A 138634-nucleotide genomic window follows, 5' to 3' on the forward strand; every position below is an offset into this window, starting at 1 on the left:
AGGAGCAGGTTTTCTTTTCGAAGGGGTCCTAAATCCGTTCCTAAAGAGCCGCAAGATTACAAAGCCAAGATTGTGTATACAGATTACAGGGATAAAACATTCTGTGAGAAACTCTGGCATGTGGCGTGATAGAGGGTGGAGATCGTAGTTCTTTAAATAATTCACCTCTCTGACACCCTTGTTCACTTTCAAAACATATCAAACTTTCAACAGTCTTCTCACTCTTTGATTTTAATTCATTTATGTGGGCCTTGTTGGCAATCTGTTGGCAAATCTGGAACTTTTAGACCAGGGGTCGGCAACCCAAAATGTTGAAAGAGCCATATTGGACCAAAAACACAAAAAACAAATATGTCTGGAGCCACAAAAAATGAAAAGTCTTGTATAAGCCTCAGAATGAAGACAACACATGCTGCATGTATCTATATTAGTTAGAACTGGGGGAAGATTTTTTTTTCCATTATGCAATTCGAGAGAAAAGTCAAAATGTTGAGAAAAAAGTCAAAATTTCGAGAAAAAAGTCAAATGTCGAGAAAAAAGTCAAAATTTCGAGAAAAAAGTCGAAATGTTGAGAAAAAAGTCGAAATGTCGAGGTCAAAATTTCGTGAAAAAAGTCGAGATGTTGAGAAAAAAGTTGAAATGTCGAGAAAAATGTCAAAATTTTGAGAAAAAAGTCAAAATTTCGAGAAAAGGAAAAAAAGAAGAAAAAAGAAGAAAGAAAAGAGAAAAAAGAAAAAAGAAGAAAAAAAGGAAAAAAAAGCTCAAACATTCTTGAAAAAGTTCCAGGAGCCACTAGGGCGGCGCTAAAGAGCTGCATGCGGCTCTGGAGCCGCTGGTTGCCGACCCCTGTTTTAGACAAATATATGTGGAGTGTTTCCTATTTTTTCAGCCCTCTACAAGCAGGTGGAGCCTGTAAAAGTGAAGGTTTGTAATTAAAACACAACCAACCCTCACTTTCAAATGGCTACACTGACTGTGGCAACATCATTGTAGCCATGTGGACTAAACCCCGTCTAAAACGATTAAATGATGGTTTTTATGGCCTGGAAAACTATTCAACACCGCTGTTAAATCAGCATTTAGCAGAGCATCAAGTGACGGCAGTTGTACAGTGTTTATCAGCTCCGGCTCATGTGGACGGGTGTGTTCAATAATTTGCCAAGGTTTTTCAGTGTGGATGAAGTAGCATACAGGCATAGCCGTCCTTGTTGTTTACCAAAGCACACATTTATCAATTATTATGTTTCACATGCACAATCTGAGATTGACAACAACAATTTAGGATAAAAGGGTCAAGACGAATTGAATTTTGATGTTAATTTTATTTGATTTGATGTCTAAACCCACTTTAAAGTGGTTAAAATATGGTTTATGAAAGTTGAATGCAGTTTAGTTTAGTCTAACCAGTCATATATGATACAACTGAATACAGTATTTCATCTAGTCAGTCACAGTTCTTTGATTTTAGGATTAATTTGCCTCTCATACCAAACATTTCTTATAAGTTTCTGTAATGCAAAAACTTTGCAACACTCATGTCCACACATTATCACACGAGGGTTAACAAAGGTTACAGGTTGAAAGACGGAGGTCACAGGGGGTCAGTCTTACTTCAGAAATCGCGTCGCCTTCTTCTTATCTCTGCAGACGCTCTGTAAACAGAGCAGATAAACACGGCAAACTCCTTCGCCTGCTTGTTTGTTTGGTGGATTTTCAGCTTTTAGTAGATAAATCTATCAGAACGATGTCTAGTGCAAAGTTGCAGCTTATCTGTCACAATCCTCCGCCTGAAAAATGATATCCGTGCAGTCCTTCTAAACTGTCTACTCATTTAAATATGACCCCATTACTTTCGGGACATTAGCCTAATTACTACAAGTTTTCTACAACAAGACGGATCATTTGAGAAACAAATTGCAGCTGCATATGGTTGCCTTCTAGATAAAATAAAAAATGAATAAAAATGCTTTACAATACAAATGCTTGCCATTTTAAAATGCTGGACTCATGCCATGACTGAGATTAGATTAACTTCTGAAGGGAAATCAAATAAAAGCAAAGACATCTGCATGCTTCGAATGATAGTACTCCCAAACTTAATTACATGTATTACTCGCCTTTTGGGAGAATGTCAAAAATAAATTAGCCTACGCTAAAGATTTTTCACTCTCTATGGATGCTTTTAATAAGTTCATGGACATTTAATTTTGGATCCACTGTAGTGGAAGGGAGACAAAACAGTGAAAAACTGTCCACTCTCCGTCTGTATATTCTGTATATTTGTGTGAATCTTGTTTTCCAGACTAGTCTCCATGGTCTCGTCTGAAGCAGGTGTGGTATTTACAGGTATGTCACTGGAAAGAAACCCAGACAGTGTTTTCTGTGAGCACATCTCTGCTCCCACAGGTTGGTTTCCAGATGGGACCGCTGCCGGAGCGGGTGAGTCACCGCATCTGTTGAGACGCCCGCCACAACTCCGTCTTACCTGAGCGCCACCAGACATGTCTGTCTGTATGTGGGGGCTCTGATGTCAGAGGTGTCTATTATGTCCTTCACTTTTACGGCCTGTTCCGTGATTTCACCTGTAAATCTTCTCTCCAACTCACTTCTGATCTCCGAGTTACAGACAAAACAAGCCTGCGAGGAGAAGGCAGGCATTTTTCTTTTAAAGAAAATTAGCCTCACTGACTAAGATGATCTTCTAACCTCAAGCTGTAATTTTGAAGTAGAAAAAAAACTCAAAATCTGCCAAAACACTGTCTCTTTTGCATAAAATGACTAAGAGAAAAAAAGACATCAGTACTTGCACACTTGCAAGTAAGAAGACTAAGGAAACACAACTGGGAAAGCTTTTTTATACAGAATCTATTTTTGAATCATTCTTTTGTGAAATTCAGCTTGGGTAAAATTATTTTAAGCTTGGATTTAACTTGAAAGAGTATAAAAAACTCAGTTCAGTTCACATTAGGCTTTGTAGCATTACGTTTTGTGCTTAATTACTATGCAACATTGCTGTACAACGTGATAATTACAGCGGTTATCCCGCTGCAGGAGGCTAACTTCAATGCTCGCAGGACTAACCTGTTATCCTCTCCAATCATCTCCCGTCTAGATTCTGAAATAAGAGCATGTCAATCATTGCAGGCTTTCTGCAGCAATTAATGCAGGCTTGCACAACTTTGTGGGCTGTTTTTGCCTTTTTCACTGACATAATTGCAGCGTATGGACCAGAGCCAAGGGCAAGGTGGGAAGCTTGTTCACCATGCAGGGTTTGAGGAAGAGAGAAATGTTCAGCTGTGAGCTAAAAGTGAACCAAACTGCAGAAAGCTACTGAGACAGAGATGGTGGGAATGAGAAGCTGCTCATTACTTGAGAGCTCCCTGAGATGGATTTTAAATGAAACAACCAGACATTACTTATTTTTATCTCTGTCCTGGGCTTCTGCCACAGTCTCCCCCCCGTGCCTGCCAGCCATTACTGTTAAGTTTCAGATGCTTTCATGCTCTACAAACCCCATTTCCTCTGAGCACTGCAGACTGTGTGTCAGAAAAAAAAAATGAAATATGGACCTCAGTACAAGATTTCTGGAACTGCTTCTAAACAGTATAAGAAATAAAGATAGAAAAAAAATATCCAAAATTCTTAATATGTTGAAAAATATCTGTTCTAACTCATGGTGAGGCCGCCCACGTGTGTGGGAGTCTGGTTAGAGCCACTGACATTCACAGGATCCACAACAACCGTCTGGAATCAGATCGTCACTGGAAAAGTGGCAAATGGGGGGGTGGCCAGCTAAGGAAAAAGAAAATCATAACTGTATATCTGTTGATATAATTTCCACCTTTGATCAGGGCGTTTTGTCAAGGTAAACTGAAAAGGTCAACAAAGGTGATAAATGAACGAGGATGCTTTGTTGTATCAGAGGAAATGTGCGACGCTAAGGGAGGAAATGGGTGTTTGAAAAAATAACAGGAAATAAAATAGACGAAGGAAGCAGGAGATGGGGGGAGAAAACTAACAGAGAATACAATCAGATTGTTACTTCTATTATAAACATGAGCTGATGTGTGCAGAGGATAAATATATACCGGTACTAGACAGAGAGGCGAGAAGAAAGGGGATGAAGGTTTTGACCATTCAGAAGTGAAGGAAGCCCTCTACTGGGCAGATGATGTCTATACAAAGAAAAGAAAAGGGAAAAAGTTACAAATAATAATGAAGGAAAACTCACTAAAGAGTGAGAAGAGGAATCATAAAAACATGCCAGTAAAAAGTAAGCAGTGTGTCCTCACCTCCTAGACGCATCACAAGTATGTTGCTTCTACGTTAATACAAAACCAAATATTTAAGTTTAAATGTGAATTGTTTTTACGAGATAAAACAAACATTTAGAGAAGCACCGCCCAAAAGTCCACAACTAAAGTCGTCTGTGGTAGCAATGATGTTAACGCCTCCAGCGTCAGCGAGCGCTGAATGGCAGCGATGACAGATCTGCATCAGCAATGCTGCTGCTCTCCAAAAGGAAAAATGCTGCACGTACACTAACAATCACATAAGCAGGCCAGAAAGCTGCTGGAAAATGTTTTGTAGAAGGATAAAACCAAATTACAGCTCAGCGGTAAGTGGAAAGCCTTACGTCTGGAGAAAGGAAAACACGGCATCTCGGTAGAAAACCCTTTTCCTGACTGTGAAACACGGTAGTGGCAGTGTCATGGTTGGGGCCTGATGTATTGCATCTGAGCCAGAAAAGTTCCCCACCATTAATGAAACACTTAATTACAACTCATATCAGAAAATGAACTGCAAAAACATCAGGACAATGTTTCTGAAGTGTGTGTGTTTTGTCAATTTATGCCTCAAAACGTTTACTGCGGTAGATTTTATTGTATCAATCCAGAACAAAATAGGATAAAACGCACAAGTTAAAATCAAAGAAGGCAGGAAATGACACAACTATAAGCCACGTTTCATGTCACAAAATAAAATTGTCAGAGTCACACAGTGCACATGTCAAATTCAGTCACAATCAGAAAACTCAAGTGTTCATATCAGATGACGTTTCCTCACCAAACACATTTTTGTCTGGAAAAATCCTTGCAGATTATCATGTAATAGTCTGGCCACACCTCCAGGTAACTCAGGTTTAATCTTCTGACCTCTAAACAGGTTAAGTGAGATAATACTCAACTAATCCAGGTATCACTTTTTCTAATCTTTTAATCCAGTTTTTACCAAACTGCAGATTAACTTGACTTTGGTGACGGGTATGAAAGGCCTTTTCGTGTGGTTGAAGAGGCACTTGGGAAACCAGATGTTACCACACAAACACCAGTAAGAACAAAAAGCTGGTGTTTCTTCTTTACCAGGCTTAAACCTGCTGACGTTTGTCATTATAATGGTTGTTAATTGCACTGCTGGCTTTTAAGGCTTTTAAGGCTATTAAAGAAACAATAGTGTGCAAACGTGTATAGTACACCCACCATCCCCCCATAAATTAACATAATCATTGTTTAGTACAACTCCTTTCATGAAACACACTACTTTTTTTCTCCTTACATACATCAGTAACAATGCTGCAGTAATCCAGAGTTTCTTAATCTTTGAATCCTGTTGTATCAGTTGTATCTTTGGTTAAGCAAACAATCAGTCATGTTTTAAAATGCATGATAATAATCCTTTCTGACACGCGACAACAAAACACATAAAGTAAAGCAGTTTAATTGCTTGGTTGTGTTGATGAACTAACATCTCTGTTGAATAGTTTAATGCATCACTCATACTTTTTCAGTTGATTAACTTAATTTCAGGATGTTTTTTGTGAAATAAATGATCCCAATCATCGTGATTTATTATAATTCTCTCCATAGCTAGTTTGTCTTGGTCATGCTTTTGGTCTTCATCTCTGCTAGCTTGCTGGTCACAAAGTTCCACTTAAAGGATGCATCCTCGTTGCCTCCTCCCAGCGAGACGTATTTTGAGAAGCTGTTGTTGCTCCTTCCTCCTCCTTCACTCTCGTCTCCATCGACGACCTGCCCGTCCTGCAGCTCCTCCCCTCTGCTGTCTGACAGGCCTTCTTCAGCTTGCACTTCAGCTCCCTCATTGGAAGCAGCTGCAGCAGCTGCAGCTGCAGCTTCAGCCTGCTTCTTGGCTGCCCAGTTGGTTGCAAAGCTATCCCACAATCCCGTGCGCCTGGTGAATCGAGGAGGCTCCTCTGGTCTTACAGCGAGAGGGCTGAAAATGCAGAGAAAGTAGTGGCTGAACTGCTTTTGTACTCCCAATGCTAAGCTACGCTAATCACCTGCCTGCTGAAGTTGCTCAGCTACTGGAAACGGACAATAATTAGAGGGATAATCCATGTAAGTGAAGTTTTTAGAAGTAATTACGAGTAGTTAGTAAATTGCCTGCACATGGCAGTGGTTACAGTGTCTCCAGTTTGGAGAATCTGGAAGTTTTCTATGCTGCTGCGCTAGAAAAAGGGTCATAGAGGAGTACATGTTCCTTATCTAAAAGCAACTCGGTTCATGAACTTCATAACTGCACCACATTTGCATCAGACAGTTGCATGGACTGATTCTGTGCAACAGCCTTTATCCTGATTGCTGTGACAGCAGGTGATACACTAATTACTCATAAACACTTCACAAAAAGCCCCAAATAACCATAGTCACACAAATATGCTTGAGACCATTTAGTTGCCAGCATTAGCCACATATAGAAACTACCTCCATACACACAAACCATCGCACTACAAACCGGCTGCTCCTGGATGTGCCCAGATCAAGATCGTGTAATATATTGTTTAGTTTTTCTCTTATTCTTTGTTTCATTTATAGTTTTAAATATGCAATCATTGCCTTTTTTGCACTAAGTTGCACAAATGGAAAGCAATTTCATTCTGGTGTGTATTGTATGGGGAATATCTATCTGACTGTTTATCCATCGATCCATCTGCTACCAGATTATCTAACCAGATTATCTAAATAACTCCCAAATAACCTCCCAAAATGTAATGCTATTCTCCTGAAAAGTAAACAATGAAATACTGCATAGTTCCTTTAAAACAACAAAAACAAACATCTGACATAGAGGAAAAATAGATAGACATCATTGATTTCCACTCACTGGTCGGCAACTGGCGGGCTCTCAGTCTCCTCTAAAAGCTGGTGCTCATCATCTTTGTTGAAGAGAGACGATAGTCTGTTCCAGCTTTTAGCTCCAGCTCCCTGCATCTGGGCATCCAAACAACCACATGCTCACAAAGGGTCAAATATCAAAGCAGAGATATTTTTGGGTGCTTTTTTAAGATCCCTTGAGTAATGAGCCTGTCTTGTGCATGAAGAGGAAGCTGTAATTGTATGTGAAATGAAGCATCTCTTGAATGATGAAAGTGTGTTTCTGCCGTCATCTTCTGAGTGTACCCCCCCCCCCCAAAAAAAAAAAAGGTTATGATGTGTTATTGTACACATACTTTTCTGGCCAGTTGGGTGACAGCGTTGGGCCCCTCATCCTCCTGCATTGGACTCATGTCATTCTCTGACTCTGTTACCTGCAAGACCAGCAAAATCAGCGATGTTCATTTTACATGCCCTGCAACTTCTGATATCAGTCTACAAGCATAAGATTTGTGCACGGAAGCTGCCATCCAGTGCATCATTTTGGTATTGCAACCTGTAGAAACCCCCAGGAACCTTTTCATTAAGAGTTTGTTCAGTAATGCTTGTGAAGAAATGCTGATTGCATGAATAACTTTGAAATAAATAATTGATAGATGTGCAACATGCAAACCGTTTGTACCCTCTGTTTATAGTGTAGAAATGAAACCTTGGTTAGTGATTACATAATAATATGTGATAGAGAAACAGTGGGATTCGTTTAAATGGCATCAGTATTATTCGTCTTATAATACTAATAAATGAGTAATCCAGTGCAAATTCAATGGCACTTGACCCTGAATATAAATAATGAATATAGAGTCAACAATGAAATCGAAATGTTAACTCTTTTTAAAAGCGTTTTGTGTTGGTCTTGCAGAAGGTCTGCTCCTGCAGGAGAGCACAGGCCATAATGTCATGTGATTTGTGTTCGCCTTCAAGACCTGGCTGTCCGTCTCACTCCCTGTCAGTCAATCATTCAAAGGCCAGTTAATCCGTTTACTCAGCTCCTGTGCAGGATCGAATATCCGAAGTCTGCAGAGATGTGGGTCAATGCAACACAGACTCATTCGCCAGTTCCAGTTTCTGCATAGGAGTTCTCATTGAAACGCTTTTCTTCACTCAAAAAGAAGCACTGATACCGACAGAAAAGTACTAACTAACACAAAGTCCTACTCTAGTAAAGCTCCTACTCTTGATGTGATGGAGAGGAGTTTTTTCACTGGTGCAGTTGTCCAGTCCATCACAGAGCTTCGTCTAAAAACTCTAATCTAAAAAGATAACTGGTGTTTAAGTGTACATTTTGACTTGAAAGGGCTCACAATGTTGTCCTCGGAAATCAAATTTTAATCAGAAGCAAAGTACTGCAATAATCTAAATACTTCAAGTAATTTTAAACCACTAATGAAAAAAGATGTACATCTCATTATCATTTCAGTTATGAAATGTTGTATTTTTGCTGTGAAAACACATTTATTATTTAAAGCTTCTTTGTAATCCTGATTTTGTTTATGCAGTTAACCCATTTTTATGTTGTTTTTTAAAAAGTTTTCTACATCCTAGGGCTTTCTATGAATTAAGGGTTGTCTACTAAAACATTTTGTTTCTTTGCCTCTAAATAACACTTTAAGTTAAATACACTTGAAAGGTTAAAGCATTTGTTTCAGTTGCAAACAAATTAGATGTGATGTGTCTTCACGTTTTTTAAAAGCACAATATTGTGTTTGAAATATAAAAGCAAACATAAAATCGCACTCAGGCAAAATGTTTGAGAAAAACAAACTGCAATTTGTGATCTGCTTCGGTTTGTATGTCACTGTACAAGAGGGCCGACGACATAGGCCAAACTTATGTCTTGATGTTCCCACATCTCAGAAAACTAAACAACCGACAGGCTCGTCTAACGCAGAGATGAATAAAAAATGACGAGCAACATAAAACCTGCTTACTTTCTGACTTCAGTGCCAGCAAACACATTGGTGTTTTCATGCTTAATCCTCTCACATTTCCACAGATGCAAATGCATCAGAGAGGTAAAGACATATGGAAAAAGGTATGCTCTTCCTACCTCTTCACCAGTGTCCTCCTCATACTCAGGATTAAGAGTCTTCATCACTTTGCTTTTATAAACCTTCCACACCGGATTCATACTTGCACAAAACGATGCTTTGCAATGAGGGGAAAGACCTGCGACGACCTCTCTTGTCTCGGTGGGTCTGCCCTCCACCAAGAGTCCACTTCCGGCTCCTGACTGTCTCAGTTGGGTCTCAGCCGTCCTGTTTCCATGCAGACTGGATCCAGCAGAATTGAAATGGAGAGAACCTGCTCAGAACTCAGACTCGAGCTTTTTCATACTGCTTCTCCTGGCCAGGTTATGTCTGCCTCATCAACCCGACGAGATGAGCTGCCCTCGTCCCCACGGCGTCTGCACAGGTAAAGCTCGGGACCTGTGCTGCCCGTGCCTGTGCCAACGCAGGTGTATATACACACAAACTGGCAATCGTCACGGGCTTGAATGCCTGTCCTGGTCACCTGGAAACAGGTGTTGAGTTCCTCATTCATATTTTAGAAGGTCTTTTTTTCCAGAGCCAGAGGTCCATTGTCTGCCAGCGCTGGTAGGCCGGCTCCTGCAACCTTGATGCACAGCAGTTTAATGAGAAACTGCATGTTTGTGTTCAGAAATAAAAAATGTTAATGTTCTTTCATATCTGAAGAGGATCAGCTTCACCTCCCAAGTGGAATATTAGTTTTTTCCTTGTGCAAGTAAAACTAAAAAGTAGGGGAAATCTTGAGATCACATTTCTGATCAGTGCTTGAATCAATTTTACCCACACTCCTGGATGCAGTTTATTAACAGAAACTGACCTTTGAACCCTCTTCCTGCATTACCTTGCCACCTCCCTGCCCTCATTGGCTGCTGCTGCACACCAAGTAAACACCAATGAGATCCAGGGGCACTGCAAGCTTTTTTTCTTTAAGACTGTGTCGCTCGGCAACCCAAGAAGGCTGTCTGGTGTCATGTCGATAAAGAGAGATGTACAAAGATCTGGCGACTGCTTGGATTTCACCGACCTCTTCAAACCTCTTTCACAAACCTCATCAACTTAAAAAAAAAAAGATCAATATTGGATTCATATCCGGTTTCTCTTTTGATACAGGAATACACTCAAATTAGAAACAGCGGCAGTGACCTATTGATCCAAATTGTGATTATATGCCACAGATATCTGAGCCAACATGTCCTTCGCCTCTCCTGTTCCTGGCTTTGATTACACGCACAGATCAGTAGGGATGAACCTGGAGGAGCAGGCGGATCCATAGGATCAACATGAATTATAAATGAATATCTGTGGATGACACGCCTTCACACATACGCACGCACAAACATAGACACACACACACACACAATCATGTGCGCCGGTTATTTAGAAAGAAACCAATGTGGTTGTGGACGGAGCAGCTCAGGTTTCACACTAGAGTGGTTAGTGGTTAGAAGTAGTTATCGGTGTTAACAAACGACCCCGAGACACTGAGGATTGATTGATGAACTACATATTTATTTAAGGATTATCAAAGGCTGTAAAAGTGTGGAAACTGAAATGTGTTTTAAAAAAATGATAATAATAATCAAGCTGACTTCTGATGCTTCATTCTGCAGGGGAATTTCTCCTAGTCAATATCACTTCATTACAGTTTATGGCTACTTTGTCATTGTTAGTGGTAATATATTTCCAAGCTTGGGGGTTTCTACCCTGTTTTGGGGGGTTGCTGCAGTACCACTAAATTTAACCCCAGCACCCCTAAAATTTAAGAGATTTTTTTTTTTTTGCTGTATGTGCGTGTTTACAAGCTGACTAAATGTCAAAACCATTTACATATGGTTTAAACGTAATATCTTAACAACAAAAGTACAGCAGCACCCCCATGCGTCGAAAATGGTTTGATCCACCGCATCCCTCCCACCTGTTGCGCCTCCAGAGTGTCTGTGTTAAGGCTGATTTATGGTTCCGCGTTACACCAACGCAGAGCCTACGGCGTAAGGTACGCGGCGATGCGCTCGTACGCGGCGCATCACCGCGCACCCTACGCCGATAGGTACGCCGTACTCTACGGCGTAGGGTCTGCGTCGATTTAACGGGGAACCATAAATCAGCCTTTACCTGGCTTGAACCAGGGTATGACATACTTCTTTACTTCTCCCACTAAATACCAACACATTATTATCATCACCAGTCCTTATTTATTTAATCCTATATCACTGTTTAATTTGTTAGGTAGGAGTTTGCTGAGGTCTTTTGTCGCTAGGAAATGTTACAGGTGTTCAGTCAACCAATTCCTGTTTGTATGATTAGCTGAAGAGCTAAATGACTGAACTGATGGTTATTAACGTTTTATACTAGCCGTGTGTGTGTGTGTGTGTGTGTGTGTGTGTGTGTGTGTGTGTGTGTGTGTGTGTGTGTGGACAGACTTATGATGGACATATGGATGTTTTTTTTAGAATTATGTAATTTGGATCAATTTATATCGTTTATTATATAAAAAACATTGTTTGGTTGTTTTATATTTTGGTTGACAGTACAGAGAAAGAGGGCACAGAGAGGACTTTATTAGTATTATTTTTATTATTATTTCTTATATTTATGTAGTTTTTCATCTAGTTGAATACAATATGTTTGTGTATGATTGTCAGTGCAAAGAGAGAGAGATGAAAGAGGAGAAGCAGAGGAGACAGTGCAGGTTCTGGAAGAACCAGGTAAGATAAAAAACAGAAACTGTTAAGCTGAGAGAGAAAACATTTCAATTCACATTTAATTTAGCCATACACATCATGGACATAAACCTTAGCTTACGAGAGAAGAAAAATAAAAAGTATGACGCTACATTTAAGCCTAGAGTTGTAAAATATATCAATGCCTTTGCTACATATTGTTTAGATACCGGTTTGCAATATTTTTATGTACAGATATATTTACCTTATACCTTAAAGGTACCTTGCAGTACTTTTGTACTAAAAATATGTTGGACAGTAACAGTCATCACAATAATGTCCTGGTGCAGCTCTGTGTAAAAATAAAGGCAGCAAATAACTGTCTGGTTCTTTTAAACGCCTGGGGTCCAAGTTGATTTCGGTAATTAAATCCCCGAGCTATTAATTGTTGAAATACGATATTTATATTTGTTACAATCCATTCCTCTTTGGCTGTGGCTCAGCATTTAAATAACTTTTTTCTTAGATTTATTGGTTTACTCACAGTGTTTCCTCCACTCAAAATGTGTTATGCTTTTCTTTCACAAATGTGGGAATGATGGTCCAAAATGAAATGTTAAAATGTACAAAACAGTGAAATGTATCTTGCCTCGCCGGCCAGCACCCTGCATGCTCAGCAACCCTAAAGCTCTGATTCTACAATCGCTCCTGGTTCCACGTCATAGCAGGAAATGCACAGGTGTGTTGAAGGTGGACACATTCCTCCGGGGGGAAGGTCCTGCCGTTGTGCATGCCCATTCATTGTTTACTCTGCATGCCTCTAAAAGGATCTAAGACACTGACACCTGTGCTTTTTAACGCTTAAACACTTGTACTTCACTCTACGTCCAATTAAAAGGTATTTTACTGCAGTTCATCTGTCTGACACCCGTAGGTTCTCCTTGTTTTCAAATGTCATTTTTTTCACAATCAAGAGGTGAGGAAAAGGCTGCAGCTGGGTGGAGTTGAGAGTAAAGGGGAACGTTTACAAGACTGTCGGGTGAGCAGCACTTCTTTATGGCCCTGACCAAGAGCTAGGGATTACAGACACGAAGATGTTTAGGTTTGCTTTGGGAATGACGAGGATGGAGCACATCACAGGAATGTCCAGAGTTAGACGGCTCGATTTGAAAAGTTTAGACATGTAATTAAGAAGGATTGGTAGAAAGTAATGAAGCTACAGTATCAGCCTGGAGGAAAAGGGAAAGACCAAAGAAGAGATTTCTGGACGTGATAAAAGAAAGAATGCTAATAAAATAAAAGCACGACTTCAAGCCGCCACAGAAGACAGATGCTGACTGACTTATTTATGCATCAGTTCGAGTAATAATTTGTCCAGGAATACTAGACAAAAATGATACCGTCAGAGGCGTTGAGGTGCTTTTTGGTTTGTTCAAACAATGTCTCATAAAATTTAATTCAATTCAGTTCAATTCAAAAGACTTTATCAATCCCTGAAGGGAAATCAATTAAAAATAATACTTAATTAATACTTAGGTTAATTCTCATAATTCATTAAAAAAGTCTTTATGGTTGTTTTTTTTAGTTGATATTCATTAATTCTTCTACTTTGGTTTTGTTTACATCCCCCATCCTACTTTCATGCAAACAGCTGACATTATTGAACATTTTTTATCTATTAATACATGAATACAAGAGAAACAACTGAAACCTTAGTCAAGTAATCCTGCCTTACACCTAGCATTTCATTGTTTGTCCATGGACCTTATTTAATTAGCGGTGTTGTTATTTCCCTCCGGTGATTCCTTATCTATGCTTTTTCTTCTAAATTTACATCTTTGCTCTTCGTTAAACGAAAGAACTTCAGATCACCACCAGGTGGCGCAAGAGTTCTTGTCTTTGGCTGGCTGAGACTTTGGTTTGTCATATAATATAGAGGTGATTCCCCTTATTTGATTACCTTATATGATGTTTTTCACAACAATTCAATACAATTCAAAATTATTTATATAGCGTTTATTACAACACAAGTTGTCTCTAGGCGCTTTCCAAAGACCCAGAACATGACTCCCGAGCAATTATTACATAAACATAAACAATGGCAGGTAAAAACTGCCCTTAAGGAGGGAAGAAACCTTGAGCAGGACCTGGATCATAATGGGGGACATTCCTGCCGAAGACCAGCTGGGCAGAGCAGGAAAAGGGAGATCAGACAGAGAGAATGAAAAACAGACAAAAGAGAGACACAGACACAATGGCTAGCTGGTGCACTACTATGAACAGATTTAGACAGCAGACACTGAGGTGGTCAGAGTTGGCAGCTTTGCAACAGACATCTATACAGACAGGTGGAAGCAAGCAGGGTGGGACTGCGGGGCAGCATGCAGCTCATGAAGCTCTAGCCTGCAAACATTAACCTATTTTCTGTCAAATACTGTGCAAAAACCCAGAGTACTGTCCACCAGGATCTGAGAGTTTAATACAGCAGATGGAGATCACTCAGCTCAAGTGATACGGCCTGTCACACAATAAAACGCATGTTGACAGTATCAGGGAACACCCTGTTATCATCTTCAGGCTCCCCTGTGTGGCCTTAGACTGAGACCCCCCGATACTGCAGACCTGCATCCAGGCAGTACTGAGAGAAGCGTGGGTGAAGACTCACACAGCTAAGTCTTGAGTGCAGTGTTTTCTGCACCTTCACCACTAGGTGGCAGTAGTCCTTACACAGGATGCGTTCAGAAGATGAGGAACAAAATGTACAAAACAGATCATTACATCACCAAGTCCTTGTCATACATGCATGTGTTTTAGTGTCACATGGATTTGAATTTGACATAGACACCGATTAAAACAAATTCCCTTGAGTTGCAGTCTCCTTTGCTTTGTCAGAGATCACAGATGGTAAAAAAAGATCAAGATGTTGGTCTTGTGTGAGCTAAATTTGCAGCTGAGGCTGTTGAGCAGAACTCTGTCCCCGCGCAGGCTGAAGCACGGCTTACGGAGGATGAGGATGAAAATCCAGATGAGCAGCGACAAACACAAGCAGAAAAGCCATCATTAGAGAAAACACTGACTTTTCAAAAGCTTTTCAGTGGAATTTTAACGTATTAATGTGGTGTTTGATACTTAAATGGCTGAATTTTTGATGGTACTTGAATTAATGCTCTATTATTTTCTGCCTGGTAAACCATTACCTTCTAATATCAGTAACCCAACGCTCCACATCTGAGACCCTTGACCTTATTCCTCGACACTCATCCTTCTCAGCTCCCAGTCTACGGTCTCTTCTCCCAGTCCCTCCAGCGTGCCCATTACCACTCGTGTCTATATAACTGCTTCAAGTAAGACCCCGTTGTTCTTCCTTCTGCAGCAAGTCGTGCCGAACCCTGAAATTCCAACTCTAAGTGGGGGTTTGACATTTGGTCTTCATGGATGTGGTGGAAGTGTAAATGCTGACAGAATGTTCCTCACGAAAATAGATGCAAATGTAAAGGCAGCGTCATGAGGCGATAAAGACTTGTCAAGCTACGAACTGAATGAAAGGGGTGTTGGGTGAACCCCCTTACCGTTTGCTATGACCACGCCGCTGCGTGCGGTATCAGAAAAAATCTGCGTGGGCTCGTGGGGCCTCGACAGCGAAACTGATGACAGCCCAGAATATCACGTTAAAACAGGTGCTTTTCTCTTTTAGCCTCCATCTTTCGTGATTTGTTCATTACGGTACGGACATGCACGCAGGTCAGCTGTTAAGCCTGAGCAAACATAATACAGCACACTAAATAAAAACGCTGCCACGACAACCTTTACGAACAGATACACTCACGACACCATCTTATAGATTAAACCTTATATAGTCTGCAACAGATTGCATTTATCCATCAATGCGCTAAATCAATCATTAGATCATTTTTCTTCTTTCTGTTCAGAAATACGGGGAACGTCAGGTATTTACATGAAACCCAGTACATTTTTTATTTACTATAGTATTTATCTACTTACTTTTTAACACTGACTGATGGCACTTTTAATTTTGTTGTTATATAACAATGTGCGGTATCAGCGGTATTAATTGCTCGGGGGTTTATGTTTATGTTCATGTTCTGGATCTCTGGAAAGCGTCTAGAGATAACATCTGTTGTATTAGACGCTATATAAATAAGATTTAATTTAATTGAATTGAATGGCAATAAAGATCTAATTTAATCTAATCTAATCTAAACCCAAAGTAGGAAATATTTGTATTTTTGTTGTTGTAAAAGTGAACATTTTGCACTCAAGAGTCGTGTCATTGAAAGTGATGCAGGATTTGGTAAATTACGGTTATTTCAGCAGCTACTCCAGTATCATCTTTGAAATGAAAAAATGGAATGAAAAACTGCTTCAAAAGAAGAAAAATGTAAATAAATACCTGAAAATCACCACATCACCCAGTTATAAGTACTTTCCCACTCTGGCTCACTAGATTTCCTCTGTTTTGTTCTTTTTTCTTTTTTAGTGTTACTTTACTGACTGTTAACTACAGTTTCATATTCTAAAACATCAGGACAGATAGACATGCTAATAGTACTGTACTCACATATATGATCATATGAACGTTCAGCTTTCTCTGCTTCTAGAGAATAAACAAATAGACACTTTGATTATCCAGAGTTATGTTTCATTTAGCAAATGTCTTCTGAAGAATATTAAATTAGCAGAACCGTCATATGACGTGTGAGTGCATACAGGAGGGTTAGACACGTACATACATGTTGTGTAAGCTCTCATGTTTGCATATATTGTTCCGTGCGCCTCTCGTGTCTAACGGGGCCCTGAGGACAGGTGCGTCTCACTGCAGTCGCATCCTGTCATGGCAGCGCTTGTGTAACACAAAAACAGCCCCTGTTACCGTCCAAAACAGTGTTTTACTGTTGTGTTTCCATCATCACGTTGGCTTCGGGGTCTGGTTTTACATAAGAAACCTCTCAAGGTTATTAGCGCCAACTAACAACAACATGCATTGTTCAGCAGCTCTGGCGCAGACACACAGACTTGCAGTTTTTATCTGGACAAGTGACATAAACGCCCGTGTGTGGACATGACAGAGGACAGAGAAGGATCTTTCTCAATGCCATTTGTTTTCAGATGAACTTTCTCATGGTAGTTTGTGACGCTGTCACATAATGAAACTTTCTGTCCAGGGATAAAATGTTATTTGTGTGTGTGTTTGCATGTGGGTCTGGGATAAAGGATAAAAATAACACAGTCTCTGGAGAGTTTATGAAACTGTCAGAACAGTGTTTATAAGCTTTATCAGTTCACATCAGGAGGATGGACAGTGTTGATTGTAGCTTATTCTGGCTATACACTTGTTTTTGTTTTACACTTTACTTTTATACCTTCCATCAAGGTTCAGCTATCAACCCCTCCGCGGTTAGGATTAGGCTGAATCAATCGTTACGTTTGATTATCAGAAACGGCTTGGCTCTGATTGGAAAACATTATGACTTGCCTGCAAAATACTAATGTGATGAACTTTTTTTTTTATGCGACTATTTCATATTTTGTTTCACTACATTTTTTATCCGAAACACTCAGTTAGTAGGGAAGGAAAAAGCAGCATTTCTTTCGGTTATCCCTTTTTTAAATACTATTACTCTCTTACTATCCAAGACTTTCGATATACTGGTACACCTGATACACAATAATCAAGTTACTGAAAAGCTCGTGCTAACATCAAAATGCTGTATGGGATTTCATTTTTTTATTTTTTATGTTCTCTGTAGGACTACCTAAGCATTTTGCCTAAAACTAAACAGGTTTATGTTTTTTGCTATCGTTAAACAAGTATGTTATTTCCTATCGATAATGAGTTATTACATTTTTATGTAAATACTGTAAGTGTTGTGGGTGTATCTGAAATCATATAAAATAATTTAAGTAGATAGACAAAGAAATATAGAGCTAAAGACTGGTTCTATAAACAGTCATGTTGAACGTTAAAGGAGCATGAGGCTCCTTTTAAGAAATGAGACTGATTAGCGCCACCCTTCACCACGACGGCCGTTGGGGGTACTGCAGCCAACAGTGAAGCACGGGAGAACGGGGAGAACGTGCATGCAGTGTCATGTGACGTCACATCCGCAGGACATCGCGGGAAATTCCGGTCACAATTGCAGCACATTTTGCAGCACACAGCCTGTTCAAGGCAACGGAGAGATACACTAGAGGGCTCATTCTTTTTGGTTTGGAACGCTTCATCTGACATTATTACTAGAAAACTTAAAACGTATACACATTTTTTTCATAAATCCTCTCTCAATCCTGCCTCATGTTCCTTTAATCAAGAAAAGAAATGTTCCTCCTGAAGTCAGCTGAGTACATGGCACCACAGTGTATCTGTCCCAAAAGTAAAGTAAAACAGAAAACAGTACATAAAGCTTGTAGTGCATGTCTGCGTGCAGAGGTTCGAGTTGGCCAGCATTAGCTTTTAAACCTTTTTATGGGCTGCATTAACACTTTAGGCTTTGGGAATGCTGAAACTAAAATGTTGTCCAACCTGGAGTCATGTTTCCATCACTGCCAGTCACAGCTGTGTCAGAAAGAGAGGCGCCTTTACTGCAGTCATCTGAATACACACACACACACACACACACACACACACACACACACACACACACACACACACACACACACACACACACACACACACACGACCAAACAAAACCTCCCCTTATCCACAGAGACTAAACAGAAAAGGTGGATCTGTCACTAAACATCAGAGCATTCCAGTTTAACTTCGGTCTAAATCTGATCAGTAAAATCAGCCTTTTCTTAGCAGGGGACAAACAAAGCAGTCCACTCATCATTTAAAACTGTAAAACTGAGTAGAGCTTGATGTGCAGGCCGTCAAAGAACCAACTGTTTTTCCCAGATTCAGACCAAAGAATAACATAAATTTAATTTGATTCTGTAACACACATTCAGCACTCCAGTTCAAGATATTACCCACTTAAACACTTTGTTCCCATTTCTATCCCCAGATATTTTTGGTTGCAGCGGGACCTCACAATCCTGTCCTCGTGCCAGAATAGTCCCCTTGTTGCAAAATAGTGCTGGTATGTAGATGAGAACGTTTGGCAACATGACAGTCGGTTTATTCTGGTTAGAGGAGTCAGAGGTCATGAGTTTGTTGGCATCCCATTAAAACGCGCTTGATAGTACTGGCTATTAAATCCACTCATGAGTGTTTGCACATTGACAAGGTTACGCGATTATAATGTCACAGGATACTCTGACAACACAGGGGAGCAGCAGTGTTTTCGAGGAGTCGCCCCTTCACATCCCAACCCATTCTCTCAAATTGCATATGTAGGATTTTTTTTTCCCTCCTGCATGTAACCTGTTCAAACCGGCTGAGAAGCGGTTGCATTCAGGTTTTTCTGCTGGAGGCAGTTCCCCAACCACAGGCCTACTGTTTCACTACATAGGAATTTCAAGTTCATGATCAAGAGGAAGAAACACATCAGTCCCAAAGTAAAACCTTTAACACTTTGCAGCCATACAGATGGTATCTAAGCTCTCATTTATCCGGCAGATGTGCGGCTCAGATGGCAAGATGAAACGTCATGGAAGCACAGTGCTAACTGCAAAAATGACTGTTTTTATTTAAAGAAGGACCAAATAGCAGCTTTGTAAGTCAGATAAATCAGTATAAATGCGTGTGTGTGAGGAGATGTGACCATACTCCTTGCATGGAGAAACTCATATATACTCATGTGCTAAAGTTAGCGCCCCCTCTGTAATGTTATTATGTAAGAACATAATCAAAACCATCTGATCCTTGTGGATCTACTGCAAACAACTGGACACCAGCAACTATAATTTTTTTTAACTGTGCTATTATTTATTTAACAAAAAGGAAACAAAAAAGACACAAAAATATAATGTTGGCAATACTAAGTACCTCCATGATTCACTAGGCTGTACAGCCAGCTATAGCAGCGATAACTCAAAGTAACCTTTCATATCGAGTCTCTCATTCTATTGTGAATGTGATGTGTTTCTGTTGAAATGTTGTATGTTTCACCATGTTTGGCAACTTCATTCCCAACTTCTACGTTTTGGCAAACATGAAGCATGAATGCCAATCAACTGCACTTTGGTCTCAATTGACATGAAATTAATTTGTTCAGATGCACTTATTCTGCAAACTTAAGGCGGTACTTAGTATTGCCCATGTGATTGAGTTTTTCTTTTCTTTGTTGCTTCACTTTTGTTAGATAAATAACGGCACAGTGAAATATGTTGTCATGTTGTTTTCCTGACATTGCAATCGTCTTGTACTAAAACCCACTGCCATCTCACGATTTTGCTTTTGCTTTAGGAAAACACTAAAAGGAAAGAACTAACTTGTCCACATGACTGTATCATATGTGATCCTATTACACTACAAACATAGAAGGAACACATGAAAGAACGACTGTTCCTGTACTGCAACATAGGCACATGACCTCAGTGTTTAACATCCTTATTCCAGCGTTACAGCATCATCTGCGGCTGCCATGACGGAAAGTGTCTGAACTGCTACTTCCCCCCCCCACACAAATCCTTTGGCACTGACAGATCTATCAGCTGATAGCACTTGTGGCCCTTTTTTATTCAAACATAGTTCACAAGCCTGCAGTTGAAATCAATTTCCGGGTGCTGAGTGTCTCTGTTCTTCTGAACATCACGAAGAAACCATATGCTTCTGTAGTGGCTCTTGCATAAACTAGTCTCTCAGGTGTCTTGCTTCACTTGTTGTTATCATATGTTCCTCCAAAATTAACCTGCACCGATCTGAATTTGTTTTCAGGAAAGAGGAGATGGGGGCAGCTGCCAAAAATTAGTGGCAGGGATTCAGGCATCTGGAGGGATGACAGGAGAGGATTAGAGGCTCAGATCTATCGTTCAGCTCTGAATTCTCTATATAGTAGCGTTGGGCTCGCCCTGGAACAGCTACCGGTGTAACTGGAGCTTTATCAGGTGTTGCATGATGCAGGACGGACAGCAAAGGGAATGGGAAAAGGGAGCTGAAAGAGATAGCTGTAAACAGGACATCTGCGGTGGGGATAGCAACACACATTTGGGACAGCAAACATGATCTTTGTTTGATGGAGGCCAAATCAAAGAGAATGGTTTAAAATTTTCTGCTTACAGTGAATACACCCTCCACCATGCAAACTCATACATTAAAGCCCCTGTGATGACGGTGTAAGCAGCTGAGACAGAGAAAATACATGATTAATGGTGTAGTGTGACACGTGCAGGATATGAATCTTATTTTACTCTGACTCAGCACATGGATGCAGTGTCATGCACAAATCTGGAAAAAGTGCATGATTAACTCTGCAGCATCAGAGAAGTCAAATGAACCTTTAGTATCTGGCATTAAGTTTCTTCATCTTAGACGCAATTTGCACTGTACATTTTTAAATTACTCGGACTTCCATGAAATTCCGTGGTGATTAGTAAGAAACATTTTAAAAGATCTCACAGAACAACAAGTGGAAACCCTTACTGTTCTCAGGCGTTTACAAACGACCTGTAGTTACCATGTCACCATGGATAAATGTCTGTGAAAAGATAAGAAAAGACTTGGCAAACATTTCTTGCATTGTTTAGATGTCTCATGTGGGTGTCCAGTGCAAAAAAAAACAAGCATTTATAAGTAGAAGTAAATCTCAAGACAGCAATCGCTCAACTCTTTAGTATTTCAGAAGCCAAACTGAAGAGAAAAATATGTATCTATTCTTTTTGCATTATATGGGTTCCATTGTCTTGCTGAAGAAAGCATGGGTGTAGTCATATGTTGTTTACTTTACTGAAAAGTGTGAATGACCTTTGCCAACGGCACTGACACCCCTGCCATCACAGAGCCTGGTTTCTGATAACAGTAATTCATCAGCAGCATGACTTAGAACCGCACTCCTGCCTTTTATGTGTTGGACGTCCTCCACTTTGTTATTATACTCCCGAGAGCGGGGCTGTCCAGCTCCGGCCCCTGATGGCCACTCCCCTGCATGTTTCGGATGTTTCCCTGCCCCAACACACCTGATTTCAATGACTGTGTCACCGTCAGCTTGTCATCGAGCTCTGTACAAGTCTTAACGCGTTCGTTTTTTATTTTCAAATACTCAGCCTTTCACAAATACTGCTGTTGTATCCACGAACGGCTGGCGTTATTACGATCACCTGCTGACATCACCTGTTTGAAATGAGGTCATGATTGTATTTATTTTTTTAACCTCTACATCAGCCTTGAACTGCTTGATCCCTGGAAAATGTTGCTTCCCTAAAATATGTTGGGTTCATACTGTTAATACAAAGTAAATACAAAGTAAATTAAAGCTGCAAGCAGCAATGAACGGGCCCTCGCACCCTTGTGCACGTTCAGGCGAGCTGCAGTGGAAGCGCTTGTATGACTTGCATGTAGATTCTTCAGGCCTGGACATTTAGCGGATGACACCACCCACGACTCTCTGTACCAAATCATTCAAAAGTTATGGCAGAAAGTAGGAACTATCAGATATCGACCAATCGCATGAAGGGGCAGGGCTAATTTACAACAATTATGTTCAAGGACTCAAAACTGAGTCCGTTGACGCCACCCACGACTCTCTATGTCAAACCATTCAAAAGTTATAGTAGAAAATAGGGACTATCAAATATTGACCAATCAGAAAAAGGGGCGGGGCTAATTAAGGCCAATGAAGGTCAAGTACTCAATACCGAGTCCGATGACACCACCCACGACTCTTTATATCACACCATTCAAAAGTTATGGCAGAAAGTATCAAATATGGACCAACCAGATGAAGTCGGGGCGCGTTTTTTGGCATCTATCGTCGCCACCGTAACGCGTTTGACGGAGAAAAGTAATGCGCATCGTCACAGGATGGAGACGCACATTTTGATGTATAACACACCATGGTGCACGTTACAGTTCGGGCCGTATTAACTGCCGAGGAATGGCATAAATTGCGCCAAAATTACACGATTAATTCAAAATGGCCGACTTCCTGTTCGGTTTCGGCCATGGCGCCAAGAGACTTTTCTTTAAGTTGCGACATGATACAGGGGTGTAGCGATTTTCGTGCATGTACGTCAAACTGTATTGTGGGGCTTGAGGCACGAAGTTTCCTAGGGGGCGCTGTTGAGCCATTTTGCCACTCCCATTAATGCATGAAATATCAAATTTCTCACCAGGCCTGGCTTTCGTGCAAAATTTGGTGACTTTTGGGGCACGTTTAGGGGGGCAAAAAGGCCCTCCTTTCGTCAGAAAAACGAGAATAAAGAAAAAATTCCTACATATACAATAGGGCCTTCGCACTGTAAGTGCTCGGGCCCTAATTAAGCATTGCTGCTTTATTTAAGTAAATAAACAATGTAGCCTATATATTGTTTGTATTCTACTTCATTAATATTATAGCGAGTAATCAAAATGTGAAGCCATAGATTTGCTGTGTTGAATAGTTTGGAGTCAGGAACCAAACCGAAGAGCAGGAGAGGTGAAAGTGCATGCCCTCCTCCGTCACATTTCGTGTAGGTGTCTTGTTTAGAGCTGAGGAGCGTGTCAGGTGGGCCGCAGGCATGGCCCCGTGGTGGTGCATGTCAGAGTCTAACAGGAAAGGTAAGGTGATCTCACCTCTGAGAGTGTCAAAACTTTGCCTCAGAATAAAACCGACATGAACAGGTCACCCTACAGGAAATGAGCTTGGACAGCCTGCTAGAAGACTGACAGTTCTCTACAATGCTTGTTTACACTCAAAAACACCTTGTATGCACTTTAACAAAGGTCTCTCAAACTATTTGTGATGGAAATTGTGCTCGAAGTGGGGGAGTTAAAAAAAAAAAGATAAAAGTTAAAGACAGGGTGTGAGAGTCTATAATTCCCAAACCACTGCCTATTTCCAGCTCTGGCTCCCACAGCCGCTGGGATTCTCACAAGCATTCCTCACCAACACAGACAGGAAATCAGCAGCTCAGTGTCTCTGCTCTGCTCACACAGCAGCATTGTGCCCATCCGAACCGTGCGGGGATTAAAACAACATTCTCAGGCTGGGGATTTTTATTAACAAAGAGGGCAGACTGAGCTGGAATCAAATGCTTTTAAAAGGGATTTTATTAATGAAGAGAGGCTTTTCCACACTACAACTGAATAACAGAGACAGGGAAGGCATAGTGTTAACATAATCATTACCGTCTAAAATTGGTTCAACACTCATACCTGCATTTGGGATTTTAAAAAGTCTAACATGTCTAAAAAAGGTAACATGAACAGGAAGTACCTTGGATTTAGTGAAAAAGCCTCAAGTATGGATAAAAATAATTTAAAAAAAAGCTTTAAAAATTGCTTGAATTATAACTTTCTATCAAAACAAAAAGACTATTATAGGCTAAGGACGAGGAGTTGACGTTGATTTGGATGCACTGTGTTTTAAATTCTTTAACGGAAAGGTTGGATGTGTTAAGGCTAAAAAACAGGTCTCCGTTCCCCCAGCCCAAAGTCCAACACGCTATACGAGCCCAGCACTCAGGTGGGCCGTTTTCTCTCCTCCCTATTATCAGCCAATTCCAAGTGTGGGGGGGTTTTCACCAGGTCTTTCACATTTAGCCAGCCTTAAGCCTGAATTATGGTTCTGCGTCAACCCAACGCAGAGCACACGCCGTCGCCGTGACGCCGTTGTGAACCCTTCGGACTTCTCCGTCACTCCATTTCGTCGCAGTGCAGTACCCCCGACCGCTAGTTAGCGATCTTTTTCTGAATGGTTTATCCGACTTTTTCCGGTCACAGTAAATCAAAGAGATAAGGATATTGTGCAAAAAACCAAAACAAAAAAAATCACACATAAACGAAGAAAAGAGCCCTGAAAGTTCACTACTGCTTCAAACCGGAAACTGGAAACCGGTTTTGACGCAGAACCATAACTCAAGCTTCAGACACATAGTTCCCCCTTGGCTCTTGGAGAACCCCCTTTTTTTGTCGTCCAACCTCAAAACTTTGTACTTTCAACACTGCAGACCCCCATCAAACAAGCGACTTGAAGATCAATACCACTCAGATAACGAAAGGAGCAGAAGTGTTGAGGAAAAAACACAATACAAGACTTATGACTTAGATGTTCTCTAATAGAGCCAAACCGCTCACAAAACTAACCATCATATTTAGAAGTTGGGTAACACAGCTAACACTAGGCAATAATTGAGCTAAGGATTTAACTGGAGCTTCCAAGAAATCCGAGTACAGTAACCCCTCATTTTTATTGCTGGGGTTACGTTCCAAAAATAACCTTTTATATGTGAAATCCGTGAAGTAGCAGTGACGTGCGGTGAGATTCATGGATGGGGAGGCACTGACTTCATCAGTCAGATTTACAAGCATATGAACCCTCCAGAGCAACTTATTCACCATTTGAATGGCAGCAGTTATGTTTAAAACCTCCTATCGTCATTCACATACAAATGCTTTACACATACAAACTGTAGCGCGCAAAAAGCACATTTAAAGGAGCATGAGGCTCCTTTTAAAAAATGAGACTCTATAGCGCCACCCTTCGCCACGACGGCCGTCGGGGGTACTGCAGCCAACAGCGAAGCCGGCACGGGAGAACGGGGAGAACGCGCATGCAGCGTCATTTGACGTCACATCCGCAGGCCAGCGCGGGAAATTTGGGCCCGAATTGCAGCACATTTTGCAGCACACAGCCTGTTCAAGGCAACGGAGAGATACACTAGAGGGTTCATTCGTTTTGGTTTGGAACGCTTCATCTGACATTATTACTAGAAAACTTAAAACGTATACGAATTTTTTTCATAAATCCTGCCTCAATCCTGCCTCAAGCTCCTTTAAAGGGGACCTATTATGAAAAACAAGTTTTTTCTTGCTTTAACATATATAAAATGTCTCCCCTCAGCCTGCCAACTCAGAGAAGCAGCCAAATTCTGCAGTGTCTGTACAGCCGCCCGGATGAGCCATCCAGTGTGATGTGGCTTCTACGAGCCGTTCAGATTCTGCTCCCTTTCGTTACGTAACCAAAATGTAATTTGCATCGGTTGGCCTCCGATGCGTGAAACCAAGCCCACAACTAACTCTGGCCGGAACAACAACAACAACTCCGCCGGCCGGAGCTTCCACCATTTTTTCGTGGCGGTGTATCGCATCATTCAGGCAGCCAATCAGCACAGTGCCTCATCATCATAGCCTCCCCGCCCACTTAGAATCCCGCATAGATAATGGGGTTAGAGAATGGGAAGATAAAGACATTGCTCAGAGGCTGAATTTCTAATTTATTTAGCAAAAACAATCAAAAGCTTGTTTTTAAAACATTCAAGGCCTGTTTAAAATAGGTATTAGATGCCATAATAGGTCCCCTTTAAATTTGGCAAACTGTTTTACCTACAGTACATGTACATGCAAAGTACATATTAAACCGTAACGTTATTGACATACAGGAAATGAAGAAGCGGGGAGACCATTTAGCCAATCAGAATGCAGAACACAATGCACAATGCAAATCCGTGAAGCAGCGAGACCGTGAAAGGTGAAACACGTTATAGCGAGGGATTACTGTATACCCGAGAAGAGAATCGAATTATTGAGTGAAGTGCGTTCAACTCTGCGACGCTAAGGTGGCGCTACACGCCTTTTCCCGGATTGGAAGCAGACATAGGACAACAAAACGCAAAAATATGGATGCCAACGATTTAGCACGTCTGTATTTTCATACATATTAAGCCTGATCACTTTGCAGGTAATATGCAGCAAAGTCTTCCTCCTCTTTTACTACTGTACTGTGGTGACACTGTGAGTGGTGTTTTTCCTGCTGTTCCACTCGTCACTAACGGAAGAGGGAGTCCCGGGGCAGACAATAGCTGGACTAACTGTGGTTTGCATATACATGCTGTAATAGCTTGAATTACAACCACATTATCTGTCTCTTATAGCTCGATAGCTCAAGAGCTCCAGTTCGGTTCGACTACAGCACCGACTGAGGTGTATACATGGCTTTTAAAACTTCGATATCAGTCGGACTAAGGCAATAATTGGATCATCTGTTAGTGCATGTAAACGTAAAAAGATATCTGTCCCTGACCAACCTCGACATCGACTCCCACTATGTCAGTGCGAACACAACTCTATAGTTTCACACACGGCCTCTGTAGGTTTAGTTGTGTCACATAGCCTGTAAATAGTTTATGACTTTTTCTTTCACATGTGCAAGTATTGCACCTGGAGAGGCTCTTACCATGTATTATCATGTATCATTTAAGCAAACTAGTATTTGGTCAGATTAGACTCTAGATTAGAAGTACATCTTTGATACAGATAAATGGGATTTTAATCAAGTGGGGACTTACATTGTTTCTATAAGAACTGGAAAAATATCCCCAAAGACTTAAGAAAATACTTTAAAAAGCACATATATGAAGGTTATAAATAGGTGATAAATACTTCCAAACATTTAAATGTTCATTGAATGTATTTTACAATAATAACAGTTTTCTTACAGTGAATAGTTGATTTAAATTTTCAAAACACTGCAACCCAGTTTAAGAAAAAATCTGCTTTATTGGTCCACAGCTCAAAACAAATTCAAGACTCAAAAATGTCCTTATTTCCTGAGTGAGACAATTTGTATCTTTTGCCGTATTATCTATACTTATTTTCTTCTGAAACATCATCAGTGCCAGCTGAAGATGAGCAGCTGTGACGGTGGGAGGAAAAACCTCAGAATCGGTAGATACAATTAAAAATATGTTACTGTTATGATGCAACGGGGTGTACTTTTAAGATGCTTTCTTAAGAAAGTGGAATTGTTCTAAATTAGAATTTGTGTCATTTTTCAGGACAGAGTCCATTTAGCTCCGGCCGGAGCTTCGGGAGCTGCGTGCTGGCCTGCGGTCCCCACCCCTGGTCATCCCGTTGCTGGCCCCCCCTTCTCCTCCCTTTTCTCTCTTTTGTCCTGCAGGTGGCCGTGGGTGGCTTGTAGCTTGCATTACGGAGCACAAGTCTTTTCCTGACCCTGCACCCCAACCTGGGACTTGCTGATTGGGCCGGAGCTTCGGGAGCTGTGTGCTGGCCTGCGGTCCCCACCCCCGGTCATCCCGTTGCTGCTTCCACCTGCCTGCTGTGCTGTTGCCGTCCCTGACCCACCAGTCTGGCCCTCGGCAGGAGGGTCCCCCCTGATGAGCCTGGTCCTGCTCAAGGTTTCTTCCCTCCTAAAGGGGAGTTTTTCCTTGCCACTGTTTGGCTTAAGGTTTTTCTCCCACTAGGGGAGTTTTTACCTGCCATTGTTTATGTAATAACTGCTCGGGGGTCATGTTCTGGGTATGGGTCTCTGTAAAGCGTCTAGAGACAACTCTGTTGTATTAGACGCTATATAAATAAAATTGAATTGAATTGAATTGAATTAAAAAGTTTCCTCCAACATTTTCGATGTTTATGGGTCTACAAGCTGAGCCTTGACATCATCAGACATGCTTTACATGTTTCCCACGTTGCACTGGACAAGCATGAACTGCCAAGTATTTACATTCAAACCTGACACACGTTGTTTTGAGAAACGGACAATATTTCATGGTGTAGCATTTAAAGTCCTGAGACATGAGGAGGTTGACAGGCCTAACAAAGAGAACATGACAACCAAGTATCTTCACGAAAAGCAATATCCAGAATATATAACCCTTGAAAACTCAACACTAAAAGAAAAAAACAAAACAAAGAAGGGACATTATACGGAAAAGAACATGAAAACCAACAGAAACTAAAAAAAGTTCGACCCCACAAATAGAGAAACAAACAGCCGTCAAATCCAGAGATAAGCAGCTTTGTGGTAAATCCCAATACAAGGGTTCACAGGGAGATGGGGGGGGGGCATCAGTGATTAAGAGATGGGACATGATGTCCCACATCAGTGACATGGAACATTGAAGCGGTTGAGATATGGACACATGCCCTAAATGCTGAATAGCATCACAGTTTCTAAGAAACACTTGTGCAATTTAAAATTTAGTCATTAAAATTATTTTTCTCTATTTGAAGAGTGAAGGATTTGCTGTAGCAACAGAAAAAAATGGATGCTGCTGATGTGCTCTGGGGCGGGACTGTCGGAGAGACGCTGCGTTCTCTGCGGTCTGCACGTTTGTCGCTGGCCACACCAGTGACCCCCCCCCCCCCCCATGCAGAGTCCATCCCGGAGTGACCCCCATCCAGCACATGCTCCAGTCAGGCACGTGCCCGCTGCCATCCCTGCTGCCTGACCACTTCAGGGAGGATGTTTTGTCTCCTCAAAGACACTATCCTCCACTCCTGAGCACAGTGCAGTTTTACTTTGTAATTTAAAAAAATGATAATGATAATTGTAATCTATATGGCACCAGTTCCACCATGATAGGGTCAAATTTGAAGAATCTACTGAATACTAGGATGTCTCAAATTGAGTGTAGTCCTTAATAAAAGGATCATGCATGGGCATATGGACACACAAAAAAGTCCCAGAAAAGTAAAAGTGTGTATATTAAACGTACCCAATAATGGATACTCGCATGTTCATTTATAACATGATTTTGAAGTGGAAGTTTCTTTGAAAGAAAAATCGTTCTTCCTTTATATTTGCAGCATCTAAGGAAAATAATACTAATTTCACTTTTAGTGGGTGTGTATGTTCCACGTCGCGTCTAATCAGCCGTGCACTCATGCAAGCTGCCTTGGTGGAAAGCTATATATGCGTGAAACACTTGGGTAGTATGTTCAGATCAGGTTCTCAAGAGCGAGGAACATGCATAGTCAAATGTAACGTGATAAATACAGTCAGGCATTTTTTTATTTTTTTTATTTACCCAAGCAAGCAATTTAAGAACAAATTCTTATTTTCAAATGCAGCCTGAACAAAGAGCATAAGCACTTGCATTGATGGATGTTTGGTCTGTTGAATCTTTTATTCATAAAATGTCAAAAAGGAGAGTATTTTTCTTTTTAGGTGTATATTTTAAACAATGTATTGTCACACATTCCTATTGACAGTGGAGGGATAAAAAGGGCAGAGTCCGGCATCTCTTGCATCATCTACCGCTTTATCGTCCCGTTTATTCCCATTTGGAAGCAGAACTCTACAAAGAAATCTCAGATGACCTCATGGTATTGACCACTTCTGAACATAAACATAACCTCCTTTTGTTGAAAGCTGTCCAAACACACCTATGGATCAACGCATCCACATTCTTCGCCAATGACCACCTCCCCGTTCTTTTGTCTCGGCGGCCCAGAACCAGGCCGATTACTGTGACGCATCACCGGATAACCAATGGGCGCGCTTCGTTTAGGGTCGCGTCCTCATGCCAGCATCCCCGAGATGGCAAAGCGTGATTTTTACCCAGTGATACGCGAGGCAGAGCGGGCGGGGAGGAGCTTGTGGCGTGGGCCGAGTGGGTGGGCACGTGGCGCCCAACGAGCTCCAGGACTGTCACAGGGCATCACGTCAGCCTGGGAGCAAGCATGCGCACTTTCTACACTCCACGCCCCGCAGGAGACAGAATGAAACCGACCTGAAGAGCAGCTTCCAATGTCAGCCCAATACTTGCAGCCACTGAAATACAGAACTACCTGGCCATATGAGGGAAGTACGGTGATTATTCTATGTGGGGAACATCCCTGCAACGTACAAATGTCAAACTGGGAAGATCTGACATGAAATCAGGCAATTTTACATCTTAAACCTTCCTGGAAGCTCAGTGTTGTCCGTTCCCCAGGACAGATGACAATACTGCCGTCACCTGGGACCTAAGGACTTTAACACGCTCTCTTACACCTTCTCTCTTTACCAACACACCTATATTGCCATGTAAGAGCCAGCTATACTCAAATAGATTACTCAAGAAAAGCTGTGATTGCACAATCACATTTTTGCAATTCACTATAAATTTAGACTTGCGTTTTCAGATGGCACAGCAACCCAGCTAAGAAGAAGTGAAAATAGCTGCTTCACTTCGAGACAGAAGACGCGTGCGACGAGCTGACCACATCCCGTTGCGTGCTGATGCGACCACAGATTTTTCTGATGCAGGAAGTAGTGTATCTCTGCAGCTGTGCCAACGTTGGGACCATCTAAACCAACTCAAAGACTTGAACCAACTCAAGTATGATCAAACAAACATACATTGCACGTCTTTTAAAATATTCACAGCTTTATTAAACCTTTACAAAAAAAATACAGTGATACATTCATCTATAAACAAGATGCAGTAATTTGGATTTGATTTAAAAAGGTCTGCACTCAGGCATTCCAGCAAATGTGTGCATAAGATCCTACGAGACAGGTTTTCATCAACGTAGTCACAAAACTTCACAGATTAAGACGATGAAAGCACAAGAACAGGTGGTGAGCAGTTCAAAGTCCCTTTGCAGATCCACTCTTCTAAAACTTTGTGCAAATAGTTGAATCTCAGACAGCCGACAGAAACAGTTTGCATGTACATACATTAACATTTGTGTGAATATGATCTCCTGATGTTTTCAGAAGGTTCTGAGAGGTTCTCTTGCTAAAAAAAAAAAAGAAGAAAAATCTAAATTTTTAACTCATTTTCCCATCCCCCTTTAATCCTTTTACGGGTCTTTCATCACTTCTTCACAAGGTACAGCTCAGATTTCCATTACAAAAGGAACTATTCTTATAATTTTACCCCTTTTGGACATATTTGGTTCACAGTTGAAGTTTTTCCACATAGTTCAATTAGTATTGGCCTCTTGCAAGCATGTACCTTTGTAATGACTAATGTTTAGACCCAGTTGGCAGCCAGCTGGTTTTAGTCCCCCACCCAAACCAGTCAATAAAACCAGTCCTCTCCACAACCCAGGCTGAGCCATCCCCACAAATCCCTGACTGGAGCGGCCCTGAAACCACCGTTAATGCTTGTGTGTGTGAGGAAACCCAGGATTTCAGTATCCGAGTGTGATGATGACTGAGGTGAGAAAAGTGCTATCAGAGGCTCTGCCGTGTCTCCACTTCTGATTCCTCGCTCCCTTCCCCTCCTCCAGTTCTCGTTGGTTCGTCCATCATCTCCTGTCGAGTCTCTTCAGGGTGCAGGCTGGGCGTGGACCTTCTCCGTCATCTGTCTGGCACTGTAGTAGGACAAACTCAAGCCCATGATGGCCAGCATCATGGCTATCTGGTTCACCGCTCGGTCCTGTGGCTGCGTCTGCACCTCACCGGCAACCTGCCTCTGTAGGAGAGAGGAGGGGAAAAAAAGACAAGGTCAACAGATGGAGTCAGAGCCGAGTACTGGATGAAGCTGCTCAACCCTTTTTTTTTTTTTTCTTTTGAGTCTCTCCTGCCCCAGACCAAACATTTGGCAAGAGCAGCCATTAAAAATTTAAGATGTTCTTTTTCCTCAAAAGAACACAATGTCCCCCCACACGAAGAAGAAACTAGATCTTACTACTCTGTTTTATAGTTAGTTTATCCTTTTTATTATCATAATTTATTCTCATTGTTTTATCTTAATGTTTTATCTAAATATTTTAGTCGTTATTTATGGTCTATTTTATACATTTTACTGTCTTAGTCCTTTAGTTTTTAATGTCTTGCTTTTTAGACATACTTTTAGGATTTTATGTTATGTTATACTTTTTAAACTCTTTTAGTGTATTTTATCCTGTTTTCTTGTAGCTTTTATCTCCAGTGTTTCCTCATGGGGAGCCTCCATGCTGGGAGTGACTCTGGCCTGCAGGGGGGTCGTCCTGGGGATGGTTCTGGCCTGGATGGTGGTGGAGCTCTGCACCACGGCTTCACCGCTGTGGTGTGGACTCCTCTATCCGTCCGGGCCGGGATGGTCTCTGTGGGCCCCCCCCCCCCCCCTTCTAGCTGCGGGCTATGAGACCTCCTGGCGTGGACGGCTCCCTGTTACCGTTTCCTCACCTGGATCCTCTGTGCCTAGCCATGTCTGCACCATGTGTCTGCGTGTGTCTATCTGTGTGTGTGCGGGGAGGGGGAGGGGGGGGGGGGGCACTAATACATTTTATGTTACATTTTTTTTGTATGAAAGGTGCTTTAAAAATAAAGTTTGATTTGATTTGATTTGATATACCCAAACCGATCCGTTTTTCCTAAATTTACATGTTCCAACATGTTAAAGCTGCTCGACGCGAGCCGTTTACATCCTGAAGCATTGAGATATCAAAGTCGACGATTTAACATCTCAGGCATCTGAGACAGCTGTCAACACTGCGTTTATTTAAAGAAGCATATAGGATGATTCAGGAGATGCGTGACTGATATTCCGAGTGGATGTGCAGCTTACATATGTTAGCGAGGTGCTAAAATATCTTACAACTGCAGCCCTACTGCCAACAAGGAAACATTTCACAGTTACACAGCTCTTACCCATTTCCTTCTTGGTATAGGTTATCAAATAAAATCAACTGAGCCCATCCTAGTTAGCATGCTGAAGTCAGTCAAGTCAATTCTCTTGAAATATAAACTAAAAAAAAAAAATAATAAAGTAGCATTCTGCTACAATTACACAGCAGGAGAGAGAGAAAAAAAAAAGACCCCCTCAGCCCACATTTTCACTTTTCATTGTTCTCTTACGGCGTATAATGGGACGTTTCTTTGTTTCTCAATTAGTGAAAATAAGTAAACGAAACTTCTGTACAATGGATGCGACATATGAACAGTCGCTGCTAACGAGGGGATTATTACGATGTCAGGAGGAACAAAAGGAGGCTGAGAGGAAGAAGTTTTACCAGAATGATTAGCGTCACCCCTAATTAAGCCGTGAAAGCAGATTTCAGGTGACAGCAGCACAAAACCCCTCATCTCTAAGCTGTTCGACCAGCAGATAAGCAAAGAATACGGTCCAGCGATGAACAAGTCGACAAATAAAAAAAAAAAAAAACAAACTCAAATTGAGTATTGAGAAACTATTCGTCCCCAGTAAAATGTAAGCTCAACATTACTTCTTCAGAAGGCTCAGTGGAGGAAGATTACAGATGGCGTGCCGTATGAAGCATCTGGGATTCATTTTGTTATCGAGAAACACATTTAAGATTGAATATAAATTTTCGTGCATTTACATTTTGAAAGCTCCAAGATCATTCGTACAGTGTTAAGTTGAACATACCTGGAGAAGGCGGAAGTATCCAGGTGTCAGCCTGCCCAGCCTGATGATCATGTTTGCAAGTTTGATGCAGCTCGAAGCTGGGGAAAGTGCAGGGATGGCTCACGATCTGAAAAAGAAAAAAGTGGCAACTTAGCGTTTCCATCCCAATCGTGATACATAAGCACGGTGCTGAACCTTTACGCAACCTAAATTTCAGCATTGGGTTATTGGTGTCAAAAGAGGAACAATCCAATGCTGCTTTCTACCGACTTGCAAATGAGCAACAGGCATCTGATTTCTGCGCAGGGAAGGATCGTCCCTCGCCTTGGGCCATGGCACAAAACACTGTGCATGACTGTCAATGTTATCTGAAACCATTTCAGATTTGTCTCTCTTGGCAAACTTGGTTCATTTCACACTTTCAAAAACAGGGAAGACCCCTAAATCCTCTACTCCATTATTAAATTATCAACCTTGAACGAGATCTGGGTCAGGGCAACAGAGCCTCTATTCATGCTGCGTCATAAACTGACACAGCAGAGAGAAGGAATTTCATGCAGATGGCCAGTATGATTTGAAGTGATGATATGGTGATGCATCACACAGCTGGACCATGATGCTTCAAACAAGTCAGATGGTTCTCAATCCAAAAATCAGAGTCACACAACCTTAAGCATCAGTGCAAACAGAAGAAAACATGAACTCATCTTCAAAAGCATCCAACCACTTTAGATGCACAAAATAAATTAGTTAGAAAATAGTTTTCCCATGACAAAACAAATTAAGTATTAAAAGGGTCATTTTTAGTTAATTTGTGAAGGGTTCCAGGGGAGGTGAGGAGGATGACTGGGGAGACGAGGAAACATGTGTACAGCATTAACGCGCCAACCTGGTTGGAGTTGCACCCCCAATAAGGAACATTTAATAAATCCGAGCTTTAAAGTTGGCTCCTCGCATCAGCAGTCGCATCTGAAAATGGTTGGGAATTTCTCACCTTCCACAAAAAAAAGGAAAGGATCAGTCCAACTGGCCACCAGGACCCTGTACTTCCCCCGCCGCACTTAATATCCCAACAGATGAAAAACAGTGAAGAACTGGAGTGAGAGCGTCTCCGCTGCGCTCCACCTTTTTATACCGCCCTGCTCTTACCCAACCAGATCTTCGGGCTCGCCTACCACACACGCCCACCTCTCCGACACATCCACACCGCTGTCTAAAGCCATTACTCTCAGTGGGTTGCTTTCCCAAACACACCCCTTCCACTTCCTTCAAAACAATTACAGCGAGATGTGATGTGCCCATTTAGTCATTAAATACATTAATGGAGGGGGGGTCAGAACCTTTTTAGAGCTTATGTTGAAGGATGCTTTTTTTTTTTTTTTTACACAGATCCCTATAAACCATCATAGAAATGTATTTATTTAAATATGGTTTTCACTTAATAAAACTGGCCAGTTTTAGCTGCTATTTAAATCCAGTCGCTGTTATATAACAAACTGCCATCAATGAACACATATGTAGCTCTGTTGGCTGAAGCCAAGATTATGTTTACCATTATGCAACCTGAGTTCACAGCATGAGATCCCGAAGGTCTGACCCTGTTTTTAAAAGCCGTAGTCATGAAGTCAACCCACCATATGGGCCAATTTCTTACAGTGAAGAGCTTTGTTTATGAATATATACATTTAGAAATAAAAAAAAAATCTGGTGACCAAGCAAGTTAGCAGCTGCGTTGCTGCATCTCACTTACAAGTAGCATTCTGGAAATAAAGTAACAGCACCCATTAAAAATAAAACCGAAAACTCAATCATCCCTCCTGCACCCTCATTAAAACGAACTGAAATTTATTTCCTTTAGCATCACTTGAGTTGTACCGACTGCTCGTTGGGCGCCACTGCGTAGGAATAGATTATGTTCACTTTATACAGTTTTGCCAGACAAGGATTGAACAACCAAATCACAGGGACTAAACTTAACTGGAAATTTGTGCAAAAAAAAAAAATTCCACCAGAACTGCGGAATTTGCTTCTGAAATGACTCATGTTTGGGGCCCAATCTCACCTGTTCTCCAAACATGCATGAAATATTTGAGCCCGGGAATGTGGAGGATGAGTCAGTGTTAGGGAGTAGTCCACCTTATGGTCTGTTTCAAGTTCAGGTGAATCACATGTGAACTATTCCTGTATACTGGGGAGTAGCATGAAAGCAGGAGGGTGTTTCCTCAGTTGTGCACATGTGAATGATACTCACCTGTGAGGATATTTCAAAATCCTCAGTTTCATACCAGCTGAGTGGCATAACTGAACCATCATTTCCATGATGGTGCAGACAGCTTAATCCAAACATTATCCAAGAATAAATAATTAAATCGCACTCAAAAAACACCACAGTAGAGATAAAACATCTTGCCATTTGAGGCTCTACGATATGAAAGTGGTTGAATTAAAGTCATCTCTCCAAAAGAAATGCTTTGTAAACACTCTGCACCAACGAGCCCCATAGCTCACCACAAAAGCAATTTGGACCCATAAAAATGTAATGGTACATTCTGTACTTTACACTGAACCACCAATGAGAATCCATCAACATTCCCTTCCAGCCATCTCAGTCCCGCCTCCCGTGTCACTTTATGCTCCACAATGGAGGCCCGTCTCCGTGCAGCGAGCGTTGCTAACAGCCTTGTGAAACGTTGAGGCTTCTGCAAATGCAGCACAACCATTGAGCGGGTGAAAATCTCCGGCTGCGTGAAAGCCGCCAAGGATTACGTCATCATTAAAATCGATTGTTTAGCGGTTGCATGCCACAGTAGGGGCGGCCTCCATATTCAAGACCCAAAAACATCATGATGAAATCATTATGGGTGGGGCTACAATTACTACTTTTTTTTTAATAGTGAAAAAACAAAAAACAGAGCGTTATCTAAATCATTTTCACTTTAAATTGCTTCACAACAGGAAAACCAGCATACAATGAGGCCAGAAAACTGGGACAAAAAAAAAAAAAACGATGAGCTCATTAGCACTAATAAAGTTTGTTTTTTTTTTTGTCCTCTCCATATAACAAGTCTATTTAAGGTCTTCACTGCTTCACATAAGATGACTTCTGTTTTGACCTTGAGCTACAAGGACAATATGGCTGCAACACAGAAACTAAAGGCGATGTTCAAGACTTAATTACTTTTTACAGGTTTTCTTTCCTAGGGACTAAATTTAACCAATTTAAATAAAAAATAAATTTTAAAAAAATTAACCAAGTTGAGCATCCAACCACATGCAAAATGCTAAACTGTGATGGTCTCTAGTGGAGACAACAGATGTTCAGAAGATATAATACCAACGTGCGTACCTGTAATTCACTTTTTTTTTCAGAAGCTATGCATGAATGTGTTTGTTAAAAAAAAAAAAACATGACATGAATTTCTAAAAAAAAAAAAAAGCCCAAAGTGAAAGATGCTCGGCTTCATTTATGAAACACAGCTAACACAACTGAAAATGATCAGAGGTTCCTTTGTCCTCTTGCAGCCACAGGAATTGTGGGACACAATGATCTCCTTTTTTTTTTTTTTTTTTACGAGGGGTGGTCTAGTGTTTCAAGCGTTAAAAGATAAACGAGGCGTTAAAGCTCCTTTCCCTTCTAATTTGGGTTATACAATCAGATCCCAAGAAGAAGCCAAGTTCAGATGAGCATCACATGGAAAAGCTTGGAAATCAAAATGAGCCAAATCTTAAGTTTAAGTACTATCAAGTTAAACTGTTTGACACTCAAGTCACCCACTAAGCGGATATAAAAGCACAAATCCAATTAAAGACTGTAAAGGTGTCCAAAAAAAAGGTCTAAACTTTAAATCGAGCCTGTAATTGGAAAAGATTAAAATCCTGGCACCCTTCCTATTCAATTCTTAAAAGAAGAATATTTGATCAAAAACAATTTTGAATTACGCAAGTGCATTTTTAAATGTTGACCGTAAAGCCCTGATCAAAAAGAGACCCCATCTGTTCTGCGTTTCCTACAATGGATTGGTACAAAATGTACAGAAGGCACACAGGCAGCCTATTCTACGGGTCAAATTCAGACAAGCACCAACTAAGGTGAAACTCGACAAACTTGATGGATCCTGCAACATATTAAGATCAACTTTCAAAATGTGCTGAAATTTCAGATGTACAAGCAGCACACAAGTCATATCAATATCAAAAAGGTGCACGAGGTGAAGAGAGAGGAAAGAGGAGAAATGAAAGATAACTTTGTTCTATTTGGGTATTTGTCTTTGGGGCAGCTGTGTTTCAGTAGGTATAAATATTGAAAGATAACCATCTTGCAGTCAGAAGGTTGTCTTGGTTTGATCTCCAACTTCTAAAACAGTTCACATGTTAAAAACAAGAGAATATGCTGAAAAACATACATTATTAAACAGACTGAAGAAAACAAAACGTTCCTATACAACAATTGATGCATATAGGAACTTTTACTCCAAATCAACTGCTCAGTGTCAGATATCAAAACTTACTTTAGGTAATATCAAACAACTGCAGCTGTCCCATAAAATACAGGGAGACTGTACTGTATATGCTGGCTCAGCTGTTCGTTTTAGGGATGCTTTGCCCTTTAAACTGTCTGGCATCAAAATGTATTAACTTGTATTTCACTTATTTTAGTCTAAAAAAAAAAACAAAAGCTCAGAACTGTTTTTGTTATCTGAAAAGATAAACGAATTGTTTGTTTCCATATAATTTAATTAGAAGCCACGCGTGTTTGTGGCCACGTGACCAAACTTCAGCGCGCACTGAGTTATATATCAGAGGGAATGAAGACGGAAATAAAATTGTATAACTGAGGCAACAAAAAGGATGTGTTTCTAAGTTGTGTGGGGTTTTTTTTTGTTTGTTTTTTTTGTTTGTTCTTTACTGTAAACTAGAAAAGTGAGTAAAGTGAAACGCCGGGTGCTTACCTGCCGCTTCTCGGGGGGTGGGAGCTGCTTTGTGGACGCGCAGCCGGAGTTGGAGTGAGACGCGCAGCGGGCTCGCTCTTTGAAGTCTCCCATGTTACGTATGGATGGGAGGGGGCGTGGCGGCCCAGGGCAGCGCACACGCCGACAGCGTTCATGCCAACTACATACAAGAGCACGTTTTGTTCCACATATGTTCCTCTGAAAAAGCCACCCGTCCCCCCAGGCTAGTTAAAGCGTAGATAAATACAGACCGGTCTCAAAAACATTAAAGTGGTCCAGAGTGCACTGTGAATTAAAAGCAGAGACGTGCAGAGACATTTGGAGGGGCAAGTGCTGAAATTTAAAAAGGGACACATGGAACACAACTTTAATTTCCGACAATAACTTTTTACGTTGTTACATTTTAATACAAAACACTGTTTTGTACCTGCTCTGAACTTCTTACCCACGACAAATACCCCGTATTATAATAACAAACTAAAACTAATGGAAAAATACAAAACTATAATAACTCTGGATAGCCACTAATCAAAACTAAAGTAATGACAGAAAAACATTACAGATCTGAATCAACATAAATAACTGGTACATGTGCTCATGCACGTGCAGAGGGGGGGTGGAGGGTGCCCAAGCAAAGGCCTTTGAAAAAAAAAAAAAAAGGCCTTTGACAGAATGTCATGTTCTGGGTCTCTGGAAAGCGTCTAGAGACAACATCTGTTGTATTAGACACTATATAAATAAAATTGAATTGAAATTGAATTGAAGGGCACTTTGGGCATCTGAGCAAAGGGGGCGGGTGCTTGGGCTTAATGTTGATGTATAGCACTTTGAATGACCTTGTGTTGTATTGTGTTATACAAATAAACTTGCCTTGCCTAATATGATAAGAAAAGGGGTAAAATAACAAAAAGCACAAGTTGTTTAAGTAAAAAGTAATGTTTTTAGGCCTGATTTAAAGGAGCTGACAGTTGCAGCAGACCTCAGGTCTACAGGAAGTTTGTTCCACCGGTGAGGAGCAGAATAACTGAACTGCCTCACCTTGCTTGGTTCTGGTTCTTGGGACACACAACAAACCAGATCCAGATAAACCTCAGGGGTCTGGGAGATTCATAGGAACTAACAGATCAACCATGTATTTTGGTCCAAGACCATTCAGTGCTTTGTAGGCCAGCAGTCAGATTTTAAACTCTATCCTTTGACTCACTGGAAGCCAGTGTAGTGATTTCATGACCGGTGTAATGTGGTCCAGTGTTATATAAGTGTTGTCTGGAGCGCTTTTAAGGACTCACTCAAAGTCAAAGATGTGACCATGTTCAAATGTACATTATTTCAGCCCTCTTTAGTTGATAAGTGGCACGGAAATGTCTCATTTCACATGCAGCTTTTGTGTCAATATGGAAAAGCCATAAAAAGCCCATTCCTAACACTTTCAGTTAATCCCTCCTGAGGTTTCTAAGTACCTGTAAAACCTTACTTAAATCCTCCCAGACAGCTGATTAAACCAAGAACCATCAAAAAATAAAAACATCAATTTAAGGCTGGACTTATCTCTCGAAAATTGGCTTAATCACCATTATTGTTTGGTGTCTTATCTTGATATGTCTCACTGAGCATTTCAGTGTGTTCAGTAAGAGCTGAAACAAGACCAACTGTGATAACAGCAGCAAAAAGCAATCATGTTTCTTACCCCTTGCTGAGATGTCTGTGTGCTGTTCCTAATATCCAAATAAATACTTTTCAGAAGGTGGTATAAGCTGAAATAAGTTTTCTTACCCATGTGGATTTACACTGAATGGTCCCCCAGTGCGGCTCTCTGGATCCACTGGGATCATATGCATTCCTCACTCCGGGGGGTAAGCATAATACAGACTAAAAAAAAAAACATCAACTCACTCTCACGTTACTGCAGAAGGGGAAACTGTCCAGGATATTGAAAGACCTCTTGCTCATGTAAGTTTGTCTTTAATACAGGTCTCGACAGCTAAAAGATACAACACAAGGAGGCTTGAATCAAGCTGATGTTGGTCTCTGATTGGGTCAATCAACTTGTTCCATCATGTTGTCAGTTTAGTCGGTCTAAAGGATGAATTTAGTCTGGACTTTTGCTTTTTGTTTCTGCCTATGTACCTCCCCAGCAAGTCTTGGCCATTGCTGCAGCTAACCTTACTGCCTGTTCAAGTCCTCACATGCTTTAGGCACTCACCTTTGACCCAGACCTCACCAGAAGTGGAGCAGCAAACATAAGCGCTTACTTAAAAGTCAGAGTGGGCTAAATATAGAAATGCATCAAGCTGACCAGATGGTGATCAGAATTCGAGGATTTTTGTTTGATCGGCTCTGACCAGAATCCCCCAGTGTTTATTTTACAATACATGCATTACATGCAAAGCCTTGCATATTTAATTTTTTATTCATTTGAGCAGGCAGTAAAAGTGTCCGCTAAGAAGCTTCCAATACTGAGATATCGAAAAAAAAAAAATTAATTGGGGCATTTATTATTGAAAATAAATAAATGCCCCAATTAGTAAGTCCACATAGCTTCAAGACCACGTTCTTAAAGTTTTCCACAACCTGTGAGGCAAAAAAAAACTCTTAGAGGAACAACAACCGACGCATTTGAGAAAACAAACAATAAGAAAATTAAACCAGCATCAGCTCGGAGTTATGACAACGAAAAAAGATGAAGAGGTTCAGAGCGCATCCATCAGAGCACGCAGCCGGCAGCTTCTGCTATTCTTCGTCGTTGATTAAGTTAACGCAGGCAGTTGATTGTTGTTCCGAGAAGGAAAACTAGAACTGGCCAAACTTGGTATCAGCTGGTAAGACCTTTAAGAAAATAAAAAATGAGTTTGTTCAAAGGAATGTGACTTACCCAACCACCCACTGATCATGTGATCAAACAACATTATGGTCAACAGGTTGAACAATACAAACAAGACCAAGGCACCAGACTGGGGCTCGTTCTGGGCTCACATCACATTGCCTGATGAGTCTACAGTATGAATACCTCCCTCCGATTGTACCATATCCAGCACTGTAATCCACTGTATGAATCTGCTTTCCAGCTATGGAACCATCTATATGCTCTTTACAAACAGTAACGCTCACGCTGTATCTTTACTTTATTTTGGTTTTGCTTTGACACTGATATTACATGTAATGTATATAATAAGAAATGTCTAACAATGTAAAGTTTTGTACTGTCAAACACCAAAGACTAAGAAATAAAAACTTGAATTACAAAAAAAAAAAAATTGTGGAATATTGGAGAAGGGGTAGGAATAATAAGTTTTACATCTTCCTACCCCTTTTCAGACATGTTAAACAGGATTTATGTGTTATGTTTATTAGTTGTGTGCATATATATATATATATATATATATATATATATATATATATATATATATATATAGAGAGAGAGAGAGAGAGAGAGAGAGAGAGAGAGAGTGAGAGAGAGGTAGGTATGTGCACATTGAGTATACATTTATTTCATATACATATATATATATATATATATATATATATATATATATATATATATATATATATATATATATATATATATATTTACTGTATATCCTTTTGTGTGTACATTAATTGAAAAAAGATTCATTTATTTATATACATTTATTTACAAGGGATTCTATATGCTCAAAATGTGTGTGTATGCATGTATGTATATCTGTATATAGATAGATGGATTCATACTAGTGTTAACGTTGTTATGCCTTATACAATGATCTTGATATGTCTGGAATGAATCAATAAATGAAATGAACAGAACATTAATGGAACTTGTGGTGGAATTGTTTCATCAAGTATTGTTGCTGTGGTCTATAATGGACTTCTTTTATTATGCTGTTCTTCCACATGACTTCCACATTAGCTGGACCTGCTGCCTGAGAGGGGTTATGTGGCAAAAATGATGCAGCTAGAATATAAAACTGACAAGACATGTCTGTGATGGTGTGTTGAAAATGATCAACAATATAAGTAATAGTACTCTGTATTCTGTGGATATGGATGTAGACTAAAAAATGGCTATGAATCACATCCTGAGTGGCTGCAAGTTAAGTTGTCACTTAAACTTTTTAATTTCTTCTGCTAATGCACGCGAGGGACAAAGCTGTGGAGGAAGAATCTACATTTTGAGGCCAAAAACTGCTTCAGTGGAAGGATATAATGTGGAAACTGGAAAAACAGCTATCAACTTGTTAACACCGAGTCTGTCCGAAATTGTGCATTAATCAAGTGCAATGTGAGATTTTTTTAAAATTATTATTTAGTTAATGTTTTGAATGTGTTTTAAAACTGAATTTTTACACAAAATAATAGACAAACACTGGATATACAGATTTATGAAGTGATTTACAGATGGGAAACTCACACAAAGCTTCTATATTTTAAAGATGCATGTGTTTTGGTTGTTTATCTTAAATGAACATGTAACAGGAAAAAAAGAAGTCACTACCACACCATGGGCCATATATAACTCACTGAGTTATAAAACCAACCAATGGTCCACAGCTAATGTTTACAAACACAGCCTACGCGTCATATCTGACCTACTTTCATGTGTAAAGGCTGATTTATGGTTCCGCGTTACACCAACGCAGAGCCTACGGCGTATGTTACGCAGCGACGTGCCCGTACGGTGCGCGTCGCCGTAGGGTACGGCGAAGGCTCTGCGTCGATTTAACGCGGAACCATAAATCAGGCTTTAAGAACAGAGGGACACCCCAGCAGGAACAGAGACGCACATGCCGCTCATCTACAGCGGTGCAGCACTGCCCCCTGCTGGCCGCACGGCGCAAAGACACCAGAGGCTCCAACCTTTAGGTACTGTACAACCAGAGGTGTCAAGTAACGAAGTACAAATACTTCGTTACCTTACTTAAGTAGAAATTTTGGTTATCTATACTTCACTGGAGTAATTATTTTTCAGACGACTTTTTACTTTTACTCCTTACATTTTGACGCAATTATCTGTACTTTTTACTCCTTACATTTTAAAAACAGCCTCGTTACTCTATTTCATTTCGGCCTTTAAAAAAAACTATCCAGTTAAATTGCGACATCCAGATAGAGTGAATTTGGTTGTGGTTGTTTCAGATGTTCTTGTCCAGTTTTGTTCTTACATCCGTTCCCTCAGATTCCTGCAACTAAACTTGGATGTACATTCCAATAAAGGTTAGGATAAATGATAACATGCCTCTGAAGTTTGACTTTTTGCACCATTACAATACTTATAGGCAACTAGTCGTCATATCTTCTGCTCTCTGAAACACATGTTAATGCTCAATAGTACACATATATGGTTCTTTAATATATTTGCATTATACTAAGATTCATTCATTTTCAATGGCTTTTGTCCTTAATGGCTTTTTTCCACCTTACATTACTTTTACTTTTATACTTTAAGTAGTTTTGAAACCAGCACTTTTATACTTTTACTTGAGTAAAAAAGTTGATACTTCAACCTCTACAGGAGTATTTTTAAACTCTAGTATCTATACTTTTACCTGAGTAATGAATGTGAATACTTTTGACACCTCTGTGTACAACAGGGGTCCTCAAATCCCCTGAAGATATTTTTCATTTATTTTGGATTGCTCTTTCACTACAACATTATGGGTCCATATCTGTAATTTGATTTGTGTTTGTGTTGAACCACATTTCTCCCTTTGCTTTGAACATGTATTGTTTGGCTTCATTGACTATCCTTCTGTCAAAAAAAACTATTTTATATTATTAATCTTATTACACTTCTGACAAAATTGTTTATTCATAAATCCCGGTATAATCAGTACTGGAGTTGAGGGGGGATGAGGGGGGATGGCATCCCCCCCTGAAATAAAAACAGTAAAAATCATCCCCCCTGTAAAACTGCCATCCCCCCATTCCATCCCTTATGTCATTTCATCAATGAATGTGGTTTTACTGCTATTTCAACATTTAGAGTCATCACCAGAAAAATAACACCATAAAAATAACTTATTTGACAATTTTCACCTGTTTCAAGTAAATTTTCACTTGAAATAAGTAGGAAAATCTGCCAGTGGGACAAGATTTATCTTCTCATTACAAGTAAAAAAAAAATATTGTTCCCCTGGCAGATTTTTCTACTTATTTCAAGAGAAAATCTACTTGAAACAGGTGAAAATTGTTGTTTTTTCCAGTGATGAGTCTTGTTTTAAGTGTAATAAGATTTTTTACTAAAATGAGACATTTTAACTAGAAATAGGACAAATATTCTTATTTTGAGTTTTTGCAGTGATCCATTTTACTGTGAAGGACAGAGACATATTGATAAGTTCAGAAAACTGTTTTTTATTGTTGTGTTTTGATGTATTTGATGTAAGCCCAGTGGATATTTAAAGCTTACAGAAGGCTGCATTTAACTGCTGCTATGTCATTTCTGCAGGTGTTTTGGTCAGTGCTATTATTTGTAATATATTATATTATTTGTAATGAGCACAAATTATCTGTCCCCATATGATAAAATCCACCATCCATTTTTACAACTCGAGTACTGGGTATACTAATCAAAAGCCTCTTTTTTGTATTTTTGAAAATGAGGTCAAACAATACATTAGAACCATTAGTCTCTCCACCAATGCAAAGACCATCAAGACCTTAAGTTTATGTGCTCTTTTCAATGTATTTTTGTAGTTCATTGTTTCATTGTGTCCTGATTTTCCTGAGTGTATGTCTCCCCCTGGCGGTTGTATTGTGCTGTTTGCATCTTGTCTTTCAATTAAAAAAAAAACTAAAAAAACAGGGGTCCTCAATTCCGGTCCTGGGTCGGTGTCCTTCATGTTTCAGATGTTTCCCTGCTTCTGACACAAACGACTGTGTCATTAGCAGACTTGTGCAGACCTTGATGACATGCTGAGGATGAACTTTCATTAAAATCAGGTGTGGGAAGCACTGAAAACATGCAGGACCCCCACCCTCAAGGACTGGACTTGAAGACCCCTGCTGTGCAATAACTGCAACTGCTACTTAACAGCTTTCAGATGAATACAAGACAAAGGACAAAGCTGCTCTAAACTAAGATATCTAAAGTTACAACTCACACTATTGTCCATCTAGGAATGGGGATGCACTGTGATGATGAAGAGAAGCTATCTGCTAAACTTGTGCCTCTACAGGACTAACTCAGAAAATTAGAATATTGTGATTTTCTGTAATGCAATTACAAAAACGTCATACATTCTGGATTCATTACAAATCAACTGAAATATTGCAAGCCTTTTATTATTTTAATATTGCTGATCATGGTTTACAGCTTAAGAAAACTCAAATATCCTATCTCAAAAAATTTGAATATTCTGGGAATCTTAATCTTAAACTGTAAACCATAATCAGCTATATTAAAATAAAAGGCTTGCAATATTTCAGTTGATTTGTAATGAATCCAGAATGTATGACATTTTTTTTTTTTTTTTTTAAATTGCGTTACAGAAAATAAAGAACTTTATCACACTATTCTAATTTTCTGAGACAGTCCTGTATAAGTGTGTGTTGATAGTCAGTTAATCACGTTAATTCGTTAAACAGCACCTGCTGCTACTTCAGATTCAAATCGTGAGTATATTCATGTTTTGCTTACACATCTCATCAGTCATGGCATTATTGTAAAGACGTTTTTGTTCTCATTTTATGGTGATTGTTGTACCTGATTTTATCTGTACGGTGACCTTGAGTGTCAGAAAAAGGCGCCTATACATAAAATGTATTATTACTTACAGCGTATTACATTACATACAGGCAGTTTAGCTTAATTCTCTGACCATAAGACTGAGTCTGGAGACATGATAACCCATCATGACCTGATATAAAACGTCTAAAAATGACTTGTTTGAATAGGACTGCAGTTGTACGCCTGCCTTTGATCCAGACCTACGGAGCTCCAGCAGGTCCCTGTGACCCTGAGCAGGAATGTTAAGTTTCAGATAATGGACAGACGACCAAGTTTCTACTTCATGTTTCCCTGATAACTCTATTAACCTTTCCCTTTGCCGAGTTAACAGGTCAGTCATTTAATTATTCCAGTCTTTTGCTTTTTCAATTGTTTATAACTCACAAAATAAGGCACAAAACACCATTTTCAAGATTTTTATTTAAGAACATTTAGGTCAACCACTGTGGTCAGAAAGATTTCTCTTCCTCTAACAGAAACATAACTTAACAAAAAGTTTTTTTATCTGATGACCAGATTTACATCATCTATGTTTTTTTGGGATCTATCACTTTGGAGCTAAAAACATAAGTTTTCTGTGGCATTTTAACGACTAGATTCTTTTTTTGTTGACATGCACGTTTTCAAAACATTTGATAAGCAATTGTTTAATTAGTTAAACGTTGAAATACAAGAAGATAAATGACAAAGTTCCTATTCTCTTTAAAATTTTACTATGCTTTAGCTGCCTTATGTTTAAAATTAGATTATAAATCCAATGCTGTTTCTCAGCAGTTTAAAATAAAATAAAATAAGATAAAAAGATTAGACAAACTATAAATGCCACGTCTACAAGATATGGACGGTAATCGTTTTTAAATTGATATAAAATGAAAATGAATGTGAAAACAGAGTTTTGTTACATTAAGTGCAAGCCCAAAACAAACCTATAAATGACATTTGTAATATAAAACTTGGTAAAAAATACTTATTTAAAACTGTACAATCACCAAGTACACAGAGAGAGCACATCAACTGTTCATTTGGCTTCGGTGGCTTCAGCCTTCGGCTCCTAAGGATAGAAAAATAGCAGGTTAGATAGACAAAAGTTGTTTGGTTTTTTATTTCTTTAAGCTGAATTCAACCAAGGACCCTCAACTTTCTGAGACAGGTTCAGTGTGCAGATGCAACTCTAATCTAAATGTTTTTGGTTTGAATTTTAGAACATAATTATTTTATTTATTATTTCATTGTTCTTTTATAATTGAGATTTGCTATGAATGATTATAACACCTAGATCAGATTAAAAACTCCAATAAAACGCCAATCAATGAAGGGTGTTTGTGGTGTTTATGAACTATAGGAGAACCTTTTCCTCCTCAGACAGACATACCTCAGCTTTGCTGTTGCCATTCTCCGCTGGCTTGGCCTTCTTTGCTTTGGGTGCCGCCTTCTACAAAAGATGGTAATAACATATTTACAACTGTAATATCTTTAATTAAACATAAACACTTATTTTTTTTCCTTTTGCCCTGGAGAGAAATATTTTATTTAAATTCAAAGAACTCATTTGGTTTCATAGGAAGTTTATTGAGCTTAACATAAAGCAGACAGTCATTCTCAGCTCATATGACCAAATTTTATACCTTTGCGACAGCTTTTTTCTTGGTCTCCACTGGTGCCGATTTAGGTTTCTGCAAAACAAGAAGATATTAAAAATTAGTCAATATAACGTCACTCAAGAAAAAGGTACAGTTTCTTTAAAATTATGAAAAGTAGCGATGTCAGACCTATTACTCAATAATTCTGAATTAATATTGTAAGCACAAAACACTGAAAACAGCTTCCAAGGCTCAATCGTGTTCTGCAATGTGATAACTATAAATGTGATGACAGTTTCATGAAAGATATGTGATCTATGAGCAGTGATTGATTATGCACGTTTCTCATTTGGGATGCTGTTATCAGGAAACTACCAAATAGTTGAGAATCGAGAGCAATTACACAGCAGAAACAGCCTAAACTGATTACAATATTGAGTTTTATTCGGGGCTTACCAGTGCCAGTCGTGGAGAGGTTCTTCTTTGCTGGTGATAGAGAAGGGGAAAAGGCTCGAGTGTGAATGAAAATGGCCTAATTGAAAATAATAATAAATAATGAAATAATAAATTCAAAATACAAAAAATCTCATCTTAATAGCAAACTGGACAAATGGCACAATTAAAATCCTATTAAATTAATAAAGCAGCAACAACTATCAAACAAAAAAAATGATAAAAACTGATTTATTTAACGGTTGAACAATTGTGAAAAACTTTAAAATAGAGTATGCATTCAATAATAGAAATTAAAAATTAATTATTTGTGACAAACCTCGGGGGGAACCGTTGCCTGCAAGAAAAAAAGAAAAAGAAAAACATTGTTAAAAGTTTTAATAAAGCATTGCATGCAACAACTAAAGCAACACAAGAGGTTTAATCAGTAAATTATACTATGCGAGAAAATATTGTGCAGACAGAAGCAAGAGTCAAGTTGAGAAACTTTGACTCCGATGCGGATCTGGGAGCGAACAAAGAGCTTCCCGCGCATATTTGAATTCAAATTTGGGCAGTCCTGTCACCATGACACCCCTTTGGCGCCTTGACAGCTTCCTTTGTTTTGTATCAGTGCGCGCCTACAGACAGCTGTAGGGAAACTGATAAGATTACTTCTTTACTAATCTGTAGCGACACAATAAAACCTGCAAAACGCGAGAATGCCGCTCTTTTAAGAAAACCACAAGCACATTTAGATTGAGATTTCTTTTTTTTTTTTTATAAAAAAGAGACATATTTCGTTTTAATGAGTATATTTTGACTTTTGTTTATATTTTTCCATTTTATGCATTGCAACATAATATGCACGTAAGAAAAAAATACAAGAAGAATCCTAATTATTACGGTTAATTACCACAAATGTAAATACTAGGTTTTTTTTGGAAGGAAAAAAAAAACTCATTCGCGCCATATTATAATAATAATCTAGTGCGACTTTTAACATATCAGAAAAATAGGAAAAAAAGGCATATAAAAAAATCCTGACCAAATATGAGTGGGTTTTTATTCAACATGCACTAGAAAGCCATATTTTCTGAAACCAAACGGAGAAAAATAAATCAACTCCCCTCCCCCCACTCCTTCCTCAAATTCGCAGCAGGCTGCACTCGAAGCTCATTTAAATACTAAAAACACTCCACCATTCCTGTAGGTTAAATTAAATCCCATGTTTTCTGCTAATTCTGAATATAAAAAGTAATTCCCTGAATAAAAAGCGGTTTACTGCGTACGACCTGTCAAATTGCGCCCAGCCTACTGCCAGGGAGGGAAAAGACAGGCGATGCCAGAAATTGTGCACGATGCAACATTGAAGACTTGTCTCCAAACGACGCATAACTTGATGCAAAAATCGATATTTAGTGTGCAGACGCTGGGCTGTCGTGCGTTTCTGCATATTTTACTTTGCTGTCAAGTACGGAGGCTTAACAAGATGCTGGTGCGGGGCTGTGCTGTCAGACCGCCATTGCTGTGGCGCTTACTAGGGATGATGACGTTCATCTGATGCAGAAACATCCAACTACCTCCACCAAAACCATGCAAGCACCGATCTCACGCTTAGAATTAAAAAAAAATAAATATAAAAATAAAAATACCTTACCTTTGCCTTTCCCATGTTTTTGGATGGAAATACACAGAAGGTTAAAAAAAAATATGGTCGTTAAAACAGTGTTTTTTGGAGAGAGGACACGGGACAACCGATGACTCGCTGCGTAAAATGGCGAATGTATAATGCAAACGAATGTTTTTGTAGTTTATACAGTGAAATATAAGAACGAAACCGGTTTGAACCGGTTTTGTATTTCGACGATTTTCATTGGAGGAGAAGGTGACACGTGGTTTGAGGCGCCACCCATTTGTTAAAGCGGCAGGAAGCGGGCTGGTAAACTACCGATCTGCGCCGCACGGGGGCGCTGTGTGGACGCTCTGTGGTGGTTAAAATGCAGATATAAATAAATAAATAGAGACAAAAAGCGGGAAATCGTACGTATTGTTGGGATTTTATGAAAGTGTTTAAAAGGTTTCTTTCTCTATTTGCAGGGTCATCTCCTGTTTTATGCTCCTATTTTGTTATGGTTTTTGTTTTGCCTGATTTTGAAAATATATGAAAATGTTTTTACTTGTATTTTAAAATAACAACCCCTTTTGTTTGTTTTGTTTTGTTTCATTTCTATATATATATATATATATATATATATATATATATATATATATATATATATATAGATATATATATATATATATATATATATATATATATATATATATATATATATATATATATATATATATATATATATATATATATATATATATATATATTGTACATGGCTTATACTTGATGACAACATTCCACTTCATGTTTATAATGTATGAATGTCCTTACGAGAAAATGTTATGATACTGTGTTATTGTATGTTCAATAAAAAAAATAAAAAATAATAAAATAAAAAAAAATCTCCTGTTTTATGACTAGAATCAGAATCAGAAAGTTTATTGCCAAGTAGTAACAATAACACACACAAGGAATTTGTTGTGGTGATTGGTGAAATACAAAAGAATAAATAATATTAAAAGAAAAAATGAACCAAATATCTGGTTTTAAAGTGCCGGAGTAATGAATCTACATGGTTATCTGACTAGGCTGTTAAAATAGTAGATATTTTCTCTGTTTCTTTAGGTGAAGACAATGAAGAGAAACATATGTTTTAACACTGATGGGTCTCATCAGAATCAGAATCATGTTTATTTGGCCAAGTCAGGTGAAACAAGACAGGGAATTTGACTTAGTTATTTTCGCTCACTGTACAGTAAATAGACAAATGACAGCTCTTATTAACATACAGTTTTAGGAGAGGTAGACATGGTTATTGAAAGGTGCATTGTTACAGCATATGATTGTGGTTATTATTATTATTATTATTATTATTATTATTGCACAGTGTTGATTACTCTGAGACTCTATGAGTGTTGAGAGTTCATCAGAGCAACACGTTATCTGGGTTGACATCTCAAGTAGGAAGCAATAAATAAATATGATATACGGCTGACAGTCTGACATATTTGGCAGCTGGCTCCACCGATGAGGTTCATGTACAAGAACACCTCCCTTTTTAGTATAAATATTACTGGCTGGATGCCCACTGTGTGCATTTCTCTCTTGCCTCTGTGGTTTGAGAGAGGTTTACCTCCGGCTGGGAAACATTGTGCATGATATAATAAAAGCTTGTAGTAACATTTGATTCTGTTCACTGGTTTTCTTATGGTGCACCAGACAAACGAACACGCAGATCTTTCAGTATAAACAACTCAAAGATCCAATATTGACCAAAAAAAGTATTATAGGGCCGCTTCAATGTGCATGTGGGTGTGAATGTGTATTGAGTATCAGTGTGTAGTTGGATGTGAATGTCTGGTTAAAGCGAGCGGCCCATGTACTGAAGCTACAGTCCTTCTGCAGCGGTCGCAGGTTCGAGTCCTGGCCTGCGGGCCTTGGCTGCACGTCGTTCTCTCTCTCTCTCTCTCTACCCCTTCCTTCCTACACTTTAAATAAGGGTTGCTTCCGTTGTGGGGAGGTGGGTAGTGCCTGGGCTGGCACCGGTGAGTGTTGCTGTCTGGGAGATTGTTTTGGTGTCTGTTTATTTCGGTCATTTCCAAAGTAAGAATTCAAATACAAAAGAAATTAAAGAAAAGAGAAAAACAAATAAACATGAGGTTAATGCTAATATTGCATTAGACCAAAATATATATAAACAAAACAAGACCGAAAATGTGTAGGCTGAAGCTTAGCTTATTACGCCTACCCTTGCTTTTATAATCAATTTCTGTCAGCTCCTACATATATCCATACAGAACAGTAAACGAATTAAAAGAAAAACATTTCATATACTTTTTGTATATTGAAAACATTCATACTGCATAAACCCAGCCACAGACCAGCCTTCTTATCCTCCCTGAGAAATGTTTACATAGTTTTGCGTTTAGTGTCCTTCTTTCGCAGCTTGTTGCATTCAGGTTGCGCAGCTCCTCCCGGATGTCACGTCCATACAGTATGTGTTGCTGAATGCTGTGGAAAACAGTGAGAAGCTAGAAAAGGCTGTATATGGACAATGTTTCAACAACAGTACTGCCTGAAGTCATAAAATGACTTCAAACTCAAACCATGTTCATGTTTCTGGGAAAACTTTCAGAAACAGACTTTGAGACTTATTATAGGTGGCATTTGGCAGAGAAAACCAGAATTGGTTGATTTGCCTGTGATATCTCCTTCTCTTCACGAAAGAGCACACTGGGTACAGATGTGAAAGAAGCTGATATGCCGAGGCAGAGCATGATGCTGCCTGCAACATTTCCCAGCGTGACTTATTTTGGTGGTGAATTTCAGAGAGCTTCACATGCCACACCACTGTCCCTGGACTGCTGTTACTTCCCTTCAGATCCATTACTAGGCCTCCAACTGGAGCGAAGGGTCCTGGGTGCCTCCTGGATGAAGAGGGCATTGATGACATTGGCTGGCCTTCACAATCGGCAGATCTGAATCCAGTTGAGTATCTCTGGGAGATCATGTATGACACCACGTGATACAGCAGACTGTCCAGGAACTCACTGATCTAGATCTGTGAAGTCCTACAGCAGGAGGCCATCCACCGTCTTGGTAGGAGTATGCCTAGACTTAGCTTGAAGTGCAAACGTGCAGGTGCAAGCCATGCACACTTGAATATTTGTATTATTTATTTAGGTGTTGGGATGTGATTTTCATCTTTATTTCGTTATTTCTTTTCTGTATCTGATTTTTAGCATGATTTTGGTTTCTCCTGCCTGTTAGTACACAAGTGTGCATTCAGTTCAATATCAAGATTTGTCACTTGAATGTTTCCTTCATCGACATTTGATGTACGTATTTCATTCATTTTGAAAGCAGGACTTTTACTATTACTTTTTTTGTTTCTGGTCTGCATGAAACTTATCTCAAAATGATTAGTTACTGAATGAGAATTGCTTCTCTAAAAGGATGTATATTCAGGTCAGTCATGTTTGATTTGAAGGCCACTTTAAGCCACCAATCTATTCATCTCACACAGGAAATGTCTTGCATGTGCAAAAAATGAGGTGCAACATTAGTTGCGCTTCGATTTTCCCCTTCTTGTCTTGCATTTGACAGTAGAATCTGAAAGGATCTGGCACGCTCTTTATCTGATGGCAGGTCTGCTAGTGTGATTGTTTATGATCATACAACAGCTTTTATTGCTCCAGTTTGACTTTGGAGTGCACCAAATCAAAAGTTATATTAAGCCCCACCCAGAAATGTCTTCATCAAACTGAATGCTAATTTGCAGTGTTTTTGTTTCATCAGTTTTATTATTTTACTGAGAAACAGGCAGATACTCGTTTTAAGCCCTCAGCTTTTCCTAAAACTGAGGAAATAGTAAGTGTATTTTTCAGAATTTGAACAATGTATCATTTTGCACCATTTGTAGGAGTTGAAAGTTGTCAAGTTATAACATTAACAGCAGCATGAACAATGTAAAAACTTATGCAGAGAAAAACAAAAATAAAAGCAAATTATACATCATTTAGCCATAGCTAATATACACTTCTGACTTTATTCTGCTTAAGAAAGCTGGTCAAAATATAGTTATGTTTTTTAAATTTACATTTAACAGATAACATTTAGTCATCAAAAATACCAAACCGTTCCGAGTTCCTTGAATATCTTTGTTGGGAGCATTTACAAAACACCAGACATCAGCTTTCACTCACAGATTTTAACCATTCAATCAAAGGCATGCATTTGACAGACGTCTTTGACAACTATCTAACTACATCTTGACCAGACATTTCCACACATTATACTTTGTAAATCTACAATCATAAATATCACAATTATTCTACAGCCCCATAGGGGTCAAATTGCCCACTTATTTTATACAAATCCCCAACAAAACCACTGTTATTTGTCGTTTACTCTTCCCTTTTTCCACAGAAGCCCTTTTGGGAAGAGGGCAGACATGATTTTGCCCCTACTTCAGTAGATTTGTTCTTTTAAGCTTTCCTAGGTTAAGACGGCTTCGCTGGACAAGTCTGAAAAGAAAGAGTTTCTTTTGTCCTTCAGTGCTTGTAGGAAATGTCCAACTCGTGCTTCCCGGGAAGTGGCGTAGAGCTGCAGTGCCTCCTGTCGTCTCTGGGCATCGACAGGCTTTCCATTCCCCTGATGCTGCAGGTGTTCCGCTACACAGGCTCGATCCGCTTCTAGCTGCTGTAGGGCCTGCTCCTCTCGATGGAGGTCGCGGGCTTTCTGTAATGCAAAACATTAAAAAAATTAAATATATTAAAAAAACAACAACTTCATAACAACTAGTTCTCATCACATTGCGGGTGACAGGCAACACAAACCCTGGAATTAATTTGAAAAAAAAAAGTGTGTACAAAATATATACTTTTTCCATCAACCAAGCTTAAGATTATGTTCTGTACCTGAACAATAGAAATTAAAGATGCAGTGAGAGGATGAAATCACACTGCAGCAATAATTTTGTTGAGGTCAGGTATCAGTCAAGAGTTGGAAAATAAAAACTTAGTGAAGTATATTCTAGTTAAGTAACTCAATTTTTAAAGTATCCAGTTATGTTTTTAACGTAATCCTTCATAATTTTTATTCTTGTTCCAATATTTTCTTAGGCACTGGTTTTGTATTTTGCTCACAATACCTTGAAATTTCAGCATCATATTCGATTATTAATTTGTACCGTTAAAACTACTTTCTGAACATGTAAAGCTTAAATTTTTGCATTTATTTACAATGTTCACTCTTTCAGAACAGAGACAGACTGTTGTAGTTTTGTTTCTTTTAATTTGTGCCGTGTAATTGTTCTTAACCTCTAGTCTCCTGCACCACAATTTCATTAGAGATTAATAGTTATATATATTGATCTAACTTTGAAATGTAGTTGGGAGCAGTTTTTTGATGAATGTCAAAACAGTTTTAATGCAATATGAACCTGTACTTGTGATTTATCGCGATTCATATGCGATTAATACTTACACAATAAAAATTACAATTGCAGATAAAATAAGGAGTCCGATAAACATGATTCAGTCTTATTTTAGATCTGCTGCAAGTAAACCAATATTCCATTTTTTGGATTCCATTTTAGTGCCTGTGACACATATAATGTGCTTGCACATGACACGTTACAACCCATGACAGATCAAACTCCACTGGCCACACGGTAGCTGAAAATACTTTTTAAACTTGGTTGTGGACATGTTCACAGAGAACTGCTGTGATTCAGTCATTCTGATTTTAGAGTTAACTTGAAGGTCTGCGTTTTAGCTGAGGACATCTGTGAATGTGGATGATGAACAAAAGTCAAAGGACAACTCTGTGTGGTTGCAACAGAATGCTTAGTACACTGCAAAAAGCCTTTTCACGTACTGCTGAAAAAATATGGACTTGTGTCATTGAAGATGTGCAATTCTAACACTGAGCCCCAGAAAAATCACTTAATAACAATAGTCTCAAGGATGTATTGGGCCCGTCCTGAAACATCCTGAAACTCTGATCTCCTGGCCAGTGCTTGGTTTGTGTTCACACAACATTAAAATGTGCATCCAAGTAGATCTTGAGTAATCAAATCTGACCTTCCGGCTCTATAGGCATGGCAAGTTTATTTATATAGCATAATTTGGCAACAAGGCAATTCAAGGTGCTTCACATAATGAAAACATAAAGTAAAGGGAGGAAAAACAAATGTTACAGTGCAGTGGCATATAAAAGAAGTGTCACAGCGTAACACTGAACTTAAGGCCAAAAAAACATTTTTAACCTTGAGTTGTTCATCATTCCTGCAGTTTTCTGGAAGTTTGTTCCAGATCTGCGGAGCATAAAAACTGAACGCTGCTTCTCCACGTTTTGTTCTGAATATATAAACTAAGCACAAAAAGTACTGTAAGGACATTTTTGTTTGGTAGAACATTTCTTTGTTGTAACACTTCTTGTTGGCAATACATCTTGGTTGGAAAGACTGTTTATTTCCCTTCCAAATGGTGCCAGATTTGTAAGGAACTTGCATCTGCTGGATGAGCAGCAGGGCTGAGTGTGTGGGTTGCACCCATGCCTAACAACTTATTTTGCCATCGACTCTTGTTTGATGTTTGGTGGATTGGATGATTGAAGAAACAAAACACATTGGCAATTTAACAAACATGAGCCTCCAACAGGAGTAGCGTGTGGAAGAACCAAACAGCCACAACAGCTTGGCAGCTCCTCCTCATGCTGGTCACCAGCCTGGTCACACACTGCTGTGGGATGCCATCCCATTCTTCAATCATCGTGGTTGTGTTGTTCACTCTGCCATGAACAGCACGCCCAAGCTGATCCCACAAATGTTCAATGAGGTTGAGGTCAGGACTGCTGGCAGACCGCTCCGCCCTCTCCACCCCCAAATTCTGTAGGCAGTCTCTGATAAACCCGTTCTGTTGGGGACATCCTGGAGGATAGAGATGGGTCCCAGACTGTGGAGATATGGGATTGCCACTGGTTGCAGAATCTCATCCCAATATCTCTCTGCATTGAGATTGCCTTCAATGATGACGAGGCTCGTTTTTCTAGTGAGGGAGTTGTCGCCCCAGACCATCACACTGCCTCCACAAAAAGATGTTACTCCATTGGTGCGTAGCGTTCTCCGCGTCTTCTCCACGCATTGACCCTATGATCCAACTGCCGTAGGCCTCATCAATGAACATAATGTTCCTCAAACATGTTCAGTTTCAGTGCATGTGTTGCAGACGCCAGCAAACGCGACAATAGCAATTGCAACATAAGCTGTTTGGCATAGGCAGAGAAGATTTAGGAAACTTTTCTCGAGCACTACCCACATATTCAGCTGTGCTGCCCGTCCCACAAATGCATGTTCCTTACAAATGTGGCTTCATTTAAAAAGAGAAATAAACAGGCTCTCCAGTGGTATAAGGTTTACTGCGAATAAACATCGTTGCAAAAAAGAAATAATCTTTCAAACACAAATATCCTTACTTTTTGTGCTAAAGTTTATATATGCATGTACCTGTATATGCCAATAAACATGCACATTGTTTATACTTGAAAACACCAAATGCTTTAGTTTTTTAATGATGAGAGTCATCAGCCAAAGGTGGATTTCCATGACACTTTTTTGCAGGAAAAAAGGAGCAAAACTCTGAACTCACGAAAAAAGAACAACTTGGGGGGGGGGGGTCTCTTTTTACAAGCGTACTGGTAGGGGGTTAGGCTACCCTAACCCTATCCCTTCCATTACACTTTGGCAATAAACTCAATTATCGACATGTTTGAAAAACGTTACATTAACGCACATCCTAAGTCACTTTTGTACAGACTCATATCCAACACCTCATATTGTACATTTCTGTTTATACATTTTCTCTCTTAAATATTTGCTTTTATATTTGTATTGTATTGCACCAATCACCACAACAAATTCCTTGTGTATGTTTAACAAACTTTGCAATAAACCCTTTTCTGATTCTGGTTCTGAAAACCAAATGTGTCCTGAGTGACTGGATTGGAAGCAGTCTTGATTCAGACCTTGCTTTAGCTTTAGCCACTTGTGATCAGATTTTCTACGATCCTCTACAAGGACCGCCAACAACCATTTCATTACTACATTTACAACCTTCTGACATGTTCTTGTTTCGTTACTAGCCTTTATGAACATTTGCTTCATTATAAAAAAACCAAGTCAAGAAAAACAAACAAACCTCCCCTTCAAGAACGCCTTACCTGGATGGATTTGTGACTCAACTGATACTGGAGAATGGCTTCACACAGGTTCCAGAATGAGTACTCTGGCCATAAAACCGACTGAAACACTAGACAGGAGTGGGACGTCTGAAGATGGATGACACATGAAACCCAACATAAGTATCTGAATATTAGTTGTAAAATATTTCCGTATCTAAATTGATAACTAATATTATTTATGGAGGTCAATACAGTCAAACTTTGACTTGGCAGCTAAACTGGAAGTAATAATTTGTTTTCACAGGAATAAAGCAGTTAAAGAAAGCCCAATATGCAAACAAATATATTTTCTGAATAGAGCTTGTGATCTAATCAATCATTATAAAACGTCATTATAGCTGGCACAATTAAGCTGTTCAATGTATGCAATGACACACAGATTGTAGATTAGCTCTTCTCTCAGCATCAAAGACAGTTTGGGATCAAAGCTTGAGAGCTTGGTTAAAAATCACACTTTAGCTCTGAACACAAAACCTGAAGTAACAAAACCTGAAATACAAGTTTTACCGTTTTAAAAATGTATAATCTTTCACTCAGCCATTTCATTTGATCTTACTTCAAACATGATATAAGATCTCCCAGGGAGTAGTCTCATCGATAAAAAGCTTTCTGTGGCTTGAGTCTTTTATTCTTTTATTGCGTACCTGCCAAAGAAGGAAGTCACTGAGGCGAATCTCTCCCGAGGTCCGGATGAGCAGGTCCGGATTGGGAGAATTATTGCTGTAGAGGCACTCGCTTAGCAACGCCTCTGAAACATCGCTGAGCATGACAGAAACACGAGCAGCTTGTCAAAGCACTGGCTCCAAGATTATCTTTCTAAATGCTATTTAACGTAGGATATTGACAAGATTATCTCGCAAGTATCCTGTGCATTTCTCACCTTGCTTTTATCAGGCCTTCCTCTACTCCCCAAGCCATTTCCCTCACTGCATTTGTGATTTCATATCTTGAGGTGTAGGCAAAGCACACATTGAGAAAACATCTGCAAAACAAGAGTTCAAATTCCTTTGATCACTTGAAATAATATAATAAAGACTGGTAGTTGAGTTATTAATGATGGCGACTACAGAAGCATCATTGAATACACATACTTATTGTTAGTCCTAGTTGTCAGCACAGCTTTGGCGATGAGCTGTTGAAGATCTAGTGGCAGCATGTTCAGGTCTCCCAACACTCGGACACAAACACCATGTTTTTCCAGATTGTCCCTGTGAGACATTGGAAAGAGCTTTCAGAAGACAGGGAGATGGAAAACTAATAAAAAAAGATAAACAGCGAGTGCAGAAAGACTCCTCAATTTATTCAAGGTTGCTGAAACACGTGTTTGCGCATTTCCTACAACGACATACAAAGTACCCTAGAAAGAGCCTGTGCTCCACTGTCAAGTGAACGGGCGTTTTGTCCAGTTCTGGTAATCATTATAACACTAAGCGCCTCACAAATCCTCATCTTTGTGGCAGCAGTCTCACAACAGACTAAAAGGGCATCTTGATGGACACAATGTCAATACGGAATAACAGCATTATACACTGCTGGTACCCAGGATAATACTAGCACATCTGCTCTACAGTTTAGGTGTTAGAGGAAAAAAAATCCACTTGAAAACCAGTAAAACAGCGTTACAGGTGATTCAAAATAGTAATCTATTTAGGTTTATTTTGAGAAAATACTCCAGAGGTATTGTCATTTCCATCAAAGTCACTGCATGTTTTCATTCACCTAGTATTACATTGTTGCTGGGCATTAAAACAAAACGGTTAAGTTTCTAACTGCCATATGGTCTAGATGAGCATTTATACTGCTTATGTCGCTGGATCTGCAGGGGATCGGCCGTGTGGGCTGGTTGGCAAGCTATTTAAATACTGCACAGACTCCACCTGCTCAGTGTACCACCAACATGTGGTGTCAGGGTAATGCTGCAGTCACGTCTAAAGCTAAAAAAAACAACAAAAAAACCCCCAACAACAACAGGATTGGAATGGATAATAACTATCATGCATGGAAAATAATACCCCAATGTTAACCCATTTAAGACTCTGAACAAGAAACTAGCAGCAACCCTGATTCATATAAGATTCTATTTAAAGTACACAATGAATGCATTAAGACATGTGGAGTACTCCAATCATAATCACATTACTCAGGTAAATTCTACACATCTAAAAGGCTTAATTGCAATATAACACCCTGTCAGAGTTTTAGCAGCCTTTTGCGACACCAAATGGCCAACTAAAGAAGCTGTGAAATGACAGCAACAATGTTTATTAGCACATAAAAAAAAAAATCAAAAATTAGCCGCCACACTCGAAAGGCAGGGACAAAAACACACAATTACTCACACTGCTCTTTATCTCTAAAACTTGATTACATAAATGTTGTAATGGTAAATCATATAAACACGTTTATCTGAATATTGTACTATATTAAAGGTCAATACTGGACTAATGCTGTCAATGTACAACATGATCCATGTCATGTTGAATAAGTGCATTTCTAGACATGCTTAGCTAATGAGTTATAAACTGATAAATGACAAAAGACATGGTTTATTCCTTAAAAGGGAAGAAAATTAGTCATCTGTGATTATTTTTAAAAACTGTTGAAACAAATTTAACAAGAAATTTCCTGAACAGGCAGGGGAAGGAGGGAAAAAAAAAACAAACACTGCCAACAGAGGCTTGTATAAACACGTGAACCGGCACAATATTCATTAAAATTCAGCTGTGGCAGTTAAAGATAGATTATCAGAATTTGCATAAGGGACCAGAGCAAAGGTAGAATTCTGAGTAATCTATAAAACTATGGCATTTTCCAATGACCTCTGTGTCAATCTCAAAAGCAAGTAAGCACAGATTTTCAAATTTCTTCATCTTAGCTATCCTGCAATCAGTCCACTGTAATTCTAATCCCCCTGGGAGTAGTAAAGGTTATTATGTCTGGCTGCACCAAACCTAGATCCAACACATTTTTACCCTTAGGATTGTTGCAGCTCAATCATACCAAAATTAAAACAGCAACCGAAAACAAGACTTTAAAATGAGGAAACAAGAACTCCCTTCTCCCCACAGGCCGGTAGCATTTACTCACTGGTGTGAACAAGATATTGCTGCAAACTAACCAACTACTTTTTCTGAAACCCAAGAGCAAAGTTAAGTTTTGGTCTTGGAAAAACCCATTTAACTGCACCAAATAACTATGCTGTAGCACATTGTCTGGTTCATCTGAACTGCGCAGGGTGGAAGCTGTGAATCATATGATGGGGGTAATGTGACTTGTACCATGAACAGCAAAGTTAAACTTGAAACTCACCGTTCTTCCAGGAGTCGCTCAAACTTCTGTTTGGCCAGATCCATCAGCCCATCCACCTCGTGTTTAGTGCGCTTGAAGTTCTCAATGCTGAAGGCATACACCGTCACCTCTGGGATGTTAAGCTGCTTGCACCAACGTAGTGTCTGGCAGAAGAAGGGAAAAGGGTTACACAGATGTATGAGCAATCTATTTATGACTTGAAGGCATCCATTTTCCAAGCCAAATGAAAACTGACCTCTGCCAGCTTGTTGAAACCCTGCATATGTCCTTCCTGGCGTTCTATGTGTTTCTTACGTGCAAACCTTCGATTCCCATCCATGATGAAGGCCACATGTTTCGGCATGGGTCCTGCCTACAAGGCAAAGACCAGAAGAGGAAAAACAAAATGAAAAGCTATGAATCACTGCTTTAAAAAAGGAGGCCAATATACAGTATTAATGAGATGTCTGAGCTTGTTTGTAAAGGAAAAGAAATATATGCACAAAATATTTAAATCCATTTTCTAAACGCTGTCATCCTGTTCAAGCACACGGGTGGGCAGGAGCAAGTCCTGGGTCACGGAAACCGAAAAATGTCACATATTTTCCTGCTACTGACCTGGCACAACATTCTCACCGTGTCATAGTGCAAGTATTGGATACACAGTGTAACAACACAATAAGTACAATGGCCTGTAAGCCAGAATAAGTCAAATATGTCAAGTTTTTATTTGTTTTTGCTATTTTATAAAAGGAGAAAAAGGTTTTCCTGCTCTATAATCAATCTACAAGAGAAGTTTAACTACAGAAAAGATCTAGATTTTGTTTGAAATTGTGTTTACAATTTTTTTAGCAGAGAAAAAAGGATAATAAGAAATATTTATGTTACAGAAACCATTAAAAACAGCTGTGTTATAGTAGTTCCTTAATATTGCTCTCACTATATAAGGAAGCACTACTGATTTGCTTAATCCTTCACATCAGTAATACTCAGTGTGGTTAACGGCATTAAAACAAAACAAAAAACAATCTATCATGACTTATGATTAACTTTATACCTCGTTTTACAGAAGACTTTAATGTGCAGGAGGAAAGAAGGGTGTCATTATGAGGCAATGAGCACATGAGCCTGCATAACTCCCCTGTCAAAATCACTTCAGGAGGAGTCATGCTCACATGATTGTGAGTTTTAAATGACCTACACTGCTTGGCCGTTTAAGAAAGGACAGTCCACAAGGAAACAAGAAGAAAAGTCTTTAGAGGTTAAAATAATATTCAGGCTTTCTTCTAAAATCATGCATTTCCAATGCATTTGCATAGGCCTGCACAAATCAAGCTATTCTTACTAGATTAATCCTGTCTCATTTATATTATCAAATGATATTTCAAATAAAAGCACAGAGGAATAAGCTTACCTTTAGGACATTTGCAGCAATCTTTTCCAGCAGATTCAATTCGCCTTCTTTTATCCACGACATTTTCAGCTGCTAAACGATCTGAAATCACGTGTTTAAAACGGTATTTAAACGGGGTTAATATTAACAACTTAAAATGTGTGGTACACACCGAAATCAGATTGCTGTTTCTGTAATAAAATCGTTATGTAACTGATATATTACATTTCACATGCAGACCGGTCTCACGAGACATGCAATGAATTAAATTTCTATCAGGAAGAAAAAGAAAAGAAAAAAACAATAACCCATTTAACCAATTATCCAGAAAACACTCACATTCGTCGGAGATGGCTTTTTTCATCTAACAACTGAAGCCGTTGTTCGTTTCTCACAGCTAAAGCCGTTTTCTCACATTTCACAAACCCTCCAACTCACAGCTTTTACGATGACGACCACTTCCGCATCGGCGCTCCGTGACGTACAGCCTCGATGACGACTTCCGGCCAAACGCTCTTTGGATTTTCAAAACAAATGTATGTGAGAACTGTTGAGTAAAATAATATTGATCAAAATGATTTATATCATAGCTAAAAGTATTGTGAGTACATTACCAAACTGTATTGAAAGTACAATTAAAATTATGATGATTTTATAAGGCTTACTGACTTACCAACTGCAACAGTATAATCTCCTTAAAGTATTACTGAGTTGAAATGTTACTGTTGGGAATTTTCATTTTACTGAAAGTTGTTCAAACTTACTTTGTTTTTCTCTGTAGTCTTGTTTAACCTGAATTCATGTCATGAAGAACTGGATAAACTGGCGGTGACATCCCCCAAAGGTTTACTGAAAAAGTGCTTTTGAAGCCTCTTCTTCCTATAGAATTTAAAAAATACTAGACAGACTATCCATGACATATTCTATTGGTTTACTGAAGAACGGTTTTGAAGCATCTTTTACTTGTCCTCTAAAGTACCATGATGACCCAAATGGGTGAGACAAACAGGCCTGAGTCTCAGGCCCTGAGGAGCCAGCTGGATCGCCTCCTTCACCTGATTCACACCCAAGTAATTGTCGAGTTTCTGGTGAACATTTGTAGCAAAATATCTGATTTCAGATGATATTACGGTGGTCAAGTCAGATATGGCTGTTTCATTTAGCCCATGGTAGGTTATGAAAAGTGAGTTGCTAAACTTCGTAGCATGATGACAGTATACACATATGCCTAAAGTGTAGTGACCAAGTGCCAGCAATCTAATCTCTGGGTTGCAAAAATTGCAGTTCATCGACTGACCAATGGGAGATGACTCCAAAATTGAGTCAATGTCCATTAACTCCAATATCAAAATGTCTAACCGTTCAGCAGAAATAAACATATTTACAGCCTTGTTCAAAACAGGGCAGCATGGTGGCTTAGTGGTTAGCACTGTTGCCTCACAGCAAGAAGGTCCCTGGTTCGACTCCCAGGCCCAGCAGGACCTTTCTGTGTGGAGTTTGCATGTTCTCCCCGTGCTTGCGTGGGTTTCCTCCGGGTACTCCGGTTTCCTCCCACAGTCCAAAAACATGCATGCTAGGTTAATTGATTATTCTAAATTGGTAGGTGTGAATGTGAGTGTGTCTGGTTGTCTGTTTATGTGGTTTATGTGGTGACCTGCCTCTTGCCTGAAATTAGCTGGGATAGGCTCCAGCAGACCCCCGTGACCCTGCAAAGGATAAAGCGGGTATAGATAATGGATGGATGTTCAAAACATGCTGCATGGTCCCCATCATTAGAGTTCACAACTATTTTGTACCACACCAGGTGAATTTATATTCTTATTTTATAGTTTATAGTTTACCTTATTAATATGTGGTGTAGCTTTTTGATTGGCAATTGGCTTAGCCAATGGCCATCCACTATAGTTATTCACTATTTCTTTCCTCATTAGTCAACATCATGCTAAAAAGCTAAAAAGCTTTGCTATGAGCAATTTATACTAACCCTAAATGCAATGATTTCTTTCAGATTTTTCCACACAAACAACATTTGAAACTTGATATTTCACTGCAAATGTTTGCTGGCAGCTCTGCTGCTCCTCTGTTCTGGATTGGCTGAATGAGCTGGTAGCTACTGCTAACTTTGAGTGAGTGTGTTCCAGTTGGCTCCCCAGGCTTTTTTATGGTGGCTCCCAGTAGTACAAGTTAACAGCAGCTTCAAAACTGCTCTTTGAAAAACCTTTGGTTGATGTCACAGAGAGTCTTTTAAGTAGTATTTTTTGTCTATGTGAAAGTGACCAGCAGAGTAATGAAATACTCTTTAATGTCTGTGGGTGGCAGTAGGTAGCGCCCTAATGACCTCATTGATTTAATGTAATAGTGGAATGTGCAAGGTAGTGCAAGAGGTGGCAGTAAATCATGCATTTTTAGGTCATGGTCTGCCACGGAATTTTTTTTTCCATTATAGGAAATGCTCCTTGCCTCAAAAACAGGTTGAAAAACATATAAGATATACATAGAGTTCACATCCTACTTGGACAGCACTACAAACTGGTGACCACATGATGTACTGGTAGCACACTATGAAGTGAGTTGAGTGTGATACTGTCGTCTTTATACCTTTTTTTCCCCTTTTTGATAAAATTAAGGTATAAATATTTCCACATTATTGCATTCTGTTTTATGACCAATTTGTACAGCATGCAAACTACTTTGGGACATTAAATTATGAAATAGTATGTGAGCAAACAATTAAATAAATAGTTATGAATAATACAATAACATAAGTAATAACACACAAATCATGCAGTTGATGAAAAGAGACAGAATTGTTAGTTAATTAATTGTTCAATCTTAATTGTTGTTCAATCTATACTGTTTGATTATGTATCAGCAATTCAGATTCAGATTCAGATTCAGACTTGACATCTCCATCTCACACACACAGTACCGTCATATTTGTATATTATACAAATAAAATACCCCAAAAACCAAACACCCATATAAAGATACAACTATTAAAAAGAAAAAAAGTGCAGTGATATAAATATAATTATATGAATAGAAAAGAAATAAATGTTGTGAAATATTGCAGAAAGTTATTGCACAGTCCAGTTTGTTGTTGGTCAGACTGACTGACTGACCCCCCCACAGTCCTTCTGTTCTTCAGTTCAACGTTTATTCAACGCCATTCAACGTCATAAATCATCCATCCATTTTCTATACCCGCTTTATCCTTTGCAGGGTCACAGGGGTCTGCTGGAGCCTATCCCAGCTAATTTCAGGCGAGAGGCAGGGGTAAATCCTGGACAGGTCGCCAGTCCATCACAGGGCCACATATACAGACAGACAACCAGACACACTCACAGTCACACCTATGGGGAATTTATAATCATCAACGAACCTACTATGCATGTCTTTGGACTGTGGGAGGAAGCCGGAGGGAACCCATGCAACTTAATAACTGTAAGTCTTCAACCCTGGTCCTCGAGATCTACTGTCCTGCATGTTTTAGATGTTTCCCTGCTTCAGCACACCGTGATACAAGTACCTGTGTCATTTACAGTTACAGAACTGTCCAGACCTTGATAACAAGCGAATGGGGACCGTTAATTAGAATCAGGTGTGCTGAGGCCGGGAAACATGCAAAACATGCAGGACAGTAGATCTTGAGGACCAGAGTTGGTGACCACTAAGCCAGTGGTCTTCAACCCTGGTCCTCGGGACCCCCTGTCCTGCATGTTTTAGAAAATATACCGGTGCGTCCGAAATGCCATACTAAACAATATATACTAAAAAGTATACTTAAGTTCGGCACACTTTTGAGTAAATATCATTAGTATGCATTAATTCGGACGTACTACTCAGAGCGCACGTCACTTCCTGACGTTGGGAAGAAGTGACGTGTCACAGCAGCAGTAGCAGCACCGCTCCGCTATTTATCCTGGCCCAAACAAGATGACATTATATAATATTATTATATACCAATATTATAATTATAATTATATAATAATATTATTATACTTAATATTATACTTATGACATATACGTATCTGCGCAGCACTTAGCAACCAACAAAGTGAGTTTCCCCACTGAGGGAGAAAATAAAGGATTATCTTATCTTATCTTAACCAAACACTGCTGCATTGCATTGGGGGAAGTTTCTGCTTAGCTAGTGTCCATCAATCCATACTAATACATTTCTCCGGAATGAGTATGGATAGCGCATACTATTTTCGGATGCACTAAAAAATCTCACATACTGTTTTTGCATACTCATTAGGGTGGAAGTATGCAATTTCGGACGCAGCCACAGTCATAGTTGAATATGACTTATGACGTTGAATGAATGTTGAACTGAAGAACAGAGGGACTGTGGAGGGGGGGGTCCGTCTGTCAGTCTGACCAACAACAAACTGGACTGTGCAATAACTTTGTGCAATATTTCTTTTTATTCACTACTATTGCAGTGGTCTGCTGGAGCCGCGGGAGCTCGGAGAGAGAGAGGAAGAGACTAAACCGACTGGTCAGGAGGGCTGGCTCGGTTCTTGGTTGTGCTCTGGACTCTGCTGAGGAGGTGGGTGAGAGGAGGATGCTGGTCAAGCTGAACTCCATCATGGACAACCCCTCTCACCCCCTACATGAAACTGTGGGAGCATCAGCAGCTCCTTCAGCCAAAGACTGCTCCTCCCACGCTGCAAGAAGGAACGCTACCGCAGGTCCTTCATCCCCACAGCCATCAGAATCTACAACAACCAACTCTAGTCACTCAAGTGCAATAACCTGTCTCTTTGAAAGTGCAATAACCTTTGCCCGCTAAATACCTCACGTATTTTTGCACATGTAAATATTATCCGTTTTTTTTGTGTTTACTATTTTCTCTCTTGTACATTGCTAATTTTTCTATATTTTTCTACATTTTATATTGCTCTTTTTTTATTATTTAGCTATTTATTGGTTATTTCTATTTTTTTTTTGTATAAACCGTTGAGCGTGTGTGTGCTTGGCTGCTGCACGATTGAATTTTAAAGAGCCCCTCTGGTGACATTTGAAAAAAATAGAATAATGCGTGGCCCCGCATTAGTAACTCGTGGCCACGAGTTAATATCTCGTGGCCACGAGATAATCAATGCGTGGGCACGAGATAATCAATGCGTGGCCACGCATTATGTATCTCGTGCCCACGCATTATTTTACTCGTGGATGGCATTATAACCTACTGTCTGGACTTCGTGGATACAACTTCCTTGGTGGGATGGTTATTCATCATTAATAACGGTAATTATAGTCTATTTATATTAAAGAGCAAGAGTATTGTCATGGCTGCGGGGCCACGAGATAATCAATGGGTGGCCACGCATTAATAACTCGTGGCCACGAGTTAATATCTCGTGGCCACGCATTAATTATCTCGTGGCCACGCATTGATTATCTCGTGGCCACGATATATTAACTCGTGGCCACGAGTTATTAATGCGTTGCCATGCATTATTTTATTTTTTTCAAATGTCACCAGAGGGGCTCCGTAGAATTTCTCCTCTGGGAGATCAATAAAGTCAGAATCAGAATCAGAATCAGAAATACTTTATTTATCCCCGAGGGGCAATTTCAAAGCAACTGAGCAGCAAAACGTTGAATAATAATAAATAATATAATAAAATAAAATATAATAAAAATAATAATAAAAAATAAAGTTAAAATAAACAGATAAGTGGGGCATGTCTCATATGTACAAGAAATGTGCAAAGGAAAAAAGTACAAAAAAGTATATAAAGTATATAAAGTCTTCTATTCTATTCTATTCCATTCTATTCTATTCTATTCTATTGTATTCTATTCTATTCTATTCTATTCTGTTCTATTCTATTCTCTTCTCTTCTATTCTATTCTATTCACAACATTTATTTCGTTTCTATTCATATAACTATTACATTTGCATATCTGCAGTGTAGTTCCGCCCTCAACCGCTAGGGTGTGACAGCAAGTTCATCAACAGTTCCCTTGCACTTTTTTAATGACAAAGAAGAGGTTTTTAGGGGGGTGGGGGGGGTGAAGGGCTGGCCTTTTTTGTTCCGCCGGAGAGTCCTGCAGCCTGAGCGGCGAGCAGGAGCACAACACGCCGACGGGGAAACCGCCGTCCCGGGGGCCGATCTCTGTCTCCGAGCAGCGGCCGGCTGGAGCTCGGAGAGCAGCCATCACCTCCTCCTGCAGCTCCAGCAGCAGCAGCAACCGCAGGGACACCGTTACAGAGCCACCACCGCCGGCTACCGCCGCTAGCCTGCACTCCTCCAGTCCTGTCTGACTCTGGGGGGGTTTCTGGGGGGGTTTCTGGTCGGGGCCAGGGGGTTAGGGGGCGGGGGTCCGCCGAGCAGCGACAGGACCTGCAGCGGCCGCCGGGTTACGGCCACTCTTCCCCGGACTAGTTAGCTCACTCTCACGGCTAAGTGAATGGGATGGAGCCGGGACCGTCTGGCGCTGGTAGGTCTCCTCTTTTCATTTATTTAGTTATTTATTACTTAATTCCCTTAAAAAGTGCTTATGAATCCGGATAGGTGACGGCTGCAGATGCAGATTGCAGGAGGATTGGTGTCAGTCAGCCCCCTTTCTGAGCTGGAGAGGACTCTCTCTCAGCCTGCATGCACAACACGGTCTAGAAAAAACCCTCATTTCCCACATTTAGAGACAAGTCAGAGTGCTGACAATCTCCTGAGCCATGCACGGGGGCAAGGGAGGTCGTGGGAATCTCCAGTGAGGAGGTGAAGCCCGCCTTGCAGCAGCTGCTGGCTGCAGCATGCATGTCCCACTCAGCCTCTAAAGCCTGATTTATGGTTCTGCGTTACATCGACGCAGGGCGTACGCCGTAGCCTACGACGTGTACGCTGCGCGTCGCCGCGTACTTTACGCCGTAGGTCCTGCGTTGGTGTAACGCAGAACCATAAATCATCCTCATCTACCTGAACCACCAGTTCAGTGCATGCAACATTCAGGATATCATCAGAGCCAACAACTGCAGAGAAGGATTAATTATTAATTTACGTATAAACCAAAAATAACAATTGGTGGTCTCTGCACGCTTGCTGCTGCTGTTCTTGACATGATCTGTTTTTAGATTGGGAGAGGCAGAAAAGCACTGGCTGCATGGGCGCAATTTCCACTGGGGACAGGGGGGACATGTCCCCCCCACTTTTCAAAATCATGTTTTTGTCCCCCCCACTTTTTACAGTTTAAAAACTAACGGTAGGCTCAGCCTGTAATTGCGAATCATCAAGACACACTTTGCGAAGGTACTGACGGCCCTTTGTTTATAAGGAAAGGAAGGAATGAACATGATCTATTTTCATATTTCATAGGAGAAATATGTGGAGACAGGCGCAAGTGAAGAAGTGCAGGCAGGAACCCAACCATGTTAGCCCAAAAGTGATTGTAGAACAGCATCTCAGCAACAAAACCTTAAGATCAAGAGAAGTGGTGCTGGGAATTTCCTTGGCTCCATTATAAACAAGGAGGAGTCAATGGAATCCTATGTTTTTTCTGTGCCCAAGCTTTTGAAAATGAAAAATCAAGCCTGGCCAAGAATGCAGATCCAGCATTTTCCCAAAACGGGCAAAAAAAAAGTTAAAAAGTGTCTAAAAAAGTAAATGCATATTCAAATTGTTTGATTGTTCGCATTCACACACACATAGTCTTACAAAGCCACACTGCACATCCACGCTACAGCTACACGCACAAATTTGCCATTCCTACTTGTGTCCCCCCCACCTCTGAAACTAAAGTTTCGCCCTTGACTGGCTGTATATTGCATATCTATCTGTGTTACTTTTTGGCTCAGATTTACAGCCAGTGCTTGTCCTTGCCAGAGATGATCTGTATTTGGAAGGCGAGCAATTAAAGGACGGGCGGCGTTTTACTTTATGCCCAAGTCTGAAGTCCACTCGTTCTGCAAAATACTGAACCCAGTCATTGATTATCAAACTTTGAGAGTCTTAACCCTTTGTAAGTCAAAGTCTTGAAAGGCTTGGGTTCTACATTTTTAAAATTGGGATAAAGTTGTGACTTCTTTGGACGCAAGTCAATCATCTCTGAATTCTCTTTGGATATCTCCAAGATGACTTTCCCAGGACAAGTAGACCAGAAATTAAGGATCACATTGTCAGGCCAAACGCATAACCTTGAGTTGTGTTGAACGGAATTGAATAGAGCTGTTTTTATTTTGTGAAGATTGGGGGAAGGGCCCCCCGGGCCCCTCAATTCAGAGTCCCTTCTTTTGTGTTTCAAGTGTGACAATTGAGTGTGTTTTTTTTTTTTTTTTCCTGTTGTGTTTTTTTTTCAAATTGATCTGACTTGTTTACGGTCAACTGCCAATACACAGCTACTTTTGGTCAAAAGTAATTGATGCCTAATTGTTGTTCATGTACTCTGCTTGTTGTACAGAGTGATGAAGTGTTTTGCTATAAAATTAAAGTGTACCTAATTAAATTTAATGGGCAATTTATTTGCTATATGTTTACTTTTTAAATTTTTTTTTTTTATATTTGCGTTGAAGCCAAGCAGCACAACCATCGCCGGCTATATTGGAAATGCTCTTTTACACCATGTAAAATATTTTTGTAAGAACACATAGTCTAATAAAACATTTTTTTTCTTTAAAAAAAAAAAAAAGTTTTATTGTTGTACAAACTTTGCATACACGGAATATAGGAAAGGCACTCCCTTGAGTCTTGAGTGTCCATTACGTCATGATCAAGACGTTAAGTGGCTAGTTGCTCCATATCATGATGCTCCGCTTTAAGTTTTGCCGCCTGGGAGAGCCTGGCTATTGTGTTGGGATATGTGAGAGCGCTGGCTCCGCTTCTCACCATCTGCCTTCACTGGCACGAGGGCGACGTGTGCGTCATTTATGTGTGAGTGAGCAACAATCACAACACACGGACGTTCACACACATGCATGATTTCTTGCAGATAGAGGATGTGTGACCACCACATGCCTGATATCTGTGTTTTTACTGTGTTTGTCACATGTGTGATTCTACACATGCAGCAACGTCAACAGGACTAAGTCTATATAAACACTAGGGATGGGCGGTATGGACTAAAAAAAATTATCACGATAATTTCTGGCATTTATCCCGAAAACGATAAAAATGACGATAGAAAAAATACCAATTCAACTCCACTTTTGTAACTATAAATCTATCACCACATTCAGTCTTTGGAGCCCCCAAATCACTGCTCTAAAAGATACTAAATGCTACTAAACTACACCAATGGGAATTTATTTTTCTTTCTTTCTTTCTTTCTTTCTTTCTTTCTTTCTTTCTTTCTTTCTTTCTTTCTTTCTTTCTTTCTTTCTTCAGCTTTTACACAAAAACGTCATCAACAGGAATTTATCGTTTTTACCGCAAGATGACAAATTTTTACCGTGGGGAATTTTTTGGACGGTTTATCATGAACTGTAAAATATCGCCCATTCCTAATAAACACAACATTATGGCTTCTCCTCTTCCTTTCTGAAGGCTTCATAAACATGATGGAGTGGTGTGTTTCAAGCCAGTGATTTGAAGAGCAGGGGTTGTCTTGTTGATGTTATGTGGGCATCTCTGCCCCGATGTTGGAACATGTTCAGACCAAAAAAGGCCAAGGTCTTCAGCATGATCGCAGTGGCACCCAGCCACCTCCCATCTCTAGCAACAGCCCTGCACATGCACACAGACACATGGGTCCCCTGATATCCATGACAATTCTGTGTTGCCGTGGCGTCTCCATGGTGAGGCTGGGAATGTGGAGGGGGCCCCCTCTGTTAGTGAGCATGAGCGTGTTCATCGTAGCAGAGGCGCTCCTACCGCCGTACACCCATGTTTTTCAGTGTGTGAGGCGGAGGAGTAGGGCAGCTGGGGTCTTTGTTGTGATGGAGGATGGCTGCTCTCTGGGGACCAAGAGGTTAGGGCAGTGGGCCCCTCTTAGGCGGGAGTCACAAGTAGTCTCACATTTAACACCTGATCCAGGCCTCCTGTCCCTTTCTATAGAAGACCCTCTGATTTGATCAAACTTTTCCTGGTCAAAAAGTGAAACTAAGCAGTGAAGCACTACTTTTCACTTTTTCAGGCAGATTGAGATCATGTGATGTGCAGTTTGCCAGTTATAACTCCTGAAGATTGAGATTATAAGAGTCTGGCAAAGATCAACTGGCATAAAAAGTGCCTGTTGAGAACAGAAATGAGACTTTCTTTGAAATTGCTAAACTCATGATAATCTACTGTACCTGTTGGCCTTGTCTGGTTAAAAACTCGACATGCAGTTTAACATAATGTGTTAAGCGAAACTCAAAGTACTTTTTAAAAGGCTGGGGACATTTTGACATTTCTTAAATGTTTAATTTCCCAATTAAATTAAGCAATGAGCTCTGACTCATTATTGTTTTATATTCCTTCCACCAGTCAGTAGTTTGACTTATTAAGAATGGTTGGAATTGCCATTATATGTTATCTTTCAAGGGTCCTATGTGATGCCTGTGATTTATTTATTGTCAGATTAACAATTACACTTACTCCTGAATTTAAAAGAACAAGAAGCAGTAATCAGATGTGTGCCACTTTTACTTAAAGATTTAATCAATATGTCTGAATTGTCGCTCCTTTGGAAAGATGTGATCACTATTGCATACTGAATTTCAATTGATAACTAAATAAGACGGATTTTGCACACAGAATAATTTACTAACTTTATTTTATTATTTTTTTCTTTCTTTCTGTTGTCTTGTCTCTTATGATTCTTCTGCCCCCCCATTGTGTGTCTTAATCTGGGAACTCCTGCTGTTATGTGTGCTTCGGTGATGTCTTTCCTAATCCCCCTTTATGTTACCCATCCTATGAAATACCTCTCTGCGCCCCAAACGTGCACATCTGCTGTTCAACTTCTTTCTTGTTACCATTTCTTTTATTTACCATCTTATCTCTCTCTGCTGATTCTTTTGGGCACTTGTACCTTCACTTCCTGGTTTATGCCACCATTCCTGGCCCTCTTTGCCCTTTTCCTCTGCTGTTCCTCTGCTCTTCCTTTGCCCTGTGCTATATTAACTGTCTGCTTTCTCCGTTCTGTCATGTCATTTATACTCTCATACTGTCGTTCTCTTACTGTTTTATGTTATCCCCCCCCTCCCCTGTGTTACCTGTTCTTGTGGATGTCTCTCTCTGACCTGTGGGTCCAGTGCCCTTGGGGGCCTTCCCCCCTCCCCTGCAGCAGGTGTTCCATGCCCCTCGCCGGCCAGGGATGGGCACTGTGGGCAAACCCATCAAGCTGCTGGCCAACTACTTTGAAGTGGAGATCCCAAAGATGGACGTCTTTCACTATGAGGTGGACATTAAGCCCGACAAGTGCCCACGACGAGTCAACAGGTAATGGAATATGAGACGACTCCAGTTGGACTTTCAGAAGCACTTTCATTGCATATCTCCTTTTTTTTTTTTTTCTGCCATGTGAAAGATCAGTACTTGTCAGCTGTCATTCGTCTTAAGCAACTTGTGGCACTGGAGCATTTATCTGAAGAAATGAAATCATGAAGAGCTCAGCATCTCCTAGTACTATTGATGTTTTCAGACTTTCAAGAGGCAGTACAAACAGCTACATAAACTGTGTTCCTCTGTTGCAACCATTTGTGTATGTTAACAGGTTAATTTCTGTGTTCACATGTGAGAAATAGTGTAAAAAAACATAAATTATGACGTAAAAAAAGGCTTTCAGGTTTAAATGTATTACTTGGGTTGTTCTTTAGTTTTCATTTGAATGAATGGATTTTAAATGATGAATTCAGAATCAGTTGACTTGTAGCTCCTCACCTGATTTTTACATTTTCATCCAACTATGCATATTTTATTAGCCTCATATTTTAACATCCTCTGCCTTTTATGAAGGAAGGTCTTTCTGCCATGGAGGAAGCTAACACGAAAAGGTCAGCGGTCACTGCTTTTTTAATTTATTTTTATTTGTCTGTAATGGAAAGACAAATGGCTATCCCGCAATAAGTTCCCAAGGTTTTAGCTGACACTTTTTTGGAAGCTTTTATTGTAAATTCAGTCACTTAACTGGTTGTTGGCAAACCAGGTATAGTTACCCTGACTTCATCCTTATCCCATCTACTCAGTTGAGATCCTTGTGTGCAGTTTTAGTGACACAAAGCAAATTAAAATGGATACTTGGCAGGGAAAATAAGAGCAGTAAAATACAAAACACATGAAACAAAGCTTAAGTATGTATATATTTCTGTTTTTCCCTCCTTTTATTTCCTTGGGACTATGTTCTTACTAACTGCCCCCTCAATGATTTTTAAATGTTATAAACTATATTTGTCACATTTTGGTTTTAAAAAGGTAGATCAATATTATTAAATAAGGGCTGGCGTTGCCTTGTAGCCTGAATAGGTGTTCCTATTCCTATTCCCATTCTTCAGCCATTTCCACCAGTACATATACCTATCCCAGTGGAGCGGGAATGGGCCTTTTGCAGCAACTCGTACAGGGCTGTCCAAAAGCCAACCTGCCCAACTGCAGAATTGCTCATAACACCTTGGATCAGCAAGTTTTTCTAAAGAAACGACAGCTCACCAACGTTCTTTCTCCACTGCACAACAGCTATCTTGTTAATACTAGTCTGGTTGTCCATCTTCCTACGTCACATGCTTTTTTTCTCTGGTTGTATGCCTATCCAAGGACATCCAGAGGCAGTTTCTTCTGCGTCGGTGTCGTTTAATACCTTCACTTAAAAATCAAAGTTTAATCCAGAGGAAACTGAGTCATTATTTTGTATTGGAGAGGAAAATAACGAGGTAGGCTGGTCAGGTTAGTTATCTTGCACAAAATGAGGATGATTGGCTGTCTTTTCCTCCCCATGATGAGTAAAGCTTTTTAGATTGGCATTTGTACAGGATTGGTGTTTGATATCGGAGAATACCGAAAGATTTCTTTTACAATGACTAGAATGGCTTGATTGCTGCCTTCAGGGCTTGTGGAAAAAACAAACTATGGAGTTCTTTTCAGTCATTGTTGTACTTCGTACTGTTCATGTGCAAAATGGTCACTTAAAGTTGACACACTTGCAAGCGTCAGTAATGTTTTTATGTCTTTGTACAGTTATTACTGACCTCAGCAATTTTTCAGCTGCAACACATTAACGACAAAAAGGAACTACCATGTTCATGATTTGAATGAATTACTACTTTAAACTTCTGTTTTCGTTTTCATGTACTGTTTGTGTTGATGAAAGGGGAAATGTATTGTTTGCCATAGTCATAGATCCGCACAGAGCCAGTTGATTTATTTTTTTTTTTCTTTTTAATTAAATTTGTTGTCTCCTGAGGTTAACTGGTAGTTTGGCACCCCGTTTATATGTTTAATAATCTCTCTCAGCTTTCTCTGTTTTTGTGACCGTGCTAAAATTGTGTCATGCTGGTAACTTAGCAGAGGCTCTCAACAAGATATGATTGGCGATCGTGTTCCTCAGATGATTGATGTTCACCTGTCGGGACCGTCCTAGAAGCAGTCGTGCATAATTGCATTATTTGTCAGTCAGTTCTTGCCAGCCGCAGTATTTGTAGGTGATTCAAGGTTTGTGGTTTCAGTGTCTTTCTAATCTCCTCAGGCTATTGGATAATTGTTGTATTCATTTCAGCCGGTGATTTTCAACCACTGTGTCGTGAGAGATTAACCAAGATCACTTAATACCTCTTTAAAAAAAAGTGACTGCAAATAATTTGCCATTGTTGAGCGACTGTGCTGAAAGTGTAGTAAACATAAGAGTAGTTACTCTGACATGGTTAATCCAAGACGATAGTGATGCATGTAGGGTGGCAGGGACAAAACCTTTCTTATTTTTTTCTTTCAAACCCTGACTTGTAAATTTAGAGTATATGTTTGATAATAATTCTGAATGAAGGATTCTGTAAATGTGTAAAAAAAACTTTTTTGTGCCAAGTTCTTGGCCTTACAAATCCTAAAATAAAAAGAAGACATGCTTGAAGGACCACATGTTCTCTTACCACCTCCTCTAACATCCAAAATAGTTTCCGTCCCTTGTGGATTTGAGACACAAAGGGTCCAAAAAGGCATGCAGAGGTTGAGCCCTTTGACCTTTGTGCTTTTTTGAAAAAGCCCTCATCCCCCACATTTAAATGAAGGCCAAGGCATTGAACACCCCCCCCACTGCCACCTGCGCCTTCACTCTTCTTGTCCTTGCCTCTCACCCCGTGACGAGATGTTGCACCCTACCATCTGCATCCCGTTTGATCAATACTCCAACATGTTTGGAACAATCACCGCAATCATAGGGCTTCCCGCCTATGCGGTAAATTGTGTGTTAATCCTGTTTTTTGTGTTGTGGGCTTCGCTTCCTACAGAGAGGTGGTGGAGTACATGGTGCAACACTTCAAGCCCCAGCTGTTTGGTGACAGGAAACCGGTTTACGATGGCAAGAAGAACATTTACACGGTGCTTGCGCTTCCCATTGGGAGTGAAAAGGTAAACGTTTGGTACAATTTTTGAGATGTAGCGGCATGCCATGCTGTGATTTTCAGGAACTGATCTCGACATTGATTCCTGAGAACACGATCTTAATCCCTGTTTACATGGGAGTTACTGAATTACTCAGAGTAGGCTAAATGTTTTTCCTCTGAATAGTGTGCACTCTCCGTTCTCTGCTGATGTGCTTAGTTTCTTTTTTATGTCTTATGCGTAACATCTTTGGAGACCTGGTTTTAATGTATATATTGAAGGAAAAGGTACTTGACATTATTTGTGATCTCAATGTAGTTTTAGACTTTAAAAAAATGTGCTTATTTCCTTTCTTAAAAAGTCGACAGCGATGACACTCTGCTGTAGAGAAAATGGTGAGCCAGGTTGCCGGCAGCCAGACGACCTGGCTCACCTTGGCTCTGTCTGTAGAAGTCACTGCTGGTTTTCTGGCAACCTCATGGTCACAGCGGGAGGCCGATAAATAAATAATCCATCTTAAATTGCCTCATCTACTTGATTTTGCAGGTAGAAAAGAGAAGAAATGTATCATTTTGGACATATCTATGCTTTCTTGTGTAATCTTTTTGCTTTTGTTAAAAGGAACCCTGGCTATTAAGACATGTAGGTCTTAAAAGATAAATGTTGGTATCAATTATAACAATGTGATATAAAATATCCCCGGTGTTAGCTCCGTCTGTAGCTCAGCTGCCCTGCAGACTTACGGAAGCGTGGCTGCCATATCGCGCCAAACGGCCCCTCCGACCACCACCAAACATTCATACACACTCAAACACATTCACACGATGTTATAATCTCCTACATCATCCAATATTGTCCTGTAAACTTGTTCGTTTTTCTAATCTGCTACCGCTGCTGCTGCTACTACTTCTGCTACTTAATATAAGTAGCTTTTCCAACTGTTGCTCTGCTTACTGCCCCCTATTGGTCACCATCGGTATGACGGGCTCTCGTCGTGTGGTACGCGAGGTACGCTGGGAGCCGAACATACGCGTACGCAGGGTACGCACGCACCAACGTAGAGTATATTCCCGCCTTTATGGTGTTTTCATAGTTCATGCTGTATGGTGCGGTACTCTTTTTTTTTTTTTTCTTTTTTTTTTTTTAACTTTTTTGTAGGTGCGCCGTCACCTTAATGTTTAGCTGTGTTTTGATCTGTGTTTCTGGTGCGCCGTCACCTGTTTAGCTGTGTTTTCATCTGTTTCTGGGTGTCAAAACAGTGCACGGGGGCCAGCAGGAGCCACCGTCTGACGTCACTACCCAGAATGTAAACAACAATGGCGACCTACGAGTTAAATTATATTTTCAAATTTTATAAAAACGAAGACATCAACAAGGTTTTTTATATCACATTGTTATAATTGATACCAACATTTATCTTTTAAGACCTACATGTCTTAATAGCCAGGGTTCCTTTTAAGAAATGTGCTGTTTGATGTTGCTTCAAATTGATTCTTGTTCAAAAAGTCGCTAAAAGTTGCCTGCACATTCAGAAAAGATAGTCTTTATTTCTGCTCACTGGTGTCTGTGCTGTCCTATACTTCTTCCCTCTTCTGTTGCTGTCCTGTCACACCAGGTGGATTTTGAGGTAACTATTCCTGGCGAGGGTAAAGACCGAATCTTCAAGGTGTCCATCCGTTGGCTGGCCAAGGTGTCATGGCGCCTGCTGCAGGAGACTCTAGTCAGCGGCCGGCTGCAGGTCCCCCTCGACTCAGTTCAAGCCCTGGATGTGGCTATGCGCCACTTGGCCTCTATGAGGTACGCCACAGTAAACCACTTTCTTAGTATAAAAAGTACAATTCCAAATGTCTAGTACTTAATACTCCGACATGCTGACTTGTGCCTAATGACCGATTCTGTTTTGTATTTATTTGCATGTGTTCAAGCCCGTTTTGCCCATTTGATATTTGTTGGAAGGTCTTGTGCAGTGTAGCAGTATTTACAAAGTTATTTCCTTAACTTATATCTCCACACCACCGCTCCAGGCATCAATCAACAAAAATATGTTTGTTCTCTTTATATAGAGCTGTTAACTGAGATCTGTGAAAGTTTCTGCTGAATGAATCTTACAGCGCTGGCATTGTGATAATTGGCTTCAGGGCTTGACCTGAAAACAGTACAAATGAGTTCTCAGGTGACGGTTTTCACTTCACTGATGATGTATCCCAATTGTTCGGTTACAGAGAAAGGCATATTCAGAAGAAAATACTTATTTTTATTTTGCCTTCTCTGTTTAGAGTTGACTTATTCTGAGGTAACCACTTTCCCGGACACAACCTCATGCTGAGATCATGCTCTGACTCCGCACACATTCATCATTTCCACTTCTCAACTGCCTTCTGTTAGGTACACTCCAGTGGGCCGCTCATTCTTCTCCCCACCTGAAGGATACTACCACCCTCTGGGTGGGGGAAGGGAAGTTTGGTTTGGCTTCCACCAGTCTGTGCGACCCGCCATGTGGAAGATGATGCTTAACATTGATGGTGAGTCACTGAAGGACGACTCACCATGGTGTGTGTGTACTTTGTCAGCGACTTAAATGGGTTTTGATGACAAGGCAGAACTAAATGAAAACACAAGGCAGGGAAAGTAATATGTACTTTGAAAAAAGTTGATTTGAACCTTTAGACTTGTGTGTAATATATCCACAGTGCTTCCTTTTTTTCTTTTATGAGTTATTTGTATCATTAGTTTGGCTATAAAGTTGTTAATTACTGGCACATTTTCTTTGTTCTTGTATGAACTTATTGCTGCTTTTTGTCTCCCTCTAGTGTCTGCTACGGCCTTCTATAAAGCCCAGCCTGTAATTGAGTTCATGTGTGAGGTTTTGGACATTCGCAACATCGATGAACAGCCCAAGACTCTCACAGACTCGCAACGGGTTCGCTTCACCAAGGAGATTAAAGGCAGGCAACTCGGCAGTTTTGGAGAGTACCTTCTCAATACGACGAGTCCAAACCCAAAATGCTTCTTGCCCCTTTCCTTTACCTTATTTATTCTTTCTCACTTTGCTTCCTACAGAATGCATTTTTTTAAATTGTATAATCATCATCCCTTTCATAAGCTGATACTGTTTGGTATAAGGGGCTTTCTTCTTTCCTATTATTTGCTTTGCTTTTATTTAGGTGTCATCTTAGTTTATGGTTGTGTTAATGCTTTTGTTCCTCACCTACTGATTGCAGGCCTGAAGGTAGAGGTCACACACTGTGGCCAAATGAAGAGGAAGTATCGTGTATGCAATGTCACCAGACGCCCTGCGAGCCACCAAACGTAAATACAAATTAAAACAACCCATTTTTCTTTTCTTTTCTTTTTTTTTTTTCTTTCATTTTTGTCGAGTTTTGCATTTTCACAGTGGGATGAATAAATAACGGGGGAGGGAAAAAAACCCACAGCAGATAAAGATGTGGTCACGAAAAGGCAAAAACGAAGTTGTATGGAAGTGATTTAGCTGCAGAGAGAATGGATACAATCACAATGAGCCAAATGTAACTTTTTAAACGGGAAATACTTCAGCTCTGTGAGCTGAGTCAATGACCACATCTGAATGTAGGTGAGCTGTAGTCACGTGAGCTTTATTTGGGCAGCCAAGGGTAGTCAATGGAGTTCAATGAGTAACGGTGGGACGTGAACCCTATTTGGTTGGTTGAGCACCAGACATGGCGCTGCGATCTGGACCGTCTGTAGAGGTTTAACCGTGCATGCCGGAAGACTCCCGAGAAGAGGATTTCAGTTATCAGGGCAAGAGATGATCATGGCCTGTACAAAGAGCTCTGTGCTACCTGGGATGGGTGCAGTCTGATTTATTTATTTTTCTTTATAACGCAAAGTGACATTTTTAAGATACAAATGTCATGTGGTCAGAAGTGGACAACTGGTCATCGATTGCTACAACCATGTCAGGATAGAGGTGATTTGGACATTGATATTGTTCTGGATAGACTTCGATCACCAACAGGTCATTCTTGAAGTGGTTGAGATTAATGTCAAGACCCAAGAGTCATTAGGCATAGCTGGGTATCAAATGCATAGCTATGATAAGAAGAAAACACTTGAAGTAACCTATAACTTGTGTGTGTGTATAACAAAGATAAGGAGTCCTCACACTGAGCCTTGGGGCACTCCTGTGGAGAGGCAATGGGTGATGGACTTTTTCCCTTGCCATGACATGCTGAAAGAGCACCCTGTGAGATAAGATTGAAACATGAAATATTCTTTGCCCAAAATAGCAAATTTCAAGAGTATAGCAGGATATTGTGGTTAACTGCACACAGTATCCTTTTGGCTCTGGCTTGATATGTATTAATGAGGAGGAGATGATTTGCAATGAGAGATGAGGGTGTGGATCCATGATGTCCTCAAACATGTCCTCCTCCTGGACAGGCTCGTTCAGGAGCTGAAGCTGCACACGGATGTTTTCAGGTGTGAGTTAGGAGGAAGTTTCTCCTGGGGAGAGCAGTACAGAGGCTCACAAAAATGCACAACTTGGAGGTGCGGGGGCGAATTATCACGTGAAAAGAGCATTTTACTCGCAACATTTTTTTTTTTCTACTTTCAAAGTGGTTCAAGATTTATTTTTGTTACGTTGTCTTTACAGTCACATTGTACAGCTCAGGAACACGAGCATTCACCAAAATCAGCTTCCCCTCCCATGTCTTCGTAGTGTTTCAGATGATCTTATCTTTTGTATGCGTCCCCGTGTCGTCACACCCAAGTTGAACATTAATTTTCTTTAACTTTGGCACCCTTGGGTTCAGCCTGGCGGAGCATCAAGCTGTTCTTGTGCAATTGAAAAGACAGATATGAATGGGTCCCAAGGCTGCAACACCCACCACATCCCATCTTAATACCGCATTACTTTGGAGTCTGAGATGTGTGATTTATTTTAATTACTTGAGAAATTTCTATCAACTGAATGAATATTCAGTTAATTAAAGTGATCTGTAGAATTATTTGCATTGGCTTTAACAGGGTTGGGACGGACCTCATTAATATCTGGCCGAACCTGTAAATGTGGCGTTTGACACTGATGTATTGAAATAATAACGACATGCTATTCATGCTCATGATCGTCTTATTACCAGGTTTCCCCTCCAGCTTGAAAGCGGGCAGACGGTAGAATGTACAGTCGCCCAGTACTTCAAGCAGAAGTACAACTTGCAGCTTAAATACCCTCACCTGCCCTGTCTCCAGGTGGGACAGGAGCAAAAACACACCTACCTGCCTCTGGAGGTGAGGAAGTGAAAACCAGTGCTCATGAGCAACTGTACCGTGTACACAGAGTTCAGAACTGGTTTGATATTTACACACGCTGACTTTATGCATTTACTCATTCCAGGTGTGTAACATTGTAGCTGGTCAGCGATGCATTAAGAAGCTGACAGATAACCAGACCTCCACTATGATCAAAGCCACAGCTCGCTCTGCACCCGACAGACAAGAGGAGATCAGCAGGCTGGTAAGTTGGTGTGGAAGTTAGCGTTTGATGGCCACACAGCTGACATGATGCATTATAATTGTCCTTTTGACTTGATGATTGATAGTTTGAGAACGAGGCTATATTAGGGCTGTGCGATTAATCGATTTTAAATCTAAATCGGATTTATTAATCACAATCGATGTTAAAAAAAGGAAAATCGTAAAATCGATTTTCCTTTTTTGCAGCTGACTGCATTACAGACAGAGCTTGTCTAGTTATCTTTGTTTGGTCAAGAAAATTGTAAATGTTGTCACTTTACTAAACTCAAGGAAGATTTACAGTATCTTTCAATGCACTTCATTCCAATAGGGAAATTTGTTTGCTATTTTTCTTTAAAAATAAAGATAAAATATTTGAAACAATTTATACCATTGTTTTTTGTAGTTTTACCAAAAAAATCGAAATCGAAAATCGGGTTTTCAGAGAAAAGAAATCGGGATTTTATTTTTGTCCAAAATCGCCCAGCCCTAGGCTATATTATAATAAATGTCCTTCACTCTCCACAGATGAAGAATGCCAACTTTAACCTGGACCCATACATCCAGGAGTTTGGGATCAAGGTGAAGGATGACATGGCTGAGGTGACGGGCAGGGTCCTGCCAGCTCCCATCCTGCAGTACGGAGGAAGAGTAAGAAATGGTTCATTTATTGGCCTAGAGGAAATATTTTTATGTCTGAAATTTCCAAACTAAATAAATTTGACCTGGTTTTATTTACATGCTTTTTCCTTTTTGTCCTGTCTTTCACAGAACCGTGCCATAGCTACCCCCAACCAAGGAGTGTGGGACATGAGGGGGAAGCAGTTTTACAACGGCATTGAGATCAAAGTGTGGGCCATCGCCTGCTTTGCCCCTCAGAAGCAGTGCAGAGAAGAGGTGCTCAAGTAAGTATTCTTGGGTGGTGTTTTGCATTAAATCATGAGATCCAATTTGGAGAAAGAAAGACATGTACATCCTAACCCATCATGAACTGACGTGATTTGTATGCTTCTGCCTCTCAAGCTTAAAACAACTCAAACTTTCATTATAAAATACTGTTTTTTCCGCACTATAAAGGTGCACTTAACGTCCTTAAAATTTCTCAAAAATCGGCAGGTGCACCTTATGTATGAATTTTGTTGTGCTTACTGAACTCTAACCAATTTTAATTGGTACACTGCACTCAAAAGTCTTTCAAAATGTTTTAGTGCGACTTTGGTAGCGACGAAGCCGCTCCACTTGATTGATTGTCGGGCCTTGGTTGGATATGGGGTGCAACATCAAACACAACGTTAGATAACTAATTATGTAGTACTGGCAAGCAACCATCATCCAACATTTCGTCAACGTCACCTTACTATAATTAGATGTCAAGCCAACGTTGGGTTCGAAGTGTAAACCCATTTTTCAAATCTGTATCATAATCTAATTATAATCAAATGTTAGACTTCAACGTTGTTCCAACCTCACACTAACTTCAGGTGTCTGCTATCCCTGGCATCGATGAACCAATCAGAGAACAGAATGTAGTATGGCGTTTACCACCTCCACTTTTTATTTGTGGATTCGTGGAAGCCGAATCATTTAAAACGGGAGGGTATTTTTCTCTATTAGTTACAACTGAATGATCTTCTGAGTTATTGTGAATGAGTTGAATGAAGTTCGACTGTTTTGTTTCGCTTTATATATGTTTTATCATGTGCCTTTTGTATGAAAATAGACCCGTTCATTGGTATGAATATTATAATATAATAACTTATAATACTGTTCGCCTAATGGTCCGCAAAATACGGTATGCATCCATGTGCATTAAGGCAAAGTCAGGGATTTCAACAAAAGGAGAAATTTCAACCATTCAACAAGTTATTTAATCCTTAGAATTTCTTCAGAGACTGAGAAACAAGATTTCCAGAAAATCCTCAGGTTTTAGAGGGAATTTTTAATCAGCCTTATGTCTAAATGAGTTCATGCTCGTATTTAGAGTCCAGAAGAAAGGGATTATATTCAAAATGTTAAAACTCTAAGTGCAGCATGACTGGAGGACAAAGGCAAAATTTTCACGAGGTGACACACTGTAAGAAAAAAAAAAAGAAAGATTTAAAGTCTTTTGAAGTTGAGTTGGCATTGATTTTTATTTGCTGCTAGTTGTGATGACTATACTTTGGTTTGATCTCAGGAACTTTACAGACCAGCTGCGTAAAATCTCCAAAGATGCTGGAATGCCAATTCAAGGCCAGCCTTGCTTCTGTAAATACGCACAGGGAGCCGACAGCGTGGAGCCAATGTTCAGACACCTGAAGAACACGTACTCTGGACTTCAGCTCATAATTGTCATCCTTCCAGGAAAAACCCCTGTCTATGGTATTTCCTTTTTTTATTTATTTTTTATTATTATATTTATGATATTATATTTATTTTCATGCATGCATTCTGTCTTAAACTGTTCAAGATGCAACCATAACTGATGCATAGAAATTAGGGTGCTTACATTTGCTTGATGTCGGTGTTTTGCAATGCTAAAACCAAATACCTAATGTAACAGTTGTAATCAAATTCATTTGCAACTACTCAGCAGCATGATTAGCGTTTTAAATATAAATTCAGTGTCTTCCAGAAGAAAAAAATGATGAATGTGGACACCACTCAGAAAAATGGTGTTGACACTGTTGGCAAACAATTTAGTTACATTAAAAAAAAAAAAAAAAAATCTCATATAGTCAATAATTTGGACAAATTCATTTGGGGATTGTTTGGTACATTTAGTTAATGTTGAAGGTTAGGAAATTGCATGAGCTGCTGACCGAGAAACAGATGCACCTGCCCCCTTTTTTTTTTTTTTTTTTTTTCAATTAATCTGGTACAGGCATTAAAATATGTGTATTATTTGGTGGGCGTTGAAGTCACTATAACCTTTAGGCTGAAATGGCAGTCACCATCTAGAAACATCAAGTCAAATAATTGAAAATATGCCTAGACATATCAATAATAATAATAATAAAATAATATGCTTCCATAGTCATTAAGCATTGTGATGTTTTATCTACTCTTCTTTAGCGGAGGTAAAGCGCGTGGGAGACACTCTCCTTGGCATGGCCACGCAGTGTGTCCAGGTTAAGAACGTGGTAAAGACGTCACCTCAGACTCTGTCTAACCTCTGCCTTAAGATCAATGTGAAATTGGGAGGCATAAACAACATCCTAGTACCTCACCAAAGGTGAGTATTTATTGTTTTTTATTTTTTTTATTTTAAGCTCTGTTTAACCTGTAGAATGGAATGTATTGATTTTTGTTGAGTGATCACAGCAGTTGATTATTGGATGATGATGCAACTCTTCAAAAACAATCAAGCCCTGCCTCAATACAAGTATAATTTGAATCTCCCCCCCCCCCCTTATACACTCTCAGGTCAGCAGTGTTTCAACAGCCGGTCATCTTTCTGGGAGCAGACGTCACACACCCCCCAGCTGGAGATGGCAAGAAGCCCTCCATCACTGCTGTAAGTCTCTTAAGTTTAATACATTACATACATGGTGTCAATCTTGAGTGCAATCTCAGGAAAAACAAGGGAAACAAGCGGCTTTTCAAATATTGGGTTTGAAGTGCTTTTGACTCTGACTTGTGAGGATTCTTATAAATCATTACTGAAACTAAATGATAAACAAATTCACTAACATAAAACTTGTTGGAGTAGGAGGTGGGAGTATGTAATTTACACTTCCTTGCCAAAATAGTTGTACACAGTGTTGTTGTTTCCTGTTAACCTTAATTACAACACTTTATTTTTCTCTATGATTGTGTCACTATAATATTGTTGTCTCCAAATATGTTTGTGTCAATGGGGAATAGAAAGAAAAATATAAAAACAAATTGTATGAATCTACTCATTTAAACTAATTTGTCACACATGTTGCACTGTACCTTGATTTGACCAATTAAAACAACCCCAGATCACAATACTGCCTCCACAGGATAGCTTGATAGATGCTAGCCATTAGTTTACGGAGCTAAGTCCCAGTCCTTGTTGTCGTGGAAAATCATGCATCATGGAAAGTCGCCTAACTTTTACTGTTAAATATTGTTTTATTCAATTTAGCTTATTTCTATAGCGACAAATTATGACAAATGTCATCTTGAGTTGTTTCAGTATAGTTCAATCATCCAGTTACACATACAGTTCATGATGATGATGATATCGTAATAAGTGCTCAAGTACAAATAAAACAACAGCAGTTTTATCTAAATTCATCTGGAGAATGTTTTTAGTCATCCAGGTCGTTTGTCTTTTAGACATGCTTGTAGTCTAACCCACTGGTTATCATCAGCATAACTGAGTATCATCAGCGTAGCAATAGAGATTTATAGCATGAAGTCTCAGTCCGATAAAAGAGAGACATTTTTCATTGATGTTAGCAAATTGTTATCTATCAGATAAATATGACTTAAACCAGTCTAATGTGGTTTCTTTTATCCCAATAACACGTTTAATTCTCCGTAGAAGTTCACTATCAGAGGCCAGGAGGAGATCATGGGTCACTTTCACCAGTGCGGTTTCTGTGCCATGATGTGCTTTAACTTAAACTCTTCAAGCAGATTATTTCTGTGTATTTTATCACAGATTTGAGTTTTTAAACTTTTTTTTTTCTTAAAAGAATTTTAGACATAAAAGGGAGATATGGGTCAGTAATTGGCTTACAGCCCTGGATCAAGAGTAGGTTTCTTAAATAAAGGTTTAATTACAGCAGCCTTAAAAATCTGTGGCATATAGCCTGTAGACAATGATTCATTGATCAAATCCAAATCAGTTAAAGGAAAACACTTCCTTGAACAACCTTGTTGTAATAGAGTCTAAAAATGGATGGTTTGGATGATCCTATGGTTGTTATTTTCAGCTCAGAGAGCTCGACTTGACAGAATCAGGTTGTGCTGCAGAGGCTGCTAAACTTAGAGCATTGGTATCAGTCGTTGAAAGAGAGGGAACTATCTCTGTGATAGAACTAATTTTATTGGTGAAGAAGTTAATGTATTCATCTCTTGAGTGTTGAAGGAATACACATCTCAACAGAGGTTGGACTCTAGTCAGCTTGGCTACAGTGCCGAACAGAAACCTGGGATTGTTTTTTATTCCCTTCTATTAACAATGAATAATAAACAGTTCTGGCTTTGCAACAGGTTTTCTTATATATTATTGGGCTGTGTTTTCAAAGTAGTCCAGGTTCCTCTAAATTATTGGAACATTTTTGTTTCCCAATTTTCTTGAGGTCTGCTTTAAAACCTGCAAATGTGAAGGAAACAACAACGCCAACCTCCGACCGATTACATTCTTTCTCAGACGAGGAACATTGTCCATTATTGTAGGCATTGAAGCCAAAGTTCTATCAACAAGTTAATCAGGCAGGCAGGAGGATTTAGGTAGCTGCCCCTTGTTGCACCAGCAGATGGCAGCAAGTAAAATGATGATATCATTTATTCCTTAAATGCAGGTGCATTTTTCTAATTTAGAATGAGTTCTACTGTTCTTTGAACACATCAAATGTTTTTCGATCAGTCATTTGAGATTTTTTTTCCCTCCCATCCTCAAAGATAGTAGTTATTCACTATTCCTCCAGGTTTTAGTAATGTGTTGAACTATTTTGAACCCATTTTTAGTAGTTACAGTAATAAAGTAAAACCTTACTTGTTTGACTTTGCAGACCGATATCTGACTATTCTAAAACAGAGCTACATCTGTTCCATGATAATTAATGGTGATTCTTTTAAAACAGGAGGCACTTGACTACCTGCTTAGTTAAATTCAGGTGATGACACTTTATTTGTCCAGGCAATAAACCATACAAGCCACATCACTTAGAATTACTTTGGCTGCTGGCTGTGGTAATGTAAACTGGGCGTTTCTAATTAATTTTTTTGTTGCATTTTAAAAAAAAAAATAACAGACTAAATTATTCAACTGAAATCTGGGAAAATGAATCAGTCATTAAAAAGGTTAATAATTCAAACCTTCCATCATCAAAAAAAAGGGGTGAAGGAGTAAAGGGAAATGCATGTCTCATCTCTGACTCTCGTTCAAACAGGAAATGACATCATCTCACGTCTGCTTTTTACCTCAGCTCAGCTGTGGTTGGCTGTTTCGTTGCCTAGCAATAATGACAAATGACTTACGCAGACAGACAATATGAGAGCCGGGTGGAGATGTAAGAATCATCCTTGCTGAGAAGAAATTTGATTTAAAAAATGCATGATTGCGGTCTAAGGATGTGACTAGACAGAAATAAAAGGGCTTTTGGTGTTTAGGGGACTTCCCAGGTACAGCCTCTCGAAGATGCTGCTCACAAATGTACACCTAGGGAAGAGTTCTGGTCTGAACAAACAGATCGCATTTACTTCAGAGACTAATATCTGTAAATAAAAGTAAAAAGTCTTGAACTATTTTCATTGAGGGAAGGTATATTGACAGACTTGTACTCCACTATCATCACTTTTTTCTGCCTCTATTATGTTTGATAATGGAGTTTATTCAGAGTGCTTTATAATATCCACAGGCACACCTTGAATGTGAGATGTGCTCACTTCTCTCCTTTGGCCTTTTTGTAGGTGGTTGGTAGCATGGATGCCCATCCCAGCAGATACTGTGCCACAGTACGTGTCCAAAGACCCAGGCAGGAAATCATTGAAGATTTATCTTACATGGTGCGTGAACTGCTAATACAATTCTACAAGTCGACCCGTTTCAAGCCCACCAGGATCATTTTCTACCGAGATGGTGTTCCTGAGGGACAGTTGCCGCAGGTATGTGGGTTGGTTTACTACACTCCAAGAAATAATACATCTTTTTAAGTCTCTCCGATTTCCAAAGAGATTATGTAATGCCATGTTAGATTTTTTTTAAATATTTTTTTAAAGCATATAAATGTCTTCAGTGCCAAAAAAATCTATTTTATCTGCAGATTCTCCACTATGAGCTCCTGGCTATCAGAGATGCATGCATAAAGTTGGAGAAAGACTATCAACCTGGTATCACCTACATTGTGGTACAGAAACGCCACCATACACGTCTCTTCTGTGCTGACAAATCTGAAAGGGTGAGTTTTTTTCCTGTTTTTTCCTTTCTGTTGCTTTTCTCTTAATTTTTTCCTGTTGTCATACCCCGTGTTCCCTGACGAGTATTTACTATTAGTATATGTTTTGGTAAGGAGGAGGCAGGGTGTGTCATGAGTGGTGAGAAAAGAGCACAGGCACCTTTTTAATGGGGTGACTGAGTGAAAACTTGTATACAGTTTTAATGTCTAATTTGAAGAAAAAAACAACCACCATTGAATAAAACGGCTGGTTAGCAGCCCAGTCCTTACAGGCTGTTGTAAAAGATATTTGTTCTCACTGTTCTGAGGGTGTTCTGGACATTTTAATGACGTCTCTGTTCTTCCTTGAGAGGCAGTAACAAGGGCAAAACAAATGGTAAACGAGCTCCAAGTGCAATGGTGAGCTAGCATGGTGGTTTAGGGTATTCTTAGCAACGATCGTGAACAACTTGCATGTTTTGTGTAATCACACAATTACGCAGCACCGAGCCAACCCCCAGTTAATTTGTTTTGAATTAGGAAAAGAGAACAGCAGCAGTTTAACAAGGACAACTTTTTCTGCACCAATATAATAATATACAAAATGACATTGATGTCAGTGAAAACTCAGTCATGGATTGTACAGATACCTCGAATTAAGCTCTTTATAAGAGTTTGAAATTGGGGGAAAGCAAAAATATAACTGGTAGGGTTTGTTCCAAAGCCTATTATTTCTTTGGATAGAGATGCAGTTGCTTTTTCATGTTTGTGTTTATAATTCAATGCTAAAAGTGGCTTTAAATAATGATTAAAATGTGGGATGTTATGGAATTTTTCTATGAAACATGTTTATTTGAATTTCTGCAGTTAATGATAATATGCCCCTTTCTTTTTTTTTTCTTTGACAGATTGGGAAAAGTGGGAACATACCTGCAGGGACCACAGTGGACACCAGCATCACTCATCCCTTTGAGTTTGACTTCTACCTGTGTAGCCATGCAGGCATACAGGTATTAACAGAAAGAATACATTTTTTTTTTATTTTTAAAAATAGTGACATTTAGCGAGAAAGTAATCAGTTGCTTTAATGCTACTTTAAGATTCTGGATCACTTTTGCTTTGAAAAATTTTAATGTATTTTGCATTTTATCTCTTTATTTTACCAGGGTACCAGCCGGCCGTCTCATTACTACGTCTTATGGGACGACAATCGTTTCACGGCTGATGAGTTGCAGATTCTAACCTACCAGTTGTGCCACACGTATGTTCGTTGTACCCGCTCGGTTTCCATCCCAGCGCCAGCCTACTATGCTCGTCTTGTGGCCTTCCGTGCCCGCTACCATCTAGTAGACAAAGAACACGACAGGTTAGACTGCCCATGAGTGATACATTTCAGTAGATTTTTCCTAAATGATTTGTTTTTTATTGTCTTAATCCTGTGATTTTAAAAAGAGAGTGCATTAGTTTAATAAAACTGTGGAATTCCATTGTACTTGCATGAAGAGACCCCAGCTTAAGTCTGCAGGGCTTTGTTGTAATGAACTGATGTTAAGTGTAACTGGCCTCTGATAAGTGTCTTTTTCTCCCTGTTGTCACTTCCAGCGGAGAGGGCAGCCATGTCTCCGGTCAGAGTAATGGTCGGGATCCCCAGGCGCTCGCTAAAGCCGTTCAGATTCACCACGACACTCTGAGGACCATGTACTTCGCCTGAGCTCCACCAGCCATTACCACCATCGTTCCTTCCCACCTCATTTCCACCTGAGTGAGCAGATGGCTCACTCTCACCTCATCCCCATTCCTTGCTCCCTACAACTGCCCACTACACTCACTCTGCAGACCTGCCAGTCACTCACACCCTAAAAACACAAGGCCCTTCCATAAACACAGGCCGTCTCTTCAGCCTGATGCACACAAAAAGGCTATGAATATTATTGTTTTGTTGTTTTCACTTCACCAGGACGATTGTTCTTTTTATGTTGAATTTTTAAAAACATGGGTATTATTATTATTATCTAATTGTATTGTACGCTACCTTCACACTCCGATGTATGAAAGTATGCAATAGGGATTGGAGGAAACCTAGTCGACAGAAAGGGGAGAAGCTGAAAAATTTAAACTGCCACCACTATGATGCCTCTTTACCCATCCGGACGCCGGATGCCAGTGTTCCAAGCCTCCATAGTTTGGGGGATCCTCCAGAGGGGTAGTATTGGGAACGCACACTTACATGTATCATTTTAAAGTTGTCATGAACTAGATTTATGTTTTTAAATGTTTTTGAATGTGTGTGTTTTTCTTTTGTTTTGTTTTTTTTATTCCATTTTTTTTAACAGCCTTGTTTAGGGTATGGTACATTAGCACTTAGTGTTAGCATCGAGGCTCCACCAGTCCTGCATATAAAGAGTTTTAGTACATACAGTATGAGGCTTGTCCTCTGGTCCTTATATTAGCAGAGACAGAGCAGGTGTAGCATATCGTAGATACAGGAGAGTAGTGTTACTACACTCTCGGTCCTGGTTGGCCAGTCCCTAGAGATTTAGCCTATGGAGGTGAGTTTAGTATAACAGTAGAGGGACCATTTGCATAGAGTGTATCAAATATACTTGCACCCCATGCACCTAAACCAGCATTTTTAACCAGCCAAAAGTGATGCCAACCAACAGAAGAGGGGCACTTAAACAGGAAGATAATCGTATTTCTGTATACATTGCTCTTTTGGGATTTACGGGGCACTTTTTGTTTACTTTTTGAATTATTTTGCTTTAAAATTGTACATTTATTTTGCGAGACTTGGCGCAGACGACTCTAGAGTTTCACACCAACACTTGCATAGCTTTCAGAACAAATGTAAAATGCAAGGTCGACACTATTTCTTAAACATTTTAAACCGGCAAATGTAGAGTCTGATTACTCATGTGCTGAATAGGCTGAACTTATATTCAGCCACTGACCTTGCTCCGATCGTTCTGCACATTCCTTCTGTATCAGCGGAGATGACGCCACACGGGGCATTCTGCACTTCCACCCACTCACTCTTTTTTGTACCTATAAACACCCATCTTTTGCCTCCTATTTTTTTATTTTATTTCACATAGATCTCTTCCCTCTGCAATCATTACAACTCAGTCTGGACAATAGAAGCACATTATTATCCTGTTTAGCATGTAGAGATCAATGTGTTTCAGCGCACTTCTTTCCTTATCTCCCTTCAAGCCAAACTCGCTCATCAGCCTCTCATAACCATCTATCTTTGTTGTCTGTTTTCACTTTTGTCATCGCACATCTGCAGCATCCCCTGCCCCAATCCCCTAGTCTGTGTTAGCCAATCCCTATTGGTGCTCTGTGTGCATGGGCGGCACAGATGGGGGATTGTTACAATGGACAGGGTGGGCCTCAATTACTGCTTCTTAACATGTCCTGCCTTTTACATGTCACTCTCTGGATTGATGGACAAAAATGCATGTGGTTATGATTTCTTTTTTTAAACGACTGGATATTCTGAGCCACCTTACTTTGGTTTTCTTAGCGGTAGGAGCCTTGTGCTCATCACTGCCTGTCTATTGTTTTATTTCTGTTTTTTTTGCCTCAATTGTGTAACGGTTATTAAGACTATTTCTTTTGTCATTATTATTATTATTATTATTATGAATATTGTAACTATTGTCGATGTATCCTCAAGAGGGCACTATGGAGACGGTTTTAAAATTCCACCTCAGTTGCCCTTTAAATGCCTCAAAGCTGATGGTCACAGCCCCTTAAAGTTGATCAAAGATCAGACGAGTTTGATTTTTGAATCATGTTAATGATCGTGCATAATCAGAATGCCTTTGTATGCCATTCTACCAATCCTTCATTGTGTCCAAGGTGATTTGTATATATAAATATATAATATTTACCTGTTATGTATTTTGGCCCAACAAATGATGGGCTTTTCACACTTGGGGGTCAGTGTTCAATTCTTCTCTCTGTGCTTAACAAAACTCAAGTCTGGGCCATTTCCCAGCACAACTGAAACCAGATGCAGTTCTTCACCCACTGAAGTCACAAAAGCACCTTGCAAAGGGGGACACAAAATGACAGTCACCCTGGAAATGTATCGTGGACACGAGAGCCCACTCCTCTCCACACAGCCTCATGTTCTGACTAAGCAATATTGAAGCCACTGATTAAGAACAGTCCTTGTCATAGCACTTCTCAATAGATTTGAATGAAAGGACACGGAAGCATTTTATTTTGGCTCTGTGTGTGATAGTATGGGAACTCTGTTGGGGAGGGTTATTTTTTAAAGAAAATAAAATTGTTTTCTATTACTCCTCGTGTGGCTTTGTGCTTCTTTAAATTGAATACGGTGTTCTACTTTGACTTACACTGTAAAGCTTTTGCTTCATCAATGTAGACGGTACAGTCTAGAGTATTGCTAGTGTAAATTGGATGTCTGTTTTATGTAAGCCCTAATTAAGAATGGTTATTATGTATGGATTTATTTTTTAAAGAATATGATTTCATATAAAAATGACCATCCCATTGATTTTCTCATAAAACATAGGATTACCTCCAGCCAGAGCAGTGGAGAAAACCGATGATGTTAACAATAGACTGCCGTCCCCCCTCTCAGCAATCCAAGCTTCTCATAAGACTATTGGCATATTCTTGGTTTCTGTGGAGAATGCAGTTTAGCATTGTTTCTCATTGTATTAGATGAGATTTTATTTATTTATTTTGATTTTATTTAACGGACAAACATTTTTAGACCTTCCTTTCATCCTTTCTTTTTCCATTAGTAAACAATTTGCCACAAATTATATAGTTTAAAGCTGATAACGTAACTAATATTTAATCAGTTTGAGGCACTATAATCTGCTGGGACTTGCCGATGAGTTTTTTTTAATTGTTCATGATTTTGGTTACCTTTTGGTATTTAACGTTTTGGATTAAATGAATTCAAATAATTTACTGTACTCGTATTTAAAAATGAAGAGGCTTTATCCGGTCATGAAATCACTACACTGGCTTCCAGTGAGTCAAAGGATAGAGTTTAAAAATCTTACTGCTACAAAGCACTGAATGGTCTTGGACCAAAATACATGGTTGATCTGTTAGTTCCTATGAAGCTCCCAGACCCCTGAGGTTCATCTGGATCTGGTTTGTTGTGTCCCAAGAACAAGAACCAAGCAAGGTGAGGCAGCGTTCAGTTATTCTGCTCCTCACCGGTGGAACAAACTTCCTGTAGACCTGAGGTCTGCTCCAACTGTAGATCCTTTAAATCAGGACTAAAAACATTACTGTTTACTGATGCGTACTCTTAAATTAAATATTTAAAAAACAACTTGGGCTTTTCACTAAAGTGTTAAGCACCAACACTAAAGTTGGATCTATACATAGAATATTAGCATCGCCCCTCCATCGGTTTTGTATATAAATGTATTTTAGGGGAATGGTTGTCTAGTGGCTACAGAGGTCGGCTTGGTTCTGGAGGACCCGGGTTCAAGCCTGGGAATGGCGACCAAGAGGAACCACCTTAGGCCCCTGAGCAAGACTCCCCAGGTGAAAATGGTGTGTTCTCTCAAATGTAAGTCACTTTGGAAAAAAGCGTCTGCTAAATGACAGTAGTTGTATTATTATTTTAGATAGATAGATAGATCTTTATTGTCATTGTCACTGTGTACAACGAAATTAAAAATGCTCTCCAGTCAGCGCATCATTTAAAAATAAAATAACTGAAAAATAGATCAATAAAATGAAATAAAAACAAATAAAATAAATATATATATCTAAACACATTCACCCCTCCACACATACATCAACATACGGACCTAACAAGAACTTTCATCAACATACAATAATTTTTTGTTATTGCACATTAGCTCCTGTTTTTGTTAAGAGTGGTTATTGCTGTTGGGTAAAAGCTGTGTTTGAGTCTGTTTGTCCTTGTTTTCATGAGTCTGTATCTTTTCCCAGATGGCAGCAGTTCAAACAGTGAGTGTCCAGGGTGTGAAGTGTCTTTTATTATATTTTGGGCTTTTTTTCTGGCAACGGGAGTGGTGGAGGTCTTCCAGTGTTGGAGAGAGGGCAGCCAATTTACCTCTTTTCTTATCATTTTATTTGTTATTTACTGTTTGATTGCGTCTTGCTGCTTTTAATGTTGATGTAAAGCACTTTGAATTACCTTGTGTTGAGTACTCGAGGTGGAAAAAAAAAATCAGGGGGGATGGTGGATTTTATCATATGGGGACAGATCATTTGGGCTGATTACAAATAATATAATATATAACAAATAATAGTACTGACCAAAACACCTGCAGAAATACTGCAGGAATGACATAGAAGCAGTTAAATGCAGCCTTCTGTAAGCTTTAAATATCCACTGGGCTTACATCAAATACATCAAAACACAACAATAAGTAAAATGGATCACTGCAAAAACTCAAAATCTTAACAAGAATATTTGCCTTATTTCTAGTTAAAATGTCTCATTTGAGTAAAGAAATCTCATTACACTTAAAACAAGACTCATCACTGGAAAAAACAACAATTTTCACCTGTTTCAAGTAGATTTTCACTTGAAATAAGTAGAAAAATCTGCCAGTGGAACAAGATTTTTTTTGCTTGTAATAAGAAGATAAATCTTGTCCCACTGGCAGATTTTCCTACTTATTTCAAGTGAAAATTTACTTGAAACAGGTGAAAATTGTCAAATAAGTAATTTTTCTGGTGTTATTCTTGTGGTGATGACTCTAAATGTTGAAGCAGCAGTAATACCACATTCATTGATGAAATCACATAAGGGATGGAAAGGGGGGGATGGCAGTTTTACAGGGGGGATGATTTGGACCGTTTTTATTTCAGGGGGGGGATGCCATCCCCCCTCATCCCCCCTCAACTCCAGTACTGCTTGTGTTGAATTGTGCCATACAAAAATGAAGATGTTTCATCCACTTCTCTCTTAACAAAAATATTTGTCTTATTTCTAGTTAAAATGTCTCATTTTAGTAAAGAAAATCTCATTACACTTAAAACAAGACTCATCACTGAAAAAAAACAACAATTTTCACCTGTTTCAAGTAGATTTTCACTTGAAATAAGTAGAAAAATCTGCCAGTGGAACAAGATTTTTTTTGCTTGTAATGAGAAGATAAATCTTGTCCCACTGGCAGATTTTCCTACTTATTTCAAGTGAAAATTTACTTGAAACAGGTGAAAATTGTCAAATTAGTTATTTTTTTTTTTTACTTCTGGTGATGTCTCTAAATGTTGAAACAGCAGTAATACCACATTCATTGAGGAAATGAATAAGTAAATAAATAATAAAAAATAAGGGATGGAAAGGGAGGATGACAGTTTTACAGAGGGGATGATTTGGACCATTTTTACTTCAGGGGGGACCCTCATCCCCCCTCAACTCCAGTACTGCTGGTGTTGAATTGTGCCATTATACAAAAATGAAGATGTTTCATCCACTGCTCTCTCTGCCTCCAGCTAAAGGGGCGGGGTTAAACGTTGTGACGTCTGCCGACAAGCCCCGCCCCTTCCTGTCGACGTCACAGAGGCTACTTCTCCATATTTAGCTCGCCGAAGCCGAGCAGAGTTGATCTGTCAAACAGCTCGGAAATCCTCTCACTTATCCCCCAGCACCCAGCGGTGCTGCCTGTCGGCGCCTCTTTTACGTGCGCCTTGGAACCTGGATGCAAACTTAAGAGGACGACGTGGTTTCTGCGGAAGGAGGCTGCTCCAACACGACTAAAGTAGCCGTCGTCTGTCACAATCCCGGCTAGAGCCTTCGCTAACTTGGCAGCTTTTTCTCTGCAAAAGCGTCCAGTTTCTTCACGCTGATCGACTGAAAACACATCCCCCCCCTCTTTTTTTATTTTTCCTTTTTCCTTTCTTGTTTTGAAGGATCCCTTTTTGCTGGAAACCCCCTGACAGCGAGCAGGTAGAGGCTGATCCTCTGACACGCAGCGCTGCAGAAGCGCAGAGGATTTACTAAACATTTGACATCTGTGATCCGGGGAGTGAACCGGGCAGAGACCTCATGAATGGAAATCGGAACTTCAGGTAATCCTGTTCAAACATTTACATCATCTCCTTAAAGCCTGAATGATGGTTTTTGCGTTAAATCGACGCAGAGCGTACGCCGTAGGGTTACGGCGTAGGGTACGCGGCGACGCGCACCGTACGCGGTAGGCTCTGCGTCGGTGTAACGCGGAACCATAAATCAGCCTCTACTCGGGGGAGAAACACCGGTGTAACGTCAAATTATGTGACTATACCAGACTCGCACCTTTTTCTTTTTTTAAAGAATATGATTTCATATAAAAATGACCATCCCATTGGTTTTCTCATAAAGCCTCCGTTCTTTTTCCATTAGTAAGCCATTTGCCACAAATTATATAGTTTAAAGGTGATAACGTAACTAATATTTCATCAGTTTGAGGCACTATAACCTGCTGGGACTTGATGAGTTTTTTTTAATTGTTCATGATTTTGGTTACCTTTTGGTATTTAACATTTTGGATGATATGAATTCAAATAATTTGAAGAAAGCCGGTGCACGTCGCCGCGTACCTTACGCCGTAGGCTCTGCGTCGGTGTAACGCGGGACCATAAATCAGCCTTTACTCGGGGGAGAAACACCGGTGTAACATCAAATTATGTGACCGTACCAGACTCGCACCTTTTAGCTTTCCTCATTTCTTTTTCTCAGCTACTACTATTTATTATCATAAAAAGCAGTGTTTTTAACATAGTAATCACTAAGGATTACACGTTTTTATGTATGTGATCTTTTAGGAGTTGTAACCAGGGATTTCCACCGCCTCTGTTGTTGTTATTTTCCTTTACATGCGTCACCTAAGAAATGCATCGCTGAAAAAAAAAACCCAAGTCATGCAAAGAATTCAATTCATGTTCTCGGAAGCCAAAAGTGACACAGTGAGCCGCCTTCAACACATCAGGTGATGATGATGAACTGGTTCTGCGTTATTTACTTCATCATCCATGTGTCACTTACTTACTTAATGAACCAGCTAGGGGAGGTGAGCCTGGTATTCCCCTCCATTAAAGGAGGACTGCTATTATACTTAAAACCTAACATGGCTGGTCACCTGAGGAAATGTGAGGGCAGGTGAACTCTGCTCTCCAGGTCCCTGGGTCTTGCTCAGCAGCTGACCCTCACACATGACCTCAGCATATTTAGATGTGGGCTTTCGTTTAGCATCCTTGGTATGGCATCTGGTCAAGCACGTTGGCTTTCCTGTTTTAGCACGCCTACAAGCTGAGTAGGTAAACATTGTGTGTACTCACCTGAATAAGCAACTTGGGGAAGGAAAAAATAACTCTGTGTGTGTGTATATGTATGTGTGTGTGTATATATATATATATGTGTGTATATATATATATATATATATATATATATATATATATCTCTATCTCTATCTCGTATTTTCTGGACTATAAGCCGCTACTTTTTTCATAGGTTTTGAACCATGCGGCTCATACAAAGGTGCGGCTCTAGGGTTGCCACCCGTCCCGTAAAATACGGAATTGTCCTTTATTTGAGAAAAAAATGTTGCGTCCCGTATTGAACTAATACGGGACACGATTTGTACCGTATTTTCATTACCTTTTACACCATATTCTAGTTGAATTATTGAAATAAATTAACTTTTACACCATATTCTAGTTGAATTATTGAAATAAATTAACTTTTACACCATATTCTAGTTGAATTATTGAAATAAATTAACTTTTACACCATATTCTAGTTGAATTATTGAAACAAATGAACTTTTACACCATATTCTAGTTGAATTATTGAAACAAATGAACTTTTACACCATATTCTAGTTGAATTATTGAAACATATGAACTTTTACACCATATTCTAGTTGAATTATTGAAATAAATGAACTTTTACACCATATTCTTCACCTGTATTTATATTATACATCTGGGCTGATGTGGACATACATAGAATAGGAGGATATTTCAGTTGCTGGTATGGTTGTCTGTCTCTACAGTCATGCAAGTTCAATGCTATTAAAAGCACTTTAAACTTTAAATCAAAGCATTTAGTTTTTTCATATAAAATAAACACATTTTATTCAGTTTAGAAGTTTTGGGGCTTTTTTTTTGGCTCCTGCGCTGCTGAAATCAGGGCGTCCCTTATTTCTATTTCTGAAAGGTGGCAACCCTATGCGGCTCTCCAAAACTCCAAAACATAGCTGATATAGGGACCTATAACGTTACTGACATATTAAGTTTTTCATATTCGTTTACATCAAAAGTTGTAGCAGTCCTATCCGTTTTTTAGCATAACGTTATCATCTTTAGATGTCAACTAACTAGATAGCTTACGGCTAATTTATAACTCACCTCAACCTCGTAAACTCTTTTTCTGTGATGCCTGGACGCTACCCTTTATTATTCCACCAGGCAGAACAGCTACACTGACCACTCTGTTGGAATTAAACGAGTTTAACCCTTTTTTCACTCTCTCTGCTACCTCAGTGAAGAAAGAAGTGATTGTGAACAAGTTCACCGGGTCCGTCATTGTCGTTCGTTTTGTTTATCTGTCAGAGCGTCAGGACCCGGAAGTAGTATTTTGAAAGGGTGTGACGTCAGACTTAACAGCCCCATTCTGTGGATTTTTCTTCCACCGCTCGGGGCGCTCTAACCGGAAATAGAATCAAAACTAAGACCAAATAAATGGAAAGAAGAATACGCTACTTCTTCTTTAGCAGATAGAAGTAGAAGCAGATGTCAAACAGATAAATGGATAAATAAATACTGGTTATTTTCTCTTGGTTCTGTCCCGTTTAATCAGCAAAGTTACTGCCATGTTAAAAGACACTGTTAGGAAAGGATCTATTTAGGTACAAACACGTACATCATTTACAGTTCAAAATCCTTCTGTACATGTAGTAAATATCTAATCTAACAACATAAATATCTGCGGCTTGCATTTTTTTTAATTTTTTTTTTATTTTATTAGTTTGCACACAATAAAATTAACACTTGCAATCAAAATAGTAAAACAAATGTGACAGGAGATGTCAAAAAGCCAACAGGCTTATGCAATGGACCTCCCCTCAATTTAGGAAGTAAAACAGTAATTACAAAAAATCAAAAAACAAAAACAACAAGACGAAGAGTGGGGTTTTTTTTTTTTTTAAATAGAGCGGATGCGGCTTGTATGCAGGTGTGGCTTGTATATCTTTTTTATATTATTTTTTTTTTTAAATAGAGTGGATGCGGCTTATATGCAGGTGCAGCTTATAGTCCAGAAAATACGGTATATGGGTTTACTGATAAACATAGTTGGCAGGCCAAGCTCAACTGGATGGTCTCTTTATTTGGTCGTAGTGACAGTTAAACAGTCTAAACCACCTGGCTTTGTCTCTTCTCCAACGGAAGCTTTCCACTTACGGTGCCATAAACTGAATGTGAAGTACTCTTCATTATCCAGTGACACTTGATACAGCATTTGGTTCTCTTAGCCTTCCTTCTGAAGAGGAGATCCCTTCGTTGCTGCCCGTTAGCTTACTGGCCTTTCAGATCCTATGAAGTGGGACACTTCCTATCATTCATAACATAAGAGACCACAAGGTGTTTTCCCAGTAACTAAGCACTGATGTCAGACATATGCAAACATGCATGCACAGTAGCGGCCTCTAACCTAGAGCCAGTTTGGTGTGTTTTCATTAACCAAACAACAAAATATGTTCCAGTTTTGTTCTGGCTGTAGTCAGTTTTAGTTGTTTTTGAACTTTTAGTTCTGATGTGGCATTGTTCACTACTAAAAAAATGTATCACGATAATTTCTGGCATTTAACCCAATAACGATAAAAAAAATACCAATACCAAAAGTGTCATCAACGGGAATATTTCTTTCTTTCAGGCTCATTTCTTTCTTTCTTTCAGGCTCATTTCTTTCTTTCTTTCAGGCTTGCTCATTTCTTTCTTTCTTTCTTTCTTTCTTTCTTTCTTTCTTTCTTTCTTTCTTTCTTTCTTTCTTTCTTTCTTTCTTTCTTTCTTTCTTTCTTTCTTTCTTTCTTTCTTTCTTTCTTTCTTTCTTTCTTTCTTTCTTTCTTTCTTTCAGACTCATTTCTTTCTTTCTTTCTTTCTTTCTTTCTTTCAGACTCATTTCTTTCTTTCAGACTCATTTCTTTCTTTCAGACTCATTTCTTTCTTTCAGACTCATTTCTTTCTTTCTTTCATGCTCATTTCTTTCTTTCTTTCTTTCATGCTCATTTCTTTCTTTCTTTCTTTCATGCTCATTTCTTTCTTTCTTTCTTTCATGCTCATTTCTTTCTTTCTTTCTTTCATGCTCATTTCTTTCTTTCTTTCTTTCATGCTCATTTCTTTCTTTCTTTCTTTCAGGCTCATTTCTTTCTTTCTTTCTTTCAGGCTCATTTCTTTCTTTCTTTCTTTCAGGCTCATTTCTTTCTTTCTTTCTTTCAGGCTCATTTCTTTCTTTCTTTCTTTCAGGCTCATATCTATCTTTCTTTCTTTCTTTCTTTCTTTCTTTCTTTCTTTCTTTCTTTCTTTCTTTCTTTCTTTCTTTCTTTCTTTCTTTCTTTCAGGCTCATTTCCTCAATTTATCATTTTTACCGTGAGATGACAAATTCTTACCGTGGGGAATTTTTTTGACGGTTTATCGTGAATGGTAAAATATCGCCCATTCCTATTGTTCACCAAAACATATTATGTATGTCTCATGCAACAGTTGAACAGTATCAGTTTTACATGTTACTTTTGTATCAGTCATTCCTTTTAGAAGAGTTTGATTTGTGTCTGATCCATACAAAGTCGGATGTGGAGACCTGACATCAGTAGATTATTATTAATAGTTCTCTCTGACAACACCAAAAATGGGGTTTCAGAGTGTGCCGCTGGTCGGCTTTATATCAAGCACGTTGAGGGCTCAGTTAATTTTTGACTTTGGAAGGCACTGCATTTATACAGAAAAATGTTATGCCTGTCTTGTTTGTTTTTTTTATTTACTTGTTTATTTACTTCCCTATATCACTTGCTGGTAAAAACCAACCAGAGAGTTGAGTCTTATGCCCGAGTAAATAATTAAAAGGAGCCTCTCCATCAGTCAGTCAGTGGCTGGGAGAGTAGTGTTGAAAGAAAAAAAACAAAAAGTAACTTGATTGTTCTGCTCGCTTAGAAACTGACAACGTTTCTCCTCTCCAGCACTAGTCTGGCAGCAGCACATGAAGCACGGAAACCGTGGCTCTCTAGATCTCATCAGCAGGGATTTGATGAGGGAAATGCTTTCGAGCATTAAGCAAATCAAAACTTTTTCGATGCGCTTACCTCAAAGTATGCCCATGTGGAGGTTATCGCACTTGATTTTGATGTGAAGTTACTACGGTCTGACTGTGAAACCCCCCCACCTAATTTGACTAAACTTGTCACACTGTAACAAGGTGGGTTTTCACTTTCCTGGAAATGATTCAAATTGGTATCACAGACAGACTGAGTGGAGTTTTGCAGTTTATCAAAAACATCTGCAGTTGAAATTAGGGTTGCCACCTTTCAGAAATAGAAATAAGGGATGCCCCGATTTCAGCAGCGCAGGAGCCAAAAAAAAAGCCCCAAAACTTCTAAACTGAATAAAAATGTGTTTATTTTATATGAAAAAACAAAATGCTTTGATTTAAAGTTTAAAGTGCTTTAATAGCATTGAACTTGCATGACTGTACAGACAACCATACTAGTAACTGAAATATCCTCCTATGCTATGTATGTCCACATCAGCCAAGATGTAATAGAGCCTACAGGTGAAGAATATGGTGTAAAAGTTAATTTATTTCAATAATTCAACTAGAATATGGTGTAAAAGTTAATTTATTTCAATAATTCAACTAGAATATGGTGTAAAAGTTAATTTATTTCAATAATTCAACTAGAATATGGTGTAAAAGTTAACTTATTTCAATAATTCAACTAGAATATGGTGTAAAAGTTAATTTATTTCAATAATTCAACTAGAATATGGTGTAAAAGTTAATTTATTTCAATAATTCAACTAGAATATGGTGTAAAAGTTAATTTATTTCAATAATTCAACTAGAATATGGTGTAAAAGTTAATTTATTTCAATAATTCAACTAGAATATGTAGTAAAAGTTAATGAAAATACGGTACAAATCGCGTCCCGTATTAGTTCAATACGGGACGCAACATTTTTTTCTCAAATAAAGGACAATTCCGTATTTTACGGGACGGGTGGCAACCCTAGTTGAAATGGCTGCTTGACAAAATGTTTCTAAGTCATTTTGGTGGAACGTATGACATAAGATTAGTTTTGTTTTCTTTTCCAGTGTCTCGCTCTTGTTCTTTTGCCAGTTTCTCTTGTCATTTATCACCCTTTTTGTACACTCACTGATTCCCGCTCTTTTTTTCTTTTTAAATTCACAGACACTTGCCACCCTGCAACACCCCCCCCCCCCCTTTCTCTCCTTGGTTACAGCTCTGTTTCCCTTCTCAGTGCCCCAGTGGGAAACTCTGCCTTCCCCGTCATTCTTCTTGTTGGTCAATTCTCTGTGGATTTTGTCCAGACAGTAGGGTCGGCTTTTGAAGCAAGACTAAATACTTGATTTGTAGTCTCTTCCCATAATGCTCAGTTCATTCAAGCGGCTTGTTAACAATAGACTGCCGTCCCCCCTCTCAGCAATCTGAGCTTCTCATAAGACTAACCATTGGCATATTGTTCTTGGTTTCTGTGGAGAATGCAGTTTAGCATTGCTTCTTAAGCTCATTGTGTTAGATGGGGCTTTTACCCTTGATTTTATTTAACAGACAAACATTTTTAAACCTTCCTTTCATCCCTTCTTTTTCCATTATTAAACCATTTGCCACAAATTATATAGTTTTAAGGTGATATTGTAACTAATATTTCAACAGTTTGAGGCACTATAATCTGCTGGGATTTGCTGATGATTTTTTTTAATTGTTCATGATTTTGGTTACCTTTTGATATCTAACGTTTTGGATGAAATTAATTCAAATAATTTGAAAAAAGCCAATATATGTACTGTAGTCGTATTTAAAAATGAATGGTGCTATTTCTTAGAGTTATTTTAAGGAGATGAAAACATATTACTGGATTGATGATCTGCTGATACAAATGTTTTTTGTTTTTTTTTAATGAGTTTTTTTTGCGAAATGAAGTAGCATCCTTGATTGAAAATAAACACATTTTGAGAATTCAAGATGAAAACACATGATATGACATCTTATTGTCGAGCAATATGTGCATCATATTCTTAAACAGCTCCCTCTGATTGGTGACTTTTTAATCAAAGATATTTTTATGTTTGATCAAAGTCAGTTTAATAATTTACTGCCCTGTTTTTTTTTCTTTTTTTCTCAAATTCAATCTTCCAACCCCTCTGATTGTTCCCCTAATTTTAAACTGATCTCACCTAAATTAATGATCATTTTAAAACTGCGTTGACACTGAGCCTGTGCATGTGTAGAGACAAAAAGCTACATGAATTCTGATGTCTGTTATCACTCGTCGTGCTGCCATGATCTATGACCAATTACTGAAGTGTCACGTTTAGATCTGATAAATCGGAACTGATCACATTTCTGTGCTTCACATGTGTGTTCTTTGCTTGTTTTAGATGGATTTACTCCTCCTATGAAATGTTAATTGAACATCTGAATAACAACTGAATATTGTTTCACACTACACACAAGTGCCCATGAGCACACGTACAATAGAATTAATACAGCACTGTTTTCCCTCAACCAATAATAATCATGAATCCACCATCTGCTTCTTGCTGATATTACCAGGTGAGCTCTAAGTTATTGTTTTTTTTAGTTGGTGCTCATTTAATCTTCACAGCATATAAAGCATAACTCATAAAAGACGAAGGTTACAGTATTTAATTCGAGTTTTGAGAGCTCTCTTGCCTTCTCTTAAAGAGTGATGGACCTTTTTAGTAATGACTGATCAGGCTCATGACAAATATCTGCAGTTATCAGTCAGTATTTCATTAATCGGAGCATATTTAGTGTTCCCAGACTTGGTAATCCATAAAAGTAATTATCCTCATTTTATGTGACTTTGCAAAATAACTTTGTGTTAAAAGAAATTTAGAAGAGCAGCTAAGTTTAAGGCAGGCAAGTTTTTATTCGGCCAAAACTGCAAATCTTTGTCAATGTTATTTCAGACGAATAATATCTTTACATGAGAAGACAAAAGTCCTTTCTCTTTTTTTTTTTTTTTTTTTTTTTGTAACCTATCTCAATCAAGGTTAAACGTTGTCATAACTTAACCATGCTACATATAGGCTCTCTCAATCAGTTATTCGTTACAACTTAAAAAATTTGGCCCTGTATGAAATATATATTTTTTCATATGTTTAGTCTAATAGACTTGCTTGCATTTTTTAAATCTCTGTCTACTAACACCACAGAGTAGACACAGGGTTCAAAAACAGTGAAAGGATGGAGCATGCAAGTATATTTTGGAGGAATTGTGATGTGTCATAGTTTCAAGCCAGCACGTCCACATCGTGCTTCCTTTCCATCTCCTCCCCCTCTGCCTTTCCTCGTCTTTGGGATCTGTGTTTTTGGGGGAGCTGAAAGGGGCTTACTTTTGGGGGAGTTTATGGACAGGAAGACGGGGACCTATGAGGGGAAATCTTTTTCTTTTTTTCCCTTTTCCTGTAGCTCACTAGAGAACTGACAAAAATATGTCAGTAACTAAAAATAACATCATATTTAAGCATTTGTTTGATGTAGTGTTAAAAATATATTCACAAAAAATGAAAACAAACCCTTTCTCTCTGTGTGTGTAGGACACACAGCTCCACATAAACTGCTTTTTTTTCTCCCCCCCTTTTAGTGATCATTTTTGGTTAAAAGGTTGAAAAGGAAGCTGTTTCCATCTAGAAAAAAGCTTACTATATCGAGTGTTGGTTGGGGATAGTTGTCCTGACTGATGAGCTGCTTTTCTTCTGATTTGGCTTCACTGGTTTAATTTATGTCAGTGTTTTTTTGATGAGAGAGAGCACTCATCTTTCCCAAGTCCTCTGTTGTTCTGCTCGGGTTGGACTGGGAAGGCAGAAGGCTTTGTTTAGCCTGCCTGAAAAAAAGCTTGTGGTCAGTTTAACAGAGTATACATTTCTTAATATCATCCATCACCTACTTACGCTCGTAGGTAGGCGTTGGGGTGTTCCACCGAGTCAGAACTGGCTTCTCACCTCAAACAATTCTCACCCCCGTCCAAATACCCCCACCTCCCTCTTCCTGAAAATATTTGTGTCATACTTACTCTTTTTCTCTCATTCTGCCCTAGATTTGACTTGAGGGGGATGTTGTGACTGACAGTGACCTCAACAGTGTGTGCTGGCCTGCTGCTGTTTATCTGTAGTAGAGGGTGACAGTGACTCCCCAGGGTCCAAGATGCAACACACACTGGAGGTTGATTAGGTGAACAGGAGGGAGAAGCCCCAGTGTTTGCATCCTGTGTCAGTCTTTCTTCGCCAGGCTTTTTTTTTCTTTTTTTTCGTGGACGTCTGCGAGTGTGCTTGGAGGTTCTGCCTGCTGTGACTGACGCTATTGTGCGTGGCCACTGAGCACTCTCCCTGTTCCCACAGCCCAGGCCTCTCTGGATTAGAAATATAACAGCTGTATTGTGTGTGTGCGTGTTACTGTGTAGGCTTGTGTGGCCACTTGCACATGTTAGCAGTGTGGACGTCAGTGTATCAGAGGGCTGTAGCTGAAGGGGGGCTCACAGCGACTGGATCTCAGCCTAACGTCTCACCAACCAGTGACTCTGGCTCCCGGCCCACTGTTTACAGTATAACTGTGTTGTAAAGTAGCGGAGTGGAATACGTTCACATTGCTGAGATGTTTCTGCAAAATATTGATGCGCCAAGAGAGTCATCTCAGTTATTGCCGTGTTATATAATATTTGACTTATTTATGTCACATGCACTGACGTATCATTTGCCAACAACTTTTTTTTCAATGTCTTATGCACTTTTTCATTGATTTTTAAAGATGCATATTTTCCAGGATACTTAAGTGTTAAATTCACACTGGTGTCAGGGCCAGACAAGGATTAAATTGAGCAAACTTGTGAGTTTACATTTTCAAAAGCTGAACTTGGTTTTATTTATATAGTAATTTTTCAAGCAGAAATAAAATCCAAGGGGTTTTACAGAGCAAGTATACAACTTTTAAAAGGAGGTGAGGATGGAAATGAAACAAAAATATATATAATTAAAGGAATGACAGAGAAAAGCATTTTGGAAATGCACTAAAAGGAAAAGGAATAAGGGATTATAACACCATTTTTTTATTAAGATTCAGGAAAAGGACTAAGCATAAAGATTAAACATAAATTAACGAATTCTCTCCAAGTTAAGATTAATATAAAAAGTGGAGAGGGTGTTAATGTATCACTCCCGGTTTGACAGGAAAGGAGCCTAAATGCTACAGTAAGTGCTTCATTCTACTTTTTCTGTACTAATTCTCTGTACTCTGTACGAGAGCAAATAGGAGGTTTTTGGGAACAATAAGATCATTAGAGATGAAAGACCACAATTATTACAGGCTCTGTATGGGATAAGAGGGACTTTTAAATTATATTTCTACTTTTCCAGGGGTATTTACACATGTCTAAACAGCGTGTTTATTTTTTTGATATATAAATCTGTCTGTCTCTCTATTTTTGTTTTTTTTATTTATTTATTTTTTCTTTCTTGGCATTCCCTGTAAGTATTGCAGCTGCAGCTTTTTGGATGAACTGAACCCTTGCTTAGACAATTACCTGAACACTCAAATAAAACAACATTGTACATAAATGAATTCATCGAGCTGTCTTTTTTTTTTTTTCTTCCCCCAGACACTGGAAAAATTGAAGTGTTTCGATATGACAAATGTAACTTGCATAATAAAATATTTTCAGGGGGAAAAAAAACTGGTGCTACAATGTCACTGTTGGCTGAAGAACACGAGTCTCAGTATTTCACAAAGGTTGCCAGCATTGGACAGGCAGCTTCCAGTCATGTGAAAAAAGAGATACAGCAATAGAACTGAGAGAACTATCTGGACTTGATATAAAAGTGTCTGGTACTTACCAGGTCTTAAACTTAGGTAAGCACGACCTCAGATGAACAATAACTCACAATTACTTTATCATTTATTTAACACAAACTTCGCCTGAAGGCAAAGGCAGGGTGTGAAGAAAAACGAAGTATACCTCATGACTCAGTAGCTTATAGAGCCACATTAAGTAACAGTAGCTTCAAGTAGCTGTTTTCTCTGTTATTTTCTCAATTCATTGTGGACAAATGGTCCACTGGACTTTATAACTGGGGGTGCACATGTTTTTAGATGTTTCCCTGCTTCAACACACCCAGATAGACATGACTGTGTCATCAACAGACCCGTGCAGACCTTTGATCAGTTTGAGGTCTGAAATTTTACAGATGAGCTCACATTTAACCTTAGAATAGTTTGGTTTATGTACGGGTTCATGGTTGACCCAAGATGTCCATGTGTAGTTTTTTTTTTTTTTTTCCTATCATCTTTTCCAAGAAAGCCATACATATTAACAATTTCTGTAGGTTTTACATGGTCTGACCTTAGGATGACATTTCTGGGATATCTTCTCCAGAAAAGAGTAGAAACTGTCATGTGTTTTTCTGCTTATGAGTAATCGTTCTTACTGAAGAAGCATGAACTCCAAATTGGTTGAAATTTACCTTGTAACACTTCCCAGATAAATGAGCACCTGCTTCATTGAAGCTATTACGACATCTTTCCTCCTTGCCTTGTTTAACACAAATCTGAAGGCTCCAGAACAGCAAAATGCCGCAGACTCAGTTTTATTTAGATGGCTACATTTCCTGATAATCAATTAATCAAGCACATTTGATTAGCATTATCTCATGATGCTGAGTAAAAGATTACAGAATAAATGGTTATAAGCTGTTCTCCCCCTCAGCGAGATGCAGTTAACGTTTACGTTGTTCCATCAATATATGTACATGGAATCATTGCAATTTCACTAAGATACACTATATTTAATTCCACTGTGATGAAGGCTCGCTGCCTTTTTGTTGCCTTTTACTTTGATTATAGAGGCCCAGGGAATAAGAACACACTGATAGACGGAGACTATTTTGTTTGTTAAACCATATCCTTCCTGAAATTATCCAAAAGTATGCACAGTGCAGCATTTTTCAGCTAAAAAAGGTGTGTCCTTTTAATCCTTTCTCTGACTGAACTGAGTCAATTTTCATTTAAGTTTTGTTTTTGAGTTTTATATATTTTTTACAGCAAGCTATAACATTTTTTCTTGTTTAGAGAACTTATGATAGTATGTTTTGTGTGTTTGGTTTTGTGCCTCTTCCCGTACACCTTGCATATAGGGGACTTTTTTGACTGGCATTTGTGTATATGTCTTGAATCTTTAATAATTGTATAATATAAGTGGCAACACGCGCAGCTAATTGCACGAGGGAAGTCGGTATTTTAGTCCTACTAAAGTCTTACTAAACAAATGTGCAGAGGCTTGCGTCTGAAGAACACTTCTTTTCTGGCCAGCCTGCATCTATTCCCTGGTTTAACTGTAAAACTTTCCTCTCGGATCCCTTTTCTCCTGCCTTTGTGAATAAGTGAGTTTGTCATGGCTTTCTGTGGGGAGGACAGGAAGTTAAACGAGGAATTATATGATGTGTTGCTGAATCATCAGGGCCAGGTCTGCTGTTCACAGAATGCTGCAAAACACATCTATATTACGTGCTTGGTAGATTTTCAACATCTCTGCCTGTTGCAAAGGCCCATCCATGTTCTCAGGGAGCAATATTCTTTTTAAATTAAGGCTTTGGCTACAGTACATTTTCTTCAGGTTTAAAAAAAAAAAAAAAAAGATATTTAAATCTTCTCCCCAAAAGAGAGACTAAATAGCATTTTTCTTTTTTGTGGAATGATTTTAAGGTCTCTACTCTGTTTTGTAGCTGTAAGATTTCACCAGAATGAAAGTTGATCATTGAAGGCTGTTTTGTTACCACCATTTCACAGGGCGTCTAAGTATTCTAGGATCTCAAAACATTATATCAACGGAATTTGCATGAAGCCAAAGCCTGTGTGACAGGAAAGCCAAGTAACGTACTGATGGTGCCAGTGTTTCAGTTAGCAACGACGTAATTGTCTCGTGTCTTTTATGCATCTGTTTACAGATTACTGTCGTGCAAACAAGTCATCACTCCAGATGATGGGTTGCTTTTTACCATATTTTGGTTTAGGATGTTAAGCTATGTCAGGAGTGATTTGTTTTTTTTTAAATGTAAAAAATATATTTGTCTCATTAATGTATCAGGACAAGCATGCAGTTTGTGCTGGGGGTCAAAAATGCTCTATTTTGGTTTGGCTGAACAATACCACAGCCACCAATTATGTCTCTGTGTTGTCAAACTGAAACAGTTGTGTGCGTACAATACAACAATATATGAACTTCCCTCCTTGTGTTTTTTAAATTTTTTAAAAAAAGGTTCTCTTTCAACTTTGCCAAAGGAAAGCGTTGTCGTAGGTAGTAGAAACTGTTATTTTTACCCTTGCCAAGTTAAAAGAGTTGCCCGAATGTGCTTCCCTTCCTGCTGTGGTTCTAACTTGACTGAGTCAGATGAAAACTATGGCAACCCTGCCCAGTCTATAGTCCTGACACTCCTTCCCATCCTGGTTTTTGTCAACATTTTACCCCATCGGGCAATTTCAAACTAGAGGTTTTTAGCCTCTTATAACCCAATAAGTCCTTTCTGCACAGCCCACCAGAGTAGAAACCTTTTTACAGCCAAACTTTAAATAAACAAGCTAATTATCTGCCATGACTTCACATAAGGTTTCTGTTTTTGTTATGGGGAGATTCTTATGTACTTCCCCTTGGAGGTACAGTACTCTCAACCCCAGTTTCACCTACATATGTGAACTTATGAGTCAAGTCAGTGATGAATCACACACCCAAGCATGACTCTAATTATCAGTGACGCATCAGACTCTTCTTTTTTGCGGTAGAGGGCACCAAGAGTGTGGAAAGAATAAAAGTTGAATAAAAAGCCTCGGTGGTTGAAAGGAGACGTGCACAGAGCAGTACTTGCCAGGCTAACGAGTTCTGCTCAAGTTATTGTGTGGAAAATGTCTGTTGGATGACAATTACAGAATGCAAGGTTACATCACAAGTGTAATCTAAACATGGCATTGGGAGCAGAACCACTTGTTCTCTCAAATGTGACTCAAACCAGCGAGTCTTAGCAGTCACCAAAAGAAAGCCACAACTCGTATGTTAAAAAGTGTGTTATGAATTAAAGTGACTCATGTCTTAGATTTTCTTTTTTCTTTATGTGTATGTGACTCACAAAGAAAAGTGCTGTGCTATTGCCCTTTTTAAAAATAAAAAAAAGTATTTTGTTTTCTTTTTTAATTTTGGCACTGGAGTCATGCAACATAAAATACTTTGAAGAAGGCAGAGAGACGTACTGTACCTACTGTACTGTACCTACTGTTGAGTGGGTGTGGGCACTGTGCTCTCGTACTGATACATTTCAGACACAAATCTCATTTATTTCCCAGTGTCCAACACAGTGGAAGAGAGGAAATGTGAACATTCATACAGACCTTAAAATAACATTAGCAACCAATCAGATTAACACTAAACGGGATACTTCAGAACCTCTCGCCTCTTCAATCTCAGCCGACTGGCTCCCTCTGTCCTGATTCCATATCCAGACTGGAGTCCAGTTCTAGTAAGGTCCCTTCTACTTGGGTAATAGCGATCATTGATGTGGAAGTGATTTCCTTTTTTATTAGCACTTGAACTTGGCTTCCATACATTCCTCTTTTGCAGAGTATTTCACCAACTTTATTTTAGATAACAGTATCCCCTACTGCATTGTCATTCATTCGTTGAGAAATTTCGTCTTCATCATGAGCAGCCGGCAGTTCCGTGAATTTTCCAAATGTCCTGCATTCTTAAATTACTTTTCAGATTGATTATAGTGCTCTTTATATGCGAGTGATATGTCACACTGCAACTATATTATTTATGTGACTGCACCATCCGATCACAACATGTTACAACCTGTGCTTTGTTTCAGATTCAGCATTAGGCATGCAACTAATGACTATTCTGATAGTCGATTAGTCATCTGATAATTATTAAATGGCTCCTATTTAAGTCTCGGATTTTTAATTTTGCATGAGGTTGATTTAAATGATGTGCTGCTAATTAAAAATAAAAGATGAGAAAGATGGACACTTATTCGAAAGTACACGTTTTAATGAATTTTGCTGCCAGTCACAGTAATGTTGCATTGGCAGCCGCCATATTGTTTACCTGGTGCTGCACTCTATTGCGCATCCGCAACTCAGCAGAGATAAGTAGGGTGAAGATGGTTCACTCTGTGGAAAAACACATGTGGTGACAATAATGCTGAGCCCTGTTTTATCATACTGACTAGCTCCCGGATCGTGAGCCGTGTCCACTTTAGAGTTTGGATGTATTCAGGTGGACTGACTGGCTGACTGAGAGGGGTATCTGTTATGGGGATCCAAGGAGGAGGACTGATGGATGAGCAAACAGCTGCTCAAACTAGGGGACAAAAACAAGACTCTTCTAAAGATTTTTCTAGAAATCTTTTTTGTGGTTAAAGTAGGGCTGGGCGATTTTGGACAAAAATAAAATCCCGATTTTTTTTTTTTTCTCTGAAAACCTGATTTTCGATTTTTTTGGTAAAACTACAAAAGACAATGGAATAAATTGTTTCAAATATTTTATCTTTATTTTTAAAGAAAAATAGAAAACAAATTTCCCTATTGGGAATGAAGTGCAATTGAAAGATACTGTAAGAGTTTAGTAAAATGACAACATTTACAATTTTCTTGACCAAACAAAGATGACTAGACGAGCTCTGTCTGTAATGCAGCCAGTTGCAAAAAAGGAAAATCAATTTTCCGATTTTCCTTTTTTTAACATCGATTGTGATTAATAAATCCGATTTAGATTTAAAATCGATTAATCGCACGGCTCTAGGTTAAAGTGATGACTGTTGTGGACTTGTGTCTGACTGGTGTTGAGATTGTAGCATGTGTATGAGTAATATAGAATTTTAAATGTCATATGATGGGTTTTATTCTTGCCATTTCCCTGACATACACAAGATTATGTTGGCATTTAGAATTTGTCTGTTTAGGTTTTATCTACAGTCGGGCAGTTGTCACCTGGTTACAGTGTGTATGTGACTTGGTGTCAGTATGCTGATATGTTTCCTGTGGTTTGTTTAATCTTTGCCATGAATTATAGAAATCAAATTTGCACAAAGGTGTGTGTGTTTGATTTATTTTTATTCATCCTTCCCTTTTTGCTCTCGTCTCAGGAGCCGTTGGGGCCCAGTCCCTGTTCTCCATGCCTCAGCGGCCTGGCTATGGCACCATGGGGAAGCCAATCAAGCTGCTGGCCAACTGCTTTCAGGTGGAGATCCCAAAGATGGATGTCTACCTCTACGAGGTGGACATCAAGCCTGACAAGTGCCCACGGCGGGTCAACAGGTAGGATAGCTTCTATAGGTAAAGTATCTGGTTATCAATTTCTTAAAGGGGACCTATTATGGCATCTAATACCTATTTTAAACAGGCCTTGAATGTGTTAAAAACATGTTTTTGATTGTTTTTGCTAAATAAAAAAGAAATTCAGCCTCTGAGCCATGTCTTTATCATCCCATTCTCTAACCTCATTATCTATGCAGGATTCTGAGTGGGCGGGGCTATGATAATGAGGCACTGTGCTGATTGGCTGCTTGAATGACGCGATACACCGCTACAAAAAAATGGCGGAAGCTCTGGCCGGCGAAGTTAGTTGTGGGCGTGGTTTCACGCATCGGAAGCCAACCTATGTAAATCGCATTTTCGTTACGTAACGAAAGGGAGCAGAATCTGAACGGCTCGTAGATCCACATCACACTGGACGGCTCATCCGGGCGGCTGTACAGACACTGCAGAATTTGGTTGCCTTCCTCCTCCTCTGAGTTGGCAGGCTGAGGGGAGACCACTTTATATATGTTAAAATAAGAGAAAACATGTTTTTCATAATAGGTCCCCTTTAATTATTAGCTTAGACATTTAGTTTGTATATAATGTACGGATTGCAGCGGTTTGAAGAAAGTTTAGTGAGATTTGATTCAGAGAGGCTCTCCCTAATGAACTGTTTACTTAAAAGCCTAATCATTGTCCAATGTATTGTAAAACTAAAAATGTGTGTGTGCATGATTTTCAGGGAGGTGGTTGACTCCATGGTGCAGCACTTCAAGGTGACGATCTTTGGGGATCGCAGACCGGTCTATGATGGAAAGAAGAGTCTGTACACAGCCAACCCACTGCCTGTGGCACCTACAGGAGTGAGTACAACAGATGCAAATGAATCCAGAAATCTCTTCTTTGCACATCTTGAGTGTAAATGCCACGCAAACCCAGTTTCATTAGCTCATAACCTGAAGTGAAAATTACTCTCTTCCTGCTACGTTTTAGATACATAAACACACGCACATAAAGATGCAAACATTCAAACCAAAAGTCATCGTAACCTACTTTTGCTGTTTTTATTTTGTAATTTCACAGGTGGACCTTGATGTCACTCTTCCAGGTGAGGGAGGGAAAGATCGGCCCTTCAAAGTTTCAATTAAGTTTGTGTCTCTGGTCAGCTGGCACATGCTCCATGAGGTGCTGACTGGCCGCAGCATGCCTGAGCCTCTGGAGCTGGACAAGCCCATCAGCACTAATCCCGTGCACGCTGTCGACGTGGTGCTGCGACACCTGCCCTCCATGAAGTGAGCTGCTCGGGCTTTTGTTTGGCCTTTTTTTCCTCGTTTTTTTCCCCACTTCCCTCTTAGATTTGTTTTCTTTGTAGATCATTAGCAAAAACTGGTTAAAGATTGAACTTTCACTAACAGCTAATCCATTTCCAAGGAAATGGCCCATTTATTCCTATTGAGTTTCCTCAGCTTATCTACAGTACCACAAAATAGTTTGAAAAAAGGGAGAGGGGGAGGAACTCATTTTAAAAGTGATCCCTCTCGTCATAGTAACACAATTTTCATCCCTCAGATGCAAACGGAAATCAAACGCGTCTTACGTGGGCTTTAATAAAACACAGCTCCCTTTCCAATCAATATCCCTTTCTTAATGCTCAGCAACCGACACGAGCACAAGAAAGAGAGATAATGAAAATCTTTATTTTTTTTTTCTCCAACATGTTATTAAAAAGCTGGTTTTATCAACACCTTTCATTTAGCTCTGCTCACAGGTGCTGGAGGCTTGGTATTACTTTGACATCTTGACAGACTGCCTGTGTCAAGAATGTGGCCTATATCTAGTAATTAATGTGCCTTTTGTGCAGAATAATAGAAGGTTGATATATTAAAGCAGTGGCACTACCCCCTCATTTCACTGATGTTGTGTCGGGCTGTATTGAAGATGAGGGAGACGTGACACCATACAAACACACTTTGCCCTACATTTTTGCATAAAATGTTTGAATTTTATGGTGCCTTATATGCATTAATTTTGTATTTTTGAAAAACTGTCTTTTCAAAGACTCTAATTTGCAAAACTTTATTTTCTTTAATTCCTTTCACCTCTTTTCTCTTTACTTATAGATTCAACTTTCTTTTTGCTCCCCATCTAGATACACTCCAGTGGGCCGATCCTTCTTCTCAGCCCCAGAGGGCTATGACCATCCTCTGGGGGGCGGGAGGGAGGTTTGGTTTGGCTTTCACCAGTCAGTGCGCCCTGCCATGTGGAAGATGATGCTTAACATTGACGGTGAGGAACAAGTTCCACTGTTGGTCATAGTTTTAAATGCTATAGGCCAAGCCCATTGCCTGGGACACAGAGTAAATGGTATGCTTGTGAATAAGGCCATCCATACTCAACGTTAACAGTATTTTTATTTAAAGTTGATTTTTGGTATAAAAAAGTACAGTTTTTGTGTAAACGCATAGAAAAAATGGATTTCCCTCTCCTGAATTGTGGAAATTAGATTTGAATAAACGGATAAACCATTGAATAACATAGACACATTCACAAAGCAGGTATTGTGGAGCCTTCAAGGCCAATATTTTTTCAATGATATATGTTTTTGAAGAAATGTAATATGTGCATTTAAAATTTATCAACATTTTAACACCTCAACAAAACTTTTGAACCCAAATGCAGTAAATGATGTGCTTTATATTTCTAGCCTTTTCATCAAAAGAAGGTGCTAGGCTAGGGCTACAGATATTTTATTGAAGCAAGACTCTTTCTGTAGGCTTGAATGTCTGTATTAAAACTTTATTTATGTAGTTCTGTCTGATTTAGTTTGCTGGATGGCAAATGGATGATTGGAGGCTAATACTTAGTGCACAGTATAGCAATGTTGCTCTGCGTGTTGTTGGCAGAACAGTGGGGGGGGGGGGTTTGAAATATTCATACTGCAGGAAGATAGAGGCAGTTTCTACTACTGCTGCTCAAAAAGTGTGTGTGTGTGTGAGAGAGAGAAAGACACGTGGAGGGAGACTGATTCTCGGCTGAATGGGAACTGTTGCTGTGGAGACGAGGCATTTTGTGTGTGTGTGGTTTTGCCTGATGCCTGAGACTTGGGGGTGTTGCTGGTGTTAGGAGAGTAACTGTGTGGGGCATTTCCTCGAGACGGCTTTTGTTTTGCCCCAAGTGCTTGAAGCCTCCGTCTCTTTTTGAGCCTTCGCCTCTCTACTCAAGCTCCCCTTTTGTCTCATTTTCCCGCTCTCTTATCCTTTGTAAGTCACTTAGCCGCCTAACATCTCTTGTCTAGTACACCAACAGCTAGAACTAAGATTGTTGGTTTTTAAAGCTTTAATTATAGCATTCTGCACTGGCAAAGCCATCTATTCTTGTTGTACTTATTATTACAGCTGTCTTCTTCTTCTGATCTTAATTCATTTTATTTTTATTTATATATATATATATATATATATATATATATATTTGAATGCAGGGAGGGTCTTTGAGCAATATATATATATATTTATTTATTTATTTATATATTTATTTATTTATTTATATATATATATATATATATATATATGTGTATATGTGTAATATATGTGTGTGTGTGTGTACTGTATATATATATATATGTATGATTGATATAAAATCTTGTAACTACAAAGAAGCTTAAATATCAAAGCAGATCATTGACAACAGGGTCTCTATTATCTCACACACATGAGCTCATTTTCCCCCTTTTAATTTTTCAGTGAGCTTTCCATGAAAAGTCTAGATTTCAGATAACTGTTTCCAGAGAAAATGACTCAGATGTCACTACATGGAAATAAATGAAAAGGCAGTGTAGGGGAGGCCAGTAAACATGGGTTTAATCTCAGTTCCTGTCTGTTCATATCGTGCAAATCAGAAGTACAAAACACGTCATAATGCATCCTTTTTGGCATCGTTTATAAGGCATCATACGTAGATGAGTATTTTCTACAGAGAGTTTTTAACATCACATTTCAAGCAGATTATTTTTCATCTTCTTCAGCATTTATAATATACATTTATAATATTATAATGTCATTTGCAACATCTAATTTCTGATTTCTGTGGATGTGGTTTTAGCTGTTCTTATTATTCTTTTCCATAAATACCAACAAATTTAGCATCATGTGTAGCATATGTTTATATTCCTGGGAAAACGGTGTTTCCCTAGAAATGTAACCATCCTTTCTTTTTTGACAATGGCATATCCACCCTGCGTGAATCGCACTTCCTGTATTGGTTGTTTTTTTTTTTTTTTTTGCTTCTTCCTTTTGTGCTTTTACAGTTGCTTAGCAATGTGATGTCATTCTTAGAATGTCCAATGCTCCTGTAAAATGTCCTTTTAAAAGACCCCACATACCTGAGTTTCCCCTTTGTTGGCATCTACGCACGACCACTTGCAGCTGCACATGACGTCCAAAATGATGACGTGTTCTTAATTGCTCTTCTAGGACAGCCTATAATTATCAGTCCTAGTAAGCTACTGTGCCTGTGACTGTGATTTATGTTTCAAATTTGTATTTTTTATTTATTTTTTTGTCCTAAATAACTTTTGTGTTTGCTTTTTATTACAGTCTCTGCCACAGCCTTTTACAAAGCCCAGCCAGTTATCCAGTTCATGTGTGAGGTGCTGGATATCCACAACATAGACGAGCAGCCACGACCTCTAACAGACTCTCACCGAGTGAAATTCACCAAAGAAATAAAAGGTGAAGAACGGTATTAAAGGTGTGCCCGTGTGTGGAAAATAGGGGTTTACTCTGGTTTTGTTTGTGTGTGTGTGTGTGGGTGTGGGTGGAGGGCTCGGTTAAGGCCATCCTGTGTGAACACATGTGACATCTGTTCACGCCCAGACATTTTTAATGTTACTCCAGCTCCTATTTTATTCACCAGGTTTAAAGGTGGAGGTGACGCACTGTGGAACCATGCGGAGGAAGTATCGTGTTTGCAACGTGACCCGTCGGCCTGCCAGCCATCAAACGTGAGTCAGTCTCTGGGCATGCGAGAAAACAGTAGGCTCTGGGCTGCGTGTGCGGATGGGAGGGGAAGCTGGGAACCCAAGGAAAAGAGGATGCAGTCACTAGTTCACTACTAAATATACCAAATAATGGCTGAGTCACCGAACAACCATACAGTCAAGATTAGTCATCCAGTTCTGAAGTAATGTGCAGCTGGTGTTCTTCAGCGTCAAGGCAGAGCTGGATTTAAATAATTAAATTGTTAACCATCATCAAGTATTCAGAAACACATTTCCGGTCTGTATTTCACAGTCGCACTCATTACCCATAAACACGTTGCAGGATCTTAAATCCTGTGGTTCATCATCCCAGTCACTTTCTTTTCTCAACATTTTGAGGGAATATATTGCATTCCAAACTCTAAAACTAATACCGGTATATATATTTTTGGTATATCTATTAGTAGTTTATGTTTGATTTTATACATGGCTTGTCCTGCTGTGAAATCTGTCTTGGATTTAAATTCAACTTTCGTGACCTTGATATAATTTGTAATCTTGACGTCTAACTAGTTTTGTTTCTCGATGTGTATTATTTTCTTTGCAGGTTCCCTCTACAGTTGGAGAACGGTCAGACTGTAGAACGTACTGTAGCTCAGTACTTCAGGGAAAAGTACAACCTGCAGCTCAAATACCCGCACCTGCCCTGTCTACAAGTGGGCCAGGAGCAAAAGCACACCTACTTGCCTCTGGAGGTGAGAGAAAAGAAGCAGCTATTCCACTCAACGATTAAGCTGTAATGTTATCGTCTTAACTGTTGAAAAAAAATGAAAAATAACAAAAAAATTGGGAAACTGAGTACCCTGAAAATATTTAACTGTGGAAGTTGGTTTTGTTTCTTGCAGGTGTGTAACATTGTAGCTGGTCAACGGTGCATTAAGAAGCTGACAGATAATCAGACCTCCACAATGATTAAAGCCACAGCTCGCTCTGCACCTGACAGGCAAGAGGAGATCAGCAGACTGGTGAGTTCTGGCCAAGCATTGGTTACAAAGGTGTCCAGTCACTGGAACTGACACTTCTATTATTTTAAATCAGAAATTAACATAAAGTCTATTTATCAGGAAGGAGTGGTTTATAAATAACATTGTTAGTTGGAGCATACTGTTTTTTTAGGATGTGTATATTTGATTATGTCTATATTGTTTTTTTTTTTCAAAAGTAAGAGGAGCAAGCAAATGCATTCAGAATTTATCCAATATTATAATAAAATGTTTTTTTTTCACAAGTGCTTTTTTGCACTATATTATTCTACTGATTCAAATAAGTCAACAGATGTTATAAAAATATTTGACTTCATTGGTAACACTTTTATGGGAAGTCCCTGTTGTCAACCCTTCACTGTGTCGCTCATGATTAGGTCAAATGACTGGTTTTATAATCACCTCACATCTGCCTCACTCTCATTTTATGTTATTAGCAGAGGCGTGTCTTGGTGCTTCTCCATCACATTTGGCAATTTCAGTCCAGACCTGTTCATGATCAACAAAATGCCATCGCTGTAATGGCTTTAATGGGAATCTGCTGCAGTATTTTGCAGCATATTGTACACTGACTTTTTCTGGGCCCCCATCAAATTAGAAATACACATTTCATTTGTTGTTATCTTATTAAACCGCCTTGCCCTAGCTGTTAGCCAAGAAGCAAAATGACTGGGCTGGCACCTTATTATTCATTTTTTGATTTGAAATGTATTACCAATTTAGGCTATGAAGTGATTATTATTTTATTATTTTATTTTTTTTAAAGATTTTTTTGGCACTAGTGGCCTTTATTCAAAGTAGCTGGACAGGAAATGAGTATATGGAAAGAGGGGAAGACCTGCGCTGACTGCCCGAAGTGAAAAATATTAAGCTTCAAAATATATAAAATATGTTCAGGCACCAGCACACTCCTCAAAACAAATTATTTGAACAAACAAATAAATATAAAATTCATGAACAAAAGACATGTGCATTGATAAATCTTAGTTGTATTATTATTTCTGTAATTTCTCACTTTGCTCCGTGTTTTTTATGATAATGATAATAATTATAAATCTTTTTATAAGTCAGTACTGAGGTGGAGATCAGCCAGCTCGGCCTCAGAAGCACTGTTGAAAGAAACGCTGTAATTCTTTCTCTATAATTCTCGCCGGCGTAATTTCAGTCGTGTATTTTATTTTAATATGTTCAAAACTTCAGAAAATATAAAATGCACATATTTAGGAAAAGTCATGGAGTTAATTACATAACAAAACCCCTAACTGTCATGAGACCTCCTCAGCGGTTCTAGTGTTAAATAAGAAAACAACAAACTTATTTACGGTGTAATTATTTCAAGAGTAACTGTTATTTATTGTGTAACAGTTTTCTTTGCTGTCAGTGTAATTATGTTCAGTGTAACAGTTTTTTTTTCTTTACTGTGTAACAATATTCAACACTCTTATCAATACATTTTTCAAAATTGCCTCAAAATGTGTTTTAAAAACATTTACTCTCTGTCAAAGTCGCCCGTCAAAAACATGACCATTGTGCATTAATTTATACCGCGCTCCCCCCTGCGATGGTTCTGCGCCCCCCACTTTGGGAACCACTGACCACTTAAAACAAGAAAAGACAAACTTCTGCAATTGGTTCTTAATCATGATGTTGTGAATTACTTAGACCTGATCATGTGCCTAATTTTCCCGCCTCCCTTCCCCTACAGGTGCGCAGTGCCAACTATGAAGCAGATCCCTTTGTGCAGGAATTCCAGTTCAAAGTGCGCGACGAGATGGCCCATGTGACAGGGCGAGTGCTACCCGCCCCCATGCTGCAGTACGGTGGCAGGGTGAGCACAGAGCACTTTATGGTACCCTTCTTTTAAATCACGCCCATTCTCTCTGTTTGTCTGACACGCTCTCCCCTTCAGCATACTTGAGTTTACTCTCTCTGTGGGGGTACTAACTCACTGGCTTGTGTGTGTTCTTCATCGTGGTTTGTTTTTTATTTTGTGGTTGAGTCTCAGTATTATAACCTTTTGAGTTCACCTCTATTTAAAAAGGGGAACCAGATTATTATTATTATTAGTAAGATCTTCTGGACTGTTGGCAGTTTTATCCTGAAGAATTATTGTGAATTGAAAAATTATACAAGTACCCAAATTAGGCACACAGACTGTGCTTGGAGAATTTTGAAATTCTTACGAAACAATGATTTCAAAAAGTGAATGAAATCTGAAGTAGCAGCTTATTGAGACTTAACAACAATTTTGATTAACATCTGTTTATATTCTTAGAGGAGATGCACACCTTCAGTCACTCATTTAGGGCTGTATTATTTGAAATAGTGACAAAGTTATTACAAAAATAAATACTCTACACACACACGCGCAATAATGTATTCAAGATACCCGAGTTGGAACTCTTGAAAAAGGGGAACTGAATTAGAAACGTCACCTGGACTGGAGGTTTGATCTCTTACTTGCCTTATAGTTTTCAGAATATATTTCACCATGATATGTATCCACTTGCACATAAGGTTCATAATAAAACTACTTGATGACTACAGATTTAAATATTCCCAATCACACATGCATGAATGCGTGAACCATTCATCCACACCATTAAATTGAAGTGGATGCAGTTTGTGTGTGTTTATTTATGAAGCTGTTTGTGCAATTGTTCTTCCTGTTTTAAGAGCAAGTCATTTGAACGTGTCTTTGCCCACATAATCATGAGTGCATGTGTTGAGTCTGTGATGTTTTTTCAGAACCGCACCGTGGCCACGCCCAGCCATGGGGTGTGGGACATGAGGGGAAAGCAGTTCCACACCGGGGTGGAGATCAAGATGTGGGCCATTGCCTGCTTTGCCACACAGAGGCAGTGTCGGGAAGAAATTCTCAAGTGAGATCCTGTTCATATTGGGATACGTAAAGAGAGTGGTGTTGTATATTAGCTCAGCCGTTTGCAAATGGAAACAGTGTTTGTAAAGGAAGTGTAGTTTTATTGTTGTTGTACTAGTGTGTATACCAGAGGAACAGAGCAGTTTCTTGAACCAATAACTGTCAGACAGAATCTGCCATTTCAAAATCTTAAAAGGCTTGTGTTTGTTTGTTAAAAGATTGGCATCAAATAATTCCAACAGTTACATGGACTGACTGAGCTACATGTACTGAGCAAGATTTCTCAACCCCTACGGCCTCCAAAATATTGTTTTGAGACATTGTGCTAATATAAATGCTGATACAATACACATTTTCTATAGGCATGAATGGAAGCATTTAGATAAGCTATTCGAATTACATTTATCTTCGTAAGCTTGCTTCCAGGTTGTAAACTTACAGGCCATATACATTGCTCCCGTTCATCATATAGGGGTTTCACAGACCAGCTGCGTAAAATCTCAAAGGATGCTGGGATGCCCATCCAAGGCCAGCCATGTTTCTGTAAATACGCCCAGGGAGCAGACAGCGTGGAGCCCATGTTCAGACACCTGAAGAACACATACGCTGGACTGCAACTCATCATCGTCATCCTGCCAGGAAAGACTCCAGTCTATGGTTAGAGAGCTGATTTTAAAGAATACATACAGTTAAGATAGCATTTGTCATGTTAATTTATTTTAAACACTAATACTGTTCAGAAAACTTGTGTGCCAGTGCAGTTTACTTTACTCCTTAGCTTCGAAGAAGTGTTTGAGTGAAAAAAACACCAAGTAATTGGATATATCGCCACGTTTGAGATGTTTTCTTTGTTCAGTTTTCAAGTTGTACCTATATTTTCTTAAAATGTAAAAACTTGACAATTAAATAGGAAGCAGTGAAATGGATTATTGAAGTGGTGATGAATGGCGTTCTACTGATTTCCTAGCCGTCAGTTTTGGGAATGTCAACATTATAATGTCTGCATTAAATGTTAACGTTTCTTTTGACTTGTTTTGCGTCTAGCTGAGGTGAAACGTGTGGGAGATACCCTATTGGGCATGGCAACCCAGTGTGTTCAGGTGAAGAATGTGGTGAAGACATCACCTCAGACGCTCTCAAACCTCTGCCTGAAGATCAATGTGAAGCTGGGAGGCATAAACAATATTCTGGTACCTCATCAACGGTGAGATTTATTCTCATTCTGGTAAATTTCTATCAGTTCCTGTTTGAAACGGATTCATGTGTTGAACATTTTGTTTTTAAAATGTAACTTTTCATTGTCATTCATGTTATTACTGTTCCTTGATCCACAGACCATCAGTGTTTCAGCAGCCAGTTATCTTCTTGGGTGCAGATGTTACACATCCCCCGGCTGGAGACGGGAAAAAGCCTTCAATTGCTGCTGTTAGTTTCTTCTCTAATTTCCCCCTAGCTCATGTCACTGGTATTTCTTTGAAAGTTTTCTTTTGATTCTGCTTCCTTACTACTTCCTACTTTTTCCATCCCCTTCTGATCCATCATGATAAACCTCGTCTCTTTCAGGTGGTTGGCAGCATGGACGCCCACCCCAGCAGGTACTGTGCTACTGTGCGCGTCCAGAGACCCAGGCAGGAAGTTATCCAAGATCTGGCATCTATGGTGCGGGAACTGCTCATCCAATTCTACAAGTCAACGCGCTACAAGCCTACTAGGATCATTTTCTACAGGGACGGAGTTTCAGAGGGCCAGTTCAGACAGGTCTGCTTCTGCTTTCCTTCTTCTTTAACCAAAGATTTAGTTCCGCTTAAAAATGAATGGGACACAAATGACTATGAAAGTTTTTTCTTTTTTAATCCATAAAGTTTTTAAAAGCCATTTTAGATGTAAAACACCAGAATAAAGAACATTGAACTTTTGGATTAATTAAGATTTTGCAGCTGATAGCATCAAAAGCCCAGAGAATTGGGGATAAAAAGAAAGAAGCAAAAAATGCAATGCTGTTTTTTGTGGAAAGCAGAATGTGTGTACTATTGAAACTGAGCCGTTCGTCATCCTTTGCTATAGGTGCTGTATTATGAGCTGCTGGCCATCCGCGAGGCCTGTATCAGTCTGGAGAAGGAGTACCAGCCAGGCATCACTTACATTGTCGTGCAAAAACGCCACCATACCCGCCTCTTCTGTGCTGACCGCAACGAGAGAGTAAGTCCCTACCACACACACAAATGCTAGCTTCCACTCAGGATGACAAGATAATGGGGCCTATTAAAGTAATCACGCTGTTTTATGTGTTGATCCATGTGCTCTTATGGCTCTGCAGCAGCAGTGACGGCAGGCATTGCATTTTCAGGCCATTGGCTCATTCCATTCCTGTAAGAAAAATCTGTCAGAAAAGAGACTTTCTGATGATTTGACATGAATTGAACTCTAGAATGAACCGGGACTTCACAAAACAGGCTCTTGGCCATAGCATAAAAAACAAAGTTTCATCCAATTTCGGCAAATTGTATCGCATAAAAGTCATTTATATAATGCCAAATTTTAAATGCGGTAAGATCACACCGTAATATGCTTAATATCTTTTTTTATTTCAGAATTCTAAAGATTGTCTTAAATTTGTGTACAAATATTTTACAGTTAAATTGACTGAAGGAGAGGGAATACCTAAATGATAATACTGAGCCTTTGATTCTAGTTTATGTTCTTTATAGTAATGGTGAGTAATGAAAATGGGCTTGTTTAGTTACTTTCTGTAGCTGGTTGGAGCTCTAACCCGCGTAAATGCATTTGATTAAACCATTAGGGACCAACGCATACCAGCAGCTCTGGAGTAGCACTCACGGCCTCCCGAGTAAGATTAAGCTCATAACAACCTTATTTTCTACACAGGCACTCATCTAGAGCATTAAGCTCTCTGAGGCCTTAGGATTTTAATTGGGGGTTTTAGGAAGCATCAAGTGGACTTGCTGGGTTGCTCCATAAACATTATTATTTTTACTTCCTGGCATCATTAAGTTCTTGGAAAGCAGTGTGTTCTGCTCTCCATCTTCTGGCTGGTTCCATTGTTTGTGTGTGGTGCTGATGGTGTGGGGGGGGAGGGGGGGCATTCTATTTTAGTGGTCAAATATGGGGAAGAAAAAGACTTTGCGTGGCACTAACCGACCTTGACTTTCCTTTTTTAGGTCGGACGTAGTGGAAACATTCCTGCTGGTACTACTGTGGATACAGACATCACACATCCCTACGAGTTTGATTTTTACCTCTGCAGTCACGCTGGAATACAGGTCAGAGCAACGTCTGGTCTTCTTGTTTTGAGCATTTTTGGCAGCTTTGAGCAAATATACAGATGTACATTATTTTTAATTCCTTTCCTACTTTAAAATATTAAGAGTTGGAACTAAGTAAACACAAATCTAAATCACAGCCATACAGGCTGGCTTTGTCCTACATTTACATTTATTACCATTATACACAAGAGAAGGGCAAAGTGGGTAACCATAGTGGTTTGCACTGTTGCCTCACAGCAAGAAGGTTCCTGGTTCAACGCCTTGGCCTAGCAGGGATCTTTCTGTGTGGAGTTTGCATGTTATCCTTGTGCTTTCAATTTTATTCATATACTGTAGCATCTATTACAACAAAAGTTGTCTCTAGGATCTTTCCAGAGACCCAGAACATGACCCCCGAGCAATTATTACATAAAAATAACATAATAAATGTCAGGTGAAAACTAGAGCTGGGGATCGATTCAAATATCAAGAATCGATTCGATTCCGATTCTTAAGATTCAGAATCGATTATCACGCTTCGATCCGATATTGATTTGGGTTACTGTTAATAAAACAGTTTTTTCAGCTGTTGCATGAATTATATGACTGTAGTTATGCAACATATTAATACTGGTATTATATTGAGATTCAACAGCAAGTATTGGCAGCTAATGATGCTGTAAGGACCAATCACCTCCCAGAATGCTGATAGAACTGCTTTCAGAAACATCGTGTGGGTCAGAATTACCAAACAGATCCAGGGCAGCAAACAGAGGACGAAAGAAATCGCTTTTATTTTTTCCCCATTTATGAGAATTTGGTTTTTAACATTTATGCAAATGTAACCCCAAGACAGTATATAAAGCAAAGAAATATAGACAATTTATGCAATTATAACTGAAAACTTTAATGTTTTCATACCTTTAAACATATTTAAAGGCAAAAACATGGCACCAGTTATTCTCGTGTCCAACAAAATATTCCTTTTTTGGGCATAAACAAAAAAGTACCAAAAGTTGTAATGTAATGATGAAAAAAAAAAAATACATTTTTTTTTTTTTTTTTTTTTTTTAAATCGATCTTTAGAAATATGAATCGATTTTTAGGAATTAATATGAGAATCGATTTAAAATCGGAGAATCGATCTTTTCAACACAGGCTTAGTGAAAACTCCCCTAGTGGGAGAAAAACCTTAAGCCAAACAGTGGCAAGGAAAAACTCCCCTTTACGGAAGAAACCTTGAGCAGGACCAGGATCATAAGTACTTTGGTTTTTAAATCGTTGGCGCATGGTTGTCTATGCATCCCGCCCTGTGATGGACCGGCAACCTGTCCAGGGTGAACCGCTGCCCTGCCTGTGATGAGCTGGGATGGGCTCCGGCAGAACCCCGTGACCATGTGTAGAAAAACAGATGGATACACAAAAGAAAATTGCTGCTGAGTTAATTAAGAAGGGAGTATCATGCAGAAGACAAATATATCATCTAATTCTTCCCTCTCAGGGCACCAGCCGGCCCTCCCACTACCACGTACTATGGGACGACAATTGTTTTACTGCTGATGAGTTCCAGCTGCTCACCTACCAGTTGTGCCACACCTATGTGCGTTGCACCCGCTCAGTCTCCATCCCTGCGCCAGCCTACTATGCCCACCTGGTCGCCTTTCGTGCTCGCTACCATCTGGTGGACAAAGAGCATGACAGGTGAGGAGCACAAACAATAAGGGTTTCTTTTTCTTTCTTTAAAAAAGGGCAGCCAGTATTTGAAATGCCATTAACATTAGGGATGGGCGGTATGGACTAAAAAATGTATCATGATAATTTCTGGCATTCATCCCGATAACGATAAAAATGACGATAAAAAAAAATACCAATTCAACTCCACTTTTTTAACTATAATCTATATGTTACATAAAAAACTCATCAACCGGAATTTTTCTTTCTTTCTTTCTTTCTTTCTTTCTTTCTTTCTTTCTTTCTTTCTTTCTTTCTTTCTTTCTTTCTTTCTTTCTTTCTTTCTTTCTTTCTTTCAGGCTCATTTCCTTCTTTCTTTCTTTCTTTCAGGCTCATTTCCTTCTTTCTTTCTTTCTTTCTTTCAGGCTCATTTCTTTCTTTCTTTCTTTTTCTTTCTTTCTTTCTTTCTTTCTTTCTTTCTTTCTTTCTTTCTTTCTTTCTTTCTTTCAGGCTCATTTCTTTCTTTCTTTCTTTCTTTCAGGCTCATTTCTTTCTTTCTTTCTTTCTTTCTTTCTTTCTTTCTTTCTTTCTTTCTTTCTTTCTTTCTTTCTTTCTTTCTTTCTTTCTTTCTTTCTTTCTTTCTTTCTTTCTTTCTTTCTTTCTTTCTTTCTTTCTTTCTTTCTTTCGGGCTCATTTCTTTCTTTCTTTCGGGCTCATTTCTTTCTTTCTTTCTTTCTTTCTTTCTTTCTTTGTCTCAGGCTCATATCTTTCTTTCTTTCTTTCAGGCTCATTTCTTTCTTTCTTTCGGGCTCATTTCTTTCTTTCTTTCTTTCTTTCTTTCAGGCTCCTTTCTTTCTTTCTTTCTTTCTTTCTTTCTTTCTTTCTTTCTTTCTTTCTTTCTTTCTTTCTTTCTTTCTTTCTTTCTTTCTTTCTTTCTTTCTTTCTTTCTTTCTTTCTTTCTGGCTCATTTCCTTCCTTCCTTTCTTCCTTCCTTCCGTCATCAAACGTCATCAACGGGAATTTATCATTTTTACCGCGAGATGACAAATTCTTACCGTGGGGAATTTTTTTGACGGTTTATCGTGAACGGTAAAATATCACCCATTCCTAATTAACACCAATCCTGTGTTTCTTCTTTTCTCAGCGCTGAAGGCAGCCATGTGTCAGGTCAGAGTAACGGTCGAGACCCCCAGGCGCTGGCCAAAGCTGTTCAGATTCACCATGACACCCTGAGGACCATGTACTTTGCCTGAGCGAGCGACGAACCCTCTTAAACCATTACCACCCTTAACACACACACACATGCACGCCTAGTTTGCCAGTTAAGGAGTCCTCATAGGTGCATGTCCCACCCCCCCCCCCCCCACATGCCTAGTCAATCCGGACCTGACACTGTGCAGAGGAAAGCAGGGAGGAGGGAGGGGAGGAGGCACCCCCACACTGGACTGAGTATCCAAACGCTGCTTTAAAGAACATAAACAGAAACTCAGCACTATTATGCAATATTAAACCAGCCAACTAGTTAATTTCCACCCTTTTCGATGCCCCTCCTGTCTGCCCTTCCCTGTGTGTGTCCTTCATGTGTGTCCTAGTTGGTGTTTTTCCTTTTTGTGTAGTTTTCTTTTTACTTTTCCCCATCTTTGGTACAGTCCTCCTTAATAGTCTGTTGTTATTCTTTTGCCATTACTAGTACCTCAAGTCGGTTTGAGCAGAAGCACTTTTACATTCTCAGTTTTACTGTAGTTTGTCGATTTCTCCCCAAAGGTTTGAAAGAAAAAAAAAAGAGGACGCTTTTGATTTGTTTTGGAGTATAGCCTCACAGACCACAGGTCCTCCCAATTGCCACTTTTTTTTGTTTCCTCTCTTTCTGTCACTTTTTATTTGTCACTTGCATGGAGCCACATGTTCTTTAGAGCATACTGCCATCTGTTGGCGATGAGCTGTAAATGCCCCTTAAAAGTTTTTATTTAACAGTCGGTTGTCACTTTTGAACAGGGGCAGTTTATATTGGCTGATTATATCAATTGCTAAGTTGCAGCCACCTATGGAGTTTAAGTATAACACTGTTTTTATCTGGAAGTGTTTCTTCTGCATTATGTGAAATATTTTACGATTCTACTTTTTAAAAAAAATACTTAATTATGTAAGCTTTTTTTTTTTTTTTTTTTAAATCCCAGCAGTCATTGTGGATTCATTCCCTTTAGTGCTTTATCTTGCATTGTGCTCTTTTGTTTGAGACGGTGGATAAATAGATGGTGTCAGTGGTTTCATTTAGTGCAATAATCAGCTGAATGAAGGGAAGAGGATGTTAGGGGGAAATAAGACTCAAAATCACGGTTATATATTTCATGTTAGTTGGTGGTCTTAAAATGAGAAACGCTCTACCACCGTGAAGGCATTGCTGTGCATTGTTCCTCTTTGAGTCAAATGGGCAGCGTGTTTTCAGAGTTTGCCCTTTCTGTTTGACAAAATTGGCACCAATGCAGTTTTGGTGTATTTATTTTTAACATTTTTTATTTTTTTTATTTTTATCCTTCATGTTTTTAGTGGAACTGAAGGATTTTACGTGCCCCTGTTGTTTTTAAAAGTATGATTAATGGGTTAAGAATTCCTGATCATCAGATTAGTTATGAATTTGAAGAATCTTAATTCTGAAAAAATAACTAATCTTTTTACCCGACAACAGCAAAGTGGTATAAAGGCCATAGAGAGAGCGAGTATTTAAGTGCCTGGCAGAACTGTTTAAATGTCAATAGTATATCTTGTTATAAGGATCCCATTTGAGTTAAATGATCAAAGAGCATATATGGATTGCATAAGATAGCTTGAAGCAAGAAAGTATCACCTTTTGCCTCTTATTCTTCTCAATAGTGTGACCTTTTTTACCAGTGCATCTCATTCAAATCAGCCATTGTTCAATATTTATTCCATATGCCTATACAGCAGTGTGGCTGTTGGCTTTACTTCAGAGCTGTCGTCTTGTTTAAGAATCGTCTTTTTGCTTAATATTGAACAGACATGAATCCAGCTGCTACAGTTTGTTTGATTAATGAGACGGGTTCATGGGCATGGAATTGACCGTATCGTCATTAAATCCTTTCATTGAAACTTCTTAGATCTGGGACTCGCTGTGTTTCGTTCCCATGTAAACTGGTCCAGAATCAGGAATAGGCTTCAAAACGCAGCCGAGGAGTCGGATGGATGATCGGAAGTACATCCAACTGTTGAGGACGTTGGTCACCGCGCAGCTCCTCTCTTTAGTTGGTGACCTGAAAGCTTATTCGAGGTGTGTTTTTAAAAAATCAAACAAAATAAATAGATGGAAACAAAAAGTTTTCTGCACTAAAAGAAGCGTGTGTTTCAGGACTGAACACAGGCATGGTGCTACTTTGTCTGAGTTGAGAGTTTGAACCTGAGCCTCGATACATGAGACTCTGTATGAGCATGTAGGTAAGGTAAAGGAAGAGAAAACAAACAGTTAACCTCAGTAGTTGAAGGACGGGCGAAGGTGCCTCTTTTGTGGTCGGCGTGGGACGGTCTAGTTATACGATTTACTTTGGATCAGCAACGATTTAAAAACATTTTTTTGTTTTAATTTAAGGTAGATCAGCGTGCAAACGGTACAACTGCAGACGTTCCCTCGGACAGTAAGGTGAAGTGTCGTGTCCTGCCTCCGTTGTTGCGTTTGACTGCCTTTGAGAGGTTTCGCCTTGCTGTGAGGAGGCCAGTGGCTTTGAGCCTTCATGATTACACTTGTATCTGTAAGCCTTTTTAAGAAGCTAGATCGAAAGTATATTTGTACATTTTAAATTATGTAATGCACACCACTTATTTTTGCTAACAGAAAAACAGTAGTCTAATTATTAAACCTAGTAATAAATGTATCATGATAAGTAATGGTGAAAAAAAAAAAGATATAACAAAGTTTTATTATTACAGTTCACTGACTTGTTCCTGTGTCACTGTATAATGTATAGTATATGTGTGAACATTGGGGTTGTTGAAACTAGTGATGTGTGTTTGGACTGTTGTACTGTTATTAATACAGATGTGGACTTCAACCACCTCTTGCTTTGATTTTTGGAGAAAAAAAATTGCAAGATTCTTAATTTTTTTTTTTTTTTTTTTGTAGCTGTTCATACAGTCGGAGGCTCGTCACAGAGGAGATGATGTTGGCATACTCTGAAAGCCTTTTTGTTAGACTTCACAACCTTATTGTGACGACGGATAGAACAGAAGGACAGTCGGTTGTTATATTGAGCTTGTGCTCTTGAATGTTCTTGATTTAACTGGTGCTGATGCCTGCTCCCTTTCAAGGCCGGGAAGAGTGAAAAGGAATGGGCAAGTGGTTCTGAACGTTTTGGTGATCCGTTTCGAAGAGTAACTCGACTAGGGGTAGCAGATCATCCATTCCTTCTGTGTTAAATCCTTGGCGGATGTTCTTCAGATTGCAGCCTTCGTTGCTTTCCTCAGACTGTCCTCTTGATTTGAGCCACTTTGTAAGCACACACATCCAGAGAGTTGGCTTTCTGGAAATCCAAAGTGTGATAAAGCCTGTAATCTTACTCTGCTCCTAAACATTTACTCCCCTGTGCCAGAGGACTACATTCCATGGGTGTACAACCCCCACCCCCCCCCAAAAAAAAAGGTCTGAGAGAGGTTACAGCTGAAGGGCATTTTAGTTTGCTCTAAAGAGTGTTTTGTGATTTGGAAGGAGTATAAGCCGATCAGAGAGAGCTTTATGGGGCAGGTTACAATGGAAGTTGTGAAGGGGTGTGTGTGTCTGTGTGTGTGTGTGTGTGAGAGAGAGTGAGTGAGTGTGTGTGTGAGAGTGAGTGAGTGTGAGAAATGGGCATCTGACATAGATGTTCAGGTTGTGTAAATCTCATATTGAGGGCAGTTGAACACATGTTTACATAGCAGATGTGTTTTCTTGACGTACATTTAAAATGCCATATACTTGGCTTTGCAAATATTAAGCGATAGTGACCTGACATGAACTAGCCCATATTAGGTATATGGTAGTGACCGTCAAATTTACATACCATGACATTATTTATTTGGTCAGTTTTTTTTCTCCCCCTTCCCAGTGCTTTAAAAAATGATTTGCCAAAATTTGATGAAAATATTGCAAAAGTAATACGAATCTCTGATTTGCTAACCGCGCTGAAGGTCAATACGTCCTCCATTTTTAGCCATCGGTAAATCTCCCCTGTTTTGGTTGCTCTATACTTGCGGCGGAAGGTTGCAACGGCGTGAGAAAAAGTCCACAGAAAGTGCCTTTCCTCTTGATGGTGCTGTTAATTGAAGGAGAAAATGTAAAATCAAAGAGATTTCCTCTTCTAAAACAAAGAAACGGTTGCGTTTTACACTAGTTGTGTTTTTTTTTTCATAGAGATGGCAATGCAAATGTATTTCATGTATTTAGATGGTAAAGCCTACATAGAAGTGCAGGAGTTATGCCAAGTACGTGGTCGTGGTTGAGCTGTCGCTTCATAGTGCATTTTAGTGTCTTGGACCAATGGTGTTGGTACGGTGGAACGTGGGTTTTGCGGGGATCGGATGTGCGGTGCTCGACGGCCATATCTGACACTAGCGTTGTGTAACACATCCCAGCCCACCGATGACAAACATAGCACAGCACTTTAGAGACTGCCACTGTCACTCGGACACAGCCAAGAGGTTTCAGTATCTGTCCCTCCAGTCCCTTCTCCTCCCGTTGTTTAGGAGGAGGAAAGGATCCGTACCTCAGCGTGAACGAGGAGCCCGAAGGGATACGTGTTACCAAACAATGCAGTCGCTCATTAAGTGTGCCTCATGCTCTCGTGACTTTGTTGGCGGCTCGATTTGAGTCGGCCCGCTCCCTGAAACTGCCGCTCGGTGCTTTGTTGCATCCAGAGCTGGGCGTCCAAAAAAGGAAATAAACCTAAAAAAGAAAGAGGATGTGTACTTTCTAGATTCTGGGCTGATGATTTTTCAGCATACTAATAAAAGCAGACCAGAACTTTTTACACGACTACGTTCTTGCACTGATGATGATTTCTTCTTGAATGACATTTCTTTCACCAAGTACAGAAACAAGAATAAGATTCAAGATCTGTTTGAGTGGACAGAAAAACATTGAATAGCAGAAAATACCTGTTGCGCAGTGAAGTGTCCTTTTTTAAATTCAGCAGTACACAGAGAAACTAAAGGAACGGATCCAGCGTCAGTATTGAGACTGTTGTTGATGCCCAGTTCTGGAGGCGGCCAGTGGCGTTATCTCCATCTTAGTGCGATGCCCTGCCCCGTGTCTTGTCCCTGAAGGAGGAAATGCGTGCCCAGCAGTACTCGAGCCAGAGTGGCATCGGCTAAGAACTGGGGATGGTCTGTAGTTCTGTGGGTCCCTTCTCAGCCTGGGGGGTGAAATCTTTCTATTACAAGAAAATAAAAAAAAAATAGATAAATAGATTAAAAAAACACTGCACCTCACTTACCTTGGTATGCTGCATATGTTATACTACATGAAAGAATACTGCAAATTGCTTTTATTATGATGTAAAATGCTTGAGTAATGCCTGATTGCGATATTCTTATACAATAACTATTTTAGAGTCAGAATAGCTAAAGCTGTAAAAAATATTCTGTTTGTCTTAACACTTAACCAATTTTAGAAAAAAAAACCCATCTTGAGCCAACTTTTGTTGTCCTATTTAAATGTGTTTGTTCTTTAAATATATACATCTATCTATATATATATGAAATATATGCGTAATAAAAATTTATGGCGTATTTATTGAGAGCGTTTAAGCGGCTGGAGTTTCCGCATCGTTTTGCAGCATGGTGGGGGTGGAGCCAGGAGGAAGAGGCCTTTTTAAGCCCCTCTCCCTTCATGTTAAAGCCTTATTCTCCTAGACACGCAAGCACAACAATATGGAGGAGGGGGGTGAGGTTGAGGAAAGGGAGGAGGTGGATTTGACCGGTTGCAGAGCTTCACGTAAGGCTCCATTTACCGGTCAGTTCGCTTCCTCCCTTTGATTGATATTCTTTATCCTCTACTTTGATTTCTAACCACAAGAGAGGGCCGGACGGACGGCAACCCCCACATGTTATCTCTGACGAAGGGAACCATTTCTGAACCACACTGACCTATGTGTCAAAAAGAAAAAAAAAAAGAAGGCTGACTTTTCATCCTGAGCTGCTTATTGGTACGTTAGCCATGAAATGTTCCCCGAGCCAGTACGGGACAGGTAGAGTGGGAGAAGGAAGGAAAGATGTTGGAAATGACAAATGTTTTGGATTATGTTGACACTTTTTCATGGGCTTTAGCTTCTTTCCTCTTAAATTGTTTTTCTGTGAATGATCTATCTTGTGCCAGAATATTTTACAGCAGAAACAGGTCTCATTCCACAAGAGAAAATATGCCTCAGCCTTAAATGCATTCTTACATAATTGTCAGAAATCTGTGCAAAGCCTGTGTATGGGGGACCTCCCGATGAAACTAACAGCCTTTATTTTATTTTATTTTATTTATGATCTGTCCTGAATTCCCATACGGCTTCCTCATCTCTTCTGACTTCTCATGTAAACCACTAACGTTGTTGGGTAACTTGGTGAACACTTGGTGACGATATAGAAGCTCATTAGAAGTGATGTCAGGACAGAAACCTGGGGCCAGCTGCATAAATGACGCGTAGATGCAAACACCATCACATGTGTACACACACCTGGTATTTCTAAAATAAACTGCACTTCCTGGTCATCTTTCAGAGTGTACACACGCTTCTGGAGCAATCCAAGGATGGTTGTTCAGACTGTTCGAAGACCTGTCTGTGGCAACTGAGAAGGGGAAAAAAAAGAAGTTTGCACTGATTTCCTGGCATTTGGGCTTCGAAGGGATGCGTCATTGACGTGCCCTGTCAGTACACCTGTCTCTCCCTTTAGATCATGTCTACAACAGCTACGTAATCATCAGCTGCAGATCAAATCAGCCATACTTGGGATGCAATGAGGATTCCAGTGTGATTTCATGCAGCTTTTGTACACTAGTTTGAAATACAACCACCTCATTAACTTAGATGAGACACCACTTAAAAAAAAAAAAAAAATCTTGATTTCTGTGTTTGTGTATACCCACAGTTGTAGTTATAAAACAAATGTTATGCATCTGGTCCCTGGACTGTGTGGAATGACATTTTGGATGTTTGCTTTTGATTTCACCAGATGAGCAGTTGTTCTGCCTCAGGACAATTCAGATTTTAGCATCAATTCCGAGTCAGCTCTATAGGCTAAAATGCCTCTTGTACATTTCCCTTTCTTCAAACCTGCTGGTTCTCCCCATCTTGCCATGGTTGCCATGGATGGCAAATCCAAAGAACAATATTTTCATGTGACCTGGGCCCTACAATAACCAGGATGTTCCCCAGCACGCTGGATTACAGAGACCTGTGCCTGTATTATGAACCAAGGATGAATTATGTGATGAACTGTGTTTTTTTTGTTTTTGTCTGCGTGTGTGTATCTGTTGGTTGCCCCTCAAACCATCAGGGGATCAGCGATGTGAACCTTTTGAGTGTTGTTACCCCGTTTCAAAGCGAAAAGGATCTATTTCCCTTTAAACCAAATAACTTTTTTTGGTTTGGAAAAAAAAAAAAAAAAGAAGAAAACTGTTTACTGTAATGTTTACTCCCGTGGCCCACGAGTAACCTCTGTTCTTTGCATTTGCATTCCAGCAGATTTCAAACCAAATATTGCAGAAGAGATTAGGCTCCTGATGCCATTTACCTTGTATACACATAATGGTTTCATGACAGATATTTGACAGTGGCCGGGGACTTGAAACACTTTATGTACTCTACTCAAATGTCTCTTCATTTTCACTGTAGCAAGCTAAAGATCATGGGCTCTGAGAACTCTTGAGTGAGGCACCAGCAAACAGCTGTACATGTCGGAACAGTCAACACAAGATGATCCATGTCTCTGCATTTTGTAAAGGCTCTGTTGTACCAACAGCTCGATTCCTTACCATTTTAACTGTCTTTCTTTTGTAACTTTCATAGTTTGGCCTTTTTAGTGTTGCTTTGCTTCAGTTTGAAGTGTATCTTTGACTAATACTTGCAATAAAATGCTTTGCTTTACTGTGTTTTGATGATTTGCGTACGCATTAAAAGTGTTATTAATTGATCAACGTTGAATCATGTTTATGAAACGCAGAGTTGATTAAATTACCAAATAATCTAACTTGGAAAATAAAATGTTAATCCTGGAAAAAAAAAAAAGCTATATAATCATGGTTGCTCAACTCATGCTTTTGTTTATTTAAATTTGCCTGTTAAGCCAAACAGTTCACAATACAGGACTGTCTCAGAAAATTAGAATATTGTGATAAAGTTCATTTTATGTAATGCAATTTAAAAAAAAAAGCAAAAATGTCATACATTCTGGATTCAGTACAAATCAACTGAAACATTGCAAGCCTTTTATTATTTTAATATTGCTGATTATGGCTTACAGTTTAAGATTAAGATTCCCAGAATATTCAAATTTTTTGAGATAGGATATTTGAGTTTTCTTAAGCTGTAAACCATGATCAGCAATATTAAAATAATAAAAGGCTTGCAATATTTCAGTTGATTTGTAATGAATCCAGAATGTATGACATTTTTGTATTACAGAAAATAAAGGACTTTATCACAATATTAAAATTTTTTGAGACAGTCCTGTATACTAAAATGGAAAATATATATATATTTTTTTTTATTGATTAATGTTTAGCGGCTTTATACAGTATATTAAATCAAAGGTTTTAAAAACGCTTTCCAAAAATTGGATACTAACATCAACACAGGCAACGGGTGGGTAATAAGTAAATACTTATGAGCTTTTGTCAACCAAGAGGAGTCGAACTGTTCACAGGTGACTTATCAGGAGAGTTGTGTCGGCCTCAGACGGCAGCAGGAAAGCCGGAGGGATTCTTACTTATGTCCGTCTCATTTGCAGCCTCAGCGCAGCTGCAGGTGTTCTCACTTATTCCCCCTGACTGGTGTGTGTGACCGTCAGTGATCTAC

At 39.3% G+C, this 138634-nt stretch overlaps 4 protein-coding genes and 2 long non-coding RNA genes across 11 annotated transcripts; 2 read left to right on the forward strand and 4 right to left on the reverse strand.

The window, feature by feature from the left end:
* Positions 1-4922: 4922 nt before the first annotated feature.
* On the reverse strand, positions 4923-9516 carry LOC133441095 (uncharacterized protein C1orf232). The gene is made up of 4 exons (XM_061718483.1): positions 9220-9516; positions 7469-7546; positions 7123-7229; positions 4923-6231 (listed from the first exon to the last, which is right to left on the reverse strand). Exons 1-4 carry the CDS (start codon positions 9298-9300, stop codon positions 5868-5870), a joined length of 630 nt encoding a protein of 209 aa, XP_061574467.1. The 5' UTR covers positions 9301-9516; the 3' UTR covers positions 4923-5867.
* A 21532-nt stretch (positions 9517-31048) lies between these two features.
* On the reverse strand, positions 31049-38985 carry LOC133441096 (uncharacterized). 2 transcript variants are annotated; one of them, XR_009782395.1, is made up of 3 exons: positions 38931-38985; positions 34003-34108; positions 31049-32103 (listed from the first exon to the last, which is right to left on the reverse strand). It is a non-coding gene; the product is annotated as an uncharacterized LOC133441096 (long non-coding RNA). The 2 variants fall into 2 exon arrangements; XR_009782394.1 differs by lacking the exon at positions 38931-38985 and adding an exon at positions 34976-35094.
* An 8052-nt stretch (positions 38986-47037) lies between these two features.
* On the reverse strand, positions 47038-50466 carry LOC133437440 (uncharacterized). The gene is made up of 6 exons (XR_009780888.1): positions 50308-50466; positions 48988-49005; positions 48672-48701; positions 48261-48308; positions 48008-48067; positions 47038-47686 (listed from the first exon to the last, which is right to left on the reverse strand). It is a non-coding gene; the product is annotated as an uncharacterized LOC133437440 (long non-coding RNA).
* Positions 50467-53996: 3530 nt separating this feature from the next.
* On the reverse strand, positions 53997-63657 carry dhdds (dehydrodolichyl diphosphate synthase). Its single transcript, XM_061718485.1, has 9 exons — positions 63527-63657; positions 63209-63289; positions 62051-62167; positions 61816-61958; positions 59598-59714; positions 59387-59488; positions 59151-59265; positions 58486-58593; positions 53997-55002 (listed from the first exon to the last, which is right to left on the reverse strand). The coding sequence occupies exons 2-9, from the start codon at positions 63269-63271 to the stop codon at positions 54760-54762; spliced, it is 1008 nt and encodes a 335-aa protein (XP_061574469.1). The 5' UTR covers positions 63272-63289; positions 63527-63657; the 3' UTR covers positions 53997-54759.
* A 5864-nt stretch (positions 63658-69521) lies between these two features.
* ago1 (argonaute RISC component 1) lies at positions 69522-94496 on the forward strand. 3 transcript variants are annotated; one of them, XM_061717300.1, is made up of 19 exons: positions 69522-69643; positions 74370-74556; positions 77550-77670; positions 79259-79440; positions 80029-80165; positions 80454-80608; positions 80864-80952; positions 82767-82914; positions 83021-83140; positions 83668-83790; positions 83911-84044; positions 85316-85500; positions 86194-86353; positions 86545-86635; positions 89731-89925; positions 90084-90218; positions 91103-91204; positions 91361-91560; positions 91797-94496. In XM_061717300.1, exons 1-19 carry the CDS (start codon positions 69619-69621, stop codon positions 91903-91905), a joined length of 2598 nt encoding a protein of 865 aa, XP_061573284.1. In that variant the 5' UTR covers positions 69522-69618; the 3' UTR covers positions 91906-94496. The 3 variants fall into 3 exon arrangements, with proteins under 3 accessions (XP_061573284.1, XP_061573285.1, XP_061573283.1); XM_061717301.1 differs by having other exon boundaries at positions 80454-80588; positions 80865-80952; XM_061717299.1 differs by having other exon boundaries at positions 80454-80952.
* A 3256-nt stretch (positions 94497-97752) lies between these two features.
* Positions 97753-137714, forward strand: ago3a (argonaute RISC catalytic component 3a). Of its 3 annotated transcripts, XM_061717302.1 has the most exons (20): positions 97753-97936; positions 98088-98246; positions 114602-114773; positions 115498-115618; positions 115839-116047; positions 116905-117041; positions 119348-119482; positions 119667-119754; positions 120338-120485; positions 120636-120755; positions 122479-122622; positions 123522-123655; positions 124127-124311; positions 124699-124858; positions 124989-125079; positions 125218-125412; positions 125719-125853; positions 126834-126935; positions 128419-128618; positions 129733-137714. In XM_061717302.1, the coding sequence occupies exons 2-20, from the start codon at positions 98228-98230 to the stop codon at positions 129839-129841; spliced, it is 2604 nt and encodes an 867-aa protein (XP_061573286.1). In that variant the 5' UTR covers positions 97753-97936; positions 98088-98227; the 3' UTR covers positions 129842-137714. The 3 variants fall into 3 exon arrangements, with proteins under 3 accessions (XP_061573286.1, XP_061573287.1, XP_061573290.1); XM_061717303.1 differs by having other exon boundaries at positions 97753-98246; positions 122479-122601; XM_061717306.1 differs by lacking the exon at positions 129733-137714 and having other exon boundaries at positions 97753-98246; positions 128419-128622.
* Positions 137715-138634: the final 920 nt, after the last annotated feature.

Source organism: Cololabis saira, chromosome 3, assembly GCF_033807715.1.
Source record: "Cololabis saira isolate AMF1-May2022 chromosome 3, fColSai1.1, whole genome shotgun sequence".
NCBI classification, from domain to species: Eukaryota; Metazoa; Chordata; class Actinopteri; order Beloniformes; family Belonidae; genus Cololabis; species Cololabis saira.

Excerpts from the sequence above, each read along its gene's own strand:
- ago3a (XM_061717302.1), top strand. Across the intron at positions 119,755-120,337 it reads CGGCCTGCCAGCCATCAAAC|GTTCCCTCTACAGTTGGAGA; the intron begins GTGAGTCAGTCT and ends TTTTCTTTGCAG. Across the intron at positions 124,859-124,988 it reads ATTCTGGTACCTCATCAACG|ACCATCAGTGTTTCAGCAGC; the intron begins GTGAGATTTATT and ends CTTGATCCACAG.
- LOC133441095 (XM_061718483.1), bottom strand. The coding sequence starts at position 9,300 with ATGAATCCGGTGTGGAAGGTTTATAAAAGCAAAGTGATGAAGACTCTT. Across the intron at positions 7,547-9,219 it reads AGGAGGACACTGGTGAAGAG|GTAACAGAGTCAGAGAATGA; the intron begins GTAGGAAGAGCA and ends CTGGTCTTGCAG. Across the intron at positions 6,232-7,122 it reads AGCCCGCCAGTTGCCGACCA|CCCTCTCGCTGTAAGACCAG; the intron begins GTGAGTGGAAAT and ends CTGCATTTTCAG.
- dhdds (XM_061718485.1), bottom strand. The coding sequence starts at position 63,271 with ATGTCGTGGATAAAAGAAGGCGAATTGAATCTGCTGGAAAAGATTGCT. Across the intron at positions 59,489-59,597 it reads ACAACTAGGACTAACAATAA|ATGTTTTCTCAATGTGTGCT; the intron begins GTATGTGTATTC and ends CTTGTTTTGCAG. Across the intron at positions 59,266-59,386 it reads GAAGGCCTGATAAAAGCAAG|CGATGTTTCAGAGGCGTTGC; the intron begins GTGAGAAATGCA and ends TGTCATGCTCAG.
- ago1 (XM_061717299.1), top strand. The coding sequence starts at position 69,619 with ATGGAGCCGGGACCGTCTGGCGCTG. Across the intron at positions 83,141-83,667 it reads AAGAGGAGATCAGCAGGCTG|ATGAAGAATGCCAACTTTAA; the intron begins GTAAGTTGGTGT and ends CACTCTCCACAG. Across the intron at positions 91,561-91,796 it reads GTAGACAAAGAACACGACAG|CGGAGAGGGCAGCCATGTCT; the intron begins GTTAGACTGCCC and ends TGTCACTTCCAG.